At 35.0% G+C, this 113,669-nt stretch overlaps 4 protein-coding genes and 1 pseudogene across 7 annotated transcripts; 3 read left to right on the plus strand and 2 right to left on the minus strand.

Moving 5' to 3' along the window:
- Positions 1 to 16,889: 16,889 nt before the first annotated feature.
- On the plus strand, positions 16,890 to 18,969 carry LOC121267660 (GDSL esterase/lipase At1g29670-like; the record flags this gene model as incomplete). The annotated part of the gene is made up of 5 exons (XM_041171637.1): positions 16,890 to 17,124; positions 17,453 to 17,577; positions 17,715 to 17,960; positions 18,079 to 18,322; positions 18,420 to 18,969. Coding segments are annotated over 5 exons (1,068 nt in total), but the record flags the coding sequence as incomplete, so codon positions are not given.
- A 3,276-nt stretch (positions 18,970 to 22,245) lies between these two features.
- On the minus strand, positions 22,246 to 96,893 carry LOC121267658 (agamous-like MADS-box protein MADS1). Of its 3 annotated transcripts, XM_041171634.1 has the most exons (10): positions 96,734 to 96,893; positions 96,147 to 96,385; positions 92,565 to 92,646; positions 91,354 to 91,415; positions 91,160 to 91,259; positions 90,962 to 91,003; positions 89,159 to 89,200; positions 88,873 to 89,048; positions 86,462 to 86,466; positions 22,246 to 22,329 (listed from the first exon to the last, which is right to left on the minus strand). In XM_041171634.1, the coding sequence occupies exons 2-10, from the start codon at positions 96,374 to 96,376 to the stop codon at positions 22,247 to 22,249; spliced, it is 822 nt and encodes a 273-aa protein (XP_041027568.1). In that variant the 5' UTR covers positions 96,377 to 96,385; positions 96,734 to 96,893; the 3' UTR covers position 22,246. The 3 variants fall into 3 exon arrangements, with proteins under 3 accessions (XP_041027568.1, XP_041027569.1, XP_041027570.1); XM_041171635.1 differs by lacking the exons at positions 22,246 to 22,329; positions 86,462 to 86,466 and adding an exon at positions 88,382 to 88,586; XM_041171636.1 differs by lacking the exons at positions 22,246 to 22,329; positions 86,462 to 86,466; positions 96,734 to 96,893 and adding exons at positions 88,382 to 88,586; positions 96,511 to 96,710.
- On the minus strand, positions 22,589 to 32,769 carry LOC121267661 (floral homeotic protein AGAMOUS-like). Its single transcript, XM_041171638.1, has 5 exons — positions 32,706 to 32,769; positions 32,492 to 32,591; positions 32,295 to 32,336; positions 22,904 to 22,945; positions 22,589 to 22,783 (listed from the first exon to the last, which is right to left on the minus strand). Exons 2-5 carry the CDS (start codon positions 32,561 to 32,563, stop codon positions 22,604 to 22,606), a joined length of 336 nt encoding a protein of 111 aa, XP_041027572.1. The 5' UTR covers positions 32,564 to 32,591; positions 32,706 to 32,769; the 3' UTR covers positions 22,589 to 22,603.
- Positions 41,845 to 43,215, plus strand: LOC121267659 (annotated as a pseudogene).
- Positions 79,390 to 81,513, plus strand: LOC121267657 (GDSL esterase/lipase At1g29670-like). 2 transcript variants are annotated; one of them, XM_041171631.1, is made up of 6 exons: positions 79,412 to 79,727; positions 80,083 to 80,207; positions 80,345 to 80,590; positions 80,712 to 80,955; positions 81,053 to 81,276; positions 81,367 to 81,513. In XM_041171631.1, exons 1-5 carry the CDS (start codon positions 79,490 to 79,492, stop codon positions 81,268 to 81,270), a joined length of 1,071 nt encoding a protein of 356 aa, XP_041027565.1. In that variant the 5' UTR covers positions 79,412 to 79,489; the 3' UTR covers positions 81,271 to 81,276; positions 81,367 to 81,513. The 2 variants fall into 2 exon arrangements, with proteins under 2 accessions (XP_041027567.1, XP_041027565.1); XM_041171633.1 differs by having other exon boundaries at positions 79,390 to 79,727; positions 81,053 to 81,513.
- Positions 96,894 to 113,669: the final 16,776 nt, after the last annotated feature.

The following is a 113,669-nucleotide window of genomic DNA, read 5'->3' on the forward strand; positions in this document are numbered from 1 at the left end:
GTAAGAAAAGTGGGGACGGCGTCGTTTGCAGTAAAGTTAGATTGGGTTGCCATTGTGAGACACAACATTTTGGCATTTATAAGCCAAAACGGTGCGTTCAGCTTTTAAGAACATGTTAGTTTTATTTCAGCGTTAAACGCAGCGTGTTTGGACTCTTAAAAGCCAAAAACAAGGCGTTCTTTAGTAAGCAAGTCTCCTTTTAATTCAGTTGTAAGACGCAGTGTTTTGGTCATGACCAAAATGGTGCGTCCTGTCAATCACAGTGAATAGCAGGTAACATTAGTTTAGCCTACAAAGTTTGTTAGAGTTTTTATATTTGGGTAAGGACGGGGCCTGAGTGGAGGCATTCAGACATTAAGGAAATTCATAGCTGTAGTTTGTTGCAGGAGGAAGGGACTACCTCGAATAAGTTCCAACGTATCAATTCAAATATCAATGCATTTCTTCATACTCATTTCCATTACTTCCATTCATCAAACACCTATAGTGCATACGATTATTAGAGCATTGCCATAACATTCCACTTCCATCCATCTTTTCCACCATTCATTACAGTAAGAAATATAGTGGGGAAATATCAAGGGTTCTAACTCTTTGAATTCTTTACTTCCTTTCTTGTTGTCATGACTTGCACGCCTTTTGTGAACAGATCCCAACAATTTTCTAAAGAAGAATAACTTGGGATTTGATCGATAAGAGCAGTTGGCGTTGTTAATTCCCATATCAAAGTCAACTCAATCATTCTCATTTTATCTTATTACTATAATTTTTATAATTTTTTATATAAAATATAATAAATAATTTTATTTTTTTAAAATCTCAAAATAATAATATCAAAAAAATATATAAAAATAATATTTTATTCAACTTTTAACTTTTATCTAAAACCATCTCATCTCATCTCATCTCACTATCCAACCCCACCTGAGAGTAATACTAGATACAAACTTTAAATAGACAAAACTTATACAAATTTTTAATAAAAAAATAGGTCACACTAATAAAGAATAGTTTTTTTTATATACATTTTTAAGATGGAGTCTACTTTTTTACAAAAGCTTGCATGTAACTTATCTATTTAGAGTTTGTACAAATCATTTCTTTTCCCTGTAAGATTCAAATTTTGGTTAGAATTTTAAATTTTGACTATAGCATTAATTTTTGATTAGGTGAATTCATATTAGACTAGCCATTTTAAAGTTAGTCCAATACAAATGCTCTAAGACTTCATTCATTTTCTTATAGAAGTCGGTTTTAAGGTTATTAATTTATTTAAGGCAACGTTTCAATGTTAAGCTAATTTTATACGACTTGATTTCATCTCTCAATTGTAATATTTTATAAATTCTATTGAGATTTGTTGGAATATAAATGAATTAAAATATATATTTAAATAATAAATTGAAAAATATATTTAAATAATAAATTAAAATACATATTTAAATATATAAAGTAGGATGAGATAAATTTAAATTTTGGATAATATTTATTCCACAAATAAAAGTCATCTATGGGAGTAATCACTATAACAGAATGTGTGTTTTGTGACAGAGAAAACTGTCACAAAAAAATGGCAAACCGTCACTAAACATATTTGGTGACTGTTTGAAACCGTCACCATGACCGTCACCTAAAGTGCGTCACAGAAAACATTTGGTGACGGTTTACTGTTCAACCGTCACAAAAAATATTTTTAGTGACGGTTGGAAGTGTTCCGTTCTGTACAACGTTCGAACGTTCCTTTTTTTGTGACGGTTATGAACTGTCACAGAAAATCACGTTCGGACGTAAAATCAAACGTTCGGACGTTATACTCGACCGATTGGCGGTCGAATGAGAGAAGTTGACGTTCGTTGGATATCGTGTTCGAACGTATAAAATTTACGTTCGAATGTTAATGCGTCCGAACGTTAATTACATTAAACGTTCGAATATTTGTTCGAACGTAAACGTAAATGTTCAAACGTAGCGCGTTTAATGTTCGGACGTTATTTCGAATGTAAACGAAGGAGCGTCCGAATGCAAGTTCTTTGTTCGAACGTTAGTCGCTTTACCGTTCGAACGGTTTGTTCGTTTTAGCGTGAGTACGTTCGAACGTATAGTTTAACGTTCGAACGTATAGTTTAACGTTCGAACGATTCAATTGTATTTACGTTCGAACGTTTGTTACAGTGTGAACCAACGTTCGAACGATTTTTATTTACATTCGAACGTACAGATCAGAAATACTAATTTCATAAAATTTAAAAACATAATACCAATTGTATCATATTACATACCCAATTAACAAGTAACAATGTCTTATAAAAGTACAAAATTAGATATTAAAACTAGTCAGAAATATTGATAAAATTTATTTCTTCTTTTTCCCTCTCCCACGGGGATTCTGTTGCAACGAAATAACACGTTCCATTTGCACCATCATCTCCCGTTGCACTTGCTCTTGCACTTCATTGCGTATTCTTTCCTCCTGGTCTTTCTGTTGGTCCTGCAAACGCGTCTCTAAATGAGACTGTCGTTCTAAGATAGACTCTAACTCTTGTTGTCTCGACCTCATATACTCATTCTCAAGCCGTGCAGCTTCTAAATCTGCCGTAAGATTATTAATTTGTGAAGCCGATGAGGTTGAGGAGGATGAACATTTATGCTTGATAGATCATCCCAAACCTCTTGCCATACTAGACTGCGGCCCGAGCACTTGCGTGAATATGTCTATGTCACTAAGAGAGGATTCCTTAGAAGCCGACTGCATCTCCAACATTTTGCTCTGCAATTTAAAAGGTAATGATCGTAAATAATTAGTAACGTATTAAAAGAAATAGAAATAAGAAATAAACTATTAAAATATTATATAAATAATTTATTTAACAAAATTAACACTGCTTACATAATTATCTGCAGCGACAAGATCCATCCACTCACTATGCTCATTAGTGTGAGCAGCAGCATAGACATGAATGAGGGAAAAGTTTTCAGGATCATCACGTTTCTAACAAAGCGAGAATATTAGCAATTTTAAAAAGATAATATTAGTACTTATCAGAAATAATATCAGGAAAATAAATGAATTCTATAATTTTTTAATTACCATTTTTTCAGCAAGACGGTGGAATGACCTTGAACCGGCACGATGGTGGATAGTCAGAACGGATCTATTCTGTGCATTTGTAGAACTCAAGTGCTACAAAATATATTAAAAATGTTAATTGTAATATGTATACATATAATATATAAAACGAATATGAATGTAAATAATTAAAAGATATAAATGTAAAATACCTGATAATCTGGAGATGCGAAAAGATCACAACACTTTCTCCAATCATCTAACTTCATCTGCTGAAAAGGAGACTGCGCAGCCTCTTCCAACGTCTCAAACTTCTTGAAGTGGTCATGACATCGTCCTTTGTGACGTCGGAATAGTGTAGCTATCAACTCATTCACGGTTCTCAAATCCTCGCTACAGCCAAAGTCGAGGTCGAATTCATCCTAATAAGAGAATCAGGTAAAAAATATAATATATTAATCTAGGTGAAAAAAATGTACTGAAAAGTAAACTCACCAGCACACGACTTCGAATGTGCTCCTTAATCTCTATCGGAACATCTCGCCATGAGCGCACATAAAATGGAGCATAAGCTCGAACTACTGTGCCAATATAGGAGGAAAGCGCTGCTGCACTATCATCCACTCCTCCAGTGGAATTATCAGGAATTGTGATCTTCAATTTACCATGCCTTCTATTTTTTTCAAGAGAGATTCCACGTGTATAGCCACTACCGGGACGTGCAGATGCATCAACTACATGATAATAGATATACTATAATTATAATTATATAGTTATTGAGAAAAAAATATTAACTATATATATAATTATCAACGACAATATTTCCTTACTGGTAGGTGTCGACTGGCTGTTGTTCTCTTCTGTGTTAGCTTCATCTTCAGGAACGGATTCCTCGAGTGGGAAGTCCTTAATGGGTTCAGGACTTGGACTTGGCGGAGGCACATTTCTTCGTTGTCGTTTTGGCGGCATTCTTGAAAATAATTAATTATATCAAAGAAAATTAATTAGAAGAAATTATCAAAAATTCAAGATATTTTATAGTCACCTATATGAATAAAATATTTAGTACTTTTATTCTTCAGATGAATTTTCCATGCTTGTTTCAGAATCTCCATCAATAATATTTTCATCATCATCATGCACCTCTTCTTCATCATCTTTATCCACCTCCTGCCCGGATTCTGATTCGTCATCATCTTCTGACTCGTCTTCTTCTTCCTCCTCACTGACTTGAATTGAATGATCATTTAATACAGACGGGTCGAGATGTACGGGTGGGACATCATCTCTACACAAGGGGAGCAACTCGAGTGCACCGAGGTCAACAAACAAATTAATACCCTCTCCATCTTCCTGGTATGCCTCAATAATCGGAGTGTCATTTTCATCTCCACTATTCTCGTAATCTGCACCCGTTCCTGCTTCATATATATTTCGAGGAACAAATTTTTGTACGACTCGCCAAGTTATCTCCCCACTATCTTCATCAGCACTTTTCATTGGATCAATCAAGTAATAGACTTGGGTAGCTTGACAAGCCAATACGAATGGATCATCTTCGTACCATTTAGATGCAGTATTGACACTCGTAAAGTGATTATCCCTATGTATCGAAACCCGACCACCGCCTAAATCCCACCAATCACATTTAAAGACATATGTTACAGACCCACCCAGATATTTCAATCCGATAATATCACGTATGACACCATAATAGTCAATATCATCTGTTCCATGACTCCCCTCGACCAACACACCACAATTTTGAGTCTTTCTATTACGTTCACGGTCCAAAGTATGGAATCTATAACCTCGAACCGTGCATGCAATATATCGAAGTGCTCTATTTGAGGGACCACGGGCCAATGCATACAATTCAGAAGAAATTGATCCGGGATCACGAGCACGTTGTTCCAAAATCTATAAATTGAAATAGTATATATTTATTATTTCATTATCCAGAGTAAAAATTTCACAATATAACATATATATAATTTTAGTTCATACACGTTCTTCAAACCATCCGGGAAATTCTTCCTCGTGTCTTGCCTCTATATTTTCTACGCCTTCCGTCCTAAGTTTGTCCATGTGGTCACTGTTATAACATGTTGCAAAAGAAGTATATTTTGAGCACAACAATTCTAATTAATTTAAAGAAAACTATAATTATTCAAAGAAATGAAATGACATACCTAAGATAATCATCAATCTCTCGGCAGTTATTTAGCACATACCACCGAACTTTACCCAACTCTCCATCAATTAAATCGTAACCTGTTTTTGCACCCAAGGGTCGTACATTCTGGGAAAACACTGATAGCTCACGAGGAGGCGGAGTAGCAAGATCAGCATTTCGCTCTTGACGATTAAATCGTGTCTTAACACCACGAAGATATAGAGAGCAAAATGTTAACCATTCATCGTGTATATAGGCCTCTGCTATTGAATCAGCTTTGGCTTTATTCCCAACAGTGCGCTTCAATCGACCCAAATATCTTTCAACTGGATACATCCAACGGAACTGCACCGGTCCACCCAGAAGTACCTCTCGCGGTAAATGTATTGCTAAATGGACCATGACATCAAAAAATGATGGTGGAAAGATCTGCTCGAATTTACATAGTATAGTAGCAATGTCTTCTTCCAATTTCGACAACACATCTCGATTTACTACCCGAGCACACAAATCCTTGAAAAACATACATAGTTCAGATATGGCCACACGTACATTAGATGTAAGCTTCCCACGAATTCCCACAGGTAATAACTTCTGCAAAAATACGTGACAATCATGACTTTTCAATCCATTGATTTTCCAATCATCAGGACTCACGCATCTACCAATATTTGAAGCATAACCATCTGGCAACTTCACACCTTGCAACTATTTGCAGAAATCCATCCTTTCCTCCCTCGTCATCGTAAAACATGCATGCGGCATGATCACCCTGTTGCCTTCCACCCGCAAATGCAGATTATGTTTAATTCTCATTCTTTCAAGATCTTTCCTCGTCTTGATCGTGCCTTTCGTCTTTTTGTTAATACTCATCAATGTACCCAGTATATTATCACAAATATTCTTCTCTATGTGCATTACATCCAAACTATGTCGCAACTTGCATGACGACCTATACTGCAAGTCAAAAAAAATACTACGCTTTGTCCAATTCAATTCTTGTACGGCTCGTTTTCTCTTGTTCTTTCCCCGACCTTTGCCAAAATTGTTCGCTCTAACATGTTGCAGTTGTTCCACTATCTCTTCTCCAGACAACTCTTTTGGTGCAATCTTATCCTCTACTCTTCCATCAAACTTGGCACATTCTCTTCTCCATGCATGATTTGCTGGTAAATAACGTCGATGACCCATGAAATACAACTTCTGAGAAAATTTTAGCCACTCACTAGCAGTTTCTTTATTACACGTCGGACACGCTAACTTCCCTTTCGTACTCTAGCCGGAAAGATTCCCATACGCCGGAAAATCATTTATGGTCCACATTACCGCAGCATGCATCTGAAAAGATGTCGACTTAGATGCATCATAAGTTCTAACCCCTGTTTCCCATAACTCTTTCAGCTCTTCAATCAACGGCTGCATGAATACGTCAATATCATTCCCAGGTGATCTAGGGCCAGGGATGAGTAAAGTTAACAAAAAGTTTGGCGTCTTCATGCACCTCCATGGTGGAAGATTGTACGGAATCAATACCACGGGCCAAGTGCTATAACTTGTATTCATATTCCCAAAAGGGTTGAATCCATCGGTTGTGAGTCCCAGGCGCACGTTCCGAGCTTCTAACCCGAACTCTGGATACTGATTATCGAAAGACTGCCACGCAAGTGAATCAGCTGGATGCCTCATATACCCGTCATTCTTAACTCTTTTCTCCTCGTGCCACCTCATATCATGAGCTGTTTTCTTACACATATATAGTCTTTGCAACCTAGGTTTCAAGGGAAAATACCGCAACACCTTAACCGGGACGTTTTTCTTATCTTTCCACCTCGACTCTCCACATACAGGACATGCTTGTTTCTCCTCGTTCTCCTTCCAGAACAATACACAATCATTCTTGCATGCATGTATGGACTTGTACTCAAATCCTAATCCCTTTCTCAACTGCTTCGCTTCATAAAAGTTCTTAGGCAATGCAGACCCTTCGGGAAGAACCTCGTTAAATAAGTCCAATACCATGTTTATTGCTTTCGTCGACATCCCACACAATGATTTAATGTGAAGCAACTGCACAATAAACGACATTTTGGAATGTTTTGTACAACCTGGGTAAAGCTCGCGCTTTGCATCTTCCCACAGTGAAGGGAAATTATCACAATCAGTCCCTGATCCACCAGTTGAGGCATTGTCGTTAACCTCATCCATAAACATCCCAGCTCCAATGTCACCCAACATCTCCTCCATCTCATCATGCTCATAATCATCATCCATGTGCCGCAAATAATTGTGATGATCGACCAATACATCTGCTGACCCTTCATACGACTCACCATGCAGTACCCATCGCGTATACCCCAGATCCATACCGTTCACAAATATATGACGCTCTACTTCATCCAATCCTATCGCACACAAATTTTTACACCCTCGACATGGACACTTAATGTAACCACGACTATCAGCAGAAGCCCATGCAAAATCAATGAAAGTTCTTACTCCATATGCATAGGGTACGTAATCTTTTCCAAGTCTATCGTCCAGACGCATCCAATTTTTGTCCATTTCTAAAAACATCTATATATTAATAACACGTACATTGAAAATTCACATGCATCTCATGCTCCAATTCTCATTACTTTTTTGATAAGGTAGTTGGTCCTATCCCATTCGAGATTATATTCTCCATATTGCACAAATCTCGTCACTCTACTAATTTCTACGTTAGTAGAAATTTCGGTAGCACCTCCCCATAATTCTCCAAGTATACATGTTCAAATATCGGGATTGTGACCCTACGAACAGTATACCCGAAGAACAATAGAAGAAGACACCGAAACTTCATATTAAACGTGGAAAGTAGCGAGTAACAAAAATGTGCAATACAGATAATATAATCTCAAACTGTCCACACTGGACAATTCAGGAATCAGTGGACACATAAATGTACACTGATTCCCAAACGGGTCTAAAGGTATTTATGCAATGTCACACGCATCTAACAGTATAATCATACAACAATATCTCCATATTGTTAAACTAAAGAGGGATGGAAGATTATGTGACCCTACGTTTCGTGTCTTGTACACAACGAGGGAGAATGATCTTGAAGAAATGTTTAAAAATTGGTCTAATTACTTAACCGTCACAAACTGTCCGACCTCGACACTCCTCTCAAGGCCGAAGAGACTATGACAATCAAGCAATTAGACCAAAATTTACAGATTATAATTGTTATATATAATTTTAAAGGTTATTATATAATTTTAATTATTATCATTCCACAATTATAATCTTAATTGTTATACTTAATTGAGTGAGTTATTTACTTATATAGACAATAAGTATATAATTTTTATATAAGAATATATTTGATCCTTATTTCCTTTCTCTTTAGTTTATAATAAATAAATATATTTACATATTCAAACTCTACTTATTTAGTAGTTTCAAGACTTTTTTATTGAAGAGTATTTTAAAGGTTATATTATAATTATAATTATTATCATTCTTAAAATATAATTTAAATTGTTATACTTAAATTGTAAAAGAAGTATAATATTATTTTAAATATTATAATTCTTAAAGAGTTAGTTTTATTTGTTATTACTTAATTTTAAATATTATTATAAATATTTAATTATCATTCTTAAATTTCAATGGTTATACAATAATTTTAATTATTATAATTCTTAAAGAGTTACTTTTATTTGTTATTACTTAATTTGAAATATTATTATCACAATTTTTCAAATCCATATCACAAAAACACATTGTATAAATATCATAAAATTCAAATAAAGACAAGAAATAAAAATTTTTTCTTACCAAACTTAACTCTCTCTAACTCTCTAACTCAACTCTCTCTCTCTCTCTCTCTCTCTGTGTTGCGCGCACGGGAGAAGAAAAAATGATCCACTTTCTCCCGTGTGCGTACTGATTAAATTCTAAAATTATTAGTTTAAACGTTCGAACGTTTAAGTTGTACGTCCGAACGTTATTTGCTAAAATTATTAGTTTAAACGTTCGAACGTTTAAGTTGTACGTCCGAACGTTATAAGCTAAAATTTCCCCCGCTCATAGCTTTCGGACGTTTACAGTACACATTCGAATGTACCCTTCTTATTTATAACATAAAATCTAGCGGGAAAGTTCCCGCACTTTTCTCATATATGTTCGAATGTATCACAATTTTTCATTCGAACGTTTGTAAATTTACAGATAAACGTTCAAACATTTAACTTAAACGTCCGAACGTACATTTCATCAAAGTCTCTCCATATTTGAGCGGGAAATTTCCCGCACTAATTTACCCAACGTTCGAACGTTAACATATTTGGTGTTCGGATGTACATAATTTTCTGGTGATTTTCATAAAATAACGTTCGAACGTATAGTCTAAACGTCCGAACGTCTGAATAATCACACAGATACCTTAATCGAGCGGGAAATTTCTCGCTCTTATTTTAACGTTCAAACGTTAACTTGAAACGTTCGAACGTACGATTCCTACTATACTAACTTATTGCTTATTTGTAATAATGTAAATATATTCAAACGTCATTCACAAATAATAATTTAAATATTTAAAGTCCATATCACAACATATTCATAATAACTCACAATATATTCACAAAATAACATGCCACATGTATTAACATATTTTTAAAGTTGAGTAAGTAATAAACATGTATTAACAAAGCCTAATGAAAATATATTTCTAATAAGAAACACAATATTTCAAATTCATATCACAACATATTTACAAAAACTCACAAATTATTTACAAACTATACAAATAATAATCACAATATTTCAAGAGTAAGCATAAAATCACAACAATATATTGATAAAGTTTAGAAATATACCTAGCACTCACAATATCATCTTACAAATCAAAATCTTCCAACTTCCCAAAACAAGCAATCCTTCAAAAAAATACAACACTAACATATTAGAAATATTCTATAACAAATACACATTGTATAAATATCATAAAATTCAAATAAAGACAAGAAATAAAAAATTTTTCTTACCAAAACTCAACTCTCTCTAACTCTCTAACTCTCTAACTCAACTCTCTCTCACACTAACACCCTCTCTCTCTCTCTCTCTCTGTCTGTTGCGCGCACGGGAGAAGAAGAAATGATCCGCTTCCTCCCGTGCGCGTACTGATTAATACCGCAAATTATTAGTTTAAACGTTCGAACGTTTAAGTTGTACGTCCGAACGTTATTTGCTAAAATTATTCCCGCTCATAACGTTCGGACGTTTATAGTACACGTTCGAACGTACCCTTCTTATTTATAACATAAAATCTAGCGGAAAAGTTTCCGCACTTTCCTCATATATGTTCGAATGTATCACAATTTTTCGTTCGAACGTTCGTAAATTTACAGATAAACGTTCAAACATTTAACTTAAACGTCCGAACGTACATTTTATCAAATTGTTACCATATTTGAGTGGGAAATTTCCCGCACTAATTTAATTAACGTTCGAACGTTAACATATTTGGTGTTCGGATGTATATAATTTTCTGGTGATTTTCATCAAATAACGTTCGAATGTATAGTCTAAACGTCCGAACGTCAGAATAATCACACAGATACCTTAATCGAGCGTGAAATTTCCCGCTCTTATTTTAACATTCGAACGTTAACTTGAAACGTTCGAACGTACGATTCCTACTATACTAACTTATAATATAATATATATACTACATTTTATATATATATTTATAACTATATAATATATTGTATAGTATGATAGCATAATATTTTAAATGAGAACATAAATGTATATAATATATAAATTATACCATATATATAAATCAATAATATATATTAAATTGTTACTTATTAAATTCTTTATTATATACTAACTTATAATATAATATGTATACTATATTTTATATATCTATAACTATATACTACATTGTATAGTATGATAGCATAATACTTTCAATGAGAACATAGATGTATATAATATATAAATTATGCCATATATATAAATCAATAATATATATTAAATTGTTACTTATTAAATTCCATATATATAAATCAATAATATATATTAAATTGTTACTTATTAAATTCTTTATTATATACTAACTTATAATATAATATGTATACTATATTTTATATATCTATAACTATATACTACATTGTATAGTATGATAGCATAATATTTTCAATGAGAACATAGATGTATATAATATATAAATTATACCATATATATAAATCAATAATATATATTAAATTGTTACTTATTAAATTCTTTATTATATACTAACTTATAATATAATATGTATACTATATTTTATATATCTATAACTATATACTACATTGTATAGTATGATAGCATAATACTTTCAATGAGAACATAAATGTATATAATATATAAATTATACCATATTTATAAATCAATAATATATATTAAATTGTTACTTATTAAATTCTTTATTATATACTAACTTATAATATAATATGTATACTATATTTTATATATCTATAACTATATACTACATTGTATATTATGATAGCATAATACTTTCAATGAGAACATAAATGTATATAATATATAAATTATACCATATATATGAATCAATAATATATATTAAATTGTTACTTATTAAATTCTTTATTATATACTAACTTATAATATAATATGTATACTATATTTTATATATCTATAACTATATACTACATTGTATAGTATGATAGCATAATACTTTAAATGAGAACATAAATGTATATAATATATAAATTATACCATATATATAAATCAATAATATATATTAAATTGTTACTTATTAAATTCTTTATTATATACTAACTTATAATATAATATATATACTACATTTTATATATCTATCTATAACTATATACTACATTGTATAGTATGATAGCATAATATTTTAAATGAGAACATAGATGTATATAATATATAAATTATACCATATATATGAATCAATAATATATATTAAATTGTTACTTATTAAATTCTTTATTATATACTAACTTATAATATAATATATATACTACATTTTATATATCTATCTATAACTATATACTACATTGTATAGTATGATAGCATAATATTTTAAATGAGAACATAGATGTATATAATATATAAATTATACCATATATATAAATCAATAATATATATTAAATTGTTACTTATTAAATTCTTTATTATATACTAACTTATAATATAATATTTATACTACATTTTATATATCTATTTATAACTATATACTACTTATTAAATCATCAATAAACACCATAAGCTCATAAACTATTCACAAAATTCACAAACAATAATCACAATTATTTCAAGAGTAAGCATAAAATCACAACAATATGTATAAACATATTGCTAAATTTTAGAAATATAATAAGCACTCACAAAAAAACCAATAATCTAATTGTCAATAATATTATATAACATCCTAATATATAACATAAATATTTATAATATAATATTAAATTGAAAAACGTTCGAACGTAATAATAAGTACGTTCGAACGTTCTGTGTATATAAGGCCAAAACCGAACGTCGAAACGACATTTCCAATACGTATCATCGTCGTTTCCTAGCACGCCGCCACGCCTCCTTCACCGCCGCCGTCAACTCCGCCACAATCGTCACTGAAGGTAGGCATTCATCTTTTATTCAAGTAACATGTATTTTATTGAGATTTGGATTGAGTTTTGTTTAAAACTGGATAAGTGGTTGCCGAATCTTCAACTTCATTTTCCGGCCACCACGACTAGTCATTGGCCGAATAGTCACCGTAGAAATGTTTCTTGAAGTGTATACTTCATTTGCACGGTGACATTTCGATATTTAGAACCGTGTAGAGAAATTTTTGAGATTTCAATAATGGCTGAGTCGACTCAGCCATTCTGCATCGAAACGTTCGAACATTTCACCAAGACGTTCGAACGTACGACGTTTAAATTACAGAGCCGTTACGGCTTCCACGTTCGAACGTTTAATTATAACATCCGAACGTAATGATTTTCTACATTATTCATGCTTCGACGTTCGAACGTTCATATTTATGTTCACACGTAAAACAAATACGTTCGAACGTATTTGTTTTAACGTCCGAACGTACGTCAGCCAATATTTATTTACTGCTTATGTTCGAACGTACATTGTTACATTCGAACGTATTTGTTTTACGTTCGAATGTAAATATATTGATATTATTTTACGTGCGAACGTATAAATAAACATCCAAACGTTTTATCTTTAACGTTCGAACGTTAAAGATAAAACGTTCAAACGTTACAGCAGAGCATCTTAAAATTAGTACAAAAAAATGCATTATTGTAAATAATTTTTTTTTCCTTTTATATTTTCAGGATATGGCTCTTCCACTGCATACTAGGAAACGAGGGAGGGAAGGAGCCACGTCGGACACTGCCCGTATCGGAGCTCGTACTGTTATGGTAAAGCGAGATGTCTTAATTAATGAGTTCGACGAACTCTATTGGCAGCAGACGAACCTGAGAAATGTTTTCCTCAGTAGAGGCTGGGGAAATATCTGCACATTGAGGGGGAATGTATACCCTTCAATGGTTCAAGAATTCTATATGGGGATGTGTGACATGCCTCAGGATGCATCCTCTCACACCGTGACTGTACACGGTGTTTCCATTGAGGTATCAGCAGATGTCATCGGCGAGCACCTTGGGATTCGTCGAGGAGTGGAGACATTTGCACACTCGACACCCCGTGAGGATGTAGGCACTTCTACATCATCTACTGGTCGGGGATGTGAGCCAGCATCAGCCAGAGATGCATGCCAGTCAGAGGCTGAGGATACTGGCGTCGAGGCTCGGGATGATGACCGAGACGAGGATTTCTACATCCTCACCGGGAGGGATCGCATGCAGATCGAGCGGAAGAACACCTTCAACCAGAACCATCTGCTGCATTTCTTCCGCATGTTGCACCTTATTGTTGCAACAAATGTCGATCATGTGGCTCATAAAACCACATTTAGTCGGCTTCGGGCACAATTTTTGATACGAGTGGCACGTGGAGATCCTATAGATTTGCCATTGCACATCTTTCAGAGGATCCGTTACGAGGCGAGCATCATCTCCACGGATAATCTCCCAAATGGTGTCCTCATCAGCCGACTATTACTTGCACGGGGAGTGCCGACCCAGCCAGAGGAGCGGGTCAAAGATCAGATGAGCCCCCTCGACATGACCACGCATCGACGTAGCATTGGACAGGCGAGGGGACGTCAGCCACCCCCTGTAGAGGATCTAGTTCCTCCGACGCAGCCTGAACCAGGTCATGTCAGGAGTAGTAGTCAGCATACGCCGAGTACATCTGCAGGAGATGTGCGGCCTGCTTGGGTTGATGCGGTCATCTCACAGATGACTGCGCATATCGATCATAAGATCGATCGATCGCTCGAGGTTATATCGGCGTCTGTTGCCGAACTCACCCATCGTGTAACTATCCTTAACGACAAGGTTGATACCTTGACTGAGGAGGTACGGAGTTCGACTTTTGCGGATAACGTTATCATCTGACTGTTAATATCAAATTTTGTATTTTATTTTTAATATTTGTAATGAAAAATATTATTGAATATTTCTATCGTTTTTTAATTTCAATTTTTAATCTTCTTTGATGTTATATTTTTCAACTTTAATACTAAATCACTGCATTTCAAATATATATAAATCAATAATATATATTTATATATTACAAAGTGTGTATATATAAATATATACAATTCAATTTTTTAGACTTGTTCACAAATTATGCACAATAAAAACTACATAATTTTTAAATTAAAGTCATTTAATTTAAATTTACAATGAACGTTCGAATGTTATTACTTAACGTTCGAACATTGGTACAAACATTTTACGTTCGAACGTAAAATTAATAACATTCGAACGGTTGCGCCAAAACATTTTACGTTCAAATGTAAACAGACATAATGTTCGAACGTATATGTAACGTTCGAACGCATATTTCTCATACGTTGGAACGTAAAAAAATCTCATTCTATCTTTAGTGACGGTTTCCAGAAACTGTCACAGAAAATACCTTTTAGTGACGGTCTAGGGACTGTCACAATTTCCTAACCGTCACTAAAAAGCAATTGTGTTGTAGTGAATTCTACATATAACTGTGAAGTGCATAAATGCCTCATAATCGCTTTGAAAAAGAGTGAGATCCACTGCTAAAAAATTAATTTTTTTACATGAATCTCATATTTTATTTATTTTTTTAAAAGTAATTACGCGGCAGTTTCATAATTTACAGTTGTAAATATATTTTCATTTTGTGAAAAATTAAAAATATATAGTAAGTTTTATCTATAATTAATTTAAGATAGATTAAAGTAATTTTAACACCTAAGAGACATCCTGATCAAGGTGATCTCAAAAGAGATTAGCGTACAAACGGAGCTTCGAATTCTTATATTTATTAGATTTGTTTTACTTATTTGTTCGATATCTCTTAAATAGATTTATTTATTCTCAACGACATTTTTTTTTTAATGCTCCCAACAATATCACCAACCACCATAAAAACTTTTTTATTTTCTCAATTAATATGCTAGCTAGGGCAAGATCCCTTCTACGAAACACCGAACGGTCCAGTTTTCATACCATGTCATTGTTCATGAAGAAGTGCGGCTGCCAAAAATGATTTCAAAATTTATAAAGTTACATGTTTTTATACAATATATTAAGGGTCTATTAGGATATAGAAATGATTTCATCTTATCTTATTTTATCATTATAATTTTTTTAAATTCTTACATAAAATATAATAAATCACTCAAATTTTTCAAATTTTAAGACAATAATAAAATTTTAATAATATTTTATTTGACTTTAAACTTTCATCTAAAATGGTTGTCCAAAGGAACAAATCTAGGGACATGATACCCGTTAATTGGCTTTTTTCGAGGGTGAAAATTAAATTTGCAATTCTTTTTTTTTTTTTTTTTTTTTCCCCTTTTTTTAGGAACTAATATTGATTCTATGATCCGATCTGTACAAGAAAACATCAACCTCATATTAGTCAAATAACAACAAATTTCTGACTCGCTCCATCCCATTACAGAGATAAGTCAGGCAAAAGAAGAAATTGACTCAGAAGTCAAGAGGCTGCACAAGCCACGTGGTGTCAAAATTGAGTAGAACCAGTACCAGATCATGTAATGCTGTTCACATCATGAGTAGCAAGATAAGCAGCAATTCAACCCAACCAGCTACCCTTCATAGTTGACTCCAAGCCACAACAACCCAATTGGGTCCGACAGCAACAGCAGAAGAAAAACAAGATCTTTCACAACAAGCTCGTACGATTTCTTAAGAGCATATATATCGATCTAAACACATCTAATCAATCTCTTTCACTAAGATTATATATAATGAAGGAGATGATGAATAGGAAAACACAAAGCTAGTTAGGTCGTATGCTCGTGCCTCTATAAAGGGTTCGTGTTGCTCTTATCCGATTGTATATATTACTACTTGCCTGCAGCATTTTACCTCACATTGCCTTTCTTTTCTTTTCTTCTACCTACTTCTTCTGCATTATTTGTTCTGATCTTCTAATTGGTCGTTTATTTGCACCCCGGAGAAGAGATGAAAAAAGGGGTGGTCCTGTTTTTTTCTTTTAGTTGTCTCGTCCATTCAACTACTTCAAGTACATGGGGAGCCGCAAGTACCTTGCTATTTCATTTTCGGAGACTCGTTGGCGGATGATGGCAATAATAACTTGCTCCCAACACTGGCTAAAGCAAATTACGAGCCATATGGTGTTGACTTTCCTGAAGGACCAACTGGAAGGTTCTGCAATGGCAGGACCATCGTTGATATCCTAGGTTTTGCCCTTTTCTCTCTTGCAGCTCTATCATGGTTTTAGTTAATCTTAGATCCCGGGCGTGGCTTCTGCAATGACAGAACTCCTTATTTCTTTCTGTTTTACTTCGTTTGTTTGTTTGTACCCACTTCGTTTAAAGTTAATTTTGTGGCTCTAAATCTATGATAAATGTACTCCAAGATCCTTCTAGGGTAATATTATAAGGCTGAGGATATAAATGTACTCCAAGAAGTTCTAGATCGATCAATTATATTCTTAGTTTATTTATGGGTTTATTTATGAACATAACTTATATTACGGATGTAACTGTAAATTATTCCCTCACACAGCTGAAATGATGGGCTTCGACGACTATATTCCGCCCTTTGCAACTGCTAATGGCACAGAGATACTCAAAGGTGTGAATTATGCATCCGGCGGGGCAGGAATTCTCAATGAAACTGGGCAGACCTTGGTAGTTACTCAATTATATTTTTGTCTTGCACTGTTATTTCGTTACATTCCGTTCTTTATATCCCCTCTCTGCCCGTCCTCTACGTTGACTTACAAGTAGAATGACTCGGACGAATGTGACAAAAATTTCTCAACCAGGGTGCTCGCATCTGCATGGACGAGCAGTTGAATAATCACCAAGTTACAGTCTCAAGCATTGTCAGCATGCTAGGAAGCAGTCAGTCAGCATCCGAGTACCTAAACAAGTGTTTCTATTCAGTTGGAATGGGAGGTAATGATTACCTTAACAACTATTTCCAGCCCGACTATTACCCGTCAAGCCTCCTGTATACTCCAGAGCAATTTGCTGAAGTTCTCATTGAACAATTTTCTCAGCAGATAGAGGTCAGTAGTGCTGCTGCAAAATCTTTCTTTATTTCATTCTTTCCTTTTGAATTACTTCCCTTTTTGTGATTATCCCTGATCATCCGATTCTCTCGCTCCCCCATTAATTATGTTCTAGACTTTGTACAATTATGGAGCGAGGAAGATTGCATTGTTTGGAGTAGGAATGCTAGGATGCACTCCGAATGCAATTTCTGTATACGGTACAAATGGCTCGACATGTGTAGAGTTTCTGAACTACGAGTCCAGCTTCTTCAACGTTGAGCTTAAATCTCTTGTCGATGATCTGAATACCGAGAAGCCTGATGCAACTTTTGTATACGTGGATGTGGTGAAGTTAGCCGAGGATGTTATGGCTGCGGGTAGATTTCCTTGGACTTTCTTGCTCTGTCAAAATGGCTTAATTTCTACTGATCTTAGTAATGTTCTATATATAATTTTGATGTTTTTGCATTTCAGCTTTCAATGTTACAACTGTTGGGTGCTGTGAAGTAGAGGAATTAACTGGACTGTGCATTCCTAACCAAACTCCATGCCAGAATAGGTCGGAATATGCGTTCTGGGACTCTTTCCATCCTACTGAAGCAGCTAACCTAATTTCTGCAATAGGAGCATACAGTGTTATCTTCCCATCTGAGTTTTACCCAAGAGATCAAAGTCTTGTGGCTGAGCTTTAATCACGGGTCTGTATGATTGGTCTAAATCTTTTGTGTTGGTAATATTTTATTTTAGACTTTTTCTTTATTTTATGACCACAACAATACATAGGCGCTAGAACCAAGGTCGTGTCTAGTAATTGTCCTTGAATCTGAGCACTATCTATGGAAATAAATAAATAAATCATTGTTCTTGAGATTGTTGTGGTTACTTTGGGTGTTTTGCAAATATTCCTACTTTTTCGAATTGCTGCACATTAGTCTGGAAAATCGCAGATAGTTTGCAAATTACTCATTTTATATATATAGTAACTCTGACTTCGATTAAATGGATTCGAGAAATGATACTTGAATTCCAGTGTCAGCGCACAAATATCGTATAATTATTTTTAAAAAAATAAATAAATATAAAATTTATATAAAAATAAATTAATTTTTTAATAATAAATTTCACTCTTTTTAAATATATATATATATATATATATATATATATTTAGCATCACTTATTTGGACAATAACTATCTCATGCACTTTATCCTATTGTTTGAAATTCTGTGGTTGTGCAATTTTCATATTACTTATTATCCAATAAGATATTGTGGCCTCATTGCACATTATGTCAAGGTTGGTCAGATCTTGTTCATATCTAGGTATCACCAAACAGAAATATTATGTGTAATCACTTTTATATATATTTTTATGTATTTTACTAATGTGATTTATTTTTTCTTTTTTATATACACGTGGCATATGTCTATTAATATAATTGATGAAAATCTTAAAAAATGTGCTTATTAAAAAATTGGTTATTTTTCTAATTGACCCAAATGAATTTCTAAACCTATTATTAAAAGGGACCTACACTCCCAGGCACACATTCTCCACAACCTTCCAAGTGGGGGTTGAAACGGAGTTCCTTTGAATTCCAATTTCCAAATGAAAGGCACCTCCAACTTTGTTTATTTTCACAATTTTTTTCAACTCATCTCAAATAATTATTATAAATTTTTTAAATTTTCACACAAAATAAAATAAACAATTCAATTTTTTCAAATCTCAAAATAAAAATAATATTAAAAAAATATATTCTAATAATATTTTATTCAACTTTTAACTTGAATCTCATCTTATATGCAAAAACAAACAATGCCAAAACACAAAACACAATTTCCCGCTAAAAATTTACCCCTAAAACCCAAAAAGCCATCTCAAATATCTCCTTTAGAAATTCACATTAGACAAACTACGTACTTCTAACAAGTGGTTTGGGTTCGGATGGGTTCTCTATAGCATTCTAATTCCATGATTGTTGGGAGGATATCATGAACGTTTTTAGCTCTTTTGGGAAGTTTGAAAAAAACCTTAATAAGACTTTTATTGCTCTTTGTAACAGCAGGCTCCTCATGGTTAAAAACGAAGTCATTTTTAAAAAAATATTTGGGGAACTGGTATGCTAATTATAAAATTGAGATTAAGGGAGTTAGAATCTATGTAGGAGAGGTGAGAATTCCTTCCTGTGATCATGTGAATTCCACCATCAACTGCCTTTGGATCAGCACACCAATATCTCTGGCCGATTTCAGACTATATAATTGGTTGATCTGGACCTGAAAATGGTCTACATCGTTCCTAGTCCAACTCACTGGTCCATTGCTAAGCCACTCGAATGGAAGGCAGTGAACTGATCGGGTGTATCTTATATGGATGATTTTAAATCAGAGAATAGAAAGAAATAATAATAATAATAATAATAATAATAATAATAATAATAATAATACAACAACAAAAATATAATGGAATCGAATGCTTTATAATAAAATTATTTTATTCTCCTGTTTTTGTATTTTGGCTTTCTATCGAGGATGATATATATACCTTCAATTTTTTTCCCAAACTCTTTTTACACGCTACTCTATTTTAAAATGAGTAAATATAGATAGAAACTACTATTGGAAGCAACCATTTTACACACATGATGTAGCATCAGCTAGACCACACATCTCTCAAGTCTAAAATAAAAAAGTAGAGAACTAAAAAACAGTCATGTAGTGAGTACAAAGTGTACACTGCTACAGTGGTTTCTCTTTAGCATTACTCTTTTAAAATTAGTACAATTATATAAATATTAGATCAAATATAAAGTGACAATAACATTGATGGGTTATAAAATAGTTATATGGGTTCGTTATTATTGTGAAGGAAAATGCTAAGGATCCCGTTGGGAGCTCCCGCTCCTTTATTTTTTAGTTTTTTTTTTTACTTAGTGATTAAGAAAGTGTTGTTTAATAATATTGTAAATTTTTTTCTTTTTTAAAAAATGTTTAAAAGTGTAAAAAAAATGATGTGAAGAAAAAACTTAATATGGACTAGCAGTGGGTGTAGACCCACCCTATTGTGAAAGAAAACTTGAGAATGATTAAATCCCAAAAAAGGAAAAAAAAAAAAAAAACGATTGGAATCATTAAGGCTGTGTAATATATAGCATCTCCCAACGTTTGGAAATTAGAACAAGAAGGTTACACTTCTCATTTGCTTTTACAGTTGAGATAAAAATTAAAAATTAAGTAATGCTACATACAGTCGTAGAATGTGCAAACGTCGTGCAGTCGTTTTAAAAAAGAATGGGGTCCACTATTAAAAAATTAATTTCTTTTCATGTGGTCCCATATTTATTCACTTTTTTCAAAGCGACTGCACGACGCTTGCACGCTCACGACTGCAAATATTATTTCTCTTAAAAATTAAATAAAATATTGTTAGAATATATTTTTTTAATATTATTATTATTGTAGGATTTGAAAAAGTTGAATTGTTTATTTGATTTTGTGTGAGAATTTGAAAAAGTTGTAATGATTAGTAGAGATAATATGAGATGAGATGTGTTGTGAAAACAAATGAGGTAATTCTTTAGTGTAGGAACAAGATCATGAGAAAAGGATCGCCCATATCCTTGATCCACGTAAAAAAAAACTAAACCAATTTTGTCATGCCAAGGTACATGAACAGACTTGTAATGTTGAATATCCTCATAGGCACTCCCAACCGAAAATATATCATCACATGGTAGGGATGACATACAATCTATTGATCGATGAGCCATCAATAATCATATCGACCTTGGTATTCACACACCTAACACAAATCCCGCAATTAATTAACACCTTCTCGATTGAGTCATGCAACAAGCTGTCGATACGACTGGTAGATTTGATGAAAATTCCACAAATTCCGGATGGTGTGATCTCTGTGAATGTTTCTATAGCTAATACAAACTACAAGCACGGTGAAGAATTTGATGAAAATACGACTGGTAGATTTGGTAAAAGTAATGCCGGTAAGGTGTTTGGTAGAATGTGACATTTCGGTTAAGGTGTGAGACCAAACATTGTAAAGCAAATTTATGTAACCATGCAAGAGTTCATCATATTCATGTTAAGACAAAACCAAACTAGCGATAAAAAAATATGTTGTTGGTACGTACGTCGACATAGAGTAGTTGATCTTGGTGAATGCGTAAACGTTGAGAAAAGATATCCAATATCTCTAATGGCAAACTTAGGAGTATTAATATGACTGTCTACAATACCACTACTTTGCAACATCGCAACCTCGATCAGTTTGTTGTCACATTCACATATTGGATACACTTCCATGGAAAACTAAAGCAGCAGCAGTACTTATAACCATGGTCCCTCGAGCTAGCATATAATTAACTGCTTAGAAATAGTAAGAAAATATGTGTCAAGATGAATATTTCAGATGATTTCATGTGAAAAAGTACTATATATGGACCAAATATAAAGTAACCTTTTTTGTAAGTAATTAAATCTCTGTATAAGTATCTAATTTCAACTATGTGAACGGGCAAATAGTTTGAGCAAAAGTGCCATGAATGAAACATGATGCATCTCATACGCATGCAAAACGTACGATATAAATGGTTATTGACAAAGATGAAGAAGAAAATGTTAGTGAATAATAAGATCCTTACACTAATTGAAGCACCATATGGTCTTGGCCGCGTGGGAACTGTACTTGATTGGGCTGCAATGCATCTACCTGGAAATAGTCTCGAGAATCAAATGGCTGAGAGTGCAAGAGCTCGTAGTTTCCCACTCCTGCAGGCATCCCATTCAAGTTTTGCTGGCTTCTCTCATTGTCGGCTATCTATTCCATCCACACAAAATCCCGATACACACCACCAATGGTATTACAATTGTGCATGCTCTGTGTGTATATATGTGTGTAGAATGAGAAGTCTTGAGAGAGAGAGAGAGAGAGAGAGACCTTTGCACGGAGAAGCTGGTTATTATTATGCAAGTCAATTTCCTGCAAATTAAATATAGGCAATTTAAGAATATTAAAGTTTGAGTATGACAACAACATTCAGCAGCTAACAAAAGTTTTACTAGTTTTTTGGTATGAACAAAGTGAATAACTTGATCTTTGACAAATTATATCATTTATTGAAAAATCAAAATATTTTAAAAAAATCAAAATAGGTAATATGTAAAAAGAAAAAAAAAAAATACACTTGGCCACAATAAAACGATGATTCTAAAAGGCATTAATTAATATTGTTACTCATGATGCTATCTTTTAACATAAACATACAATCCCTCTAAGAGTAACGCTACAGCCATTGCTCGGAGCTCCCGTTAGTGTATTTTATGTGTTTTTTTTTTTATCTTTTTTTTACATACATTTTTTAACACTTATATTTTTAAAAAATAAAAAAAAATCACAATATCATTATAAAATTCTTCCTTAATCATGAAGTAAAAAAAAAATCCCTACGGGAGCTCCCAGCGGAAAGACTAGTATTGTTCATTGATCCCTCTAAATAGTTAACCACTTTACCCTCATTGTGGAAGGAAAATCCATCGTTCATGCTCTTTTCTCAACCCTCATTAATTTGCAATTGACAACCGTTATTGGATCGAGAAATGTAGCCTCTGGTAAAAACGATCGAATTAGGGCATCTTTCGTTGTCAGATTGATCACACTTGCATGTATAGTACGTACTCTAGCATCAAAATTTTGAGAAATATAAATAGTCTAAGGAAAAAGATTATAATTTGATCATAATTTTGGCTTCAAGATAGATAATGCATTTTGTGATCATCAGGATAATTAAATATCTCGGAAAAGTAACTGGGGCTCTCCCGTTGTTAAGTGTTTTTCTTCATGATGTGCATTTAATTACCCCTTAACCTCATCCGTGGTACTGTACTTGTGTAGTGGCATTAATATCTCTATATTATATTGTGGCACTCCCGACCCCATGTAAGAAAATACGAGAATCGAGACGTCAGGATGATGACAACAAGGTCATATATCTCAACGAAAGTGTCAAGTGTGTGTACATGCAACAGTGTACAATAAACAATGCAGCGGATAAATATAAATAAGTCAACTAAGTACCAGAATTTTTAATACAAACTAATATAAGTAAAATGATTTAAAAGAGTTATACAGTCATTCCAAATAAAATATAATACAAGTCTCAAACCAAATGCGAGTGATCTCAATCACTCCTCAGGCGGAGTCGAATCCTCAGGCTCACCATCATCCTCCTCTGCATCAAAATCTACATTACCATAGAACGGTACCGCATGTAAGTATAAACTAAACAACCATGAGATAAAAACATATTGTGCAACTAACATGCATGTATATGATGAAATATGTGTCAGATCCAAAAATATCATTTTCCCCCAAAATAGATATTTTTCAACACACGTCAAAATCTCATTTTGGCCCAAAAATAATAATCCGTCATTTTCTCAGAAAATGACCCAAATCAATAAAACATCATTTTTCCAGAAAATGAATCACATAAAAATTCTTTTATTCAACACACGCTATTTTTTCAGAAAATAGCCCATTAATCCATTAACCATATGCACCATGATCTCCCCTAGGGATCATCCGCACGTATTGGCTTCGTAACGATGCCCATTCTGCGCCTAGCGCGTTCGTGGCCAAGCATCCTCTACGCAATGAGCGATGCCCAGTTTCGCGCCCAGCGCGTTCGTGGCCAAGCATCCTCTAGCCCCCGCCAGCAGAAGGGCCACGGAGTCGGCACGAGACCATCTCGTCTGATCCCGTTGTCGCCCGGCGACAACCCAGGAGATGTCACTCAGTATATTCCGCTCCCGAGTGACCAGAGGAGCTCCACCGAGATAATGCCCCATCTCGGCTTGGGTTCGTGATACACACGCACCCAAAAATCCTTCAACACATGAAAACCCAGTTTTCAATAAACACATGAACATGAATGCAATTACACGAAAACCCAGTTTCATTTACAAACATAATCATGCGTGCAATATGCCATGTACATGAACAACACCAAAACCAACAACCAACAACTCTCAATGCAAACCAAACACCAACAACTCTGTCCACAATCCATCCGACCCCCTAACTCCTCGGACTCAGTCTAGCATGTCCAACCAGATCACAATAATTTGAGTTAGTGCAAAAATATATCTAAATCACGATCGTTTTTTGGAAAAATACTTACAGCGCTATATAATAATTTTCGAAGGATCACAGAGGTGTAAGAAGTGGCGGCTCAGCAATGTAACAGTGCAATATATACTGTGGTCGTGGGTCTCAAAAATCTACTTTTGAACGGAGACAAACCAAGACCCGAAATTGATAGGGTAGAGCTTAGGGATGTCGGTGAAGCTAGTGGTGGTGGTGGTTTACCGTGGGTGGCGGGGTAGGAGGCGATTTTAGGCCAAAAATGCCCAAAACGGAAATGAGGATGGTGGAGCTTCACCGGTGGCGGATCGGAGCTGGGGATAGGTGGGCTAGGTTGCTAGGAGGTCGAGGAAGAAGTGGTGAAGAAATGGTGGCCGGAGGTGGCGCGACGGCGGCGCGCGAGCTCAAGAGGTGCCGCAGCTTTGAGGAGTTCGTGGAGGCAAACGGCAGCGCGAAAGTGGCTAAGAATGAAGGGGTGGTCGCCGAAGGGAGGGAAAGAAGGTGGGCTGGGCGGTGAGGTGCATGGCTACGCGCGGCGGTGGCTGGGTGGAGGAGAAGAAAATCGCACGGGAGAGAGGGGAAGCGAGGGAAGAGAAGAGAGAGAGGGGAAAGAAAAAGAAAAAGGAGAGGAAAAAAAAAGGAAAAAAAAAAAAGGAAAAATGGAGGGAAAGAAATGAGGTCCAATCCTAACATCTTGGGTCACAAAAATTATCCAACGAAAAATATTTCAAAACAACATCTCAATTAAAATAATTTAAACGTAATGATAAAATGAAAATAAAATAATTAAATTCAACAATCAATTAATTTAAAATGAAGAACAATTTAAATACATAACAACAATATTAAGAAAATATATCAAATTTAATTTTTACAATTAAAGATCATAAAATAAACCATTTAAAAATCTAACAATTTTAAAACAAGAAAATAAATTTTTAAATTAATAAGAATAATTATTCAATAAAAATATATTAAAATACGAGATGTTACATATATCATGTTAGCTTGCTAAAAAATATTGGTTCTAGAGCTGGCCCTCATCTAGTACTACTGCTAGCTAGAAGCACTTTCTTTCTGTTTTTATATATTGCGTTTTAAATCCTGGATGATTATCAAAGGCTTAAATCATGCCAGACTGAGTTGTATTAGAAGTTGAATGGGGTTGTTGATGGTGGTGTTCGCCAATACATGTAATTGAGTTTTTTTTTTTTTTTAATTGTTTGTATTGCAAATTGATACTGTTGAACTGAAATTTCTAGCTAGCTAGCCCCTTTTTAGATGTTCATATTTATATTTTACTTTTCTGTACGTTGATGCCAGGTGCATTAATATGGTTCTTGAGACGTTTCAACGTACGTATTATTCAATAAAAAATATGTATACCAGTGCCATTGAGAAGTAATTATGACTTGATGTTATCAATTCCAAGATGCATTTTGGTCGTGGAAATATGGATTTTTGCTATTATTTTATGTGGAAGAGAAATATAATTAAAAGTTGAGAACCGGCTTTCAAATTTGCACCTTGATTAATTTGTATTACTCTCTAATTATTTGGTTTTGATCAATATTATGCGTCGATATAACGTGCCACACCGTACACTTAACATGAATATTGTTGTAAGCTTTGTTGTAATCATGTTAGTGCTGCTTGTTACATTTGTTAATGCATCTTGCTAATTGCATTTTGTGCTTTATTGTCTTAGTATATTGATGCACTTGTTATGTTAATGCTATAGTTGCATCTTGTTACATTAATTAGCTGTCTTACATGATATGTGTTAGAATAGTAGAATTGTGAAACTTTCTTCCGTACTTTTCAATATGCCAACAGTGGTCTATATATAGACTTTTACAAGAGAGAGAGGAAAGAATAAGTTTGTTATACAACAATAGAGAAATAGCAGAATGCAATACAATTCATAAAGTGCTATTCTTAGTGTTGTGGTTGCTCTTTTGTTGGTGCAGTGCCTCTTTGGTGTTTATCTTGATGATCAGTAGAGGCACATAGGTTAATATGCCCCCTCAAGTCCAAGGGGGTGTTAACCAGATTGAGACGAGTCATAAAGCTGAGGAACTTGTCAGCAACGATCGGCTTTGTTAGGACATTTGCCAGTTGTTCTTTTGAGCTGCTGAAGGCAATTTTTAAAGTGTTTGCTGCAACACGATCTCTGACGAAGTGATAGTCAATATCCATGTGTTTTGTCTTGGAATGATAGATAGGATTTGCACATAGATAAGTTGCTCCAAGATTATCACACCAAATGGTAGGGGCTTGATGCAATGGAAGATTGAATTCTCAAAGTAAGGTTTGAAGGCACAGTAGCTTAGCAGCAATGGAAGCTAAGGATTTGTACTCAGCTTCTGTGGAGGATCGAGCAACTGTTTTCTGCTTTTTGGAGCACCACTAGAACATATGTTTACCAAGAAAAATACAAAATCCTCCAGTAAATCTCCTGTCGTCTGGGCATCCTCCCCAATCAGAGTCGGAATAAGCTTGCAAAGTGAAATTTGATTGGGAAGCAAAGAAGAGTCCTTTGTTGATTGTACCCTTGAGATATCTTAGAATTCGTTTGAGAGCAGCCCAGTGTGAGGTTTTTGGTGTGTGCATAAATTGGCAAATTCTATTTACTGCAAATGATATATCGGGTCTAGTGAAGGAAAGGTACTGAAGACCTCCTACTAGGCTCCGATACAGGGAGGGATTATCAAAGTCAGGAGTGTCACATATGGATAGCTTGGTGGAAGAGGCCATTGGGGATGTCATGGGTTTTGCTTGTAGCATATTGCTACGGGACAGAAGGTGGTTGATGTATTTTCTTTGAGAAATAAACAAACCATTCACAGTATAATCAATCTCAAGGCCTAGGAAGAATGAAAGTTTGCCCAAATCACGTACAAGAAAGGCTATGCTCATATCATGAATTAAGCCATCAATGGCAGCGGTGTTTGATGTAGTGACGACAATGTTGTCAACATAAACAAGGAGAAAAATATGAGTGTTACCTTGATTGAGCATGAAAAGTGACGGGTCAACTTTGGATGGGAAGAATCCATACTATGTTAACCAAGAACTGAGCTGGGCGAACCAAGCTCGTGGCGCTTGCTTAAGGTCGTACAGAGCTTTGGACAACTTGCACACATAAGTGAGATGTTCTGCACTCATGAATCCTTGAGGCTGCTGCATGAAGACTGTATCATTTAGGGTTCCACGGAGAAAGGCATTCTCAATGTCGAGTTGCCATAAGGACTAGCCATGGGACACCGCAATGGATAGAACTAGAAAAATTGTTGTTGGCTTCACTACGAGACTAAAAGTCTCGTGATAATTCACGCCAGACTGTTGATGAAAGCCCTTGCCCACCAATCAGGCTTTACAGTGTTGGAAGGAGCCATCTGTGTTTGTTTTGGTGCCAAAAACCCAACGGCATCTGAGGATATTGGAGTTCGAAACAGGTGGAACCAGAGTCCGAGTTTGGTTGCTGATGAGAGTAGTGTACTCTTGCTCCATGGCATGACGCTACTCAGAAAATTTCGAGGCCACTGAATAACTCGAAGGGTCATCCAAAATTGTGATTCTGGTGGTGAGACAATGTCGGGATGGTTACGGTACGGTACGATACCATCGGTGAAGATTTTGGGTCGAGAGGAGAGAGTTTGTGCTCTGGTTATGATCGGAGATCCGGGTGGGACAAGAATTGGGGAAGGACACTCGGGTGGGGAAGGAGATGAGGTGTTTGATGTGGTTAGGGTTCGGGAGGTTGAAGAAGAAGGCTGGGAATGGGTAGTGTTTTGTGAGCTTGGGCTAGACGGAGAGGAAGAGAATGGAGTATGGTTTCGTGGGCCTGGGCCGAGAAAAGAAGGAATTGGTTGGGACGTAGAATAGTGGATAGGCGGAACTGGGCCTAAAATGGAGGAGGGAAATATGGGAAGTGTAGTGGAGGATGAGTTGTGGCACAAAAGAGATTTGTTGGGCTGTTTTTGAATTAGAGGAAAAATGGACTCATGGAAGGTGACGTTCTGGGAGATATACATTTTGTTGTTTTGAATATCGAGACATTTGTAGCCCTTATGGGCCGTGCTGTAGCCCAAGAAGGGACATGAAGTGGATTGGTAGTGTAGTTTATGTGAAAGGTAGGGGCGAAGGTTAGGAAAACATTGACATCCAAAGACTCTTAGAGAATTATAGTTAGGATTAGTTTTATAAGCCATAGAGAAAGGGGATTTGTTATTGAGAGTTGGAGTTGGAAGTCTATTTATTAGATAAATTGCAGTTTCAAAGGCATCGGCCTAGTAAGAAAATGGAAGAGATGCATGGGCCAAAAGAGCAAGCCCGGTTTTAACAATATGTCGATGCTTGTGTTCAACGAGCCCGTTTTGTTGATGTGTATGAGGGCAAGAAAGTCTGTGATTAATTCCAAGAGATTGACACATTGTAGTGATAGGTTTATATTCCCCTCCACCATCAATTTGAAGATTAATTAATTTGGTGTCAAAAAATCTTTCAACAAGAGGCAAGAATTTTGTGAAGACATGGATGGCATCATATTTAAGTTTGATTGGAAATAACAAAGTATAGCGAATAAAATGATCGACAAATGAGATGTAGTATTTAAAACCCAAACGTGATACATAAGGGGATGGACCCTAGAGATTAGATGAGACTAAAGCTAATGGCCAATTGTATTGGGCCTGGCTAGAAGAAAACGGTAACTGGTGGGCTTTGGCAAGCGGACAATCTGGGCACTAAAAAACAGCTTTGGTGGGACAAAATGACAAACACTTGGTCTCAGAAGGCGACGAACAACAGCAATAGAGGGGTGCCCCACTGACGATGCCATTGAGAAAGGGAAGTGGATTCGCTGAGATTCACGGTTGGAGAGGAAGAACTGGTGCTTGGGAAGACGTAGAGACCGTCACGGGTTGGTCCGGTGAGGAGGAGGTTCTTGGTTGTTGAATCCTTCACAGAGAAATGGGTTGAGTGAAATTCGAAAAAGCACTTGTTATCAACACATAAATGAAGAACAGAAATTAAGTTTTTGGTTATTTTAGGCACATGAAGTAGGTCATGTAGATGAAAGGAAGAAGAAGAAGAAGTGGAGAAAGAAGATTCACCAAAATTTTGAATAGGAAGACCGTTACCGTCACCAACACGAATTGTATCATTACCAGTGTACTGTTCGGATGACAAATTCAAATTAGACAGATCATTGGTGAGGTGGTGAGTAGCCGTAGAGTCCGGGTACCAAATGTCCTCTAAGTGTGCACTTGGAGCAGTATAGTTGGCAGAGAACTGATTTGAAGTAGAGGAAGGAGCATGAAAACTTGTAGTAGAATTATACTGGTAGGAGTGATTGAACCGATTCCTGCATTGGAGGGCAACGTGACCATACTTGCTACAAACTTGATAGGTAGACCGTTGCATGTTGCTCTGTTGAGAACCATTGGGAGAGAAAGAGCAACCACCTCGATTGGCTATGTGAGCAACCACGACCATGGTCTTGGGTTGCTGTAGTGAAGTTGGCTGAGAAATCAGAGGAGGGTGTGGTGAGTTTGGCTATGTGAGTGAGGCAACTCTCATGAATTAAAAGAAGTTCATATAAGTCATGAGAAGTCAAGGGATCAGTGCGGGTGGTGATGGATGTGAAGAAGGATTCATAGGTTGGGCCTAAGACATTGAGAATGCATGAGACAAGTTCCTTTCCAGAGATGGAAGTGCCAGTTGCAACTAGAGAGTCAGCGATAAGACGGACTTTACCGAAATAATCAGTGATGGATTGTTCACCCCGAGAGAGGTTGGTAAGCTGGAAGTGAAGTTGGAATTCTTTGGCTTGGGATTGAGAGGAGAACATTAACCACTGAGTTCCATAGTTGTTAAGCAGTGATGGAAGAGAGAACATGACCTAAGATGGTATCTGTAAGGGAAGAGAAAAGAACGCTGAGAACTATTTGATCGGTGCGTTTCCAAAGTGAGTAAGCAAGGTTGGGTTTAGGAGGAGAAGTAGTAGATTCATAGATGAATTCGGGAGGTTTGGGTTGAGTGCCATCAACGTAGCCATATAGATCCTGACCACGAAGATAAACAGAGGTCTGGACTTTCCAGAGTAGATAGTTTTTGGTGCTGAGCTTAGTGGTGACAATGTGGGAGAAGGAGGGGGTGATGGAGGGTGAGGTGAGGGAAGAAGAAGAAGCACAGGAAAAGGCCGTGGATTCAGTGGGACTAGTTGAGTCATGGGGCTCGTGATACCATGTTAGAATAATAGAATTGTGAAACTTTCCTCCGTACTTTTCATTATGCCAACAGTGGTCTATATATAGACTTTTACAAGAGAGAGAGAGGAAATAATAAGTTTGTTATACATCAGTAGAGAAATAACAGAATGCAATACAATTCGTAAAGTGTTATTCTAAGTGTTGTGGTTGCTCTGCTGTTGGTGCAGTGCTTCTTTGGTGTTTATCTTGATGATTAGTAGAGGCACATAGGTTAATAATGTGAACCTCTAGGATACCAAATTATTAACCAACTTAAAATTATTTGAATACTTTATATATGACTGTACTGTTAATTATTTATGGTACATATACACTAAAGTTGTGAAGTATTGTAGTATAAAATTGGGAACAAACTAACATGATGATCATCAAGGCCCCTGAAATTTGTGGTAAAATAGTTATTTTAACGGGATGAATTAATATATATATATATATATGGCTGGACATTTTACCATCAGGTTTTTTAAGAAGCTTATGTAAAGATATTTTACTTATTTAACACAGACAACTAGTATGACTGTTTTATTTTATCTAATTATTTTACGAGACATTTCGCCGACAATTTTACCTCGAGTGGATTACAAGGAGCAACATTGTTTGACATGTCCATGATTCCATAATTCCTATAATTTTTTTTTTTTTGTGCAGCCGAGTTTGAGGCCCCCCATTGCCCTAACGCTAACGATGTTGTTCATACTACTCAAAAGCTGTTCGACCACCCTAATCACAAGGCTTTTTTTATTTTTTTTTAGGGCTAAGTAAGCTAGCTAGAATGGCCCTAATCACGGAAATATACTTGAGATACCTACAAAGTGGACAAGTACTACTTGCAATGGAAAGTTTTGGGGAAGGACACAAGATAACTTAATTCAGATCTAGAAAATTACTTCAAGAGAAGGATAGATTATTACCCTTTTTTGCATATACTCGATTTTTGCGAACAAGAGCTCATTCTGGTTGATTTCATAAGGGGAAGGAAAGAAGATCATAAAAAGGATGTTGTTAGTGGCAATTCAGGATATAACAACAGAAACCAATTAAGTGGCTTATTGTCAAGAAAAATAACGTATCATAGGTTTCAAAGAGAAAAGATGGAAGAGAAACTGGCCTTTTTGGACCGAATTGTACTAATTGCCTTCTCTAATTTGCCCTCCAAGCTCTTGAGATCCTTGACATTCATTCTGCTCAAAGACTCACCTAATATTTTCCTGTAAAAACATTTTCAAAGGAAATTTTATATATTGCAATGTTAAAGTTCCAAAGAAGGAGAATATTATATAGCATTTTTATTTATTTTTTATTTTTTATTTTTTATTTATTACCTGTTTGAATCCTGCACACTAGTAATTTGTTGTCGCAGAGTAGCAGCCTCTCGCTAGTAGAACTAATTAAGATACAAATAAGGTTAGTGTTTATACATAATACTAAAACAATAAATATACACAAGATATATCTAGACAAACTTTATAGACCAAAGTTCAGCTCACTCCTGATCTATTGGTTCAAAAATTGGAGTGATTATCAAGATAAAGGCCATACGGGCTGATTGTGGTTTAATATTTCTTTAGTCAATTCCTGGAATTGTTTGGATTTGCATGTACGTACGTCTGATTCAAGAAGTATTAATTATATATATGGTTTAAAAGCAGCAATCATATGCCTCTTTCTCTTCCAAAAGTAATCATAGGGGTTGAAAGGAAATCAATGAGATATATATTGTAAGTAATAGAGAAACAAGTTGAATTGCAGAGTATTTAGCCAAAAGAAGAATGAAAACAGAGGAAGGTTTCGTAGGAAAGAAAATTCTATTCCAATTTCTATGTGTTAGTACTCTTACAAGGGATGGCTGCTTATGTACAGCAAGGGAATAACAAACTCTGACAAGTCAGAGAATAAGGAATATACAGCTACATAACAAACTGTAAAATTACACAAATGTACATGACAATTTAATTACAGAAGGCCCTTTTGGTAATTCATATGAAATATTATTACAAGCTTGTGAGTGCACATTGTAATGCATGAGACTGCAGGTCAGATGTCTTCTTGGTGGTGTGAGCAGTTTCATCTAGATGATCTTGAGGAATGACAGTAGAGCTGTGTTGATCATGCTGCTCTAATATCCCCCCACAAGATGGAGAATAGATGTTGTCTATTCCCATCTTGGATAAATGAGAAGATAGAATGTATGAAGGTAGGGATTTAGTGAAAATATCAGCTAACTGTAAATGAGTAGAAACATGTGCAGTTCTGATATTTCCTGCAAGAAGTTGATCTTGGATTAGATGACAATCCACCTCTATGTGTTCTGTTCTCTCATGGAAGACGGGATTAGCTGCTATGTGGAGAGCAGCCTGGTTGTCACAGTACATATCAGCAGCTTGAGGATGAGAAATTGCAAGATTAGAGAAGAGATGCCTCAGCCAAGTGAATTCAGTGGATAGGGAAGCCATAGCATGATACTCAGCTTCAGCACAGGATCTTGAGACCATGTTTTGTTTCTTTGAGCGCCATGAAATGAGAGAATTGCCCATGAAAATACAGTAACCAGTAACAGATTTTCTAGTGTCAGGGCATGATGCCCAGTCTAAGTCACAATACCTTTTTAAATGAATGGATGAAGTAGAGGACAGCAAGATACCTTGGCCAGGAGCAGTTTTAAGGTACCTTAGAATTTTATGAGCTGCTGCAAGGTGAGCATTGGTAGGTGTATCCATGAATTGGCTGAGAACTTGAGTAGGATAACTTATGTCTGGTCTGGTTAAGGGAAGATAGAGAAACCTGCCAATGAGTTGTCTGTATGGGGTTGGGTCAGATAAAGGGGAACCAGTTGTTTTGCTTAGTCGATGGTTTTGATCCATGGGAATTTTGAGGTGCTTAGAGGCTACGTGACCAGCATCAACAAGTAGGTCAAGTGTATATTTTTTTTTGGCATATGTGGATGCCAGTAGGAGACCTGGCAACTTCAATGCCTAGAAAATATCTCAAATGACCGAGGTCTTTAATTTTGAAATGATGATTCAAGAAGGTTTTTAAGGAAGAAATGGAATCAAGTGAGTTGCTTGCAACCACTATGTCATCTACATAAACAAGCAAAGTTGTGAAATTTGAACCATTTAGACAGGTAAAGAGGCTATAATCAGCCTTTGATTGTGTGAAACCAAACTGAATAAAGGAGGTGGAGAACTTGTCATACCATTGTCGTGAGGCTTGCTTAAGTCCATATAGACTTCTAAGCAGCTTGCAAACTTGTCCAGGGTTACCCTTTTGATAGCCAGGAGGTCTTTTCATATAAATTTCTTCTTGGAGTCCCCAATGGAGAAAGGCATTGTTGACATCGAATTGGTGGAGGTGCCAACCTTTAATAACAGCTAATGCAAGGATGGTTCTTACTGTGACAGTTTTAACCACTGGAGAAAAAGTTTCATGGTAATCCACTCATTCTTTTTTAGTAAACCCTTTGGCAACTAGTCTTGCTTTTTTTCTTTCAATAGTACCATTGGAGTTGTACTTGGTTTTGTAGGCATACTTGTAGTCAATTGGGGTTTTATCATGGGGCAGGTCAGTGAAAACCCATGTTTTATTGAATTCTAATGCATCAATTTCAGCTTTCATTGCCTGACACCAATCAGGGTCCTTGACAGCTTGTCGATATGTTTGTGGGTCTTGTATTGATGAAATGGAAGTGGAAAATAAAGAAAAACTGGGTGATAGACGATCATAAGAAATAAAATGAGATAAAGGAAAATAGATACTTGATGTCATGTCTTTGGATTGAGAGGGTGAGATGGAAGATGCTTGCTGGCAGTGAAACTCCTGGAGGAATTGGGGAGCTGTTCTTGTTCTGGTGGACCTTCTGAGTGGTAGTGGTGGTGGTGGTGGTGAGGGGGTTAGATGTTCAAGATGCAAAGAAGAAGGGAGCAGAGGGTCAGGAATCTGTGATGATAAGGAAGGAAGTTCTAAAGGGAATGAGGAGGTTGAAGGTTCAAGAGGCAAAGGAGAGGAAAATGAAATTTCAGGAACCTGTGAGGATGGAAAAGTAGAAGGAAAAATAGGTAAAGGTGTAGAAGGAAGAGTTGATGGTGGTGAAATGAAATTAGGTGAGTAATGTGAAAAAGTGTTTGATGGTGGGGTGGAAGCATGCAATGGCTGAGATGAATGATGAAATGGAAAAATGTGCTCGTAAAAAGTGACATCTCGAGAGATAAAAACAGATTGAGTATTGAGATCAAGTAGCTTGTATCCTTTTACCCCAAAAGGATAAGCAAGAAAAGCACATCTCCTACCTCGAGGATCAAATTTCTTTCTGTTTTGGGAAAGGGTTGAAGCAAAGCAGAGACAGCCCAAAACTTTCATATGAGAGTATGTGGGAGGGATTTTAAAAAGGAGCTCAAAAGGAGTTTTATTGGACAGGACAAGGGTTGGAACTCGATTAATAATATATGCTGCAGTAAGGATACAATCAGTCCAATATTTATTTGGAAGATTAGATTGTATTTTGAGAGCTCAAGCTATATTTAAAAGATGTTGGTGTTTCCTTTCGGCAACCCCATTTTGTTGGGGTGTTTCTACACAAGTTCTATGATGGATAATTCCCCTTTTATTGAAGAAATCCTTCATTTGAAATTCAAGGCCATTGTCACTTCGAAGGATTTGAACCTTTGTTTGAAATTGTGTATTGACTAGATTGCAAAAGGACTCAATGCAGTGTCTAGTATCCGATTTAGCTTTGAGTAGGTAAATCCAAGTAGCTCGAGAAAAATCATCTACTATGGTTAGAAAAAATCAGTGACCATCATATGATTCAATGGAATTGGGACCCCATATATCACAATGTATTAGTTCAAAAATGGTTTTACTTTGATGGTTGCTTACTGGAAATAAAAGTTTATGATGTTTAGCAATGGGACACACATGGCAAGGATTTTCATGAGAAATAGTAAATGTGTGATTCTTGATTAAAGTATCTGGAATTACATTTAGCTTTGAAATGGGTGTATGACCCAGTCTACAATGCCAAATATCTGAAATGTGAGCAACACTTTTGGAAATAGAGAACAGAAATATGTTTATGTAGATAAGTGGAGAAGTAGTCAAGAAGGGCAGTGGGAGACACTGAGGCAGCAAGCAAATTATAAAGTCCATCCTTCATCTCACCCATGCCAATCGTGGTCCATGACAAAAGGTCCTGAACAAAGCAAAATTGTGAAAGAAACACAAAACAGTAAGAAAAAGAGGTAGTCAGTTGTTTTGCTGAAATTAAATTGAAGTGAAAAGATGGAACACATAATACATTATGAAGAATTAATGTATTAGTGAGATGGACAGTGCCAATGTGTGTGACAGGTGCTGTGGTACCATCTGGTAATTTAACAACAAAGGAAACTCGAGAAGTAATTGAAGAGAAAAGGGAGGTGCTACAGATCATGTGATTTGTGGCACCTGTGTCAATAATCCATGGCAAATGGGTTTGTGTCTGAGTAAAAGAAGTGAGAGAAAGAAAATTACCATTCATGGCAGGGGAAGAATTACAATCTGTCATGGTTGTGTTGATTGAATGATTGGCAATGGTAGTTTCTCTTGACTGCAATAGAGACAAAATCTGCTGGTATTGATCTTTGGTGAAGGTTAATGTATTATCTGGTGAAGATTCTGGCTCGAGGGATGTCATATTGGCAGATGTATGATTGCATGGTTTATTTTTGTCATGCAACTTATGGCCAGGAGGGTAACCATGCTTTTTATAGCATTTTTCTGCTATATGTCCTATCATATGACAGTGTGTGCAGGTTGGGGGTTGAGCATTGCCAGCTTTGAAACAATTATCAATTAAGTGCCCAGAAATTTTTGCAATAAGTACAATAAGGTCTGTCACGCTTTGGTGGTTGGGATGGTTTGGGAAAGGATTTGTAGTTGAAGTGAGGTTGTTTTATGGCAAGAGCCATGGAATCAGGGGATGGCAGACTAGATAGCATAAAATGTTGCATTTCCTGCTGTTGAATCATTGAGAAAATTTTGTTGATGGGAGGTAATGGGTCCATAAGCATGATTTGGTCTCGGGTTATATTATAAGTTGCATTTAGACCCATGAGGAATTGTATAACACAATCCCTTTGATAATGATCAATTAAAACAACAAGCTTACCACATGTACAAGCAGGCATAGGTTCATATATAATGAGCTCATCCCATAGACTGTCTTGTTGCAAACCTAACAAAGCTTTCTTCAACTAGAAAATACGATGGCCATTTTGTTGGGTGAATCGATCTTTAAGTTCATTCCAGATTTGCTGAGCATCATCCACCAAGGCAATGCTAGATTTGAAGGCTGGGTTGATAGAGTTGTGAAGCTAGGATACAACCAGGTCATTGCAACGTTCCCTTGCTTCATGCAAAGGGTCCTTTGGATCTTTAGGTTTGGAGAAAGTTCCATCAATAAAACCAAGTTTATTCTTGGCACGCAGAGCCCTGCACATGGCTCTGGACCAAGTAGTATAATTCTCTGTTGTAAGGAGGTCCGGAACTAAGGGCAGGGAAGGGTTATCACCATGGTCAAGTCTGTATGGGTTGGTGGGGTTATTGAAATCAAGAAAAGGAGAGCGGGGTGGTTCAGTAGCCATTGAAGAAGAGTTTTCACTCTAAGGCTCTTGATACCATGTAAGTAATAGAGAAACAAGTTGAATTGCAGAGTATTTAGCCAAAAGAAGAATGAAAACAGAGGAAGGTTTCGTAGGAAAGAAAATTCTATTCCAATTTCTATGTGTTAGTAATCTTACAAGGGGTGGCTGCTTATGTACAGCAAGGGAATAACAAACTCTGACAAGTCAGAGAATAAGGAATATACAGCTACGTAACAAACTGTAAAATTACACAAATGTACATGACAATTCAATTACAGAAGGCCCTTTTGGTAATTCATATGAAATATTATTACAAGTTTGTGAGTGCACATTGTAATGCATGAGACTGCAGGTCAGATGTCTTCTTGGTGGTGTGAGCAGTTTCATCTAGATGATCTTGAGGAATGACAGTAGAGCTGTGTTGATCATGCTGCTCTAATATATATAATAGTAATCACTATAAATTTAACTATATATTGGAGAAATTAAATCAGAAAATGGTAATTTGGCCAGGTAATCGGCATGTTACCAAATCATGATTTAAGTTATATTTAGGAAAATATTTTCAAGAATGATGAGTCCCATAATTGTTAGCATTAGAGCAGGCATCAAGGCATAGCTAGTTTCAAGTCATAAAGGGGGTATACTAAATTATAAGCTCTATCAGAATTCTGTAGCATTATTTTATTTATATCAGCTTAATCTTAAGCTATTGATCAATACACATTGGTAAATAGATCTGTCAAAAGAGAAATGACTACGATTGCGTTAGTGTGGACGTCCACTAATTAATTAGAAGTGGGGCGCCGATCTAAAACCTAGGTTAAACTCTCTAGTAATATCTCTGGACATACTCATAAGACATTGAATGTTGATAAGTAGAGTGGCCAAAAGAGAAAGGGCTACCATGTGTTACAAGTGAGCTACCATGGACATTAGATTTGGAAGCTAGTAATATGGAGTGTTACGATTTCAAGGATTAACGGTCTTAGTACTTTTGAAGCACTATGGTCGTGTGTATCATACAACTTTTGATATCCTGATCATGATCAGTAGTCTAAGGCCAAAGCTAATTCCAAATGCACATTGATGCAATCTTAGGAGCTCATTTTCTTTTGTTTCTCAAAAATAGAAGCGATGGTAGAAATATCATTTTATGTTTTCATGAAGATCAATTAGATAAAAGAATATATAAGTCTACCTGGGCATTAGCTTCAGAAACAGACCCAGTAATGGAGGAATCTGTGCATGCTTTCTTGTACTTCTCAATTGTTGATTTGACACTGAAATCATATAAGCGTAATGAAATCATGTGAATCCCAAGTTAGGAAACATCTCTCCGGTAACTTGAAATAATAAATAGCAACCCTAATAAGAATAGCAAGAGAGAAAAAGGGCTACAAAATGTTATACTAAAAGTTATTTTCAACAGGAAAAAAATAAAATGAAAAGAAAAACCAGCCAATTGTGCTCCTGCTGGAGAGAACTTTTGAAAGAGTAATGTTATATATAAACCACATTTTCGTCCCACTTTAATCTCATTATGTAAAATGTGTCATAGTTATCCCTATTAAATGATAAATACTAATCCAATAAAGGATGATCCAATGGTGATAAATGTGTTATAGCTTACATAGTGGGAAGATAATGTAGTATATAGAATTTTTCACTTTGAAAACATGTTTACCTATATTGCAATTGCTTATAAAACACCCGCCAAAAACATGTTTACCTATATAGTGTCAACAACATATATAGATGAAAAACAATTAGTACTTCATGAATAGTATAATTAAGGATTAAATTAACTTTGGACTCTAATGTGGCAGGAATCTGAGAAGATAGATCATCGGTTATGTTTCAAGTAGCTATAATATTATTGTAATTACTAAAACAAAATCAGCGGCCTGCATCTCTTGCTTGTCCTAGTTCTCTATTAATATCGACCCCGTGAATGTGAACAGGGAAATGCACACTTTTTTTTCTCTCTTTTTTTTTTCATAATTGTTTACAGGGCCTGTAAAAAGGAAACTGTATTCTAACAGTTAATATAAAAAAGAAATCTATATGGTAATAATAATCAGCAATATTAGTAGTAATTAAGAAAATTTTTTATGGATTTTATCCGCGCATATCTTTTTGATATATTCTTGATAAATAAATTATACACACAACACAACCAATAATAACATCATAAAAATAGTTAACAAAAATTCCAACAAAATAGTTACTCTTGAATGGAGAAGAATATAGTTAGATCAACCGGTATGTTTGACTGTGAGAAAATCTAGCACAAGGTGCAACTGAGATTTGGGATTCTTAGGGAAAAACCCTAACTTGAGTTGGTGTAACTGTGACCCGATTTGGGTGTGATTGATTGGAAAGAAGAGTCTCAACAAGTTGCAAGAGAACCCCTTTCGGTTTGAAACCCTAAGTTGCTCTTAAACCATAAAATCGAAGAACTTGATTATTTTTTGGAATTGTACCTCGATTTCTCCTTGTCAACTGACATGCCATTGAGGAAGTGTCGAGGAGATGGAGGGGACTGAGCTAATGAGAACGTGACAGCTTTTCTTGTAGCTATTCTTGGACTCATAGAAGACACGAGAGAGTGAGAAAGAGAGAGAGTAATAGGAGGGTAAAGAGAAGGAAACAAAAGTTAACCAACAATGGAGGACGTAGGGAGCTGATCTCACATACCTGCAAACATTCCCAAATTTGACTTGGTTCTACTTACAATCGTAATGTTTCTATGTCTATCTATTACACCAGATCTACGTATCTAGCTACCTAATCAAGATCTAAAACACGATCATAAAAAGAAAAAATAAAAAAATAAAAAATGAAGAAAACCCCTAAAGCTCAAAGATGGAAAGCATCAAAACAGAAGAATGAAAGAAAACTTAATCTTAGCTGCAGTACCATTTTAATTACTGCGTTCTGAGGGCTTAAATTCACCCAAAGATCAATTGCAGAATGAATATTTTCAACCCGAAAGCAGTAATAGTTTAAAATACTTAAAGAATGACCATTAAAAAGATGGCCTAAGAAGGTTATAAAGAAGTTGATCCGTAAGTTAAGATGAACATGAACAAAGAAATAAAGCTAAAATTCTTGAAAAAGCAAGCAACATAAATTTGACAACTTATTTTCTTTCACCAAACATTAAAAACTTCGCAGTCTCTTCACCCAACTAGATTCTTTTCGGGGAAAAAGGACAGTACCATTAAAAACAAAAGATAATACTTATTATTCTCCTGCTGTTCTTTTATTATTTTTTTATCTATTTATTTTTTTAAATTTTTTTATTTAATAATTAAGAAACTGACTATTAGTGAAATTGTATTTTTTTAATTTTTTCTTAATAATTAAGGATATTAAAAATACTTAAAAAAATAAGAAAAAAATAAAAATTTCAAATGCACTATAGATTAGTAAAATGATGGTAGGATTTAAACCAATCTTTATCCTATTATTTTGGATTTGTTTCAGTGTTCAAGAAGACTAGTTGTTAATTAAAGTGCAGGTCTAAAATACATTTTTGACATCTACAGATCACTACAGCTGGGCTTATGAAAATCTTCTAAAATACTTTTTTTGGTTTTTTTTGTTTTTTTTTTTCCAATCGACAGCTGAGCTTTTGGGCTTTGACGATTATATACCTCCCTATGCAACAGCAAGAGGTCGAGACATACTTGGAGGAGTGAGTTATGCAGCAGTAGCCGCTGGAATCAGAGAGGAAACTAGGCGCCAACTGGTACCAAAAATGCTTCATGATTCACTTTTTCATTGACAAAGTAGTTATGATGAGTTCAGGGTTGTGTGCTGTGGTTCAGTCTTAAAGGAACCCTCATTCATGCAGGGAGGCAGGATTAGCTTCAGTGGGCAGGCGAAAAACTACCAAGACACAGTCTCACAAGTGGTGAACTTACTTGGAGATGAAGACTCTGCTGCACAATACCTAAGCAAATGTATATACTCCATTGGATTGGGTAGCAATGACTACCTTAACAACTATTTCATGCCCCAATATTACTCTACTGGCAACCAATATACTCCTGATCAATATGCAGATGTTCTTATTGAACAATATACAGAACAACTAAAGGTCAGTACTACATTTCCTTACTCTTTGCTTTTGGCTTTTTCCCTAGGAAAGTGAGCTAAAATGGACTGAGCCGAGCCTTAAAACCGGCTCTAGGTGACTGGCCAGAATGGGCATTACCTGTTAAGACTTCAATGTTACATTATTGCCAGTTATAAACTTCTTTTCTTTTCGGCTTCTTTTGGGTTGGGGAAGTGGGCACAGTACTCTGGCCTTACTGAATGTGCACCCTTCAACAAAACTGGCATTAATGGTCAGTTACCCTAGTAATCTGCATATGGGAAACCAAGTAATATTTGGACAGGTTTCATGGCACAGATCTTGTATGACTATGGAGCAAGGAGAATGGCCTTGTTCGGACTAGGTCAAATAGGCTGCAGCCCAAATGAATTGGCTCAAAATAGTCAGGATGGGTCAACATGTGTACAGAAAATCAATTCTGCCAACCAGATATTCAACAACAGGTTGAAATCTCTTGTTAAGAATCTCAACAGAAATACACCAGATGCAAGATTCATCTATGTAGACTCTTTTGGGATTTTCCAAGATATTATAAGCCGTCCTTCTTCTTTCGGTAAAATCATTTCCATTCAATTCTAGTTGAAATTAATCTTTATACGACTGAGGGGAACCAGTGCCATTATTTATATTGAGGAATTCATGCATGCTTTGTACATCTTTCTATGGCAACTTCAGGTTTCAGTATAACAAATTGCCGGTTGCTGTGGTGTGGGAAGGAACAATGGGCAAATTACATGTCTACCTCTTCAAACTCCATGCCAAAATAGGGATGAGTATCTCTTTTGGGATGCTTTTCATCCAATTGAGGCAGGGAACGCCACTGTGGCCAGGAGAGCTTACAGTGCTGAGTCTGCATCGGACGCTACGCAATTGATATCAAACGATTGGCCCTGCTATGAAAAGATCATGGAGATATTAATGGTTGTGATTTGGGCGGCAATTAAGATGCATGGAAAGTTGCTGATAATTGTGTTTCATTACTATTGTAACTATGAACCTAAAGATCTATGATCCGAACTCCAGTGTCCATTTCGTGGTTTGTGCAAATCATATCTATAAATCTTGTTTATAAATTTTGAGCTTAAATACTGATACACATCTCAACTTTCCTCTTTTCCTTGCCATTCTCGAAAACAGAACTGTAAGAAATCAATGATTTGTTTTATAGCATTTTAAGCTTTTTAAAACATAAAATTAGCAAAACAAAAATTCGAGCATCTATAAAGAATAATTATTTATGAGGAAAATATATTCATTTTAATAAAAAAAAATGATCATTTTGGTAGGTAATAAAAGACAACAAAAAAACAATTTTTAAGTGCAAGAGAAAGCCAACTAAATTTGAACTAAAATGAGTACAGGCTCAACTATTTATGTTAGTATCCACACCGAATATTTCTTTTCTCTAATATGCCCTATAACATTAATTGTTAATTTCGTGTTAACTGAAATATTTATACGAGCAACAATAAATGTTGTAGGGTCCGCTTCATGTATCTATCTTTCTCATTTGAGCTTCTTAAGGTCAGATACTATTTGAATGGACCTTGACTTGGTTCCTTTTAAATATGTTTTCATCCTACTCAGTCTTATAGAACTTGATTTTAATTTTAGTTAGTGGTGAAGACTGTCATATACGGTTTTTGTTTTGGTCCGACACAAAAATGAAATTGAACCAACTGTTTTCTTTCATGTTTAATACCAACCGAACCAGCCAATTAAAGTGGAGAAAACTAGCATGCTCGGTTTCAGAGTAATTCCAATTGATTCGTCGATTTCCCGTCGGCAGCACGATGAGAGAGAGAGAGAGAGAGAAAGAGAGAATGGTGGCATATCACGATGAGAGAGAAAGATAGATGACAGACGCGTTGAGAGAGAAAGAGAGATGGGAGGTGCAATTGGAGAGCGAAAGAGAGAGAGAGAGAGATTGGCGCTGTATGATAGAAGAGAGAGATGCCGGATGACGACGCCGTGTGAGAGAGGAGAGAGAGTTTGAGAGAAATAGAGAATCTGGAGAATGAGGGTGAAGGGAGGGGGCAAGGAGTACTAAACCTTAAATCTACATGACGCTATTTGGTGTATTGACCAGATGGCTTCGTTTCATTTTAATTTTTTTTTAAAATAGTATGTGCAAAACGACGTCATGTAACTCACTAAAGTGAAATAACATTGTTTTACATAAGATATATATATATATATATATATAAATATCGGCCGGTTTGATAGTTTGAACCAAACCGAACCGGCCGACATCAATTTCCTACTATCGGCTAACCAATTATCTACCGGTTTTGGTCGGTTTTAGACTCCGGTTGCCAATTCATGTTGGTGATGACCGGTTCCATCGCTTTCTATACCACCCTAATTTTAATCATTTCTTACCATAGCTGAAACAGTTTTGATTTTAAATCGAGAAAATTGGATGCAAAATAGTTACATCCATGCAAAACTTGATTTTATTGGAATCTATAAAACTCAAGCGTATAATCTCTCTCTACTCTCCTCCTAATTTCCCTTCCCCTTCAAACTTTTCTTATTTTCTTCTGCTTTATCATTTTACACAGGATAATTTTTTTCTACTTTCTCCTCAGCCTGCTTTAATTACCATTTTTCCTCCTTAACTTCGAACATATAATTGTTTTTGTTAAAGTGAGAAAACTTATCTCTAGATTTTGATAAATTATTATCATAAATGCCTGTCATATATCTCTAAAATTGATAAATGTATTGAAAGTATTATATATATATAGAGAGAGAGAGATATTAAATCATAATTTCCTCAATCATAATTTCCACAATCATAATTTCATTTTTATTCTATTTTTCTAGTATCACAGAAAGTTGATAGGGCTTTTTTTTATAATCATTGTTATTGAAATTACCCAAATACTCATGTATAGTAATACAAAGACCTACCAATTCACTCAATAAATTGTTAGCTGATATTCATACAATTATACGATAAGAAAACATTAACATGACATAAGTCAACTGCATATCACCAAAAATGGTAACGAAGGAAAATCTTTTAAAGAACTCTTTAAAGGTAAACCCTACAGAGTAAATCAACCCAGAAAAGTTAATTTTATTATTTGAAAATATGCTACACGCAAGTTTCAATTAAAAAACTTTTATCAATAGACACTTCTATTTGAAGATCTCTAACGATCTTCAAATATTAACTTCTCTACTAAAACTCCAATGGGTGAACACAATCACTCTATCTCAACCTTGGATCACGACCACACTTTTTGAGAGAAACCACAAGAAAATTCTCAAAGAAATTTTTTCACTAAAATAAGCACTAGAAACTGATCTAAAAAATCTCCAAGACTGAATCTCTGCATATCCTAATTAATAGGGAAACTTAAATATCTTTCTAAAAGCAGTTTCCAAGTCCCAGTGAAATTATGCTCACAGATTTAATCTGTTGCAATGATTTCTGCTAACGTTTAGCTGACGTCTAGAACTTATCTTCACAGAATATGTTGATTTCAAATTCAAAGTCTTCTCTGGATAATATAAGGTTCTTGAGACTTGGAATTACATATTTTGATTGATCTAAAATACTTAATATTAAACTCCAAACTATTTTACATTCAACAACTAACAAAATTTAAACTTAAGATGATAGACCTAATGTTAGCCAAGCACTTTGAAATTTATATTCTCAGTCTCCCCCTTTGGCGGATTGATGAAAAAATCAAATACTTGTTGAATGTAATTTGAACCTATCAAAAACTTGGAAAAACACTAGAAGGAAAACAAAAAAAAAAACATAATTATGAATACACAAGTAGAAACATAAAAACAATAACTGACATTTAGGTTAGAAACATAAATCTAACCTACAAGAAATCAGAAAGTTAAGATTGTACTTGTTGCAAACCCAAGCAAAATGAAATTTTAGTTCTACCCCTAAATCTTAAAATTCTTTAACCAAAAAAAAAAAAAAAAATCAACTCTACCTCAATAGCATAGCTCCTCCATCTCCAAAAAGAATTCATTCAGCTCCCTCTCAGCTGCACACTTCCTACTCTCCATATTTGTCACAAATTTGTCATGGCTTACACTTTCTAGTCTGAAAATATTTATATATATATATATATATATATATAATGTACACTATTATACTCAACAAGCAAGAGATCCAAACTCATGCTAACTACTATGTGGGAAGCGAGAATAAAATTCTTGAGAAGACCCTCCCACAACTATGAAGAATCTTAACTCTATAATGCACTGTAATTTAAGTGATGTATGAATATGAATTCATGTAGAAAAATGAAAGAACAACCCAAAAATCTTAGTCAAGGCATAACAATAAACAATTGGTGGGCAACAAGGAGAAACCGAATGGTAAAATGCAAGAACACATAAAAAATTATTCTAAATACATGAGTTTCAAAAAAAATGCAGAACCACCCAACCAAAATGTTCAACTAATTCACAACCCCACTAAGTAAAAATCCAAACCTAAACTCCAAAATTGCAACTAGAGAATGAAAAACCTCAACTGGGTGAAACTCGAACCCTAAAAATAGAACATGGAAGATAGGGCACTTACCATGAAGGAGAAGCATATTAACAATGATCGTCGCTCTTCGTAGACACAAAAAACACTAGGCTTGAGAGAGCTGAGTAAACATTTTTGCCATGGTCTCTAGAGACGTTAGTCACTAAGAGAGTCTCACGTGACTTGGGGTCTTGCTCAAGTGGGGCATATTAAAATTGTATAAGGAGTCTCATTGGGAGTCCTATGCAAACAAAATGATGTGCATCAAATGAGGACTCAACTACAAAATTAACTAGTACTTAACTAATACAAATTTAATGCCCATAACCAAAAAAAATAAAATAAACAAATAAACACTGACCCAACACTGTTTTGCTATAAGCATTAAAACAATTTATGTTTTGAAAGCAATTTAATTTCCTTAAAATCAAGTCACTTGCCTAAGTATACCAAATGTCAAGGCAACATGTTTCAACACACAAGCAACCTTAAAATAGGTTCATACTCTCTTATTTGAAATAAAGAGCCAAAAAATAAGTGATGACTGTGATACCCCGTATTTACGTGTATTTTGACTAAGTAAATTATTATATTTATTAAGATTATGAGCTTTCTTGTTTTAAATTTTAGATAATTTATATGATATTATTTTGAGATTTTTAATTGTTAATTCAATATGTTTTCTTGTTATTAATTATTATTCATTATTTAAATTACTCTTTATTTTAAATTAGTTTATTGTTGGATCTAATTATTTTATTTTCATTTAATCACTACATTTAAATTATTTTATTTGACTTGCTGTTTTGAAATCTTTTTCGTTGGATTATTGGTGTGACCCAATATGTGAGGATTAGACCTCATTTCTTTCCCTCACTTTTTATTTTTCCTTTTTTTTCTTTTCCTCTTTTTCTTTTCTTTCTCTTTTCGTTTTCCTCTCATTTCCTTTTCTCCTCACTCTCTCTTCTCTCCCTCGTGCAGCCTCTCTCTCCCCCGTCCGTTGCGTCATCCTCCACCCAGTGCCGCCGTGCGCCGTCATGGTCGTCACCACCCCTCCTAACCTCTTCCCCTCTAGCCTGCGACCACCCCCCTCCGTTCCCAGCCCCTCTCGCGCGGCCATTCTCCTCCACGCACGGCTTCAAACCGCGACCACCATTAGTTCCAGCGCCCCCGTCGCACCACCATTGGCCGCATCTTTTCACCGCACGTCACCATCGACCTCCCAGCTACCTAACCCACCCATCCTTAACCCCGATCTGCCACCGGTGAAGCCTATCCATCCCTGTTTTGAGCTTTTTGCACTCCAACTGCCTCCCATGCCGCCACCCAAGGCCAACCACCACTACCATTAGCTTCACCAACATCCCTAAGCTCTTCCCTTGTAATCTCAAGTCTTCGTTTGTCCCCGTTCAAAATCTTGCATTTTGAGACCCACGACCATAGTGCATTTTGCACTGTTACGTTGTCATGCTGCCACGTCTAGCACCTCCATGATCCTTCAAAAATTATATTATAGCACTGTAAGTATTTTTCCAAGAAAATTTCAAGATTTAAATGTATTTTTACACTAACTCATTTTTATTGTAATCTGGTTGGTTGTGTCGGACTGAGTCCGAGGAGTAAGGGGGTCGGATGGATTGGTGGATGGAGTTGTTTGTGTTATTGGACTATGTTGTGATTTATTGGTTGTTGGATAATGTGTTGTATCATGTACATTGCATATTTGTACGCATGTTCATGTTTGTAACTAAAAACTGGGTTTTCGCATAATTTCATACATGTTCATGTCTTGAAAAACTGGAATTTTATGTGAGAAATGATTTTGAATATGTTTGAAATGATTGGAATGACTAGTTTGAGAGAAATGAAAAGAGACTGTAGGGATGGTGGTAAGTAGGGACGGTGGTATAGTCCCGCCTGTGATGTCCACCTACAGTACACGCGGTAGAGATGGTGGTATAGTCTCACCTGTGATTCCCGCCTACAGTGCATACGGTAGGGATAGTGGTAAGTAGGGATGCTGGTAGAGTCACGTCTGTAATTCCCGCCTACAATGCTCTGATAAGTACCTCTTGTGTGAAAAAGAAACTATAGGGATAGTGGTAAGCATGGATGGTGGTATAGTTCTGCCTGTGATTCCTGCCTACGATGCACACTGTAGAGATGGTGGTATAGTCCCGCCTGTGATTCCCGCCTATGGTGCATGCGGTAGGGATGGTGGTAAGCAAGGATGGTCGTGGAGTCCCGCCTGTGATTCATGCCTACAGTGTACAATAAATGTTTATGTTGTCGATTTATGATTTAATGGTTACAAGCACATTTTCTGAGAAAATGACAGATATTATTCATGGCGTGTTTTTGGTCAAATGGGGTTTTTGGCATGCGTTGGAAAATAATCATTTTCGGAGAACATGAGGTTTTTGAGATCACATTTTTGTTTCATTATGTATTTATGTATGTTGGCTGCATTAATACATTTCTATCTCTTGGGTTGCTTGGTTGGTTACTTGCTGAGAGTTATAATCTCACGGTATTCAATACCCTGCGATACTGTTTTATGGTATCGTAAATTTTGATATAGATGAGGACGACGAGCCTTAGGCTTTGGCTCTGCTGGAGGAGTGATCTGGGGTTGCTCTCGTGTATCGAGATTCGTTTTATCACTCGTTTATGTATTTATCCTTTGTAATATATTTTAAGATAACTGTATAACGTTTTTTTAAAGGTAATTTATTTTAGATATTTGTATTTACATTTTTAGTACTTAGTTGGTGAAATTTTAATTAACCGCTGCAACTTTTGTTGTGCACTTTTACATGTTGCATACACTTGAGCACTTATTATTGGGATGCATGACTCGTGTTATCATCATCCCGACATTACGATCCCGTATTTATATACGTGGAAGTCGGGGCGTCACAATGACACGCTACAAATTTTTCATGACCAATGTCCATGTGTGTGTATGAGAGACAACTTATCACAATGATCAATTTTTCTTTTGGATAGACTTATATATATTTTTTTCCTTTTTGACACATAGATACTCCCAAAATTAGACATATTTTACCTCAAAATGCAAACTTTATGCTAGGACCTAAATACTTGACAAGAATATCTCCTCTGAACATAAGTTTGCTCACACCTTTGAATGTCTACTTTATTGCTCATCTTTTTCCAAAATGAATAGAGCAGTGCTTTTTTTTTTCTATAAGGACTTAGAAATAGGATCTGTGTAGAGTGTTTGTCATTTTCCACAATGAATAAACACCAACTTTTTCTATATGGATCAAAGTCCGACAAAACGAGATGGCTTGACTTTTAGTATTGGGTTTATTGGGTTCAGCTAGTCTTAGGCTACGTTTGGGTAGTGAGAATATCTGAGAAGTGTTGAGAATGTTTGTGAATAGTAGTAAAAAAGTAATAATAGAATAATGAATAGTAGGTAAAAAGTAATGAATAGTAAAAAAGTAGGTGAAAAGTAATAATAAAGTAAAGAATAGTAGTGAGAGTACTTGAGATACTCTTGGTACCCAAACGTAGCATAATAGTCAATTTGAGGTTTAGACTCTCCCTTGGGACAACATCCATGAATATTTATTGAACACTAAATGACTAATATGGTGGAAACGAATCCCTCGCGGTGCACTGGAATGTAACTTTAGGCAAATAGGAACCATAAGGTCTACACTCATATTATTGTTAACAAAAAATTTAGATAGAATGTATCAATTTCAAGAATGGACAAGTGTGAGGGACCGAGTACACTTGACTTGGCAAGGCAAAAATTATCTCTTCATTTTTCATCTTTTTGGTTACAAATTATTTTTCTATTTTTTTTTATTATCATTTTTTTTAATAAAAAAAAAACAAAATGATAAAAGACAACTCAGCCAAACCAAAACAAAAAGAAATGAAGAAAAATAGAAATATGTGATATGCATGTCCTAAACTAATGATATACAAGGAATGCAAGAACATGCAAATGTTCCTATCAGTTATTATCACACGATATCTTCTTTAACCACCTATTTTGTTTTAAGTTTTAAGGTGAACTTTGCATCATCAAAGCTTTTTGTGGTGTTATCCTTGTTACCAAGCCAAAATTCAGACAATTTACATACCTTTGCACTTATGGTGTTTATTTGTTAGTTTAACGGTTGGAGATGGTTTCCAAGGGTCATTGCCTTCTTCGTTGATTTTTTTTCATCTCCATTTTTCTACATTTTTTTTAGATTAAAGCAATATAGTCTTTTATGACCAAAAATACTACAATGATGACAAATAGATACAAACTTACCTCCAACCTTACCTCAATTCAGCTTCTTTGAAGTTGCTCTTACATTGGAATTTTTAGAATGATTTGACTTTGAAATTGCTTCACTTAGAACATATACAACTTGACTTCCTTTGACAAAGATAATACTCTTAGAGGTGATGGCAGAGGATGATGATATTTTAAGATCTTTCTCTTAAGAAGTTGTATAACCCAACCTTATACATTCATTGCCGGGCTTGTGAATGCTTAACACCTTTTCTAGTTTCTGAGTTACTGATTTTTGTTTGTTCTGTTGACAAAATTTCAACTTATTGTCTAGGGCATCCTTTTCAGTCTTAAGCCTTGAGATCTCAACTACAAAAATTTTGAATACTTTGGAGAGATTATTCTTCTCATGTTTCATTGTTGTGAGTTTGTTGTATAGCTTCTTATTGAGTTATTAGCGTCTACACTAGCTACCTTCGAGTCATCATTGTTAGTTCCACAATAGTAGTGAATGTCATAAACGAACTTTCATCATTAGACGATAAAACAAAATTTTTAGATTTTGACCTGTTACTAAGTGTAACATTAAAAAATTTTCCCTTATTTTTCTTAAGATTTGGACACTCCACTCTTATGTGACTACAGCTGGAGCACTCATGACACTTTATTTTGTCATTTTTTGTTAAACATTTCTTAACTTACTTTTATTTTCCATTAGCTTTTTTAGAAAACAAAATTTTTCTAAACTTCCAAGCAATGAAGTCTAGGTCTTCATTATTCAGATTTTCTTCATCAGAAGAGTCGTCTTGATCTTCTTTCACAATCTTCAGCGACATGGACTTCCCCTTCTTTTTTTGAGGAAGTGAGGACTCGTAAGTTTGTAAGGAGTCGACTAATTATTTAACTTTGATTGCATTTAAGTCATTGCTTTCCTCAAGTGCTGTGACTTTGGGGTGGGATCTTTCGAGTAAGGACCTTAAGGTCTTTCTCACAACTCTTGAATCTCCTATCTTCTCGCCAAGATTAAACCAAGAATTCACAATATCATTAAATTTAGCATAAAAGTCATTAAAGGTCTAATTTTCCAGAATTTAATCTCTTCAAATTTCAAGGTTAGCATTTGTAATTTTGAATTTTTAACAATTATTGTGCCTTCATATGTAACCTCCAAACATCCCAAACTTCTTTAGCAATCTCACATATGGAGATTTTTTAAAATTTTTCAAGAGAAACAACCATAAAAATAACATTAAGTCATTTACTATTTCAGTTAGAGTTGTTGATCCCATCTCTAGACCAAGTGTCCTGACTTGTCTTGAGCTTAGTCCATCATTTTGCAACTGCATACCACACACATTCATATAGAGGCATGAGAAAAGCCCTCATTCGAACTTTTCAATAGGTTTAGTTGTCCCCATCAAAACGTGAAAGGACTGATAATGATGATGACATGATCTACAAGGATACAGATCACACTCGAATAAGTAAACCTCTCTGATTCCAATTGAAATTATCCAAATACCCTTGTATAATAACACAACGATCTACCAATTAACTCAAACAATTGGTTAGTCGATATTCATGCAATTATACAATAAGAAAACATTAATATAAAACAAATCAATTGCATAACACCAAAACTGCTAACGAAAGATTACATAACTTTTTAAAGGTAAAATTATACGGGACAGCCAAACCATGAAAAGTCGATTTTATTATTTGAAAATTTGCTACAAGCAAGTTTCAATTGCAAAACTTTGTCAATTGACACTCTTACTTGACTAAAAAAATGACTTGTTTGTCTCTACAGCAATACAGCTAGAACCTCTGGCGATCTTCAATTATTAACTTCTCTATTTGAACTCCAATGGGTGAACATGATCACTCTATTTCAACCTTGGATCACAATCACATTTTTGAGAGAAACCACATGAAAATTTTTAAGGAAATTTTCTCACCAAAATAAGGACTGGGAAATGCTCTAAAACATCTCCAGGACTGAATCTCCGTACATCCTAATTAATAGGACAGCCTAAATATCTTTCTGAAAGCAGTTTCCAAGTCCCAGTGAAATTCTACTAACCAATTTAATCTATAGCGACAGTTTCTAGTAATGATTAGCTAATGCCAGGAACTTATCTTCTCAGCATGTGTTGATTTCAAAGTCAAAGTCTTCTTTGGATAAGATAAGTCCCTTGAGACTCAAAATTACATGTTCTGGCTTATCTAAAACGTTTAATTACAAACTCCAAACAAACTCGAACTATTTTACATTCATCAACTCAAAAGATTTAAACTTAAGATGATGTATGTCATCTTGCTGACCTAATGCAAACCAAACTCTTTTAAATTTACATTCTCAGTTATTAAGGAAAAAACAAACAAAAAATGAATCGGAAGAGAAGATGTCACGTAATTGAGCAAGAAAAAACAAGTGTTACGTTCTATTTTTTTCGATTTATTATGACTTGATTGTACCACATGGCACTACTACTAGGTTCAGTGGTCCATTTGAGTTTTAAACTCAAATGGCCGATTAGCATTTTCCATTTTTATATTCAATGTCAAAACTTAATCTAATTCGTTATGTTTGAAAGTATATAAGTTGAAGAGAATGGATAAACAGAAATTTCACTACTTTACTTTCATTTAGATTCTAAGTGGACTCTAGTGAGACCAACGGCTACAGTTCTAGGTCACTAATCTGACTAAATTCCAAGCAAATTCAATGGACTCCTATCTAGAAAATTTTGAGATTTTAACTTCGTTTAAAGCACATAAAACTTGTGGTACTCAAGTGAATGTTTCAAAATTTTGTTTTGAAAGGTTTCTTAGTCAGGGCTCAACCGTGTTCTGAGACCTAACTACATAGACGTATTTATATTACGAGTAATTCTACATACATCACTCTCATCTTTGGATCAATTACATAAATTCGACATTTTCATCTATTACATAAAATGTGACACTTCTAATAAGTTATCATGACTGTATCAATCTTTATTTAAAAAAAAAAAAAAAATTTAAGGACTGATGGATAATATCATCTCATTGTATTGAGATACAAATGAGATGAGAGTATGGTACGTAAAATTTTTCTTATTCAATAATTATTGCGTCTCTTTAAACATAGACTACTATCCATGTACTTATTACTTTCCTTTGTTCGGGATATTGACAATGAAATTATCGGTGTAATGTAGTTCTATTGACTTTTGGTAGCAGTCAACTTTGGTCGTGGCTGAAATTTTAAAAGAGGTTGAAGTCTTGAAACTATTATGAGTAGATTTAGGCTATGTTTGGATGTTGAGTTGATTTTAGGTGATCTAAGTTAATTTGTGAATAGTAGTATTTCTTAGGTTCCATTGAGATGTGTTGAAATGTAAATAGATTAAGATATGTGTTTAAATGTATGAAGTAGATTTAGATGAGTTTAACATGTTTATGGAAATTTGAAAAAGTAGTGAGTCACATCAATGATTAATTTAGGATGGGTTGAGCTAACTCCAACAACCAAACACAGACTAAAGATAGTGGATGTGCACCCCAAATGTCTTTAGTGCAATTTGTATACTTAGAATATCTCATAACCACACAAATAGCTTTTTCATAAGGAGTGGCCCGGTGGGGTTGTTTTCATAGGATATGGGAGCGTTTTTCATAGAGTGTGAGGTGTGAGTGGTGAATAATGACTGACGAGAATAATTTTTTATCTTTAAATACTAGTTTAATGATTATAATTAAAATATTTTATTAGATTTTAAGAAATTAGAGATAAAATTTTGAATACATATATTATAAAATTAAAAAAACTGTTTTCATAGGGAGTGGGAGCGGCTCGGTGGGGTTGTTTTCATGGGATATGGGAGCGTTTTTCATAAGGTTTGAGGTGTGGGTGGTGAATAATGACTGACGAGAAGAATTTTTCATCTTTAAATACTAGTTTAATTATTATAATTAAAATACTTTATTGGATTTTAAGAAATTAGAGATAAAATTTTGAATAAAAATATTATAAAATTAAAAAACTATTTGAATTTTATTTTTGTTTTGAAATTTAAAGTATCATTTTTTATGTTTTGTTTAGGTGTTTGGAAAATTTTTAAGTATTAGTTAATTATTAAATGAAAAAGTTAAAAATTTTAAATTGAACTGTATTTTGTATTTGAATTATGTTTAGGAATAAAATATATGAGAATATCTGAAAATACTTGAAAAAAATTGTGTTATCAAACGAGCTCTTACTCTTTCCAAAAGTTCTTCAAATAAGTTTCTACATCAAAAGATTAATGTTTGGTACAAGTCTTGTATGACCCCTTTATAAAAATGTGATGAATTCCATCATAATTAACTGATTTTTTTAATATTTTTTCAAGGTAAGGTCTATTTTTTATAAAAAACTTATACGAGACTTGTATATTTAGAGCTTATATATTTGAAGGTTGTACATATCATTATTTTACTTGAAACATCTATTCACTTTCTTTAAGTGTGTTAAAAGGTCTATTCAATGAATTTTCAATTTTAGTTGCAGTTTTTAAAAATATATATGACGCAATTTATATTAAAATATATTTATTGTAATATTAATTATGGCTCAAATCGATAGAGGTGTAACCGGTCCGATTCAGTCTAACTTTGAACATAGTTTAGAACCGAACTGATATACATCGGTTTTAAGGTTTGAAAACCAATATCGCACCAACTACACTCCTAAATCGGTACTTTCAATTTTACTGGTTCTGATCTTGTTCGATCGGGTTTTTCTGTTATATTATATATATAAGTATATATAATATGCTACATATATTATAGTATATAATAATATAGTGATAATATATTGTAGTATATTTTAATTATCTTATAGATTATAGTGATATATTATAATATATAATATAGTGATATATTAAGTATATTATAATATATAGTGATATTGGATTAGTATAACTATTATTAATACTATAGATTATAATAATAATATATAGTAATTTATATGGGTTTTTAAAATTTGAAGTTATTTTAATTAGTAATTTTGCATATAATACAAGATTATTTATATATAATTATATATATTAGATATAAAAATTGTATATAACATAAAAAATGATATAAAAATTATTTTATATAATATAAAAAGTTAAAATATATATTTATATGAACCGGAACTAGATCGATGTTAGAAAAAGACAAAATCAGAACTAGACCGATTTCGACTAGTTTTTAAAAAAATAGAATTATACCGAACTCACCGGTTCAGTCCGATTTACCAGTTCTAGGGCTGAGCACCGAGAATGTCGAAGTCGAAGTGCCCTACCTCCAACTCTGACTCCAATTTTGTCAGAGGTTGAATCTAATCTCCGACTCTAACTCCGATTCGCATAGCCTACGATCTGACTCCGACTCCAACTTGTCGGAGCGGATTCGGATTTAGGCTTTTTCTCTTAGACTATTTGAAATTTCAACTTGACAATCTTGAGTTCTCACTAATCGGATTTGGGCTTCCAGATTTTAGTTTTTTTAAAAAAAAATATTTTTTTCAATTTCAATTTTATTAAAACATAACCAAAATTGAAAAAATAGATCATTGTACAAATTATTGTTATTATACATGTTATTATATGTTAATCTTTATTAATTAGTATTACATGTTATTATAAATTTATATATTTGAGTTTATACACAATACATTAGTATTAAATGTTATTATACATTAGCTGTAACATCCAGGTCCAGTACCAAGCCCAAGCCAAGCACAAGTGCTGTAAAATTTTTCTTGTGAGTTAATATGTATGAAAAGCCTATTTGAGATTTAACGAGTAATTTTGAAATAGTTACGGGCCCAAAAGTTATTTTTACAGTATACGAGATTTTTATTGGAGTTGATAATTGGGTTAAAATCTTTTGATGGATATGGTGAGAAAGGTTTATACTACAAGTGGTACTAATTTTGAGTGGCACCATAACTCAAGCAAAAAGTCCAAACCTCCGAAAACCCATTCCGATGAAAACCCAAGTATCAATTTCAGATGAATTTCCACGCCATGCACATCTCCACGTCCATGCACATCTCTACGTCCATGCCCGTCTCCCATGCAGTTTCTACCTCTCATTTTTCTCTAGGGTTTCCCAGCTTCCTATATATACACATTGATAGCTCCCATGCACTTTAGAAACTACCACTGCCGCCAGCCACTGTCCAACTCCAAAGCCTACCTTGTTGCACCTCCGCAAACCACCAGAGCCGCAAGTTGCCGTGACACGAAACACCTCCATCGTAGCACCTGGGCAGGCCAAGCAAAAAGAAAACCTCCCCACGTTGAAGTCCAGCAGCCATGTCTCTCTCTTCAACCACCACGTTGCTGCCACCTCCTCCCGTTCAGCTCCTGTAGTATAGAGTAGCAGCCATCCACGGAGAGCAAGCCACTACATCACAGAACAACCCATCCACATTAAAGCTGCAGCAAGTCGCTACTAGGGTAAAACTCTGCAACCAACGCAGACCAATGCCTATAGCCATGGAAAACACCTCTCACGGCAGCACCATCCTCAGAGTACATCAACCGTAACTTAGTCGTGAACCCACTAGTGGAGCCACCATTAGCTGTCACGCGAAACTTCTATTCCTCACTCCCGAAAACAGAGTACAAACCTTCTCCACCTTGAACCAGTGCAAGCCATCACCACTGACACCCCACCATGTTGGGATCCTACAGAAACTGCCACCAAAGTCTTTCCGGCACCCCCAGTCCGTTGCATGCCTCTCATAGTCTCGCGGTGAGTTCCCCCTCTCCCTCACGCTGTGCTTTCTTCCCTCCTATAATCTCTCTCTCTCTCTCTCTCTCTCATTAGTTGGTCTCTCTCAGTGTTTAGCCACCACCTCGCTGACGTAATCTATGCCACCTCTAAGTTCTTCGTACCGCTCCTCCACTCTCGGTGAGTATAGACGTCTCTGTTGCATAGTTTGCTTCAATATTATTTCCTTTTTGTGTATGTTTTCCCAAACAACCTATAATTATGACTTTATTATCCCAAAATGCCCACTTATCAGGATAGGTCAATGGGCATGAGTTCTTTGTTTTTTTTTTTTTTTTTTTTGTTAAACTTGCTTCGCATAGTTTTATTTGAGGTATAAGAATATATATAGAAAATATTTATGTTTTTAAAACAACTTGTTTAAGTATTTTACAGCCAATTTCAGTAGAGAGTAAGAAGATTTTAATTTTATTTTTTAAATACTTTAAAACTAATTAATTCTATTTTAATATAATGATATTCTCGCTTTATCTAATTTAAAAGATTTTGATATAATTATTGTAACATTCCGTATTTTAGTGTATTTTTATTGAATGATTATTTTTATTAATTCAAAAATTTATTCTCTTATTTTAAAATTTTTGAATTTTTAAATAGTTTATTTTATGATCTTTAAATTGTGAAAATTAAATTTGACATGTTTTCTTAATATTAATTATTATTATGCATTTAAATTATTCGTCTTTTTAAATTAATTTATTGTTGGATTTAATTATTTTATTTTTATTTTATCATTACGTTTAAATTATTTTAATTGACTTGCTGTTTTAAAATCTTTTTCGTTAGATAATTTTTGTGATCCAATATGTGAGGATTGGACCTCATTTCTTTCCCTCCATTTTTCATTTTCCCTTTTCTTTTCTTCTTCTCTTTTCTTTTTCTTCCTTCTCTTTTCCTTCTTTCTCTCTCCCCGCACGCGCGACCTGCTCTCTTCCCTCCCCCGTCCGTTTTTCTCCTCCACCTGCAGTGCCGCCGTGCGCCACCGTCTGGCGACACCGCCCCTCCCACCTCCTTCCCCGGCGACCTCCCCCACCCCACATTCCCTTCTCCACGCTCTATCTCTCTCTCTCTCTCTCTCTCTCTCTTCGTTGGCCGTGTGGAACCCATTCGGGTTGTGAATTTTCTACGCCGCCATGCGCCTCACCACCCCTTCCACCTCCTTCCCCACCCACCGACAACCATCCCCCTCCATTCCCAGCTCCTCCCACGCCGCTTTGAGCCCCCACGCACGATGCATAGTCGTGCCACCTCCGGCCACCATTTCTTCACCACTTCATCATCGACCTCCTAACAACTCAATGCACCCTTCCTTGGCTCCGATCTACCACCGGTGAAGTACTTTCATCAACATTTTCATTTTAGACATTTTGGCCTTAAACCGCCCTCTACGCCGCCACCCACAGCCAATCACTACCACTATTGGCTTCACCGACATCCCTAAGCCGTACCCTATCAATTCCGGATCTTGGTTTGTCCCCGTTTAAAAGTGAGTTTTTGAGACCCACGGCCACAGTGCATTTTGCACTGTTACATTGCTGTGCCGCCACTTCTTGCAGTTCCGTGATCCTTCGAAAATTATTATATAGTGCTGTAAGTATTTTTCCAAATAAATTTTGTGATTTAAATATATTTTTGCACTAACTCATTTTACTGTGAACTGGTTGGTTATGTTGGACTGAGTCCGAGGAGTAGGGGGTCGGATGGATTGAAAAATGGAGTTGCTTGTGTGATTGGATTGTGTTGACATTGGTTGGTTATTGGATATTGGTGTCGTGTCTTGTTCATTGCATTTGCACGCATGTTCATGTTTGTAACTGAAAACTGGGTTTTTGTCTGAGAAATGATTTTGCGTATATTTGAAATGATTGGATTTTCATGTGAGAAAAAGGAAAGAGACAGTAGGGATGGTGGTAAGCAAGGATGATAGTATAGTTCAGCCTGTGATTCCCGCCTACAGTGCTCTGATAAGTACTCATTGTATGGAAAGGAATTGTAGGGATGGTGGTAGAGTCCCGCCTGTGATTACCGCCTACGGTGCACGCGGTAGGGATGGTGGTAAGCAGTGATGGTGGTTGTGTCCCGCCTGTGATTCCCGCCTACAGTGCACGCAGTAGGGATGGTGGTATAGTCTCGCCTGCGATTCCCTCCTACAGTGTCTGATAAATGGTTGATTTTTGTGTGAATCTTTTTCTGGAAAAATGAAGGATTATATTTTTGGGTCAAAATGAGATTTTGGCGTGTGTTGGAAAATATTCATTTTTGGAAAAAATAATGTTTTGTGGCTAAGGCGTATTTTATCATATGCATGCATATTGGTTGCATTAATGCACTTTTATCTCGTGGATTGTTTGGATTATTACTTACTTGTGGTACCATTTTATGGTATCGCTGATTTGATGCAGATGAGGATGACGAGCCTTAAGCTTAGCTCCGTTGGAGGAGTGATTTGGGATTGCTCCCATATATCGAGATTCGTTCTATCAATTATTTATGTATTTGCCTTTGTAATATATTTTGGGATAACTGTATAACTTTTTTAAGATGATTTGTTTTGAATATTTGTATTTAAATTTCTGGTACTTAGTTTACTTATTTATATTAGCCGCAGCGACTTTTGTTGTGCACTTTTGCATGTTGCACACACTTAAGCACATTTCGTTGGGATGCGTGACCGTGTCGTCATCATCCCGACGTCACGATTCTCGCATTCCTGTACGTGGGAGTCGGGGCGTCACAATTATGTTATCCAATTTTATATTGTATAGTTAGACCTCAATACTAAATAAGTTTGATCGATTTGGAAAATGATGGTATTTTTGAAATTATGAAAATTTTAGGTTTTGAGGATTTAAAATAGGCGTATTTAGCATTTCAGATTTAAATATCGATATATGTGTTTGACCAGAAATAATGAAAGTTACGTGATAATCTTATAGATGTCAAGTAATATTCGTTCGGCACTATTGTGAAAAAATTTAAAAAAGTAAAAAGTCCAGTAAGTGAGATTCCTACACTAAACTTTGCATAAAAAGTAAATGAACAAGGTTGATTTTGTAAATATGAATATTTGTTTTGAAAAGAAATCTGAAAATAACCTCACATATGTGTTCTGCATATGTATGAAATCTATATAAGAGAAAGTATATTCTGTCATGACTGCTATAAATATGAGCTAATTTTGTATATTCTGTTTTTGAACTATGCAAAAAGAGCAAATGTGAAATTTTCAAAAATTTGTGCATGTGATGTGAGGATTTTTTGGATTGTTTTTTTCTTTAATATGTAAAATGATTTGAATCTGTTCAATACTTTATTTTGATACGATGTGTCATCAGAAAATTTTGGTATGAATTTCTTATTTTGTATATGAATATGCTTTGCTTCTGATGTTGCCTCTCTTTTGTCAGACCCTGCCACGGATATAATAGTGGTATACGGCCCCGCCATAAATATAATAGTGGCATACAGCCCTGCCATGAGTATAATAGTGGCATATGGCTCCACCACAGATATAATATTGGTTTATAAACCTACCACGGGAGTTAAACATGGTATCTATCCTGATGTACTATTTTGATACGATATGAAGATGATGTTTCAGATGTTGATATGCCAAAGGTTTTTTAAATAAGAAAAATTTTCTAAAATTTTTGCTCTGACTTTTGATGACATGTTTTTTATTATGCAATCTGAAAATAAATATTTTGATTCTGCATTTATGAAAGTAAATATTTTTGTTCTACATTCTGAACTTGATAAATGCTCATGTTTACATACTAGAATATGTTGTCTACTTACTGACTTGTTAATAATTCATCCTTTATCTCCAAAATATTTTACAGATATTTTGGATATTTCAACTGAGGATCAAGATTATGAAGTATGTGTGAGATGATTTAAGTATAGTAAATTAAGTATAGAAAGTTTCTATGAGTATTGATGATTTTATTAGTAAATTTTGCTGCGTAATGATGACTTGGCATTTTGGGAGATTGATAAAATTGAGAAAATTACTTTGAATCAACATTTCTTTATATAATATTGGGAATTTGGAGTCTATAAATATATTGTTAAAATGTGAGTTTAAGTGATAAAAAGTTACTCTCCGATCTCATGCGGGACTAAGGAGTTATAGTTGGTATAAGAGACATGCTTGAGATTTTGCATACTTTATTGGTTTGAGTTTTGGAAATATGAGGTTTAGGGATTTTGCATACCTCAAAGATGTTTTGATGAGATATGAGCTTTTAATGTTTCTAGAATTTAAGGAATGACTTTCATGACACTTGGAGTCTTAGATCATGTAGGCTTATTTGCGGATTATAGAAAAGAAACTTTATAGGATTTAAGGTTTAGATTTTCTTAAGGTGTACGTAAGCTTAATTAAAACTTTGGTTTAGGGTTATACGGATATTTGGGTATGAAGTTGTGGATTTCGGCAAACTTTAGGAAATATTTTTCAGATTTGATGTTTCAAATTTGGCGAAGTTTAAGCGATATTCTTGTTGATAATTAAGGTTTGAGATTTTCCAGATTTTATGGGTTGAGTTTTTGGAAATCTGAAGTTTAGAGATGATGTATTTTTAAAAGTGATTTATTCACGAGACTTAAGTCCTAGAATTCTACGGGCTCCGGGATATAATTTTTGATGATATGCAGGGTTTTTGCACTTGCAACATATGGAATACATGCCATGAAATCTGAGATTTTAGATTTTGCATATTTTAGGAAAACAATTTTTAAGACATTTGAGATTTTAAATCTAGTAGGCTTATTATGTGGACTAGGAAATAATCTTTTATCAAATCAAAGATTTAGATTTCGTAGGTGTACATAAGATTGATCGAAAACCAAGTTATAAGTTTTACAGACTATAATATGATGTTTAGATATTAAAAAAATATTAATTTTACCTCCATATGTTTTTTATTTATTTATTTATTTTCTTTCCATGGTCACTTGGCGAAGCACACCTTTGGTGCCTAAGTGTGCATCATTTATTATATCAGTCTTCCCTCATTGTGTAACACCCCGTATTTCAGTGTATTTTTACTAAAGGATTATTTTTGATTGTTCAAAAATTTATCCTCTTATTTTAAAATTGGTTAGATTTTTAGTAAGTTTATTTCTATGATTTTAATTTGGTGAAAATTATTTTTATGTGCTTTCCAAATATTTATTTATTGTTATGCATTTAAATTGCTTTTAATATTTAAATTAATTACCGTGGAATTTAATTATTTCAATTTGACTTTACCATTACGTTTAAATTATTTTATTTAACTTGTGGTTTTAAAATCGTTTCCGTTGGATCATTTTTGTGACCCAAGTTATGAGGATTGGACCTCATTTCTTTTTCCTCTATTTTTCTTTTCCTTTTCTTTTTTCTTTTCTTCTTTTCTTTTTTTCTTTTTCTTTTTCTTCTCCCTGGCTTTCTCCCCCGTGCGCGCGAATTCCCTCTCCTTTTCTCTCTCCCCGCGTCCGTTTCTCCCCCCACCAGCTGCGCCGCCGTCCGCCGGCGGTGGTCGACACCGCCCAGCCTACCAGCTCCCCCTCCCTCCGGCGACCTCACCTCCCAAATCTCAGCCCCTACCTCGCCGCCGGTAGCCCACACGCCCCCCACGAAGCCGCGGGCCACCTTCACGCCAGCGCCGCCGTGAGCCGGCGGTGGCCTTCACCGCCCAGCCCGCTAGCTTCCCCAGCCGCCGGCGACCTCACCCCACCAACCTCACCTCCATCCGTGCCGCCGTTAACCACCAGTAGCTCTTCGAAGCCGCGGCACTCTTTCCGCCGTTGCGCCGCCGTCGCACCGCCATTGGCCACCATCTTCCTACCACTTCATCCCCGACCTCTTAGCAACCCATTGGACCCAACCCCACCTCCGATCCGTCATCGGTGAAGCTCCACCATCTACATTTCCGATTTGGGCATTTTGGTCTTCTACCGCCCATTCCGCCGCCACCCACGGCAAACCACCGCCACCATTGGCTTCACCGACCTCTCTTGGCCCTACCCTACCATTTTTGGGTCTTCGTTTGTCCTCGTTGAAAAGTGGGTATCTGTGACCCACGGCCACAGTGTATTTTACACTGTGGTGTTGCTCAGAAATCACCACTTGCAACTTCGAGATCATCCGAAAATTATTGTATTGCACTGTAAGTATTTTCCTTAAAGAACTTTCGTGATTTAAATATATTTTTGCACTAACACATATTATCTGTGAATTGGTTTGTATTGCCGGACTGAGTCCGAGGAGTTTCGGGGGTCGGATGGATTGTGGATGGAGTTGTGTGTTTGTTTGCATTATGAATTGTGGTTGTTGGTTGTTGGTTATGACTTGTTCACGTACATCGCATATTGCATGCATGATCATGTTTGTAAAGAAAACTGGGTTTTCGCATGATTGCATACATGTTCATGTGTTTATTGGAAATTGGATTTTCATATGAGTAAAAGGAAAAGAGACTGTAGGGATGGTGGTAAGCAGGGATGGTGGTTGTGTCCCGCCTGTGATTCCCGCCTACAGTGCTCTGTTAAGTATTCATTGTGTGTAAAGGAACTGTAGGGATGGTGGTAAGCAGGGATGGTGGTAGAGTCCCGCCTGTGATTCCCGCCTACGGTGCACGGGATAGGGATGGTGGTAAGCAGGGATGGTGGTTGTGTCCCGCCTGTGATTCCCACCTACGGTGCACGCGGTAGGGATGGTGGTAAGCAGGGACGGTGGTAGAGTCCCGCCTGCGATTCCCGCCTACAGTGTCCGATAAATGGATTGTTTGTGTGAATCATTTTATGGAAAAATGTTTTACGGATATTTTGGGCCAAAATGGGATTTTTGGCGTGTGTTGGAAATAATCATTTTTCTGGGAAAAAATGATATTTTATGGCAAAATGTATTTTGCTATATTGTGGTTGCATTAATGTATTTTTTATCCCGAGAGTTGTTTGGTTTATACTTACCTGTGGTACCATTTTATGGTATCGCAGATTTTGATGCAGATGAGGATGACGAGCCTTAGTTTGGCTCCGGTGGAGGAGTGATCTAGGATTGCTCCTGTTTAGTGAGTTATGTTTTTATCAATTTATGTATTCACCTTTTGTATTATATTTGGGATGACTGTATATTTTTTTTAAAGATAAATTGTGTTAAATATTTGTATTTAAATTCTGGTACTTATTTGACTATCCGCTGCGTTATTTTATTTGTACACTGTTGTATGTACACACACTGGCACTTCGTTGGGATGTGTGACCGTGTTGTCACCATCCTGACGTCACGATTCCCTTGTTTTTTTGTACGTGGGAGTCGGGGCGTCACACATTGATTATATGTTTACAAAAAAAATTCCAACTTACATTGCTTCATATTTAGTTTCCGACCACTCCGTTATGACTACTCAACTTAGCAGATGGGTTTCTCAATTCTCGAATCACTTCAAAATAAAAGGATGGTATGGATGTTATGGGTAGTGTGTGGCCATTAGACATAAATGTGTACTTGATGGCTATTGATTGCAATTGAGAATGGAAAAGGGTATCTAAAAGTATAAGTGAGTGGGCATGGATTTGGTAGACAAGAAATCTTTCTGTTATCAAAGTATGGTAAAAGTTATCTTGGTAGATGCTGAAATGGATTAGACTCCGCATTGATGTATTTATAGATCCAAGTTTTAGAAATTGTTGTGAAGTTATCAGAGTGCACAACGGAACCGTGGTTTTAGTAATTCGATGGTTTGAGAGTAAGCTAAATGATGATTGGGTAATTAGTTGCAAATTGAGAATCACGTAGGTTTTAAATCTCATGGCTATAGATTTCAAGTTTGAGGATTTTTAGGGATCTTAAGCTAACTTGGATTACTTCGTGAATTGAGTGGATTAAAGTTATGGACTTTGGAGAGTTTATTTTGATATTTGTATGAGGTTATTACATTATGTGGAGAAGTCGGAATTATTAAGCTTTTAATTGCATTGTTGAGGTCAATATTTTCATGCTTGAACTAGACGCCGAGGTGTATGATGATCGACACAAGACACGCGAATGTGTATACAAAGGGGATTAAAATATGCATGGAATGGGTATGAGGGATTAAGAATTTTTTACTTTCCCAAAGGTGAAGCAAAATTCGAGGACGAAATTTTTTTAAGGGGCAAGGAATGTAAAACCTAGGCCCAAACCCAAGCCAAGCACGAGTGGTATAAAATTTTTCTTTTGAGTTAATATGTATGAAAAGCCCATTTGAAATTTAAAGAATAATTTTGAATTAGTCTACGGGCCCAAAAGTTATTTTGGCAGTATACGAGATTTTTATTGGAGTTGATAATTGGGTTAAACTCTTTTAATAGATCAAGAGAGAATTGGCCGAAAGATTTATAGTACAAGTGATATTAATTTTTGAGTGGAAGAATCAGGCCCATAACTCACAGAAAAAGTCCAAACCTCCCAAAACCCAAGGATCAGTTTTAGATCAATTTCCACACCATGCATGTCTCCATGTCCATGCACGTTTCCCAATGAGTTTCTCCCTCTCATTTTTCTTTGTGGTTTCCCAACTTCCTATATATACACATTGATAGCTCCCGTGCATTTTAGAAATTGCCACTACTGCTAGCCACTACTCAACTCCAAAGCCTACCTTGTTGCACCTCCACAAACCAACAAAGACGCAAGTTGTTGTGACTAAAAATTCCTCCATTGCAGCACCTGGGCAAGTCGAGAGAAAGGAAAACCTGCCCACGTTGAAGTCCAGCAGCCACGTCTCCATTTTCAGCCACCACGTTGCTGCCACCTCCTCCCATTCAGCCCCTGTCGCATAGAGTAGCAGCCATCCACAAAGGGCAAGCCACTGCATCGCAGGAAAACCCATCCACATCGAAGCTGCGGCAAGTCACTACTGGGGAAAACGTTGCAACCAGCGCAGACCAGCGCCTGCAGCCATAAGAAACACCTTTCACGGCAGCACCATCCTTGGAGTAGGTCAACTGTGACCTAGTTGTGAACCCACCAGTGGAGCCATCGTTAGCCATCACACAAAACCTTTGTTCCTCACTCCCAAAAAAAAGTACAAACCTTCTCCACCTTGAACCGCTGCAAGCCATCATCATTGAGACCCCACCACCTCGGGATCCCATAGAAATTGCTACAAAAACTTTTTCGGCACCCCCAATCCATCGCACGCCTTTCACGGTCGCACGGTGAGTTCCCTCTCTCCCTCGCACTGTGCTTTCTTTCCTCCCATAATCTCTCTCTCTCATTGGTTGGTCTCTCTCTCATCACTCTCCCTCTGAGTGTACAGCCGCCACCTCGCCGACTCAATCTCCACCACCTCTCAGTTCTTCACTCCGCTCCTCCACTCTCGATGAGTATGGATGTCTCCGTTGCATGGTTGGTCTCAATTTTTTTTCCTTTTTGTGTATGTTTTCCCAAACAACCCATAATTATGGCTTTATTTTTCCCAAAATGACCTCTTATCAGGATAGTTCAATGGGCATGAGTTTTTTTTTTTATTAAACTCACTTCGCATAGTTTTATTTGAGGTATAAGAATATATATATATAGAAAATATTTATGTTTTTAAAGTAACTTGTCTAAGTATTTTACAACCAATTTCAGTAGAGAATAATAAGATTTTATTTTTATTTTTTAAATACTTTAAAACTAATTAAGTCTATTTTAATATAATGATATTTTTACTTTATCTACTTTAATAGATTTCGATATAATTATGTTATCCAATTTTATATTTTATAGTTAGACCTCAATAGTGAATAAGTTAGGATTTATTGTTTTAGTCAGAGAAATTAAGTAGATTTTGATGGATTTGGAAAATGATGGTATTTTTGGAATTATGAGAATTTTAGATTTTAAGGATTTAAAATAGGTTTATTTAGCATTTCAGGTTTAAATATCGAAATATGTGTTTGACCAAAAATTTATGGAAGTTACGTGACAATCTTATATATGTCAAGTAATATTCGTTCAATACTGTTGTGAGAAAATTTAGAAAAACTAAAAACTCCAGGTAAGCAGGATTCCTATACTAGACTTTGCATAAAAAAAAAAAATGAAACAAGATTGATTTTGAAAATATACATGTTTGTTTTGAAAAGAAATCTAAAAACAACCTTAGATATGTGTCCTACACATACATAAAATCTATATAAGAGAAAGTATTTTCTGTCATTATTGGTATAGATATCAGCTAATTTTGTACATTCTATTTCTGAACTATGCAAAAAGAGCGAATATGAAATTTATGACAATTTGTGCATGTGATGCAAAGATTTTCCGAATTATTATTATTATTTTAATATGTGAAATGATTTGAAACTGTTCAGGAGGACTCTATGTTGATACAATGGGTCATTTGAAAACCTTGGTAAGAATATATGATTTTGTATCTGATTATGATATGGTTCCGATGTTGCCTTTGTTTTGTCTCTGTTAGGGCCCTATCACAGGTATAATGGTGGTTTATAATCCTATTACGAGAGTTAAACATGGTATGCGGCCTCAACATGGGTATAGTAGTGGCATACGACCCCACTATGGGTATAATGCTGGTTTATAACTCTACCACAGGGTTTAAACATGCTATATGACCCAGTCACATGTATAATAGTGGTTTATAACCCTATCACGGGGGTTAAACATGGTATACGAGCACGCCATGGGTATAATGGTGATTTATAACCTTACCATGATGATCAAACATTGTATATGTCCCGATGTGATGCTCTGATACGATATGAAAATGATGTTTCAAATGTTGATATGCCAGTATATATTCTCTGCTTACTGAATTGTTAATAACTCACCCCTTATCTCAAAAATATTTTTAAGATATTTTGGATATTTTTGCTGAGGATCAAGATTATGAAGTATGAGTGAGATGATTTAAGCATAGTGGATTAAGCATAGAAAGATTTTATGAGCATTGATGATTTTATTAAGAAAACTTGTTGTGTACTGATGACTTGGAATTTTGGGAGATTGATTAAATTAAGGAAATTAATTTTAATCAACATTTTTTTTATATGATATTGAGAATTTGGAGTCTATAAATATATTGTTAGAATGTGAGCTTAAGTGATAAGAAGTAACCATCCAACCTCATGTAGGATTAGGGCGTTACATTAGTTATGATATAATTAGTATTACATGTTATTATACATTAACTGTTATTATATATTAGTGTTACATGGTAGTAGTCGTTAATATATACTATGGTGTTTACATATACTAAACTATTATTAGTGAATTTAGTCTATTTGTGTTATAGTATAAGCATATTATTTTATAATAATTTGCTCATACTAGTATATTATTAAATTTAATTAACTATATAAGTTATACTTATATAAAATATATATGCTTAACATATAAAAAAAAATACATATATTTTTATAAAATATGTACAATATCGGAATGGGAGTCAGTACATCACTACCTCCGACTCCGACTCTGACTTTTTTGGTTAAAAAAATTTCGACTCCGACTCCGACTTATCAGAGTGACTTCAACTTATAGGAGTCGGAGCGGAGTCATCATGGAGTTGGAAGTAGAGTCGGATTTTCGAATTTTTGCTCATCTTTAACCAGTTCATCGATTTTTGTATCACCCCTACAAATCGGCATTCTTTTGTCTTGATGTCAAACAAGTTCATTCCGCCAAACGTGTTAGGTCAGTAAGCAGCTATTCCCTCCATGTTTACTTCATTAGTTTGGAAGTTCGACAATCGAGCTAACTTCTTATATTTTATCATTTTCTCCATTTTTCTTTTGGATCCCCCCATAACATTTTTTGTTGTTAACTTCATTCGAGTTAATTAAGTTCCTTTGGCTTATTAAAATAATGAAGTTCTTTTGGTTAAGAGGTGCAAACGGTTTCTCTAATTTGTCATATTTTATCACTATAAAGGGAAAAGTTCTATTTATAAGTCATGGTAGATAGTACATTTACTAACGTTCTTGTATGGCATAATTTTTAGTTTGAATTTGAAAAAAATTGTATGGTTTTTTATATTTTGTTTGGAAGTTTAAGAAAATTGTATAGGGTTTTATGTTTGGACAATGATTACATAATGATTAGTTAAAAATTATAAATTAAAAATATTTTGTGTTTTAATGATATTTGGAAAGAAAATATATGAAAATATCTAAGAATACCTTAGAATATTTTATAACATAAAGAAGACCTTAAGCCTCGTTTGGATACTTAGAATATCTTAATATATTTGTAACACTTCGTATTTTAGTATATTTTTAATTGAATGATTATTTTTATTAATTAAAATATTGGTTCTCTTGTTTTAACTTTATCAGATTTTTAGTTGGTCTACTTTTATGATTTTTAATTTGTGAAAATTAATTTGATATGCTTTCTATATATTAATTATTGTTATGCATTTAAATTGCTCTTTATTTTAAATTAATTTATTGTTGGGTTTAATTATTTTATTTTCATTTAATCACTACGCTTAAATTATTTTATTTGACTTGTTGTTTTGAAATATTTTTCGTTGGATCATTTATGTGACCCAAGATGTGAGAATTGGACTTCATTTCTTTCCCTCACTTTTTTCCTTTTCTTTTCTTTTTCTTTTCCACTTTTTCATTTCTTCTTCTTTTCTTTTTCTCTTCATTTTATTTCTCCTTTCTCTCTCTTCTCTCCTGCGCGCGAGCCTTTCCTTCTCCCGTCTGTGCGCCGTCCACCCTACGCCACCATGCACTGCCCGTGTACATCACCGCCTCTCTCGTTTGCTTCCCCTCCGTCCGACAACCTCACGTTCCGATTTCCAGCCCCTCTCGCGCCACCGTTAACCCCCGCCTGCGGCCTCAAGCTCAGCATTCCTTTCGTCCTTGCACCGCCGTCGTGCCACCTCCGGCCACCATCTCTTTTCCACATCATCCTTGACCTCCCAGCAACCTAAACCATCCATCCCCAGCTCTGATCTGCCACCGGTGAAGCTCTACCATCCACATTTTTGTTTTGAGCATTTTAGCCTCCAAACACCTCCCACGCCGCCACCCACAGCCAACCACCACCACCATTAGTTTCACCGACATCCCTAAACCCTGCCCTAGTAATATCAAGTTTTCATTTGTCCCCGTTCGAAATCTTGCATTTTGAGATCTACGGCCACAGTGCATTATGCACTGTTACGTTGTTGTGCCATCACTAGGGCTATAATCGAGCCGAGCCGAGCCGAGCCGGTCGTTGGCTTGCCGAGCTCGGTTCGACTCAAAATACTCGAGCTCGAGATTTTTTTTTTTATTCCTCATTCGAGCTCAACTCGATAAGTTAAATGCTTAACTCGAGCTCGAGCTCATCCCACAAACGAGTTCGAGTCGAGCCGAGCTTGAGCTCGAGCTCGAACTGTGTATTTTTTTTTAATTTTTTGAATAAGATTTAATAATTAATAAAATAAATAAATAAATAATCTATTATTGAATTTATACAACTAACAAGTAGAACCTCTATTGAATTATAAAATTTTAGAAAAATTATAAGTAATTAATATCTAACTAGTTAATATTTATCCAAAATAACAATATATTATATGCATACATATATTATTAATACATACACTTAATATGATAGCATATATTTATTTCATATATAGTTCTCACATACTTGTATATGAAATTATTAAATTTTATCTACTAATTATTATACAAATTATAAAATATACTTATGAAGTATATTCACTATATATACATAAGTAATTAGATTACATATTATATATTTAATTATAAAAGTAGTATGTTTATAGTATTAGTTACTACATATATGTGTGTGTGTGTGTGTGTGTATACACATAGGTGTATGTATATATTTACCAATATATGAATGAGTTTTAATCGAGTCGAGCTAACAAGTCGACTCGAGCATAAACAAGCAAGCCTTAATGAGCCTTAACTGAGTCGAGTCGAGTTTTGTCGAGTATATGTCATTTACAATTCGAGAGAGTATCTTCCCTCACGAACTTGCTTTTTTTTTTTCATGAGTCGAGTTCGATTCGAGTTTAATCGAGCGACTACAGAACGGGCTATCGAGCAGACTGGTTCATTTACAGCCCTAGCCGTCACTTCTTGCACCTCCGTGATCCTTCGAAAATTATATTATAACGCTGTAAGTATTTTCCCAAAGAAATCTCGAGATTTAAATTTTTTTTGCACCAACCCATTTTTATTGTGATCTGGTTGGTTGTGCCGAATTGAGTCCGAGGAGTAAGGGTGTCGGATGGATTTGAGGATGAAGATGTTTGTGTGTTTGGATTTTGTTGTGAATTGTTGGTTGTTGGATATTGTGTCATATTATGTACATTTCATATTTGCACGCTTGATCATGTTTGTAAATGAAAATTTGATTTTCTCATAATTTTCATACATGTTCATGTGTATTTTATGAAAACTAAGTTTTAATGTGAGAAATAGATTTTGGGTGCGTGCGTATCACAACCCCAAGCCGAGATGGGGTATTATCCCGGTGGAGCTCCTCTGGTCACTTGGGAGTGAAATATACTGAGTTACGTCCCCTAGATTGTCGCTGGGTGACAGCGAGATCGGACGGGATGGTAACGCTCTCGTGCCGACTTCGTGGTCCCGCTGCTGGCTAGGGTTAGAGGATGCTTGGCAACAAATGCGCTGGCCACGGAACTTGGCATCGCTCATTACGAAGTAACTCACACTATCGTTACCCGTGATGTAACGATGGGAGTCAGGGTGTGTGGATGATCCTTAGAGGAGATCATGGTGCATACGGTAAAATTGATTAATGGGCCATTTTCTGAAAAAATTGCAAGTTTTTAAATAAATGGATATTTGGGCTATTTTCTGGAAAAATAGTGTGTGTTGGATAAAATGATTGTGTGTGGATCATTTTCTGGGAAAATGACGGATTATTGTTTTTGAACCAAAATAGGATTTTGGCGTGTGTTGGAAAATATTCATTTTTGAGAAAAATGATATTTTGGGTCTGACGCATACTTCATCATATGCATGCATATTGGTTGCATTAATGCACTTTTATCTCGTGGGTTGTTTAGATTATACTTACCTGCGGTACCGTTTTATGGTAACGTAGATTTTGATGCAGACGATGCTGAGGGTGAACCTGAGGATTCAGCTCCGCCCGAGGAGTAAATTTGTGTAAATTTGTATTAAAAATTCTGGTACTTAGTTGACTTATTTAAATTATCCGCTGCGTTGTTTATTGTACACTGTTGCATGTACACACACTTGGCATTATCGTTGGGATGCGTGAAAGTATTGTCATCATCCGGGCGTCTCGATTCCCGAATTTTTCGTACATGTGGGTAGGGGCGCCACAATATTTGTGATTAGTAGTAAAATGATTTGAGTTAACATGTTTTATTAGATTTTGGAAAATGAGATTAAAAAAGTTTAATAAAAATATTATAAAGTTAAAAATTTGTTTGAATATAATTTTTGAATATTACTTTTGTTTTGAAATTTATAAAAGTTATATTATTTTTTGTGTTTTATTTAAGTCTCATTTGGATATACAATTTAGATGAAATGAGATGAAATTATATATTTTGAATGGTGGTGAAATTTTTGAGTTAAGATGAGAAGAAATAGTTTGTAAAAAAAATTGTGTTTGTTTGGATAGTAAGAGGAGATGATATAGGTTTTAATTTTTTGGGATCTGAAAAAGGTGTGAGTCCTACTGTTTTATTGAGTATCCGAATTGTGCACTGTTCGTTTACTATTATGTTAGTTTTTACTGTTTATTTACTATTCATTTAAATGAATGTTTTCAAAATTTAAGAGGTGAAATATTTTGTTTGGATAGCCAAAACTACTATACGGTACAACTCCAGATGATATGTTTTCTTTTGTATTGGCTAACCAAACCGGGTCTAAGAGTTTAAAAAAATTTTAATGATTAGTTAATGATTAGATGAAAAAATTGAAAATTTAAGATTTAAAAATATTTTGTATTTAAGTGATATTTAAAAAGAAAAAAAATCTAAAAATATTTTAGAATAGTTGTATTGCCAAACGGACGCCAATCTGCAAAAAAAGTTTACATATTAACTAAGTAAAATGTCACCATTATGTTATAAAAAAAATTATTATAAAATAGCTCTAATATTTATATTTAAAATATGTCAATATATAAAATTATTTAAAGTATGCAACTCCCACAACTCCCACGTATATTCATTAAAAAATAGGTAAATCTGACAGGAGGTGCTACTCCCGCCGACAAAAGGTACCAAAATGAGCTAATAGTGCATTTTGTGTTTTTTTTTAATGCATGTGTATTGTATTTTTTAAGTACTAAAAAACAATCATAAATATTTAAAAAATACAGTTTGGTATACATATTGGGTACCTTGACAGATTATTTTCCAACTTAAAATCTAGAGTGTTGCTATCACATATGTTTGTCCCCCTTAAACTTACCACTAATATAAATTGTATTATTTTTCTTTTAAATATTTTTTAAACACTGTAACATATTTTAAAAATAAAAAAATACATCACTTCACTAATAATTACTTTTTAATTCACATACCAATTATCATTTTTCTAAAATTTATATAAAAAAATAATTACTTTTTAAGTCATTAATAATGTTTTTTAAAAAGAGTATACATTTAAAATAAAGAAAAAAAAAGGTATAGAGAACCTGCACACCTTCCCTATCTATTGCAGTAGTTGATTCCGAAAAGACGTGAGGTCGGTCGCCAGCTAGTTTTCTGTTTCCCCACGTTTTCTTCATTATTTGTATCTTCAGCGAGCAAACTGACATCTGCATTAACTTACGGACAGTACTGGGATCCACATTTAATTGAAGGATGTGTACGAGGCAAATATTTTTTTTATTTTTATAATTATTTTTTACACAGTTTTCAATGCTTTTAAAAAAGAAAAAAATAATCAATTTATTCACATCCTTAACGTAAATAAAAAAAAATCAAAAATTAAAAATTTAATCGGTCAGTACTTTTGTATTTTCCTTTACTTACAGGTGCTGGCGGGCCGGAAACACTTAATTCTTGAGTTTATCGCTGGAATAATAATATATACGCAACAAATTATATAATATATTATATAATAATATTATAAAATGGAGTATTTTTATAAAATATTTTATAAAAATATTTCTCATTTAACATATTATTATATAATATATTATACAAAATATTATATGTTCATTATTTTCTTTATCATTGAGTTTTTAAAGAAAATGTAACCTTTTCCAAATAACTGTTTGACTGATTTATTTTTTTTAATTTTAGTTAATGATTAAAAAATTATGATTAATAAAGTTATATATTTTCTAAAATTTTTTAATGATTAAAAATGTTAAATAAATATTTATAAAAAATAATAGAAAACAAATTATACATCTGTGCTGGCTACTTAACTCAGTACGCATTGTATCAGCTAGTGTTTACAACACTCAGGGTCTTCCACAAACGAAGATGAATCGTTGGTCTCTCCAAGTTCACACGTTGGGTACGAACGCAGTCTATTCTATGCTGGATAATTTATACAACTAATTCTTTTCATAAACGTGAGAACTAATTAAAATTTTTTTACCCTTTTTATAATGAGTTGATTTCTTTAAAAAACAAAAACTTCCAGATGACTGTCCATAAAAATCTATTCAAATTTAGATAATGTCTCTAGTCAGAAAATTGACATATCAAATAACTCTTATATTATTTCTTATTTATTTAATATTATTCATTGTATTTATCTAGCAACGATAAATATTATAATACATACTTAATATGTCTTTTCTTTTTTATCCACCAAATATGAGATGAGATTATTTTAAATGAATGATGAAAATTTAAAAAATATTATTTTTTAATATTATTATTTTTTTAAGATTAAAAAATAAATTATTTATTTATTATGTTTTACGTGTAAATTAATAAAATTATAATAATAAAATAAGATAAGATGAAATACTTTCCGAATCCAGACGGAACCTATTATATTCAAAGAATTTTATATCACACTTTATTCTTGAAAAATACTTTGATTTAAAAGATAAATTTTAAATTTAAAGATTAAATTAGAGTAAATAAATATTATACAGTACAAAGACGTCTTCCAAACTTAAATAATTTTTCTAACCAAACCAAGCGTTAATCGTTAGAGAATGGCAAAGGCCACCTAAAGATGGTCTTCAGAGTTCTCACCAATAAGTGTAAAATGCACTTTTTATTTTGTGTGTTTTTTTAAGTATTTTTTAAATTATTTTGAATATTTATAAAAAAAAAGATTCACAAATTTATTAAAATTGGTACAAACTTTCGAGATAATTTATTAGTGGCTTGAGCATTTTCCCAGAGGCAGCACTACAGCGACCGAGATTGGATTCTCCAGACATGGCCAAAAGTTCTCTCTTCATAATTTGTTTAATCTCCTTAAATATTTTTAAAAAGATAATCAAAAAAATATTAAAAAATAATTACTTAATTATTAAATAAAAAAAATATTAGTCGGACCCACTCTGAATGGGATGTCTCGGTAGAGTAGTATTTTTCTTTGAAAAATTATAAACATATATTATTTTTCACAATACATTAAATAAATATATTTTAAAATAAGAAATATTTTGATAAAATATTTTATATTTACAAAAATATCTGTAGAACGAAATATATTATAAAATTTTGTGTAGCTTTTTTTTCTGAGCCGTCTCTCTCTTACCGCTGTTGGGCTTACCGCTCAGTATTAATTTTTTTTTATATTATTTTAATATATTTAAATATTTTTAAAAAATAAAAAATATATATCAATATATTTAAAAATACTTTCTTAATCAATATGTTAAAAAAAAAAAAAAAATTACCAAGCCGTTAAAAGGAACGGTCAAGAGCGACAGACTAGTGTTTTATTTTTTATTTTTCCTGGTCGGTATCATCTGAAGGCTGAAGCCCTCAACTATTGTGACATTGTCCCGATTAATCAGTTGTCATCCAATAAAGGCAAACGTCTAATCGACTTACAGGTTTTGACTCTGTACAAGCTAATCCCCGTACTTCCTTTGGATACTTTACTTCATTTCTTGTTGTCATGACTCGCACGCCTTTTATGAACAGATCCCAACAATTTTCTAAAGAAAAAGAACTTGGGATCTGATCGCTCAGCTGTTCGTGTTGTCAATTCAGGGTGCTAGGTTTGGATATCAAACCATCTCACTGTGTCTTATTATTTTTATAATTTTTTATATAAAATATAATAAATAATTCTAATTTTAAAATTTTAAAATAATAATAATATTAAAAAAATATATACTAATAATATTTTATTTAACTTTTAACTAAAAATATATCATCTCATCTCACTATCTAAATCTTATCTTAAAATAATGTTAGATACAAATTTCAGATAGACAAATTTTATATAAATTTTTTATAAAAAAATAAGTTTCACTAATAAATAATAGTTTTTTTTATACATTTTTAATGTGTGATCTATTTTTTTATAAAATCTTGCATGTGACTTATCTATTTGGAGCTTGTACAAATCATTTCTCTTCCTTGTAAGATTCAAATTTTGACTATAGCATTAATTTTTGAATAGGTGAATTTACATTAGACTAACCATTTTAAAGTTAAAATAATAATATAATATTTTATATTTTAATAATATTTTATAAAAATATATTTTTGTAATATTTTACAAATATACTTCATATATTAATTAATAATTTAATTTTAATTTCATAATTTAATTATTATTAATGAAATAGAATAAAGTAGAAAATAATGGACTATTTATCAAAATCGAAATGGATAATATAGATTTTAAAATAATTAAATAATATAATGGTTGTAAGAAATGATTAAAATATTATTTTTATGAGTGAATAGTGTCTAGCAAAAGAGATGACTAGGGAGCTTAATTTACTATTGCTTATATGTTGAGCTTTAGTAGTTTGGATAGTCCAATGTAAAGGATTTTACTCATGCTTAGCTAAAGTATGAAAATGCATTGACATTTAGCTAGTCCAATACCAATGCTCTGAGACGTCATTCATTTTCTTGCAGAAATTGATTTTGAGGTTATTAATTTATTTAAGGCTGCGTTTCAATGTTAAGCTAATTTTATATGATTTGATTTCATCTCTCAATTGTAATATTTTATAAATTCTATTGAGATGTGTTTGAATATAAATAAATTAAAATATATGTTTAAATAATAAATTTGAAAAATATATTTAAATAATAAATTCAAAAATATATTTAAATCTATAAAGTAGGTTGAGATAAATTTAAATTTTGGATAATATTTATTCCACAAATAAAACTCACCCATGGTTGCTATCCATTGACTTTTCTTTTTTATTTAATTAATAAAGAAGTGTTTTTTAACGATGTTATGATTTTTTTAAAGTTTGCAAGGATATAGTTTAAAAAAAAAATAGTAAGTTCTATCTATAAGTAATTTGAGATAGATAAAAGTAATTTTAACAAATTCAAGCATCGCCTAAGAGACATCCTGATCAAGTGATCTCAAAAGAGATTAGCGTACAGACGGAGAATTCTTTTATTTATTAGATTTGATTTACTTATTTGTTTAGATATCTCTTAAATAGATTTATTTATTCTCAACGACCTTTTTTTTTATGCTCCCAACAATATGACCAACCACCATAAAACTTTTTTTTTTTTTTTTTCCTCAATGAATATGCTAGCTAGGGCAAGATCCCTTCTACGAAACACCAAACGGTCCATACTTTTCATACCATGTCATTGTTCATGAAGAAGTGCGGCAGCCAAAAATGATTTCAAAATATTAAGCCCGTTTGATACGGTTTTATCTTATCTTATTTTATTATTATAATTTTTTTAAATTCTTATATAAAGTATATAAATAATTCAATTTTTTTAAATTTTAAAATAATAATAATATTAAAAAATAATATTTTAATAATATTTTATTCAACTTTTAACTTTCTTTTTAATTTATTATCCAAACCTCCTGTTAGAACAAATCTAGAGATATGATACCCGTTAATTGGTTTTTTTTTTCATGGGGTCTTTTTATAAGAACTAATATTGATTCTAAGAGATCTGTACAAGAAAACATCAACCAGGGTACGTAGCTGCATGACAACCTACCAGCAGCACGCTAGCTAATATTATTAGTCAAATAACAACAAATTTCTGACTCGCTGCATCCCATTACAGAGATAAAGTCTGGTAAAAGAAGAAATTGACTCAGGAGGCTGCACCAACCAGCCACGTGGTGTCAAAATTGAGCAGAGCCGGTACCGGATCATGTAATGCTGTTCACATGAGTAGCAAGATAAGCAGCAATTCAACCCAACCAGCTACCCTTCATAGTTCACTCCAAGCCACAACAACCCAATTGGGTCCGACAGCAACAGCAGAAGAAAAACAAGATCTTTCACAACAAGCAAAAGAATTAATACAGCAAGTCTATGATATATCACGACGTTAAAATTGTAATGAACAGACGTACGGTTTCTTAAGAACATAATATCGATCTAAACACATCTAATCAATCTCTTTCACTAAGATTATAATGAAGGAGACGATGAATAGGAAAACACAAAGCTAGTTAGGTCGTATGCTCGTGCCTCTATAAAGTGCTCGTGTTGCTCTTATCCGATTGTATATATTAGTTCTTGCCTGCAGCATTTTACCTCACATTGCCTTTCTTTTCTTTTCTTCTACGGTCTACCTACTTCTTCTGCATTATTTGTTCTGATCTTCTAATTGGTGGTTTATTTGCACCCCGGAGAAGAGATGAAAAAAGGGGTGGTCCTGTTTTTTCTTTTAGTTGTCACGTCCATTGAACTACTTCAAGTACAAGGGGAGCCGCAAATACCTTGCTATTTCATTTTCGGAGACTCGTTGGCGGATGATGGCAATAATAACTTGCTCCCAACACTGGCTAAAGCAAATTACGAGCCATATGGTGTTGACTTTCCTGAAGGACCAACTGGAAGGTTCTGCAATGGCAGGACCATCGTTGATATCCTAGGTTTTGCCCCTTTCTCTCTTTCAGCTCTATCATGGTTTTAGCTAATCTTAGATCCGGGGCAAGGCTTCCTCCTTATTTCTTTCAGTTTTACTTCGTTTGTTTGTTTGTACCCACTTCATTTAAAGTTAATTTTGTGGGTCAAAATCTATGATAAATGCACTCCAAGAACTTGTAGGGTAATATTATAAAGCTGAGGATATATAGATATTAGATCGCTCAATATTGTTAGTTTATCGGTTCCAACATTCTTTCAATCAGAACTAGCTACCAGATAGATATCTCTTCAAATTAATTTATGGGTTTATTCATGAACATAATTATTAGGGATGTAACTGTAAATTATTCCCTCACACAGCTGAAATGATGGGCTTCGACGACTATATTCCGCCCTTTGCAACTGCTAATGGCTCAGAGATACTCAAAGGTGTGAATTATGCATCCGGCGGTGCTGGAATTCTCAATGAAACTGGGCAGACCTCGGTAGTTACTCAATTATATTTTTGTCTTGCACTGTTATTTCGTTACATTCCGTTCTTTATATCCCCTCTCTGCCAGTCCTCTACGTTGACTTACAAGTATAATGACTCGGATGAATGTGACAAAAATTTCTCAACCAGGGTGCTCGCATCTGCATGGACGAACAGTTGAATAATCACCAAGTTACAGTCTCAAGCATTGTCAGCATGCTAGGAAGCAGTCAGTCAGCATCCGAGTACCTAAACAAGTGTTTCTATTCAGTTGGAATGGGAGATAATGATTACATTAACAACTATTTCCAGCCCGACTATTACCCGTCAAGCCTCCTGTATACTCCAGAGCAATTTGCTAAAGTTCTCATTGAACAATTTTCTCAGCAGATAGAGGTCAGTAGTGCTGCTGCAAAATCTTTCTTTCTTTCTTTCTTTCTTTACTTTTGAATTACTTCCCTTTTTGTGATTATCCCTGATCATCCGATTCTCTCGCTCCCCATTAATTATGTTCTAGACTTTGTACAATTATGGAGCGAGGAAGATTGCATTGTTTGGAGTAGGAATGCTAGGCTGCACTCCGAATGCAATTTCTGTATACGGCACAAATGGCTCGACATGTGTAGAGTTTATGAACTACGAGTCCAGCTTCTTCAACGTTGAGCTTAAATCTCTTGTCGATGATCTGAATACCGAGAAGCCTGATGCAACTTTTATATATGTGGATGCGGTGAAGTTAGCCGAGGATATTATGGCTGCTGGTAGATTTCCTTGGACTTTCTTGCTCTGTCAAAATGGCTTAATTTCTACTGATCTTAGTAATGGTCTATATATAATTTTGATGATTTTGCATTTCAGCTTTCAATGTTACAACTGTTGGGTGCTGTGAAGTAGAGGAATTAACTGGACTGTGCATTCCTAACCAAACTCCATGCCAGAATAGGTCGGAATATGTGTTCTGGGACTCTTTCCATCCCAGTGAAGCAGCTAACCTAATTTCTGCTAAAGGAGCATACAGTGTTATCTTCCCATCTGAGTTTTACCCAAGAGATCAAAGTCTTGTGGCTGAGCTTTAATCACGGGTCTGTAATGGCTGTATGATTGATCTAAATCTTTTGTGTTGGTAATACTTTATTTTATGACCACAACAATACATAGGCGCTAGAACCAAGCTCGTGTCTGATAATTGTACTTGAATCTGAGCACTAACTATGGAAATAAATATCATTGGAGCTAGATGACTGGCCTATACATGAGTGTGTAGCTAGATGAATCTGAGCACTATCTATGGAAATAAATAAATAAATCATTGTTCTTGAGATTGTTGTGGTTACTTTGGTCTTCTGCAAATATTCCTACTTTTTCGAATTGCTGCACATTAGTCTGGAAAATCTCAGATAGTTTGCAAATTACTCATTTTATATAATAGTAGGGTAATGATACATTTGCAACCGGTTCACTGCTCTTTTACTATTTATATTATATTTAAATTTTTTTATCATTTTATTTTAAATATTTTATTTAACATCCTTAATCATTAAAACAAAAATTAAAAAATATATAATTTTATTAATAGTCACTTCCTTAATCATTAAGTAAAATTAAAAAAAATTAAATATAAAAAGAGTGATAAATAAGTAGTAGAAGGATAGTAATCCTATCATTTTTCATAATAGTAACTCTTACTTCGATTAAATGGATATGAGAAATGATATTTGTATTACAGTCATAAGTGCGCAAACGTCGTGTAATCATTTTGAAAAAAAATGAATAAATATAAAACTCACATGAAAATAAATTAATTTTTTAATAGTAAATTTCACTCTTTTTTAAAGTGATTACATGGCACTTGTGCCTTCTACAACTGTATGTAGTAGTACTTTAACACTGCTGTCAAAAAGTTTATAATTAGCCTCCTCCGTCAGTCTGGAAGGATGCCACGTGTTGAACTTTATTTTTCTTTTTTTCTTTTTAAATTAAAATATAAGCGAAAAATAGAATTATAATAATTTACTTTTACGAAAAATTAGAAAAAATCAAAACAGGAAAAAAATAATCAACAAATTTAGAAAGCAAATGTTGGGCAAGGAAGGGAGTCAGCCACCAGACCAAATTCGACCACACGTGGTGGCCCTAATGTCGGCCACCCAGTCGATGGATCTTTTTAGGCACCCGCGGCGGCCGAACCCACGTGGTTCGGCTGCTACTTGGAGCTGGACCCGGCCATCAAGGATTATTGGATTCAGCCCACATGGTCGTTGGCTGGGGGAGGGACTCACTCCCTACCTAACGTCGAATAGAATTAAAATTATTCTAGCGGCTAGCTAGTTAACGGAAATTGTAGGATTGAGATTGAAAGAGAAGTAAAATTAGAAAACTCTGAGGCTTTGATTGTTTTAAGAAAATATCTCATCTCATCTAATCATTATAACTTTTAATACAAAATAAAATAAATAATTCAATTTTTTCAAATCTCAAAATAAAAATAATATTAAAAAATATATTCTAACAATACTTTATTTAATTTTTTATTTTAATCTCAACTCATCTCATTTGTAAAAACAAACGAGGCCTAAGTAGTTCTATCCATAAAATTTAAAATCAGATTCTAAAGCCCAAAAGTTAGCTCAAATAGCTATGAAAATATGAAATTACGAGGATTTTGCCCAAAAAGAATAAATCCTAATTATTAGATAAAAATTAAATGCGTAACAAAATAAGATTCTGGCCAAAAATTTAAATGAAAATGAATAATGCTATATACAATCGTGAAGTATACAAACGTTGTGTAATTGTTTTGAAAAAGAATGATGTTCACTATTAAAAAAATAATTTTTTTTATGTGAGTCCCGTATTTATTTATTTTTTTTTTCAAAATAATTAGACAACACTTATAAAGTCACCATTGTAACTATCATTTCTCAATCAAAATTACATCTAAATTTAAAATGAAATGATTAATTTAAAGGTAGAAACAACAGAGTGATTATTTGATGGAAAACAGTAGTTTTTGGGGTCAAAACGTGGCTATTTTGGAACTGATCATGAGTGTGTTTAGTAGTTTTAAGCTGATCATGAACGTGGCTTACACCATGAGCGTGGAACTGATCATGAACATGGCTTACACCATGAGCGTGTTCAAGCTGCCTAGGCAGCTTCTCAAAGAAATATAAGCTATTTTGGCTAGATTCTGGTGGAGCAGTAAAGAAGAGGGGAAAAGTATTCATTGGAGATCATGGAGGGCATTGGGAGAGGTTAAAAATCAAGGGGGTCTGGGGTTTAGAGATCTCAGCAGTTTTAACAAAGCCCTTCTAGGAAAGCAAACTTGGAGAATGATCAAAGAGCCCAACTCATTGGTTTCTCTAATTTTTAAGCAGAAATATTTTCAGCATTGCGATCTTATGGAGGCTAAGTTGAAAGGTGTTTCTTCGTTTATGTGGAGGAGCCTATGGTCTAGTTTGGAACTGATCAAGGAAGGGGCTGTGTGGAGGGTTGGTAATGGCAATGGCATTAAGATCTGGAAGGATAAATGGCTGCCTAGGCCAGTGACGTATCAGATTCAGTCCCCCATCAAAATACTGGACCCCGAGGCTAGAGTAGACGAATTGATAGAAAAGGGCAGCTGCACTTGGAAGGAAGAACTGGTGGCGGCAGTGTTCAATGAAGAGGAAGCGAAAATTATACGTTCCATTCCACTCAGTAGCAGAAGTTCAAGAGACAAACTTATATGGGTGGGGTCAGTCAAAGGAATTTTCACTGTTAAGAGTGCTTATTTTCTGGAAACTTTGATCCTAAAGAAGAAAGTAGGAGAAGCCTCGTCTAGGGGTGAGAATCAAGAGATGTGGAGAGATAGGTGGAAGCTTGAAGTTCCGGGCAAGGTTAAGATGTTTATTTGGAAGTGCCACAATAATATTCTTCCTATAAAAGATAACCTTTTTAGGAAGAACATTATTGAGAATAACCTCTGCCCGCTTTGTACAAGAAAAGTGGAAACAGTAATACATGTGATGTGGGACTACCCAACTACAACAGATGTATGGGGAAGAGAGACAAGCCAGTTCTATAAATGGAAGAGATTTCATTCTAATTTCCAGATACCATGGGCTGAGATGAGGAACAAGCTGAGTAAAGAGAGCTTAGAGCTGGCATCTTTCCTGTGCTAACAATTGTGGTTAAGAAGAAACGCTTTTGTCTTCCAAAATCTGTTTATGCATCCTGGTATACTGGCTAAGAAGGTCCAAGCGAATTTAAAATTCTTTAAAGAGACCAAACTGAATTGTTTAAAGAGTACATAAGGGAATCATGTGAGAGGACCAACCCCAAGATGGATGCCACCCGTATGGCCTTTTGTAAAGGTGAACTTTGATGCAGCTTTCGAAAAAGCAAAGGGTAGGATGGGCATGGGAGTAATTATTATAGACTCAGTAGGCAAGTTGCTAGCTGTGGTGACAGCCCCCAAGGACCATATATCTACAGCTGCTCAAGCTGAAAGCGCCGCTCTCCATAGAGCTATGGTCATCTGTACTGAACTTGGGTTAAACCAAGTTTGTTTTGAAGGGGATGCCAAGATGGTAGTGGATGCAGTAAATTCCAAAAATTAAGATAACTCCTGACTTGGACAGATGACAGAAGACTTGCAGCAGATGATGAAAAGGAATCAAGCATGGAGCCTTAATTTTGTATACAAGTCAACAAACAAAGCTGCCCATATGGCAGCCAAGTATGCTATTAGGGATGTTGGTGAAAAGATATGGTTCGAGGATGGCCCAGTTGAGGTCTGTAACTCTGTGTTGGAGGAGGTTGCTAATGCATGATGTAATGGTACCTGTTTAATGAAAAACATGACATTACTTTCAAAAAAAACGTGGGCCGGTATCCTGGTCACCCTGAGATATAGTAAAAAAACAACTTTTTGAGTTGGGGTCTTATGCAGTATTATTATTATTATTTTTTTTTTGAAAACACTACTCTATCTTTATAATTGTACCGCCCTAATTGACCGATGGTTAATTATTTTTTTACTTAATAATTTTAAATGTATTAATATATTTTTTTATTTTATAAAAATATTTATAAAAAAAGAAACTGAGCTGTATGCCAACGATAAATGCCGGGCAGCATAGTAGCGGTGCCTTTTTTTTTTTTTTTTTTTTTTAAACCTTATGCATTATTCTGATGCTCATGGTCAAAATTATAATCAAAATACTAACGGACGCGTAATATTGCCCGAATTTGAGAAAATTTTACATTTTTTGCCATCTGTGCATTGATTTAACTACGTAGTCCATCACTGTTAATCGTAAAAGAAATTCATAAGGACCGAATCTCAAAAAGAAGAAGGACGAGGGTCATTGTCAGAAGTTTCCCTTTCCTAATTTATAAATTGAACATCAACTGCTTTCTTTTCACCAACCAACTTAAAGTCTTGTGGCCTCATTGCACGTTAGGCCGAAGTTGGTCAGATCTTGTTGATATTTAAAATATTATATCAGTCACGTATTTTTTATATATTTTATTAATATAATTAGTTATGTCACATATTAAAAAATGACATAACTAATCACATTATAGAATACATAAAAATAATTCTATATAACAGTACTCATATTCTACTCATACTATTTTTTTTTTTCCTGAGTAGTAAGACTGTTTTGTTGGAATTTGTTGCTTTTCTTTACTGAGTTCTTGTAATCTGTTCTGTAAAACTGGCGTATGGCTAAACCGTAAATTATTGAATGGGTTTCAATCATTTATTTTCTGCAATATATGGTTGGCTTTGGTTCCCTTTTTTTTTTTCCCTAAAAAATGATAAACACATAACTCTTTTTAAAATATGTTTTAAATAAAAGACATTTTTATAAAATAACTAGTAAAAATATTATAATTTTAGAAAAATATCCTTATATATTTTAAAATACATATTTATGTAAAAAGTTATGAAAAATAGTTGTGACAATCATAACTCGTTTTCTATTTATATATAGAATTCGCGCGAGGATTAATATTTAATACATATATAGCAGCAGAGCAGGACTAACACCAAACGTTGCCAATTAAATAGCATAAAACACAATTCCCCGCTAAAATGTTACCGGTAAAACCCAAAAGGCCATCTCAAATATATCCTTTAGAAATTCACATTAGACAAACTACGTACTTCTAACGAGTGGTTTGGGTTCAGATAGCATTCTAATTCCATGATTGTTGGGAGGATATCATGAACGTTTTTAGCTCTTTTGGGAAGATTGAAAAAAACCTTAATAAGACTTTCACTACTCTTTGTAACAACCCGCTCCCCCATGGTTAAAAACCAAGTCATTTTTTAAAAAATATTTGTGGAATCTATATAGGAGAGTTGAGAATTCCCTTCTGTGATCATGTGAATTCCACCATCAACTGCCTTTGGATCAGCGATTCAGCACACCATTCTCTCTGGCCCATTTCAGAATATATATAATTAGATCTGGGCCTGAAAATGGTCTACATCGTTCTTAGTCCAACTCTCACTGGTCCATCGCTAAGCCACTCGAATGGAAGGCAAAGCACCGATCGAGTCTATCTTATATGGATAATTTTAAATCAGAGAATAGAAATAATAATAATAATAATAATAATAATAATAATAATAATGATAATGATAATGATAATCATACGACAACAAAAAATACATTGGAATCGAATGCTTTAAAATAAAATAATTCTTTTGTTATCCTGTTTTTGTATTCTGGCTTTCTCTCGATCGAGGAATGATATATATATATATACACACACACACACCATCAATTAATTGTTTTCCCAAACTCTTTTTACGACTCTACTTTAAATTGAGTACGATTACATAAAATTCGAAATACAAATATTAATAGATCAAATATAAAGTGACAATAACATTGATGGGTTATAAAATAGTTATATATATGGGTTCATTATTATTGTGAAAGAAAACTTGAGAATGATATGAAATCCCAAAAAAGGAAAAAAAAAAAAAAAAAAAAAGGTTGGAATCATGAAGGCCGTGTAATATAGCTTCTCCCGATGTTTGGAAATTAGAACAAGGAAGGTTACATTACTTCTCGTTTGTTTTCGCAGATAGAGATGAGATGAGTTGAGATAAAAGTTAAAAATTGAATAAAATATTATTAGAAAAAAAATCTACACATCCTCCTACCATTCACACAACTTCCACACACCACACTTTTTTTAATTTTTATTATTTTTTTCTTTTATCAAATATTTAATATATGAATAATGAATAGAAAAATTAAATTAGTTTAAAAAGAATAAACTCAAAAAAAAAATATTAAAAAATTTAAAAATTTTAAAAAATGTGGTGTGTGGAGGTTGGGAGGTTGTGTAGCATTATTCATTGTTAGAATATATTTTTTTAATATTATTATTGTTTTAAGATTTGAAAAAGTTGAATTATTTATTTTATTTTGTGTAGAAATTTGAAAAAATTATAATGATTAAATGAGATTAAATACGTTGTGCAAATTCTTCAGTGTAGGAACAAGATGAGAAAAGGATTGCCCATATCCTTGATCTACGGAAAAAAAAAAAAAAAAACTAAACCAATTTTGACATGCCAAGGTACATTAACAGACTTGTAGTTGTAATTTTGAATATCCTCATAGGCACTCTCAACCGAAAATATATCACAATATAGGGATGACATACAATCTATCGATCGATGAGCCATCAATAATAATCATATCGACCTTAGTATTCACACACCAAACACAAATTCCTCAATTAATTAACACCTTCTCGATTGAGTCGTGCTACAAGTATGGACCCGAACACGGACCAATTTCACTGAATCACAGGACACTATATATCCCGTCATTATATATCCAATCTGTGATCTCTGTGAATGTTTCTATAGCTAATTCTAGCACGGTACTGAAGTACTGTTTGATGAAAATACGACTGGTAGATTTGGTAAAAGTAATGCCGGTAAGGTGTTTGGTAGAATCATGTGACATTTCGGTTAAGGTGTGAGACCAAACATCGTATACCAAATTTATTAAATACATACAGCTAACTATATATGCACTGATTACGCAAATTTATGTTACCATGCAAGAGATCATCATATTCTTAAGACAAAACCAAACTAGCGATAAAAAAATGTTGTTGGTACGTAAGTCATAGAGTAGTTGATCTTGGTGCATGAATGCATAAACATTGAGAAAAGATATCCAATATCTCTAATAGCAAACTTAGGAGTATTAATATGACTGTCTACAATACCACTAGTACTTTGCATGCAACATCGCAACCTCGATCAGTTTGTTCATGTCACATTCACATATTTGATACACTCACTTTCCATGGAAAACAAAAGCAGCAGCAGTACTTACCATGGTCCCTCAAGCTAGCATATAATTAACTGCATAGAAATAGTAAGAAAATATGTGTTAATTAGATGAATATTTCAGATGATTTCATGTGAAAAAGTACTATATATGGACCAAATATAAAGTTCCCTTTTTTGTAAGTAATTAAATATCTGCATATGCATGTTTCAACTATGTGAATGTGCAAATAGTTTGAGCAAAAGTGCGATGAATGAAACATGATGCATGCATCTCATGATACGCATGCAAAACGTACGATATAAATGGTTGTTGGTAAAAGATGAAAAAGAAAACGTTAGTGAATAATAAGATTCTTACACTAATTGAAGCGCCATATGGTCTTGGCCGCGTGGGTACTGTACTTGATTGGGCTGCAATGCATCTACTTGGAAATAGTCTCGAGAATCAAATGGCTGAGAGTGCAAGAGCTCGTAGTTTCCCACTCCTGAAGGCATCCCATTCAAGTTTTGCTGGCTTCTCTCATTCTCGGCTATCTACACCATCCACACAAAATCCCGATACATGACACCATGCACCGATAGTATTACAATTGTGCTCTGTGTGTGTATGTGTGTAGAATGAGAGGTGATCTAGAGAGAGAGACCTTTGCACGGAGAAGCTGGTTATTATTATGCAAGTCAACTTCCTGCAAATTAAATATAGGCAATTTAAGAATAAAGTGCGAGTATGACAACAACATTCAGCAGCTAACAAAAGTTTTACTAGCTTTTCGGTATGACCAAATTAGCGAATAACTTGATCTTTGACAAATTATATCATTTATTGAAACATCAAAATATTTATAAAAAAAAATCAAAATAGATAATATGTACACAAATTCTTAGCAGAAAAGGTAAAAAGAAAAATATACACTTAGCGACAATAAAACGATGATTCTAAAAGGCATTAATTAATATTGTTACTCATGATGCTATCTTTTAACATAAACATACATTCCCTCTAAGAGTAATACTACAACCATCGCTGGGAGTTCCCACTAGTGTATTTTATGTGTGTGTGTGTGTGTTTTTTTTTTACGTACATTTTTTAACACTTAAATATTTAAAAAAAAATCACAACATCATTTAAAAATATTTTCTTAATCACAAAGTAAAATAAAAAATAAAAAATCCAAGCAGGAAGACTAGTACTATTGTTCATCCCTCTAAATAGTTAACCACTTTACCCTCAGTACTGTGGAAGGAAAATCCATCGTTCATGCTCTCATTAAATTTAAAAACCGTTATTGGATCGAGAATTAATGTAGCCTTTGGTAAAAACGATCGAATTAGGGCATCTTTTGTTGTTAGATTGACACTTGCATATGTGTAGTACTCTATGATATTTGAGAAATATGAATAGTCCAAGGAAAAAGATTATAATTTGATCATAATTTTGGCTTCAAGATAGATAATGCATTTTGTGATTATCAGGATAATTAAATATCTCGGAAAAGTAACTGGGGCTCTCCCGTTGTTAAGTGTTTTTCTTCATGATGTGCATTTACCTCTTAACTTCATCCATGGTCCTGTACTTGTGTAGTGGGATAATTAATATCTCTACATATCAAGTTAGCTTGCTAGAAAATATTGTTTCTAGAGCTGGCCCTCATCTAGCTAGCTAGAATCACTTTCTTTCTGCTTTTAGATATATGTTGTGTTTTAATTCCTGGATGATTATCAAAGGCTTAATTTCATGCCAGATTGAGTTGTATTAGAAGTTGAATGGGGTTGTTGATGGTGGTGTTTGCGTTTGCTAATACATGTAATTGAGTTTTTTTTTTTTAATTGTTTGTATTGCAAATTGATACTGTTGAACTGAATTATTTATAGTACATATATATATATACACTAAAGTTGTGAAGTATTAATGTAGCATAAAGTTGGGAACAAACTAACATGATGATCATCAAGACCCCTAATATATATATGGCCGGACATTTTACCATCAGGATTTTTAAGAAGCTTATGTAAAGATATTTTATTTATTTAACACAGACAACTAGTATGACTGTCCATGAATATTTATCTAATTATTTTACGAGACATTTCTCCGACAATTTTACCTCGAGTGGATTACAAGGAGCAACATTGTTTGACATGTCCGTGATTCCATAATTCCTATAATTTTGTTTCTCGAGCTACCGAGTATGAGGCCCCTGTTGCCCTAACGATAACGATGTTGTTCATACTACTCAAAAGTTGTTCGACCACCCTAATTACAAGGTTTTTTGATTTTTTTTAGGGCTAAGTACGTAAGCTAGCTAGAGTGGCCCTAATCACGGAAATATACTTGAGATACCTACAAAGTGGACAAGTACTACTTGCAATGGAAAGTTTTGGGGAAGGACACAAGATAACTTCAGATCTAGAAAATTACTTCAAGAGAATGATAGATTATGACGTACCCTTTTTTGCATATACTCGATTTCTGCGAACAAGAGCTCATTCTGGTTGATTTTATAAGGGAAAGGAAAGAAGATCATAAAAAGGAAGTTGTTAGTGGCAATTCAGGATATAACAACAAAAATCAATTAAGTGGCTTATTGTCAAGAAATAAGAACGTATCATAGGTTTCTAAGAGAAAAGATGGAAGAGAAACTGGCCTTTTTGGACCGAATTCTACTAATTGCCTTCTCTAATTTTCCCTCCAAGCTCTTGAGATCTTTGACATTCATTCTGCTCAAAGACTCACCCAATATTTTCCTGGAAAAACGTTTTCAAAGGAAATTTTATATATTGCAATGTTAAAGTTCCAAAAAAGGAGAATATTATAGATCGTCTTTTTTTTTTTTTTTACCTGTTTGAATCCTGCACGTTAATAATTTGTTGTCGCAGGGTAGCAGCCTCTCGCTGGTAGAACTAATTAAGATACAAATAAGGTTAGTACTGTTTATACATAATACTAAAACAACAAATATACAAAAGAGATATCTGGACAAACTTTACAGACCAAAGTTAATTCAGCTCACTCCTGATCTATTGGTTCAAAATTGGAGTGATTATCAAGATAAAGGCCATACGGGCTGATTGTGGTTTAATATTATTTCTTTAGTCAATTCCTGGGATTGTTTGGATTTGCATGTACGTATACGTACGTCTGATTCAAGAAGTAATTATATATATATATATATATATATATATATATATCATTGAAGAGAAAAAGGCATATGATTGCTACTTTTAAACCATATATATATATATATATATAATAGTAATGACTATAAATTGAACTATTGGAGAAATTAAATCAGAAAATGGTAATTTGGCGAGGTAAATGGCATGTTACGTTCCTAAGATCAGTTAAGGTTTTTACCAAATCATGATTTAAGTTATATTTACGAAAATATTTTCAAAAATGATGTCCCGTAATTGTTAGTATTAGAGCAGACATCAAGGCATAGCTAGTTTCAAGTCATAAGAGGGGGTATACTAAATTATAAGCTCTATTAGAATTCTGTATAGCATTATTTTATATCAGCTTAATCTTAAGCTATTGAATACTCATTGGTAAATGGATCTGCCAAAAGAGAAATGACTACCATTGCGTCAGTGTGGACGACCACTAATTAATTCGAAATGGGGCGATCTAAAACCTAGGTTAAAATCTCTAGTAATATCTATGGAGATACTCAAAAGACATTGAATGTTGATAAGTAGAGTGGCCAAAAGAGAAAGGGCTACCATGTGTTACCATTGAGCTACCATGGACATTAGATTTGGAAGCTAGCACTATGGAGTGTTACGATTTCAAGGATTAATGGTAATGTGATCAAATCAATATCCGATAGTCTTAGTACTTTTGAAGCACTATGGTCGTGTGTATCATAGACCTTTTGATATCCTGATCATGATCAGTACGTAGTCTAAGGCTGAAGCTAAATCCAAATGCACATTGATGCAATCTTAGGAGCTCATTTTTCTTTTGTTTCTCAAAATTAGAAGCGGTGGCAGAAATATCATTTTATGTTTTCATGAAGATCAATTAGATAAAAGAATGTATAAGTCTACCTGGGCATTAGCTTCAGAAACAGACCCAGTATTGGAGGAATCTGCGCATGCTTTCTTGTACTTCTCAATTGTTGATTTGACACTGAAATCATATAAGCATAATGAAATCATGTGAATCCCAAGTTAGGAAACATCTCTCCGGTAACTTGAAACAATAAATAGCAACCCTAATAAGAATAGCAAGAGAGAAAAAGGGCTGCAAAATGTTATACTAAAAGTTTATTTTCAACAGAAAAAAAATAAAATGAAAAGAAAACAAGCCAATTGTGCTCTTGCTGGAGAGAAATTTTGAAAGAGTAATGCTATATATACACCACACTTTCGTCCAACTTTAATCCTATTATATAAAATGTATCACAATTATTCCTATTAAATGATAAATAATAATCCAATAACGGATGATCTAATAGTAATAAATGTGTCACATCTTATATAGTAGGATGATAATGTAGCATATAGAATTTTTCACTTTGGAAACATGTTTACCTATATTGCAATTGCTTATAAAACACCCACCAAAAACATGTTTACCTATATAGAGTGATCAATAACATATATAGATGAAAAACAATTAGTACTTCATGAATAGTATAATTAAGGATTAAATTAACTTGGACTCTAATGTGGCAGGAATCTGAGAAGATAGGTCATCGATCGGTTATGTTTCAAGTAGCTACGTTTATATTATTGTAATTGCTAAAACAAAATCAGCGGCCTGCATCTCTTGCTTGTCCTAGTTCTGTAATATCGACCATTCAAGTGAAATATGTGAACAGGCAAATGCACACTTTTTTTTTTTTTTCCTTTTTGTTATTCATAATTGTTTATAGCCCTGTAAAAAGGAAACTGTATTCTAACAGTGCATATAAAAAATAGATCTACATGCAGGTAATAATAATCAGCAATATTAGTAGTAAGAACATTTTTTTATGGATTTTATCCGAGCAGATCTTTTTGATATTTTATTGATAAATAAATTATACACACAATACAACCAATAATAACATCATAAAAATAGTTAACAAAAATTCCAACAAAATAGTTACTCTTGAATGGAGAAGAATAGAGTTAGATCAACACTCTCTAGGTAACGGAACTTTTTTTTTTTTTTTTTAAGGTAGAACGAACTCTATTCATTTATAACGGGACATTACAACTTTAACCTGTGACATACAAAATACAAGTCAACTAATATTTTTAAGACTCTCTAATATACAAATTTCTTTGTGACTGATATGGTCTAATAAATTGTTGTAACTCTCTCACCTAACAAAATATCTTCACAGACCAAGAACTACGAGAGATCTTAAGATTTAAAGTTTTTCATTTTTAAAGCATACAAGATGAAAATAAAGTCTTTTAGTAATCTTATCAAATTGGTGTTAAAATAGTTATTTTTTAGACAAAAAAAAGAAGTGATTTTAGTGCGTGGACGGTAATCCCTTACTCTGAACTGATTCAATCTAACCAAATTTAAAAGATTTTTATAATAAAAATTGTATTCATTTTACATTTTAATTCCTTACCAACGTGTTGTTTAATGAGAAAATCAAAACACTTACGTCTCAGTCAACTGATTCAAATACGAAGTTAACTGATTCAAATACGAAACCCCATATCATAGGCATAGGGTCATCGCTGTACAGTAGATGTGACAGCTGAAAAGATGTGTTGGCGCAACGTATGACCACATGTAGATAGGGAAAAAAGTAAACTGTATTAAGAAAATAAACTATAAATAATATCACGGTGAGACTTGACTCAACATTATCCAGGTTCTGTTACCTTAATTTCGTCGATACACTGATTGGCTGTCTCTGCCATGCTGGCAGTACCTCCTACAATATGATTGGCTAAACTACATCCACGGTCAGATCCTGGCCACGTTTCTAGTACCCATTACGGATGGAGTTCACCCTTCAAACCACAGTGTATTATCCACCTCGATAGTTCGCAAAAACTCTTAAAAAATGGATTTAATATTATTCTAAGAAACTTGAAAACCTAAAGCTTGTAATATAATAATAAATCAGTCACTTCTGACTAAAGGTCTGAGCAGATCAGAGTCAGCCGTCAGTTTTCAAAGCAGGCGCTTCTCGTTGCATGGAAGAAGCCAAAAAGCTCAGAACTCTCCCATTGGCTCGCAGTTGTCGTACGTTGTCTATACTCACTGTCTCTCTCTATCTCTAACATTGTATTTCAGAAGCTTACTCGCCATATCTATGCAAGATCTTTAAGCAAATGGAAAGCCCGGTCTCCATTGCCAACAGTGAAATTATGATGAGCCAGGATGAGCCAATGAAAATGGCTCATCCCTCTTTCACTGTCTGAGTCCTCTTTTCTATTTCAGTTTTGGTCTACGAGCGAGGGTGAGAGAGAGAGATCTCTAAGAAGAAAGTTAGAAATTCTCCCGTGGGGAAATTGGTTTCACCTTTGAACAAAAAAATAGGGTTTGAATTGATGAAACGAAGAGAGACCAGTGCACCATGACCTGACCAAAGATTCTTTTAACCGAGACAAAGCCCAGTCTGATCCACATACCCAGCATAATCTGCCCATTTCCTAGATAATATTAAAAGGGTAAATAAACGCTATTACATGCTCTCTCTTGATTGGCTGTCGTGAGTTTTTTCTCAGTCTAAGGGTTACCCATTAGAGCCTTTGGACAAGTTGGTTACGCCATGTCGTTGCTAATGAACCCTAATTAGTCCGGTAGGTTTGACTGTGAGAAAATCTAGCACAAGGTGCAACTGAGATTTGGGATTCTTAGGGAAAAACCCTAACTTGGTTGGTGTAACTGTGACCCGATTTGGGTGTGATAGATTGAAAAGAGCTCGATTTCAACAAGTTGTAAGAGAACCCCTTTCGGTTTGAAACCCTAAGTTGCTCTTAAACCATAAAATCAAAGAACTTGATGATTTTTTGGAATTGTACCTCGATTTCTTGTTGTCAACTGACAAGCCATTGAGGAAGTGTCAAGGAGATGGAGGGGACTGAGCTCATGAGAACGTGACAGCTTTTCTTGTAGCTATTATTGGACTCATAGAAGACACGAGAGAGTGAGAAAGAAAGAGAGTAATAGGAAGGTAAAGAGAAGGAAACAAAAGTTAAACAACAATGGAGGACGTAGGGAGCTGATCTCACATACCTGCAAACATTCCTAAATTTGACTTGGTTCTACTTACAATCTTAATGCTTCTATGCCTATCTATTACACCAGATCTACGTATCTAGCTAGCTACCTAATCAAGATCTAAAACACGATCATAAAAAGAAAAAATAACTAAATAAATAAGGAAGAAAACCCATAAAGCTCAAAGATGGAAAGCATCAAAACAGAAGAATGAAAGAAAACTTAATCTTAACTGCAGTACCATTTTAATGATTGCGTTCTGAGGGCTTAAATTCACCCAAAGATCAATTGCAGAACGAATATTTTCAACCAGAAAGCAGTAATAGTTTAAAATAATAAAAGAATGACCATTAAAAAGATGGCCTAAGAATGTAAAGAAGTTGGTCCGTAAGTTAAGATGAACGTGAACAAAGAAATAAAGCTAAAAATCTTGAAAAAGCAAGCAACACCTGTTGTTAGCATACTCGTAAAGGCGGCCGCGGCTAGAGAAGACGATGAGGGCAACTTCGGCATCGCAGAGAACCGACAATTCATAGGCCTTTTTGAGCAAGCCGTTGCGCCTCTTGCAGAAGGTGACTTGACGATTAGTCGTGTTTTCGATCCGCTTGATTTCTATCTTTCCCCTTCCCATTTTCCTCTGGGGAGAGTCGACTGACATCAATTGATTTGGGTACGCCATGGTATCTAGCTGAATCGAGCAGAAACAAATCAACATCAGATCGTCTTGAAGATATTTAACTATCATACAGAAACGATTTCTTTCTGTTGCACTAACTACAATTATCGAAGAAAAAGAAATGGAAAGAAAAGAACTTGGAATCTCAGAAATACAGCTTCCCTAACTTCAACATCTTGTGTGCTTCAAATTTACATTTCTTTTCTCTTTGGGTCTTTCCATAAAATAAAAGTATGTTGTAAGCTTCTCTAACTGGGTTTGCAGAGGAGTAAAGGCTCATATTTAACCCAAAAGAGGTGAAGCTAGCTAGCACTTGGAACTGGATTTGAAAGAAAATGTCACAGTATTTTGCTGACTAACCTGGTGAGGAAAGAAACGAGGCGGCGAGGATGGAAATTAAAGACAGAAGAAGTCGTTTCTGAATTTGTTTTTCTCTCTTCTTTTACCTCAAATCTAGACAGGAAGAAATGGAGAAAATTTAAGCAAGGTGGTCTCAAAGATGGGTACGTATTTATAAAGTAAAAAGACTTATCATCTATTATAACTATATTAGAAAAACCTCCAATTTATTCTATTATTTTATTCCTTTCTATTTTCGCAAAAAATACTCATTCTCTGTAATTTTATGTCTCTCTCTTCCGTCTAATATCACCCATCATTGACATGAAAACACGCAACCAAAAAAAAAAAGGGAGGAGGGAGAGAGACACAGTGGAGAGTGACTTCTCAGGGGATTCCTCATGGCCGGTGATTGAGACGTTTGGCTATATTAAAAATGAGTAGTTTTCTTACTTATCCCCACATTTTTTTTATTTTTTAAAATTATTTTTGATTTTATTCTTTTTAAACTAATTGAATTATTCTAATCATCATTCCTATATCACATGTTTGATAAGAGAAAAAAAATTAAAAAAAAAAATATGTTGTATGGTGTACTGTAGAGATAATTAGGGCTGTAAGTTGGGTCGACCGGACCGACCTCCAGATTAGTCGGTTTTAGTCCCATAAATTATGAACTGAGAAAATTCAATCCGGTCCTTGAGTCTATAAATTTTGGACCGGACCAGACCGAACTCCTATATATATTTTTAAGATATTCTCAATAATTTAATATGTTATTTTTATATAGTAATTATATAAGTTAATGATGTAATTTTCATCTAATTTAGTATCATTGACCATATAAAATATTTTTTTAATGAGTTATATACTACACATTAATAATTCACTTAACTTTAATTTAGTAATTTAAATAATCTTTTTATTAATTTATTTGAAAAAATAATAATAATAATAATAATAAATAATTAGGTCGGACCTACCGAACCGGACCGAACTGATAGCTACCGGTCCGGTTCAGTCCCTATGGATGTTCAGTCTAGGAAAAATGATGGACTGAAAATTTCAACCCATCACCCTTCCAGACCGGACCGGACCGATTTATACCCTTAGGGATGATGAATATAATTTTTCTAAAAATAAGAAATGTATTATTATCACACCACACATCAACTTATCATTTACACGTATATATTCACGTGTAAACACACGTATTTACGCCTGAATATATATATATATATATGTATATGTATATGTATGTTTAAATAGAATGACAAAAATGATAAATTAGATATTAGTGTGTGGTGTAGGGGATTAGTAGAATTTTACATTAAAAAGTGATCATTATTTTTTTTAATAAGCATTATAATCTATGTTTTGATTTGTGAGAGACGACGATTTATAAAAGAAATAAACTAAAGTTTATAGCGTCTTGAATGCTACTAGAAAGAAAAATAGAAAGAAACTAATTATTGGTCTTATTTAATTTTCAGATAGTGTTTTTCACTAACTCTTTGAAGGGTTGTACAAAAATCTAAAAATCCGACTCCGCATCATCAAAATTAGAGTTTTTCTGCATTTAAAGTTGGAATTGGAGTCAGATTTGCTGTTTGACTAACTCCGCTCCAACTCCAACTTCGACTTCAATAAAAATATGTATTATATATATATTGATAATACATTCATGTAAAAAGTCTAGAATTTATATTGTTAAATTCAAGAATATTAATAGACTTATACTAATCAATGTGATAATTATTAAAGAATAATATTAATAGACTAATAATCAATTAAATGTACACACTCATCATAGTATCATCACTATCATACATATTACATATTACATATATTAGGGTAATATATTGTAAGAGTATTAATTTATTGTCTAGATTCTAATACAGTATTTTGCTTGTATTTGAGCCGTTGATTGTGTTTCCTATTTGTAATTTTTTCAACAGTGTATGATTGGATGGTGGACATTGCCATTGGACCATGATGGCTCATGGTTACTCCTACTTGTTAGTTGTTATTTGGGGCCTTGAGTGTTAGCTTAGGCCTTGGCTAGATAGTTGAACAACCATTTTATTGTTTAGTTGATTTGGGAGTATAAGACTCTAATAAGAAGTTAGGAATGATAGTATATCAAGAATAGCCTAAGTTATGAATGATAGTGTACCGATAATATTAGTCAAAATGGTTTACTGTATATTTATAATTTCTTTAAATTTTTATTTCTCAAGTTTACATAGCATATGAAATATTTTTAATTATATTTCTGGTTTTTCAATATCTAAACTTGTTTCTTTTCTTTTATTTTTTGTAATGCTTTTAGTAAACTTAAAACTTGAAAGCCCATAAAAAATGATCTATTATATGTAAAGTCTTATTTAAAAATAGGCTAAATATAATGCAAAAAAAGAAAAAAAATCCAACTTCACTCCGACTTCGATCCAATATATCAAAATCGGAGTTAGATCTAACTCGGTCGGTGCTTAGCCCTTTGTATCCGAAGTGGAGGGAAGAATAAGAGCTAGTAGAAGAAAATGTTAGGTGCCCAATTAATCGAACATGTGATGGCCGGATAACTTGTGGTAATTCAAGAAACCATGAATCTCAGCCTTTGTATGACAATTTAAGTAGTGAGTTGGGTGCCAACTGGGTCCTGCGTGATGAAATAACAAATGTTGATGGTCGCACCCATTGCTTCGATGTTTCACCGATGAATGGCAGACTAACTAAATGCCAGACTACGCAGTGTCAACAAGCGGGGGCGGGTTTAGCCCCAAACTGCTCGAACAAATTACCTCCCCGGAAGGTAGTAGGGGTGAGTTGCGCCAGAGGCCACTCGAACCCTCCCGTAGAGGAGAGCAAGCCTGGCCTTCGGCCGATCGACTACTTTCCTAGGTTCCCTTCGCAATAATGAATGAACTGGCCCCACGCCCTTCCAAAGAAATTACCTCCTCAGGGTTAAAGGGGCAGGTTGGCTTAAGGCATCCTGACCTCTCCCTGATAGATTGTGGACTGGGTCTTTCAACCGCCTTAAATTCGAATACTGCACCAAGGAATGTGAACGTCAACAACCTAGTAAAAAGCAACAAGCAAATCGTGCCATAGGCCAGAAGGCCCAGGTTTGCGAAGTATAATTCCTACTAACCTAAGGATAAAGTTATGCTAGCTTGCTTATTTTTCAGCCAATAATGATATACGTGATGTCAATGGGCGGGAGCGAATTTAGTCCCAAACTGCCCAAACAATCTACCTCATGCGGGGATAAAAGGGATGGCTTGAGCAAGAGGCCACTTGTCTCTCCCGCGACGGAGAGCGGGTACAACTTCCTGATCACTCAAATACTTATCCCGGCCCCCATTGCAGTAAAGAGTAGCCCAAATTATTTATATTCAACTCTACAGCCAAGATGCTACTCGGAGGGGCATAGAGGCGTGTTAGTAAAACACTTCCCTGCCTCTCCCCCCGAGGAGGCAATCGAACTCTCCCTGACGCGGCTTAACTCTTAAGGGGGATTTCCATCCTCTTCAAGCCAACGGCAGCAAACAAGGGCCAACATACAGTGATGACACTTCTATCTTTTTTTAGTTACATATTAAGATAAAGCACGGCAACACAAAAATGGAAAAAAATCAAAGGAATAGGCAAGGTAAAACACATTCGAGAGACAAATGGCATAAAAGAGGAAATTAGCTTAAAGAAATAGTGGAGAGGCATCGGCCTCATTAAACAATATCGCTAAAGGCGCCAAGAGGGCAACTGACTAACAAGGGCGAACAAGGACAATATAAGTCGAGAGTCGTCGGCCAGCAAGGTCGTTAGGAATAGGTTAGGCGCTGGTGGGGTGGACCGTAAAACCCTAGATGACGGCAATCACCCCTAATGGAAAACCCATAATTTCCTACGACAAAACACCCCAGGTCAACCATAAAAGAAAAAAGGGAAGAAGAATAAGGAAATATCATAAAAGAATACACAAAAACAAGTAGCCTAACACAACAAAGTCTAAGGCAGTTTCATTAATGATCAAGAGTTACACACGAGCCGCATGGCGACGGCACATAGGTATATACATTTACAAAAATAAAGAGAAAGCATAGCAAAATGAAATAACAGCAACAACGCAAAGGAGCTAGGGCGTAGGAACATCAGGCACTAATCTCAGAGACCTCGACATTGGGAGCGTCGACCTCAAGGACATTAGGCTCGGGGTCGCCATGTTCAGGAACAGCAGGCTGGACGTGACCGGGAAGGCAAGACCCATAAAAGCGTCAGGGATCAGGTCCATCCCTAGCTTGTAGCCAAACTCAAAGGCTTCTTTGTCAATGGCAACCTGGGAAAGGTCAAGATCCCGTAAATATTTCTCAAAGGCCCATGGAAATGGCTACGAACGCTCCAAAATGTGGTCCCGCAATGACCTAAGGCCCTCAGCACACCCATGTGCCCACGCGGTATTGCGAACACCCATGGCCAACTTCAGCGGGTTGTCCAGGCGGGAGGCTACATCCTGCACTTAGGACAAGTCACTCCGAAGATCTTTGACAAGTTGCTCCAAGCCCCTCATCCACTGGGCTTCTTCCTTCGCCTCCTCCTTTAGCTCATTCCGACAATGACTAAGCTTCTTAGTTTTCTTGCTACCCCCTTCTAGGGCAAGTCGCACCCTCCTCAGCTCTTGCTCCAGCCATATCGTAAAGTAATTCAGGTCATTGCGCAAACGACCACTTGGTCGTTCACGATGAAGGCCGTCAGATGAGAGGAACTCTGACAACAAGGGAAGCCAACATGGAACGATCAAGAATATGAATCTAGAAAACAACATAAAAAATAAAAAGATGGGAAAAAAAGTTGTAAAACCTCATAGAACAAGCCTAATAAGCACTTGAAGACCTAGTTGATGGCTTCCGCGCGACACTCTCCCGTTTCTAGCTAGGCCAAAAGAGGGATGATCTACACTGAACCCTCTACATCGGGCACTTGTGTGGTAGCCTCGGTTCAACTGGCTCCTTCAACAACCTCCCTAGTCACGAGGATCGGAGGCTAACCCTCGACGTTTTCTACATGAGTCAAGACTGCCTCTTCAGCAACTATTCCAGCCTGGTCAAGCGGATCTTCGCACAGATCCGCCGAACCCTCGCCGACTACAATATCCAGAAGGAGTCCACCTTTCGCTTGGTGCTCCACATCCGTGACACAGTTACTAGAAGCAGTGGTAACCGCCCTTTTAATAATGGAGTCCAAGCTTTCAAGCGATTCGGGGTCCTCTCCACCCGCCACAAGAGCTGGATCATCCTGTCCCACGGCAGCGGGAGAAGACACTGCGGAAGGCGTTGCCACGACCTTAGAGCCGGGGCCCCCTAAGCTAGCCTCAACCTCTTCTTCAAAAGAGCGGCTGCCGGCAGCAGACGAGACTGTCGTATCTACACCGGGAGCAGGGCAGCTTCCTCCGGGGCACCTTGACCGCCAAAGTTTCCCGAAGTAGGGCGGCAAGGTCACCAGCTTCTGGGGGCATGCCACGGACACCAGTTGTTGCTGGCAGCACAACAGGGACCACAACCAAGGGGTCTCTTGCTGACAGTTCCTAGGATTTCAAAAGAAAAGATTCCACCAACACCTCCATGTCAATAGCACGACTAGACGTTTGCACCTGCATTGCCAAGACGATGGGACAATGGGCCTCAAGCATAGCCAACACCAGCTCTTTAGGAATCGAGACTCTAGAAAGGAGCCTGCTATCAACCCCAACCCCCTCCAAGCAAGGTTTTTTTCCTTTTGCCCATAGGAGAAGGATTTGAGGGACACTTTCGAGCGGGGGTAACCCAAGGCCGGGCAAGAGTCACCATGTCGTCAAGAAGAACATGACCTAGGGAGGCAAAGAGACCCTTATGCTCTCATCTGAAAGAATGGCTTTGGAGAAGGCACTGTTGAAATTTTCCTTCACCCACTCCCTTACTATGGCGATACGACTCGACTGGGTTAGCCTTCGGATGCACTATTTTATCTTTAGGAACCTTCCCCCAATCAGTTCAAACTGGGAACTCGCGATGATTCACCTGACCAATTGGGAATCCCATCTGCAGTCGGACAAAAAAAGAACTTTGGAGACTAGTCCTTCACCTTGTGGTATTGCGGTTCCAAATTAATGAGGGCATGTGTCACCTTGAAATTGCAAATGTTCCCCTTAAGCCGCAAGACATTGTGGGTAAGCTGGAACTCACGGCCGATGAGGTCAACCTGTTCCAGGTCCGACTTTAGCAAAGCTCATTGTCATATGATGCTATAGTAAATCAAAAGCCTCCAAGCATTTAGGTGAAACTGGGACGGGGCCAGACTAAGACGATCTAGCAAATCACGAACCAGGCGAGGGAAAGGCAGCCTCAAGCCACATGTAAACATGGTGGAAAAAAGAGCAACTCTGGGAAGTTAGAAGAAAATAAGAGCGAGAAGATTACGGTATGGAGAAGGAAGACAAGACCATGGCCCAATTATGCTTATAAAGGAAGAAGGCTTCTCGTACCCTTGTGGTAGAAGGAAGGGGTACAAGACGCTTCGAATCCCAAAAAATATGCACCACGAACAACATGAAGGCAAAGAGCCACCTGATGCCCTCAATACTGACACAACTGAAAGGACACCATAAAAAATAAGCATAGTTATCGAAAGACGTGTGAACAAAGGCAAAAAGGAAAACGTTACTCGGATTGCCAAGTGACAATGAACCACCTCAAACTTTGGAGCCAATCACATGTCACCAGGGAGACTCTGGCCTCGACACCAAGACAAGTTTAAGATTAAAAAGAATTCCCACCATACGAGTTCGATGTGAATTGGTAGGGTAACTGTAAAGGGTTCCCCCCTCTTTTAGTGGCCTTGAGAGGAGCAACTAAGAGAATAAGAAAAGAAGACCAGCCCAGAACAAATAGGCCTCTCGACCCGGCCTGCAGATAGACTCCCCTGGACACAACCCCAATGTGGGAGCATACTGCAGGGGGGATGGGAATCGTCATCCTAGAGATCCCTCGAACATTGTCCAACCCTTGAGTACCTGTCCACGTGAGTGAATAGGAAATAAAGGGGACCTTCGATCTTCTGACAAAGTGACATCAACAAATAACCAACGGAGTAAGGCAAATCGTGAAACCATGCCACATTAATGGCACTATTACCCTGCCACATTAATGACAGTATCGCAGAGGCACGCCGCATTAAATGACTCTGACAAAAATAATAGTAAAAATGACTTGGACTCCAAGGGGCCAAGCACGATCTATCCCCCTTAGACTCCCGGAATAAATAGAAATTTCCAGATAAGAGAATTCTCTTTGGCCTTTTAGACTCTCACATTATTTATAAACTTTCCAAATACTTTATTGACTTTGCCATAGGAGACTCCCAGCCCCAAGGCTGCCCTCTCCCAGCTGCTTTCTACTTAGTTTTCACAGGCCCAGTTCTAAAGACTTGAATTACTAGAACCTGACCCAATAACGTACGAAACATGACATTAATACTTGCTATAAAAATATAGTACATATTTTACATTGCAAATGGACAGTTTTGAAATACGGATTGAATTAAAGTATTGCGAAGGATGTTGCATGCAAGATCATGTGTTTAAATTCCATTCAAAACAGTACTAATTGTATCACTAATTGTGACGAAGGTGAAGGTGACTTCCATGTGACATATCACTTGTTATATTTAGCACTAAGGCCAAATAACTTCTTTTTTTTTTTTTTTTTTTTTAGGAAATGTCACTTTTCTATACCCAACTTGGCGTTACATTTTAAACATGATTTCAACAAGAAGTCCTTCTATTCCAAGGAAATGTGTAGTGCAATATATATATATATATATATTTATATATATATATGAGTAATACTAAATATACGTATAGGTTGTATAAGTGTCACACACTCCTTTTAAAAAAAATATGATCTACTATTAAAAAATTAATTTTTTCATGAGAATCTTATATTTACTCACTTTCTTAAAAAAAAATGTATGACGTTTGTACGCTCTATAACTATAAATATGATTACTTTATATATATATATTTATTTATATAAGTGCTAAAACATTTCTCAGTGCACGCAAATGCATGCATGGCTAATTTAATCCATGGAATTTATTGCGGTTGTTCGGTTCTAAATTTGCGGGTCCTTAATAAAAAAGAATGGATGATTGCTGTGTATTAAATAATATATATTATTTAATATTTTTTTATTTGACCTTCGATTCTAATTAAATGAAAGGTGTAATAAAATTAGTGTTAGAAGTATTTACTATCATTTGAGGCTATATTATTTTAAACAGCTCTGCTAGATACAACCTACCTGCGAAAACTTAGTGCAACTGGCTATTATTTATTTCATTCTTGGACTAAAAAAAAGGAGGGGATCCACCACTGCTTCCCATCTCTTTATCTTTTATCTTTTTGTATGCGTACAACGCCATGAGACAAGTCTTAGTCAGGCCCTCATCTACAAGAGCTCTCCATCGGACCCAGCTTCAGCTTCATTTTCAAGAAAACACTAGCACTCTTTGAACAGTAATTTTCCTTTGGATAAGGAAACCAAGGTTAAAACACTTTTCCTGCTATTCATGGTTCTTATTATTGACCGAGATTGGTTTCAACAATGCTAAACAAATTAATCTGGAAGTTAAATTTGTCCAAAATACTTACATCTACGAATAAGAAAAGGGAAAAACTCTGGGAATCTTTATGGCTTAAAATTCAAAAGATTCAAACTTAAGAAATTTCTTTACAAAACTCTGATTATGCATCCATCTTTGCTCGTTTTCACGTGAACAACTGGTAATTAGCTATGCTACCCGCTGGAGCAAAAGATTTCCAACTCCGTGAGAGTAGAACCATAAGGTCCACCCACAACCAATGGAAGAGGCCACGAATCAGAATCTTGAAGCTATGGATGTGGTGCCCCCAATCCCCCTTATATAAATACACAGGGATCGAGACGCCAGGATGGTGACAACATGGTCACGCATCCCAAAGAAGTGCCAGTGTGTGTACATGCAACGGTGTACAAAAGAAATAACGCAGCGGATAGTCAACTAAGTACCATAATTTATTTACAATCAAAACATCAGTAAAAATTTAAATAGCAGTTATACAGTCATCCATAAAAATATAATACAATAGTTTCAAATAAACAATGTATTAAAATAAAGTAGTCAAGCGAGTCATCCCAGATCACTCGTCGGGCGGAGCCGTCTCCTTAGGCTCGCCCTCCTCCTCCTCATCTGCATCAAAATCTGCGTTACCACAAAATGGTATCGCAGGTAAGTATGACCCAAAATAACAATGTAATATAAAAAGCATTAAATGCAACTAACATGCATGCACATGGAAAATATGCATTTTACTCAACACATTATTTTTCCTGAAAATAATTATTTCAATACACGCCAAAATCTCATTTTGGCCCAAAATATCCGTAAAACATTTTCCCAGAAAATGATTTACCCAAAAATCCAACTCGCACTATTTTCCCAGAAAATAGTGCATTAATTCCATATGCACCATGCATTAATTCCATATGCACCATGGCCTCCCCTATGGACCATCCGCACGTCCTGGCTTCATAGCGGTACTCAGTTCCGCGCCCGGTGCGTACATGGCCAAGCACCCACACTACGCAACGAGCGATGTCTAGTTCCGCGCCCAGCGCGTACGTGGCCAGACATCCTCTAGTCCCCGCCAGCAGAAGAACCACGGAGTCAGCACGAGACCATCTCGTCCGATCCCATTGTCACCCGGCGACAACCCAGGGGACGTTACTCAGTATATTCCGCTCCCGAGTAACCAGAGGAGCTCCACCGAGTTAATGCCTCATCTCGGCTTGGGGTCGTGATACACACGCACCCAAAAATAACATCACATAAAATCACAGCCTTTCAAATCACACATGAGCATGAATGCAATGCACGAAAATCCAGTTTTCTTTACAAACATGATCATGCATGAAATAATGATATGAACATGCACCAACACTGATCCAACATCCATCCAGAACCAATCCTAACAAATCCAATCAAAACAACTCATCAACAACCAAACCAAATAAACCAAACCAAACAAACAACTCCAATCACAAATCCATCCGACCCCCGAACTCCTCAGACTCAGTCCGGCATGCCAAAAAAATACAGTGAAATAGGTTAGTGTAAAAATACATTTAAATTACGAAAGTTCTTTGGAGAAATGCTTACAATACTATATAATAATTTCTGAAGGATCACGAAATTGAAAAAGGCGACGTCTGAGCAACACCACAGTGTAAAATACACTATGGTCGTGGGTCACAATAACCAACTTTTCAACGGGTGTAAACGAAGACTCAAGATTGATAGGGTAGGGCCTGGGGAGGTCGGTGAAGCTAGTGGTGGTGGTGGTTTGCCGTGGGTGGCAGCGCAAGGGGTGTTTTTAAGTCAAAAATGTCCAAAACGAAAATGGAGTTGGATGTGCTTCACTAGTGACGGATCGGAGGTGGGGTTGGGTCCAATGGATTGCTAAGAGGTCGAGGATGAAGTGGTGTGAAGATGGTGGCCAATGGTGGTGCGATGGCGGCGCTGGAGTGAAAGTGACGCCGCGGCTTTGAAGAGCTACTGGTGGTTAACAGCGGCGCGAATGGAGGTGAGGTTGGTGGGGTAAGGTCGCCGGCGGCTGGGGAACCAAATGGGGTGGGCGGTGACGGTCATGGCGGCGCGACGACGGCGAGTTGGGTATGGGCGATGGACGCACGAGAGAGAGGGACAGCGGGCTGGGTCGCGCGGGAGAGAAGGCCGAAGGAGAAATAAGGGGAAAAAGAAAAGAAAGAGAAAAGAAAAGGAGAGGAAAGAAAAATTGAGGGAAAAGAAATGAGGTCCAATCCTCATAACTTGGATCACAAAAATGATCCAATGGAAACGATTTCAAAATCACAAGTTAAATAAAATAATTTAAACGTAATGGTAAAGTGAAATTAAAATAATTAAATCTCACAGTAATTAACATGAAATTAATTAATTAAACCCAATAATAAGTTAATTTAATTCGAGAAGAAATTTAAGCACATAACAATAATTAATTTAAAGAAAGCACTTCGAAAATAATTTTTGTAAACTAAAAATCATAAAAATAACCCAATTAAAAATCCAATAATTTTAAAATAAGAGAATAAAATTTTGAATCCGTAAAAATAATTCATTCAGTAAAAATACACTAAAATACGGGGTGTTACAATGGAAGCCCTTATATCCAAGATTTTTAAAAGCATCTCCTCCCTCCTCCCTAAAGTCATCTTACATCCAGCTTCAAGCTGCTCACACTCCCTATGACCCTGATAAAATCCAAGTTGTTGATAAATTTTAATTTCTGAGCTGAAGAACTTGTCTGAACTCAAGCACTTTTACAAGGAGAAAAGCCCCAAACTAGTATGTGTTTCTCCACAGGACGCTCGTTTAGTTGCAGAGATCCAAGAACAACAGAGTCTACTGCAATGGGAAGAAGTGCAGATTTAAGACATTGCAGGTCTTGAAGGTTGTGGAGCCGATCGGAGAAAGGTGAAATTTCATCATCGTCTTCGTTGCCAACTTTAGTCGACCAGTGGAAGTGCCTCTTGGGGAGTGTTGTGGCTTCATGGAGAAGAAGGGGGGAGTGGCCGTCTATGGCTTCATGGAGAAGAAGATGAAATTCCGCAAGTGTTAGCTAGATTTTCTTCTTCCTATCTATTGCAATGTAAAAATGAAATACTGTGTTTCATTAATGACGTGGAGATTCCCCACCGGTTGCACAGCCGGTTGCAAGAAGCATTTTTCTATTTTAAATTATCATTTTTCCTAAATGTCTAGCTAGACTGTGTAATGTGCAGACACAATGTGCTGCTGAAATAACTAAATTTATTAAATAAAAAGCACTTTATGTTACTGCATAAGATCATAGCATGTCTTGAGAAATATAAACTAGCTTGTAACACCATGAGTATCCCACTCAGGTTTCTGCAGCCCGACAGTTCCAAACCACCGGCCTTTCTTTAGTTTTACCACGAGTACCAACTCGATCTCTGCACCTAGATAGCTTCAAAAATCCTTTTGACCAATAAACACTTCCACACCAATGGACTCAACAATACTACTCGAACATGAGCACAATATGATGGAGACCTGTTTATTTAGAGGTAATTGATCTTCAATGTGCGATTGATCTCTTTTGTGTTTTCTCTCAAGAATATAATGAATACGGCAGCTTTGACCTCTCTCCTTGACCTAGAAGTCGTGTATATTATTGTATATATACTTAGAGTTTGAGTGGACTACTTAGAGAGTCCAAAACATAATGAAAGAGTGAATCTAGGAATTTTTGCTCAAGCAAGTGTGGAGTAAACTTTCTGTTTAGTTTTTTGGTCATGATAATGTAGAGCTCTTTTGACCCCATAACAGATGAAATTTGAAGATCTTTGTGAAACATAAATTTGTAGATATATAATTGAGTTATCTTTCCAACGTCACTAATATCACCTAAGCTATGAATGATTTTTTCCGGCTAGGTCCTTCTTATCAAATCTTGCGAATTTGCAATCTTTGCACTTTTTGTTTCAATTGTAACCTAGATTCTACTCAACATATTTACAACTCAATAATTGGACTAATTTTTGTCAGAAGAATGTGCTAACATATTATCTTTACTCTAAAAAACCTTATAAGAGTATTATAAATTGAGAAAAAAGGAAAAGGAAAAAAGAAAGCACACCCGTCAAAGTCAAGGTGGAAAAATTTTCTCAAGATTAATTATGCCAATTTCCCGATAGATCAGCAATATCTGATTAATCGTTGGCTCTAATTGGGTTTCATATATGCGAACAAAAGAATCGTCAAAGTCACGGCCATTACCCGATTGGAATATTCATTGTGACAACTGAATTATGTGCTCTTGCTTTTGATCATCTACCTACCCGATTATATTCACCATTACCCGATTGGAATATTCAGCAATACATTCTCGGGGAATATTATATGTAGGAATTCCATGCATTGATCTATCATGATCTTCCTCTTTAGTTCGATGATACCTCATGAAGTTCTTCGAAAACCTCACAATGTGCGCACCAGCTACTGATCATGGCAAGCTTCTGAAATTGGAAGGCTGCGGCAAGTTTTCTGTCTTCAAAGGTCAAAACTCTAGAGAGATTTTTTATATTTTGGGACAAGAAAATCTCGCCCGTATATTCATTGAGGACCACACAATTTATATGGGCAACTACAACCTTATTCCTCTTGCATGTATGATTAACTTGACTTTCTTTTTTCCCATGTGGATCGGTATGATGTTCATTGTAAAGCAATTATAAGCTAGCTGATATGTACATATGAAAAGTAGCAGAAGGCAGATTATATATATACTTTTTGTGATGAAAACTATTTTTGACGAAACTAAATAACTTCTCTCATGACCTTTCATGCGAATGAATCTGGAGGTAATCAAGTACTTGAATTAGCTAGGGGCCAACAGGAGGTTATCATCTCCCTACCTAGGCAAGATCATAGTACCATCCTACCCGCTGGAAACGGGACAAAAAAGGCCTAGACGATGAGAAGTACGTAGTGTTATATAGTATTACTATATATATATATATAACATAGATTCATGCTCCCGATTGATCCCATAAACGGCATATTTATGCACTTAATTTTTGCTATATCCAGTGTCGATACTGTTTATCAAGCACAAACTTGAGAATTAAACAGACGAGCTCATGCTTTAGCTATATTTTTAGCTGAGTAGACTCAATGCCATATATAAAGACTATATTGATATTGAATGCTGCATGTGAGTTGAGTTCGGCAAACTAGTGATCATGTACTTTAGGCCTTTTGTGAAGACGTACTTGTTTGAAATGACAAGTAATTCATATGCATGCATGCATGCCTCACATGAATCATCACCTTTACAATAATGCAACTAGAGAAAAGGGGTCACTTCATGAAGTCTAATACGGCCACACTCCTTCAATATTCTTTTTATGTATCGATCGACTTCAAATTACGTACTCATCGATGTTGGCCACTTACCAAATATATATATAGTAATGCTATATATCACACCATCATCTCACTATATTAGATGTGGCACATTCATCACTAATAAATGATAAAGAATCATTCAATAAAGGATTATTCAATGGTGATAAATGTGTCACATATTACATAATGAGATGAAAGTGAGATGGTAGTATGGTATATAAAACTTTCCATATATATATATATATATATGAAGCTTATGCTCTTAATTTTAGATTATTTTGTACATTATATAGGCCAGTTTGTACTCTTGTTTGCTAGTGGGAGAAACACCTTTTAGAACCTTTTTCAAACAAAAACACAAAAAAATAATTTAATTTTTTCAAGTTTAAAAAATAAAATATATTCAAATAATATTTTAACTTTATAATATTTTTTATTCAACTTTTTCTCTTTTTTTTTTTAAAAAAACCAAATAAAACATCTTAACTCAAGTTATTTTTCTACGATTCACAAATCATTTCACTATTATTCACAAAATTTTCATCACATCTCATTTTTTAAACGAGGCCTAAGTCATCTAGCTAACTAATGGTCTTTTCCTCTTATTGGACAGTAAAAACAAGTCCATTTAACACTTTGATCCCTTCAAACTAATCATTAAAGGTATATTTAATTTGCATGTGGTGCTAAAGTAGTTGATGCATGCATATACAGCATATAATATTACGTACAATCGATTAGCGCTCGACAAATTGATTTATAATTAAACAGCTAGCTAGCTTGCTTGTAATTCTTTGTGATTTCACCTAGCATTAAACTAATCATTAAACAGAGATTATATATATCGTACGTCAAATGAACTGTTGATGGACGTGGATTGACGTGGCTCAAACAGCTCGACAAAAACACAAAATAAACCCAAAGATCGAAAACGAAAGGAAGAAGAAGAAGAAGTATCCCCCACCTGACGAGGTGATGGGGCGTCCATGTGGTACGTACGTAGGATCAGGTGCATGGTCCCCATCCCCGCCGAACAACTAATGACCGTACGTACAAGCACATGAGGGTCTAGAGTCTAGATATATAGAGTACTACCCCACACCCACTACTTCTCCCATTAACTATTCTTTCATTTTCTTTAATTCCTTTTTTGTTATATGTGGAGTAATATTAATGTCAGGAACTTCAATTTCGCTATTTCACAGAAATATGTAATGCAGGTCCCATGCAATATGCATGCATATGATCAACAATATGTTTCAGAACTTGTCTTGGAATTTGCTTAATCAAAAAGCGTACTACTACTTCATGTGTTGAAACCAAACTTAAAAGAAAATGCAGATAATTAACGGCTCGTTTAGTTACACACAGTTCAAATAAGATAAGATGAGATATTTTGTTGAAAGTTGAATAAAATATTGTTAGAATAAAATTTTTTAATATAATTTTTATTTTAGAATTTGAAAAAATTAAATTGTTTATTACATTTTGTATTAGAATTTAGAAAAGTTGTAATGATAAAATGAAATGAGATAGTTTTGTATATCCAAACCGGGTGTAAGAGTATTTTTGTCAACCTCAACCACACCGTGATAAAGAAATTAAGTAGTTGGATAAATATATATATATATATATATATCTATATATAATGAGTAATTATATACGTACAATCATTTTTACATTTCTTATATAATCATATTTTAAATTAAAGATATTTCAATAAAATTTTATTATTTTTATAAATTATTTTATAAAAATATTGTTCCTTATTTAAAACAGAATTGTGAAAAAGATTGTGAAAATGAATGTACGCGTATCATTTTCCATATATAATGGGCATATTGGCACTGAGTTAGCTCCGTTTTTGTTTGGATTGCGAACTTACAAAGGTTTAATTTTTGCTTTACATAACGTGTAAGCAGTGAGAGAAAGAAAGTTTCAGCACGTACATGATCAGTTAATTTATTGAGAAATGATCGGTTGTGTAATGCCAGAATATTGTCTCGGACATGGGTAATATGATCACACCTATATATTTTGAGCTTAATTTAATCTTGAACTAGACCTTCTATATAGAGAAATGATGTCGCATTTTTGCACCTTAAATTTGCAACACAAAACATTAAACAAAATAAGAAGACACAAAAGGAGGGGTAAAATGCCCCAACAAAACGTTATATCTTTCTATGAATAAGCATGCAAATAATTATCTTGCATTATTTAACATTTGGTAGTTATCACTTGTAAATTAATATTCCGAACTTTTTGGAGCATAGTATATCCCGAAATAAAACTTCTACAACCACAAAAAGATCCTACAAACTGGTATGACTTCATATGATATGACGTTAGATCTATTTTACAATAAAAATAATTTTATAATCTAACGTACCACATTAATACACATTAGTTTATGAGTTTACTTTGTAGCTAAAACATTTCTCATCCCGAAATAGAATCCTCTCATATGCAGGGATAAATAATTCAGTTTTGGCTTTGGCTCGTCATCAATTACATCCTTATATAACAAGTTTTGGCCTATACATTAGAATTCTTTAATTAATAGCACATGGCAAATATACATATATATATATATATATATGTACGTAGGTACGTACGTACATAGAACATATAGATGTATAGATATGTAGTTGTTGTTGAGACCCATCGTAGGAAGTAAAACAGTAGACACTTTCAAGCATGCAAATTTTAAACGAGTAGAAAAAAAAAGACTGGAATTTATAAATTATATATGTTTATATGTAGCAGAAAGCTTTGGGTCTAATAATTTACTCAAGGAAAAAGAAAAAGAATGCTTTGTATCTAATGAATGAGGGGTTACTATACGTCAAACAGAAGTTCCGACATAGATTAAGAAGATGCCCACCAAATTATAGCCATTGAGCTGTGAGATACGTTTTTGGGTTTATTACAC

The sequence above is a fragment of the Juglans microcarpa x Juglans regia genome, chromosome 5S (genome assembly GCF_004785595.1).
Source record: "Juglans microcarpa x Juglans regia isolate MS1-56 chromosome 5S, Jm3101_v1.0, whole genome shotgun sequence".
Lineage (NCBI taxonomy): Eukaryota > Viridiplantae > Streptophyta > Magnoliopsida > Fagales > Juglandaceae > Juglans > Juglans microcarpa x Juglans regia.

What these genes read in the sequence shown, in the direction of transcription:
- LOC121267661 (XM_041171638.1), bottom strand. Translation starts at nt 32,563, where the DNA reads ATGAATGTCAAGGATCTCAAGAGCTTGGAGGGCAAATTAGAGAAGGCA. An exon ending in GTACAATTCGGTCCAAAAAG is followed by an intron (nt 32,337 to 32,491) that starts GCCAGTTTCTCT and finishes GAAATCAACCAG; the next exon opens with AATGAGCTCTTGTTCGCAAA. An exon ending in TCGAGTATATGCAAAAAAGG is followed by an intron (nt 22,946 to 32,294) that starts GTAATAATCTAT and finishes TTTAATTTGCAG; the next exon opens with GAAATTGACTTGCATAATAA.
- LOC121267657 (XM_041171633.1), top strand. Translation starts at nt 79,490, where the DNA reads ATGAAAAAAGGGGTGGTCCTGTTTTTTCTTTTAGTTGTCACGTCCATT. An exon ending in AATTTTCTCAGCAGATAGAG is followed by an intron (nt 80,591 to 80,711) that starts GTCAGTAGTGCT and finishes ATTATGTTCTAG; the next exon opens with ACTTTGTACAATTATGGAGC. An exon ending in CGAGGATATTATGGCTGCTG is followed by an intron (nt 80,956 to 81,052) that starts GTAGATTTCCTT and finishes TTTGCATTTCAG; the next exon opens with CTTTCAATGTTACAACTGTT.
- LOC121267658 (XM_041171634.1), bottom strand. Translation starts at nt 96,376, where the DNA reads ATGGCGTACCCAAATCAATTGATGTCAGTCGACTCTCCCCAGAGGAAA. An exon ending in TACGAGTATGCTAACAACAG is followed by an intron (nt 92,647 to 96,146) that starts GTGTTGCTTGCT and finishes ATATGATTTCAG; the next exon opens with TGTCAAATCAACAATTGAGA. An exon ending in TCGAGTATATGCAAAAAAGG is followed by an intron (nt 89,201 to 90,961) that starts GTACGTCATAAT and finishes TTTAATTTGCAG; the next exon opens with GAAGTTGACTTGCATAATAA.